Here is a 144,179-nt window from a genome sequence, read left to right as displayed (position 1 = left end):
TGTAGTGCCTAACTGTGTCATTGAGGCTCTGCTAACCAGAACCCCAGTTCTTATGCTCTCTCTGCTTTAAAATTGTCACTGCAGGCTAGTGACTAATTTTACCAATTCTAATTGGCGCACTGGAACACCATTATAATTCCCTAGTATATGGTACCTAGGTACCCAGGGTTTTGGGGTTCCAGGAGATCACTATAGGCTGCAGCATTTCTTTTGCCACCCATAGGGAGCTCAGACAATTCTTACACAGGCCTGCCACTGCAGCCTGAGTGAAATAACGTCCACGTTATTTCACAGCCATTTTACACTGCACTTAAGTAACTTATAAGTCACCTATATCTTTAGCTTTCACTTGGTGAAGGCTAGGTGCAAAGTTACTAAGTGTGAGGGCACCCTTGCAATAGCCAAGATGCCCCCACATAGTTCAGGGCAATTTCCCAGGACTTTGTGAGTGCGGGGACACCATTACACGCGCGCACTACATATAGGTCAATACCTATATGTAGCTTCACAATGGTAACTCCGAATATGGCCATGTAACCTGTCTAAGATCATGAAATTGTCCCAGTAGGAAAGTACCATCTTGTCTGGCATGTTACCCCCATTTTTACTTGTATGTATGTTTGTTTTTGCCTGTGTCACTGGGATCCTGCTAGCCAGGACCCCAGTACTCATAAAGTGTGCCCTGTATGTGTTCCCTGTGTGGTGCCTAACTGTATCACTGAGGCTCTGCTAACCAGAACCTCAGTGTTTATGCTCTCTCTGCTTTCTAAAATTGTCACTGCAGGCTAGTGACTAATTTTACCAATTCTCATTGGCAAACTGGTACACCCATATAATCCCCTTGTATATGGTACTTAGGTACCCAGGGTATTGGGGTTCCAGGAGATCCCTATGGGCTGCAGCATTTCTTTTGCCACCCAAAGGGAGCTCAGACAATTCTTACACAGGCCTGCCAATTGCAGCCTGAGTGAAACAACATCCACGTTGTTTCACAGCCATTTTACACTGCACATAAGTAACTTAAAAGTCACCTATATCTCCAACCCTCACTTAGTGAAGGTTAGGTGCAAAGTAACTTAGTGTGAGGGCACCCTAGCACTAGCCAAGGTGCCCCCACATTGTTCAGGGCAAATTCCCTGGGCTTTGTGAGTGCGAGGACACCATTACACGCGTGAACTACATATAGGTCAATACCTATGTGTAGCGCCACAATGGTAACTCGGAACATGGCCATGTAACATGTCTAGGATCATGGAATTGTCACCCCAATACAATTCTGGTATTGGGGGACAATTCCATGCATCCCCGGGGCTCCAGCATAGAGCCCGGGTACTGCCAAACTAACTCTCTGGGGTTTTATCTGCAGCTACCGGTGCTGCCAACCCTCAGACAGGTTTCTGCCCCCCTGGGGCCTGAGCAGCCCAGTCCCAGGAAGGCAGAACAAAGGATTTCCTCAGAGAGGGTGTCACACCCTCTCCCTTTGGAAATAGGTGGGAAGGGCCTGAGAGGAGTAGCCTCTCCTGGCCTCTGGAAATGCTTTGAAGGGCACAGATGGTGCCCTCCTTGCATAAGCCAGTCTACACCTGTTCAGGGATCCCCCCAGCCCTGCTCCAGCACGAAACTGGACAAAGGAAAGGGGAGTGACCACTCCCCTGACCAGCACCTCCCAAGGGGAGGTGCCCAGAGCTCCTCCAGTGTGTCCCAGACCTCTGCCATCTTGAATGCAGAGGTGTGAGGGCACAGTGGAGACCTCTGAGTGGTCAGTGCCAGCAGGTGACATCAAAGACCCCTCCTGATAGGTGCTTACCTCTCTCAGTAGCCAATCCTCCTGTGAGGGCTATTTAGGGTCTCTCCTGTGGGCTTCTCTTCAGATAACGAATGCAAGAGCTCACCAGAGTTCCTGTGCATTTCCCGCTTCGACTTCTGCCATGGATCGACCACTGACTGCTCCAGGGCGCCTGCAAAACTGCAACAAAGTAGCCAGAAGACTACCAGCGACATTGTAGTGCCTACTCCTGTTGGCTTTCTCAACTGTTTCCTGGTGGTGCATGCTCTGGGGGTCATCTGCCTTCACCCTGCACTGGAAGCCAAGAGGAAATCTCCTGTGGGTCAACGGAATCTTCCCCCTGCTAACGCAGGCACCAAAAGACTGCATCACTGGTCCTCTGGGTCCCCTCTCATCCTAACGAGCGTGGTCCCTGGAACACAAAAACTCTATCCAAGTGACTCCCACAGTCCAGTGATCCTTCAGTCTAAGTTTGGTGGAGGTAAGTCCTTGCCTCCCCACGCTAGACTGCAAACCTGTGTACTGCATGATTTGCAGCTGCTCCGGCTTCTGTGCACTTCTTCAAGGATTCCTTTGTGCACAGCCTAGCCTGGGTCCCCAGCACTCTGCCCTGCAGTGCTCAACCCTCTGAGTTGGCCTCCGACGTCGTGGGGCCCTCCTTTGTGACTCTGAGCCAGCTCCGGTTCACAAATCTTCTAAGTGCCTGCTCTGGTACTTCTGCGGGTGCTGCCTGCTTCTGCAGGGGCTCTCTGAGTTGCTGAGCGCCCACTCTGTCTCCTCCTCCAAGGGGCGACATCCTGGTCCTTCCTGGTCCTCAGCAGCACCCAAAAACCTCTACCGTGACCCTTGCACCTAGCAAGGCTTGTTTGCGGTATTTCTGGGTGGAAACACTTCAGCAACATCCAGTACGCCGTGGGACATCTTCCATCCAAAGGAGAAGTTCCTAGCTCTTTTCATTGCTGCAGAATCCTAAGCTTCTTCCATCCGGAGGCAGCTTCCTTGCACCTTCATCCGGGGTTTCCTGGGCTCCTGCCCCCCCTGAACACTATTGCGACTCTGGGACTTGGTCCCCTTGCCTTGCAGGTCCTCAGGTCCAGGAATCCATCTTCAGTGCTTTGATGGTGTTTGTGGTTCTTGCAGAATCCCCCTATCACGACTATTGTGTCCTTTTAGGGTAGTAGGGGAACTTTACTTCTACTTTTCAGGGTCTTGGGGTGGGGTATCTTGGACTGTTTTCTTACAGTCCCAGTGATCCTCTACAAGCTCCTATAGGTCTGGGGTCCATTCGTGATTCGCATTCCACTTAAGAGTATATGGTTTGTGTTGCCCCTAGGCCTATTTCTACCTATTGCATTCTATTGTGATTCTACATTGTTTGCACTACTTTTCTAACTGTTACCTGTTTTGGGTTTGTGTACATATAACTTGTGTATATTACTTACCTTCTAACTGAAGGTACTCACTGAGATACTTGTGGCATATTGTCATACAAATAAACTACCTTTATTTTTTAGTAACTCTGTGTATCGTGTTTTCTTATGATATTGTGCTATATGATATAAGTGGTATAGTAGGAGCTTTGCATGTCTCCTATTTCAGCCTAAGCTGCTTTGCCATAGCTACCTTCTATCAGCCTAAGCTGCTAGAAACACCTCTATTCCACTAATAAGGGTGTAAGTACCACAAGGTACCCACTATAAGCCAGGCCAGCCTCCTACACACTAGAACACCCTTATAATTCCCTAGTATATGGTACTGAGGTACCCAGGGTATTGGGGTTCCAGGAGATCCCTATGGGCTGCAGCATTTCTTTTGCCACCCATAGGGAGCTCAGACAATTCTTACACAGGCCTGCCACTGCAGCCTGAGTGAAATAACGTCCACGTTATTTCACAGCCATTTTACACTGCACTTAAGTAGCTGGATCCAAGTGACCCCAACAGTCCAGTGGTCCTTCTGTCCAAATTTGGTGGAGGTAAGTCCTTGCCTCCCCACGCCAGACAGTAATCCTGTGTACTGCAGCTGCTAGGGCTTCTGTCCACTCTTGCAGGAATTCCTTCGTGCACAGCACAGCCCAGGTCCCCAGCACTCCGTCCTGCATTGTTCAAGTCGCTGAGTTGACCTCCAGCTTCGTGGGACCCTCCTTTGTAGTGCTGAGATGATCGCTGTTCTCAGATTTCTTGAACGCCTGTTGAGGTGCTTCTGCGGGTGCTGCCTGCTTCTGCGTGGGCTCTCTGCATTGCTGAGAGCCCCCTCTGTCTCCTCATCCAAGTGGTGACCTCCTGGTGCTTGCTGGGCCCGGGAAGCATCCTTTGTTTTAACCGCGACTCTTGCAGCTAGCAAGGCTTGTTTGCGGTCTTTCTGCGTGGAAACAACTCTGCATCCTCCAGCACGCCACGGGATGTCTTCTGACCAAAGGAGAAGTTCCTGGCACCTTCCGATGTTGCAGAATCTTTGGCTTCTTCCATCCGGAGGCAGCCCTTTTGCACCTTCATCCGGAGTTTAGTGGGCTCCTGCACCCCCTGGACACTTGCGTGACTCTTGGCCTTGGTCTCCTTCCTTTGCAGGTGCTCAGGTCCAGGAATCCGTCTTCAATGCTTTGCAGTCAGTTGTTGTCGTTGCAGAATCCCCTATCTCGACTTTACTGTCTTTGCAGGGTAGTAGGGTAACTTTACTCCAACTTTTCAGGGTCTTGGGATGGGGTATCTTGGATACCCTTAGTGTTTTCTTACACTCCCAGCAACCCTCTACACACTACAGTAGGTCTGGGGTCCCTTTGTGGTTCGCATTCCACTTTAAGAGTATATGGTTTGTGTTGCCCCTAGGCCTATTGCATCCTATTGTGTTCGATAGTGTTTGCACTATTTTTCTAACTGTTTACTTACCTGATTTTGGTTTGTGTGTATATTTTGTGTATTTTACTCCTAAGTGAGTATATCCTCTGAGATACTTTTGGTATATTGTCACTAAAATAAAGTACGTTTTTTTTAGTAACTCTGAGTATTGTGATTCTTATGATATAATGCTATATGATATAAGTGGTATAGTAGGATCTTTGCATGTCTCCTAGTTCAGCCTAAGCTGCTTTGCCATAGCAACCTTCTATCAGCCTAAGCTGCTAGAAACACCTCTATTCTACTAATAAGGGATAACTGGACCTGGTACAGGGTGTAAGTACCTCTTGGTACCAGTATAAGCCAGGCCAGCCTCCTACATGTGAGGTGCGGCAGGGCCCAGTATATGAGTGAGGTCTAGAGGCCTGTGCTGAAATCTCTCTCCACTCCAAGCCACGTGTAGCCTGGCCCGGAGGGTTCACAGAGGCATCGATCAGTCCCTCTGATCCTGAAGCACCAGTGGGGTCACGAACACTGCTGGTACATTGATATATTAACCCCTGGGGGCAGGTGCTCCCACCTCCAGAGTTCACAGGGGCTCTCGGCCCATATTTCCTCTGGGTTGATTGTGGCTGGCACAGGCCCCTGTGTGTGTTCTGTGACCCGCCTGGTCCCTCCGAGGTGTTGCCCCAGCTGCCGGGAGAGGTGTAACCCGCCTTCCTGGTACTTCAGTGAGGCAGCAGCATCCCTGGTCTCGTAGCTCTGGCGCTCATCACCTAGTGGTAGCAGGAAACAGCGCGTCACATTGGTACGGTGGCCGCCATTTCACCGCCGCGGCCCAGGGCCGGACCCCAGGTATCTTCGGATATCCTGCTTCATTGTCATCCGAAGTCGCACTATTCGTTGTGTGCTGTCGTCTAACTTGTATTCTGCTCACTGTGGCGCCCTGATGGGGTCGGGGGGAGGAGAATAATGCCGGATTCTGCCTCTGGAATGCGAGAGCCTCGTGTTACTGCCTCCATCTCTCGTGCGGCTCTCTAGCGCCCTCTGCAGTCTGACAACTGTTATGGGATCATTCTATGAAGACTAGAAGTGTTCATTAAATGCTGTGCTATGTGCAAGTAGGTGTCTGTGCGTGTGTGATATCCCCTGCCTAAGGGAAGTCTGTATTCTTGTGAAAAGAAACTGTTCTCAGAGACGTCAGCGAGAAGCTGTGATATTTGCACCTAATTCAAACTGAGGCAGAGTGATTCACTTGCTGGATTTTGCATGATCTCGTGGCATTGAGACTTGCCATAGACAGGGTCTCTGCAGAAGAATGTTAGCTGCAGCCTGAAGTTTTGCCTTTGCAGGAGTCTGAGGAATGGCAGCTCCACAGACAGTTTTACTTGTACGTTGTAAGTTAGTGGGGGCTCCCGGTGGGCACTGCTTAGAACTAGTTCAGTTCCTGGATGAATATTCAATCAGCAATGAATATATCTAATGCATGATATCAGATTAGCCATCTCCACACGTCCCCGCCTCTCCATAGGCAGGAAGGTGAGAGCTTCCATTTACTAAAGGCAGTTACTGAAGTATCAGAAATGGGTGCAAAGTCCAGAAATTAGTTTTCATCCTTTCACAGGTTTCCTTTCTCTTCTATCAAACTTCCCTCGCTTCTGTCCCTTCCCATCACTCCTGGCCCCTCTCCTGGCCCTCAGATACTCTGTCTCTGGAACTGGTGGTGCCTGGGGGTGGACCTGGCAAGCATCATGCCACCCCAGGGTACAGTGACCATTCCTGGCACTTTTGTCCTAATTTAGCCCATACATCTCTGCACCTCTGTTTTGTCCTGTTGACTGTGTGGAAGAATAATGGTCTTCCTATCTCAGGGAACTTCAGGAGTCCTCTGGGATCAGCATGAAATATTTAATCAATAACAGCAATAATCACTGGGGAACAATCTGGTAAGTATTGCCCAAGAGTTCTCCAAACACAGAAGCATTAACATCTGTGTACATTCTCGATGGATACCTGTGATTTAGATGGGAACTGCATGTGGCAGGATTTCTCTTTTATAAGACAAGCATTGCTGCAGGAGGCGCTGCACATGCGCAGATCACGCATCGCATTGATTATGATTGGTTTCCAGGCAGTAACATATTTATTCCGTTTCCTAAATATCGATTTATATCCTGTCGATGAGCCACATCTGTGGCCCAAGTCCAACTCGAGCGATCAGATCTGAGGGCCCAGACAGAGGTCAGTTTGCTGACCTATCTCTCCTTGTCTTCTAGGTCTGCTGACAAGCCCCCTCTCCTCCCTTGTGTCCCAGAACCGAGGATCCGATGTCTGAATGTCTTTCAGAATCTCAGTCCCGGTGCTGGTTTCACTCACACCCTCTCCCTTGCTCGGCTCGGTTCCTGTCTGTACACAGGCGGCTCTCCAGGCTCTTACTATAAACCGTATCATTCATCCCTCCACATACTGCTATGATGTCCAGTGTGTCACTAGAAAGCGTATCATTCATCACCGCACGTAGCGCCATGATGTCCAGTCTCTCACTACAAGGTTTATCATTCATCTTTGCACATAGTGGTATGATCTCCAATCTCTCACTATAAACCGTATCATTCATCTCTGCACGTACCGTTATGATGTCCAGTCTCTCACTACAAGGTTTATCATTCATCACCGCACGTAGCGCTATGATGTCCAATCTCTCACTACAAACTATATAATTCATCCCTGCACATAGCGCTATGATGTCCAATTTCTCACTACAAGCTGTATCATTCATCTCTGTAGATAGCGCTATGATGTCCAGTCTCTTACTACAAGCTGTATCATTCATTCCTGCACATAGCGCTATGATGTCCAGTCTGTCATTACAAACTGTATCATTCATCTCTGCAGATAGCGCTATGATGTCCAGTCTGTCACTACAAACTGTATCATTCATCTCTGCACATAGTGCTATGATGTCCAGTCTCTCACTACAAACTATATCATTCATCCCTCCACATAGTGCTATGATGTCCAGTCTCTCACTACGAGCTGCATCATTCGTCCCACCACGTAGCGCTATGATGTCCAGTCTCTCACTACAAACTATATCATTCATCCCTGTACGTAGAGATATGATGTCCAGTCTTTCACTACAAACTATATCATTGATCTCTGCACGTAGCGCTATGATGTCCAGTCTTTCACTACAAGCTGTATCATTCATCACCGCACGTAGCGCTATGATGCCCAGTCTCTCACTACAAACTGAATCATTCATCACTGCACATAACGCTATGATGTTCAGTCTCTCACTGGGAACTGTCATTCATTCCGGCACATAGCGCTATGATGTCCAGTCTGTCACTAGAAAGCATATCATTCGTCCCCGCACGTAGTGCTATGATGTCTAGTCTGTCACTACAAACTGTATCATTCATCTCTGCAGATAGCGCTATGATGTCCAGCAGTTTTAACATAACATAACCTGGGGGTCCGCAAAGCCTCCTTAGGGGGTCCGCGGGTGCTTAGAAAATTAAATATTAACAAACTATTCAAGTGTACATAAATAAAAAGGCTAAATGTAGAATTGTAGATTTTGAAACATACTGCAAATGTCAAGAGATTTGAAATTGGAGCTAAAAATTAAATGAGTCTCCTCAGATGGACTTGTGGGAGCAGTGCTGGGGCCTCAGACAGAACATGCTGTGGATGGTGTGCGGCTTCAACTGTCCTATTAAAAAAATGTTTTTTATTTTTTTTATTTATAATTTCAAATTATATAAAATGTGTTTTCACTTGTGTATGTGTTTGATGAATGCTTGTTTCTGTATTTGTTGTGTATTGCTTTGTGGTTCAAATCATGGACAGTGTTTAGACCGGGGTCCCGCGGCTTTCAGTAATGACCCAGTAGGAGTGGGTCCCCCAGTAATGACTCACTGGGGGGTGGGTCCCCCAGTAATGACTCAGTGGGGGGTGGGTCCCCGGCTTCCAGTAATGACTCAGTGAGGGGTTCCCGGGTTCCATTAATGATAAAGTGGAGGTCCACAGAGTCCAAAGGTAGAGAACCACTGCCTTAGTGGATTGAACCCATTAATGACACACACTGCCTTTTGCCCTGTTAATCTCATAATTTATCATTCATTAGACTCAAATATTTATGCCCTGAAAGTGATGCAGCTCAATAAATTCTACCCCCTTGGCTCTTAAATAATGATGATTCCACTAATGATCCCCTTCTGTTTTATACCTCTGAATCCTTGTACCCATGGTTACGTTTACCCTTTCGATATAGCGCTTCAATACCAACACCGGCTTTGAGGAGCTAAGGTGGCCTCAGCATCACCCTCTGGTGCCAGTGGAATAGGAACTTCTATGAAAGCCTTTGATGCGGCTCCCAGGATAGCTGCTGTGATCGAGTTTATTCTCCTTTCTCGAAGAATTGAAAGATAAAACTGGATCTCCAAGACTTGGGAATTACATAGTCAAGAACTAGATTTTGTAGCTGCCGTTAAGTCACCAGTTGAATGAATGGAGTGCAGTATTTCCAGACCCATTCGTAGCTGGCAAGGAAGCTGTGACCTGAGGTTTCATTGGCCGTAGGAGGGTAGCGGTGTGATATGGCCAACACACTGGCACCCGCGTACTTCTGAGACATCCTCTGGTTCAGCAGAGCTCCCTGAGTCCCCTGCTGCTGCTACCAAGCTTTTGAAGGAAGGAATGTCCATCCTTAGAACAGGACATTTTATTGGTTCCTAGTCAAGGAGCAACATTTGATATTTTTACAAATGCTTCCAATTTTAACACAGTCCTTGCTATAAGCTTAACTTTATCTATAAACAACTGGGGTGAGTGTCCTTGAGTTTGACTGATTTAAGATTCAGAGTGAGGTGGCCACGATAATTCAGCAGTGCTTCTGTCCTGCCAAGCTCACAGGTAACCCTGCTCTCTTGAGGGTAGAGGCATGTCAGGTCATAGTGCCTGAGTGCTGTCCTGTTTGGTGGGGGGGCACCCCCAATAGTTCTCCTTGGCTGGCACTGCAATGCCTGTCAGTCTCAGATAGGTGAAACCACCCTCACACGCAGGATGAAAACTCCCTGCTTGTTGGGGCTTGCAGGGAGGCATCCTCTGGGTCAGCCAAGAAGGTGTCAGTGGGGTTTGGAAGCCATCAAAGCCTGAAAGGATGAGTTTGATATTTTCATACAGAAAGAGTAAATGTTCGATCTGTCAGCCTTTGGTGTGGTTTTTCCCGAAGCGTTTTGCCTTCTCCCCTCCTGTGTGCTGACATTTGTTTTTGTTGGCCTTAGGACTCTGTGCACGTCCCACTTCTGCCAAGTGCTGAAGTGCTTGTGCTCTCTCCCCTAAAAATGACGAAAGTTAGCTTACATCCAGTTGGCACATTTCATAGATTTATAAGTCCCTAGAAGAGTGCTACTTCCTGTTCCCGAGGCCTGTAAATTAAACGCAACTAGTGGGGCTGCAGAACCTATTGTGCCACCCCCTTAAGTAGCCCTCCCAACATGTCTCAATCCTGCCATTCATGCCTGTGTACAGATTTAAACTGCTAATTTGATCTGGCAACATAAACCTTTTGCCACGCCTAAACCTTCCTTTCTAATACATTAAAGTCACCTCAAAGGTCAGCCCTAAACAGCTCTTTGGGTGGGGTGCAGTGTATTGTTAAAGTTTGGTATCTACTTTTAACTTTTAGATGTCCTGCTAGTGAAAAACCTTTAAATGTGTTTTTCACTACTCCAAGGCTTACCTCTCCCATAGGATAAGATTGGGTTATCCTATTCTATTTAATAAGTGTTAACTTTTGATTCGGAACATGTATAAAAGTCTCTAATGAATTGTAATTTAAATCCACTTTAGTGACAAAGTCTGATTTTAAGTCACAATTCTGAAAAGCCCGCTTTTAGAAGGTTGGCATTTTCCTGTCCTGTTTGGTGCATGCAGCCTATGTCCCGGTCACAAGATTGGCTGTAGTTGGCAGTTGGCCTTTGTGTCTTCCTCCCAAACAGTGAGACGAAGAGGGACAAGATGTTGGCAGAATGGAAGGGGCGGAGCCTCTCCCTGTCTCACTTACATTTCAAAGGTCCTGCCTCCAACACACTCACAAATAACAACACCAATCTTTTATCCCCCTAGGGCTCGCGGAGCCTGGGCAGAGGAAGGGGGAATTTCCAAAATCAGATTCAAAGGCTGGCACCAGGTATAAATACTGTACCCTGAGACCAGCCCTTCAGTTCACTCCTGGCCCTGTGGAGGCCACTGAGGAGGACTGCCTTGCTACTTGATGCCTACTGTGAGAAGATGGCTATCTGTGGGGTGTGCCAATGTAGGGGTTCACTATGCAGATGGTCCAGGGCGACCCTTACTGGCTGACAAAGGTTACAATAATAACTCTAAAGGCTCTTTAATGTGGTAGTCTGGGCAAGCAGTTAGGCTTATCATCAGATAGTGTTAAACATTTATTGCTCATAGAGCCAGTAAGCGAGACACACACTCAATATAGAAATCCAAAACCAATTTATAAAAATAACAGTTATTTTTAAATGAATTTAGACACTAAAATCAGCAGAAACAGGTAAGTCCTTTTTCGAGATATGAATATACGTTTCAAAAGTTGACAGTGCATTGGTACTGGTATCCTATGGTGGGAACCATGTATTGCAAATTTTTTAATTTTCCCCAAAGTTGATAAAGGGATCACTATACCCCCAGGACGTCCTATCATCTCTGGGATAGGTTCTGTACGCGAACCGCTAACAAAATGTTGTGATCATTTCTTCAGACCCCTGGTACAAAAAACCTAACGTACTGGAAAGATACCAAAGAAGTATTTAATTATTGAATGAGATGAAGTTTGACCCGGTACTGAAGTACTCATTGGACTGGACGTGGAAGCTTTATATACACGTATCCTTCAAGAAGAGACATTAATGGTGGTGGACACCATCCTTCAGGAGTCAGCTTGGGACTCCATTACTCCAGAGGCATTTGTGATGGATTCTATGCACATGGCACTTATGCATAACAATTTTAATTATGAAGGCGAATTGTTTCTCCAGGTCCACAGGACTCCCTTGGGCAGTACTTTTGCCCCAAGCCTAACCTGTCTGCATGTCTATTTCCTGGAAAGATCACAAATATGCTTGGAGGAAAACCCCTACCATCATAATATCAGGATATGGAAGAGATATATAGATGATGTGCTACTGATATGGCATGGGACCAGAGATGCCGCGGTGGATTACTGTGCAGGGTTGAACAACATTGACCCCTTCCTAAAGTTTACGAGTACCATGAGTAACAAAGAATTGAATTTATTGGATCTGAGGATTTTTGAATGTAAAGGAACCTTATACACAGAAGTTTTCTACAAGGCGACAGACAGGAATCATTTATTGCGGTACAGCAGTTTCATCCAAAGAGCCTACAGGATAATCTCCTGGTAGGTCAATTCCTGAGCCTCAGAGGGAACTGCAGTCAGAAATAGGAATCTAAGAAACACACAGAGCTCCTCACAAAAAAGCTCAGGGGCAGAGGGTACCCACAGAGGGTTATACCTGAGGCAGACAAAAGGGCATGCAATAGCAATAGAGACTTCGTATTAGAGACACGTATCAAGGGACCAAAAGGTAGTGTAATATGTGTTACCACATACACCCCACTTTCCAATAAAATAAAGAAAGTAGAGAGAAAACACTGGAAATTTCTAAGTTCAGGGAGTTTAGAAATACCTATGTTTTCCTTTAAACATGTGAGTAGAATACATGATCAGATAATTCATACAAGACCAAGAAGGGCACAAGCAGCCCCGAGACAAAGAACACTTTGGTATCTTCCCCCGGTGACTGGACATCACCCGTTGTGGAGACTACAACATTTACCATCTACAAAAAAGAAAAAGACCCCGGCCTTGGGTCTCAGCACACCTTGGGAACTTCGAAAATTCTCTAACTGTAACACCAAGATTGCAGTATATATAATAATATGTATATGTGGATTAAAATATGCAGGAATGACCACACGACCGGTGAAGATGTGCATCAGTGAACACAGGAGAACGGTCAGGTGGGAGAAGTCATCAAATGATGTGCCATTTTCTGGAGACAGGTCATGAAGTGGATGGCTTGGTACGTCATAGAGCATGTAGTAGCATCCGACAGGTACTCAGCACGAGTTCTGTTCCAAGGGGAACAAAGATGGCTATTTCGACTCCACACAGATGTTCGGGGTCTCAATGACGATATACCATGGGCTCAGCTGGGCGATGATTAAGAGGATAATAGCCAATCAATCTAGACCATGATCTGATGGTAGCACAGGCATAAACAACTAATGAATAAAACACAGTAACCACCAACCATCTATAAAATAAAATAAAATGAGATGGAACTAGACAGAGAAAATCACCATTTAGGTATAAGAGTTACCAACAGAGTAATCGCGGATGGTCTATAAAAAAAGAGAAGATAAGATATAATGAGACAGAGAAAATACTAGGGGGCATATTTATACTCCGTTTGCGCCGGAATTGCGTCATTTTTTTTAATGCAATTTCGACGCAAAACTAACTCCATATTTATACTTTGGCGTTAGACGCGTCTAGCGCCAAAGTCCATGGAGTTTGCGTCATTTTTTAGCGTGGACACCTACTTTGCGTTAATAAGATGCAAGGTAGGCGTTCACGTCTAAAAAATCGACTCCGAGGCATGTGCGTCGGATTTATACTCCCGGGCAAAATTCACGCCCGGGAGTGGGTGGGTCAAAAAAAATGACGTACGCCCGCTTTTGCGCCGTTTTTTTAGCGCCTGCAAAAGGCAGGCGTTAAGGGACCTGTGGGCTCTGAAGGAGCCCAGAGGTGCCCTCCCATGCCCCCAGGGACACCCCCTGTCACCCTTGCCCACCCCAGGAGGACACCCAAGGCTGGAGGGACCCATCCCAGGGACATTAAGGTAAGTTCAGGTAAGTGTTTTTTTTCATTTTGTTTTGTGGCATAGGGGGGCCTGATTTGCCCCCCCCTACATGCCACTATGCCCAATGACCATGCCCAGGGGACATAAGTCCCCTGGGCATGGCCATTGGGCAAGGGGGCATGACTCCTGTCTTTGCTAAGACAGGAGTCATTTCTATGGGGGTTGGGAGTCGAAAAAAATGGCGCAAATCGGGTTGAGGCGAAAAAATTGCCTCAACCTGACTTGCCCCATTTCTTGACGCCCAAGCCCCATATCCCCCTACGCCGGCGCTGCCTGGTGTACGTCGTTTTTTTACACGCACACCAGGCAGCGTCGGCGGCTAACGCCGGCTAACGTCATTGATTAAATACGGCGCCCGCATGGCGCTTCAGAATGGCGTTAGCCAGCGCTAATTTTTTTGACGCAAAACTGCGTTAGCGCAGTTTTGCGTCAAAAAGTATAAATATGGCCCTAGGTACACTTATACCGACCTAAGACAAGAGGGTGGCAGTAGGGGTATAAGTAATTAGAACTGTCTAGAAATGAGTTACATAGTTGGGAAAAACATGTAAGACTACATATGGCAGAAAACATTTCAACCCTAAAATCCTGATTGGCCATGGTGCCTGTGAATAGATGTAGAACTAGGGGAGCACATTTTGCCCTGAGTCTACAGTCCGGGCCCCCGTGATGAGGCCATCACGAAGGCCCGGAGGGACATACATAGCTTGAAGATGCTTGAAAACACCAAAGCATGAGCCGCTAGGACAGCAGCGCAGTCCACTGGAGGAGCCAGAGTCAGGAACATCGAGGAACCCTCCCATTGTTGAAGTAAGTGGGGCCGGGGGAGTCCGATAACTAGGCTGACTCCCAGCCTGCACCAGAAATACTGAGAAGGGGTGCGCTCTTGACATTACAGGGAGCAGGCATGGGGGAGGCGATATTAAGGCTGACTCCCAGACTACCACCAGAAATACCGAGAAGGGGTGCGCTCTTTACATTACAGGGAGCAGGCATGGGTGTCCGATGTTAAGGCTGACTCCCAGCCTGCACCAGAAATACCGAGAAGGCCAGGGGTATGCAGGGGGCCGATGTTAAGGCTTACTCCCAGCCTGCGCCACAAATAGTGAGAAGGGGTGCGCTCTTTACATTACAGGGAGCAGGCATGGGGGGGTGATGTTAAGGCTGACTCCCAGCCTGCACCAGAAATACCGAGAAGGCCAGGGGTATGCAGGGGGCCGATGTTAAGGCTGACTCCCAGCCTGCGCTAGAAATACCAAGAAGGGGTGCGCTCTTTACATTACAGGGAGCATGCATGGGGGGCCGATGTTACGGCTGACTCCCAGCCTGCGCCAGAAATACTGGGAAGGGGTGCGTTCTTTACATTACAGGGAGCAGGCATGGGGGGGCCGATGTTAAGGCTGACTCCCAGCCTGCAGCCAGAAATACTGAGAAGGGGTGCGCTCTTTACATTACAGGGAGCAGGCATGGGGGGGCCGATGTTAAGGCTGACTCCCAGCCTGCGCCACAAATAGTGAGAAGGGGTGCGCTCTTTACATTACAGGGAGCAGGCATGGGGGGGGTGATGTTAAGGCTGACTCCCAGCCTGCGCCAGAAATACTGGGAAGGGGTGCGCTCTTTACATTACAGGGAGCAGGCATGGGGGGGCCGATGTTAAGGCTGACTCCCAGCCTGCGCCACAAATAGTGAGAAGGGGTGCGCTCTTTACATTACAGGGAGCAGGCATGGGGGGGGTGATGTTAAGGCTGACTCTCAGCCTGCACCAGAAATACCGAGTGTAGGAGGCTGGCCTGGCTTGTAGTGGGTACCAAAGGTACTTACACCTTGTGCCAGGTCCAGTTATCCCTTATTAGTGTAGAAGAGGTGTTTCTAGCAGCTTAGGCTGATAGAAGGTAGCTATGGCAAAGCAGCTTAGGCTGAACTAGGAGACATGTAAAGCTCCTACTAGACCACTGGTGTCATATGCACAATATCATAAGAAAACACAATACACAGAGTTACTAAAAATAAACGTACTTTATTTTTATGACAATATGCCACAAGTATCTCAGTGAGTACCCTCAGTAAGAAGGTAATTTATATATACAAGTTAAATGTAGACAAACCCAAAACAGGTAAGTAAGAGTCAGAAAAGTAATGCAAACAGTGTAGAATTACAATAGGTTGCAATAGGAGAACATAGGTATAGGGGCAACACAAACCATATACTCCAAAAGCCGAATGCGAATCACGAATGGACCCCAAACCTATGTGAGCTTGTAGAGGGTCGAGGGGACTGTAAGAAAACAGTCAGGGTGTCCAAGATACCCCACCCCAAGGCCCTGAAAAGTAGGAGTAAAGCACACCTACTACCCCAAAAGAGCACAATAGTCGTGATAGGGGAATTCTTCAAGAACAACAAACACCAGCAGTGCACTGACAACAGATTTCTGGACCTGAGGACCTGCAAGGCAAGGGGACCAAGTCCAATAGTCGCAACAGTGTCCGAGGGGGGGGCACGAACCCAGAAAACCCCGGATGAAGGTGCAAGGAAGCTGCCTCCGGATGGAAGAAGCTTGGAGTTCTGCAAGAAAGAAGAGGACTAGGAACTTCTCCTTTGGATGGAAGATGTCCCACGTCACGATGAAGCTTGCAGGGGTATTCCCACGCAGAAATACCGCAAACAAGCCTTGCTAGCTGCAAGGGTCGCTGTAGAGGTTTTTGGGTGTTGCTGAGGACGGGAAGGACCATGATGTCGCCCCATGGAGGAGGAGACTGAGATGGTTCTCAGCAACTCAGAGAGCCCTCACAGAAGCAGGCAGCACCCGCAGAAGTACCTGAACAGGCACTTGGAAGATTTGTGAACCGGAGTCCACGCGAAGTCACAAAAGGTAGTCCTACAACGCCGGAGGACAACTCAGAAGGTTGTGTACTGCAGGTTAGAGTGTCGGGACCCAGGCTAGGCTTTGCACGAAGGAAATCCTGGAAGAGTGCACAGAAGCTGGAGCAGCTTCAAATCACGCAGAACACAGTCTAGCGTGGGGAGACAGGGACTTACCTCCACCAAACTTGGACTGAAGAGTCACTGGACTGTGGGAGTCACTTGGATAGAGTTCCTGTGTTCCAGGGACCACGCTCGTCAGGATGAGAGGGGACCCAGAGGACCGGTGATGCAGTCTTTTGGTGCCTGGGTTAGCAGGGGGAAGATTCAGTCCACCCAGGGGAGATGTCTTCTGTGCTTCTGGTGCAGGGTGAAGGCAGGCGACCCCCAGAGCATGCACCACCAGGAAACAGTCGAGAAAGCCGGCAGGATTAGGCGCTACAATGTTGCTGGTAGTCGTCTTGCTACTTTGTTTGCGGTTTTGCAGGCTTCCTGGAGCAGTCAGCGGTCGATCCTTGGTAGAAGTCGAAGAGGGAGATGCAGAGGAACTCTGGTGAGCTCTTGCATTCGGTATCTGAAGAATTCCCCAAAGCAGAGACCCTAAATAGCCAGAAAAGGAGGTTTGGCTACCTAGGAAGGAGGATAGGCTAGTAACACAGGTAAGAGCCTATCAGAAGGAGTCTCTGACATCACCAGATGGCACTGGCCACTCAGAGCAGTCCAGTGTGCCAGCAACACCTCTGTTTCCAAGATGGCAGAGGTCTGGAGCACACTGGAGGAGCTCTAGGCACCTCCCCTGGGAGGTGCAGGTCAGGGGAGTGGTCACTTCCCTTTCCTTTGTCCAGTTTCGCGCCAGAGCAGGGCTGGGGGATCCCTGAACCGGTATAGACTGGCTTATGCAGAGATGGGCACCCTTTGTGCCCATCAAAGCATTTCCAGAGGCTGGGGGAGGCTATTCCTCCCCAGCCCATCACACCTATTTCCAAAAGGAGAGGGTGTAACACCCTCTCCCAGAGGAAATCCTTTGTTCTGCCTTCCTGGGCCAGGGCTGCCTGGACCCCAGGGGGGCAGAAACCTGTCTGAGGGGTTGGCAGCAGCAGCAGCTGCAGTGCAAACCCTGAAAAGGCAGTTTGGCAGTACCCGGGTTCTGTGCTAGAGACCTGGGGGATCATGTAATTGTCCCCCCAATTGGGTGACAATTCCATGATCTTAGACATGTTACATGGCCATGTTCGGAGTTACCATTGTGACGCTGTACATAGGTAGTGACCTATGTACAGTGCACGCGTGTAATGGTGTCCCCGCACTCACAAAGTCCAGGAATTTGCCCTGAACGATGTGGGGGCACCTTGGCTAGTGCCAGGGTGCCCACACACTAAGTAACTTTGCACCCAACCTTCACCAGGTGAAGGTTAGACATAAAGGGGACTTATAAGTTACTTAAGTGCAGTGGTAAATGGCTGTGAAATAACGTGGACGTTATTTCACTAGGCTGCCCTGGCAGGCCTGTGTAAGAATTGTCAGAGCTCCCTATGGTTGGCAAAAGAAATGCTGCAGCCCATAGGGATCTCCTGGAACCCTAATACCCTGGGTGCCTCAGTACCATATACTAGGGAATTATATGGGTGTACCAGTATGCCAATGTGAATTGGTAAATTTAGTCACTAGCCTGTTAGTGACAAATTTGGAAAGCAGAGAGAGCATAACCACTGAGGTTCTGGTTAGCAGAGCCTCAGTGAGACAGGCATCACACAGGGAACACATATATATATATAGGCCACAAACTTATGAGCACTGGGGTCCTGGCTAGCAGGGTCCCAGTGACACATAACAAACATACTGTCAACATAGGGTTTTCACTATGAGCACTGGGCCCTGGCTAGCAGGATCCCAGTCAGACAGGGAAAACACCCTGACATACACTCACAAACAGGCCAAAAGTGGGGGTAACAAGGCTAGAAAGAGGCTACTTTCTCACACCTGCTCAAACTTGTTTCAATAAACTACTGTGAGGAACATTGAGATGAAAAGTGTTAGAAATTGGGTCTCTAGTTGGCAGAGGTATACACCCTTGTCCAAGTAGGGACCAAAATCCTAGTCAGTGTAAGCCACAACACAACCCGAATTATCCTGTGCTTGCCCTCTGGTAGCTTGGCACAGAGAGAGGCAGGCTTAACTTAGAAGGCAATGTATAAAGTATTTGTGCAATGTCATACAGCAACACAGTGAAAACACCAAAAAAATACACCACACAGGTTTAGAAAAATAGATACAATTTATCTGAATAAAATAAAGTCGAAACGACAATAATCCAATAAGCTCAAGTTGTAATATCACTCTTTAAAGATTTAAAAGAGTTTCAACATTTATCAAACAGTGGTTGTATCCTTGTAACACAGAGTACCTGGGATGCGTCAAAAATAATGTTGCACGGGGACCGCAGAGGAGGAGATGCATGGAAAAATAAGGTGTTGCGTTGGATTTTCCAGCGCGGCACAGACGATGGCCCTCATGTCCCTGGTGGTCTTCGACCGCCAGGGTTAATGTGGCGGTAGTACCGCCAACAGGCTGGCGGTACATACCCCCACTTCATGAGAATTTACCATTCATACTGCCATGGCGGTATGAGCCGCCAGGCCGGATAAGCGAATTCCCAGCCCGGCGGCCGACAGAGTACTGCCTCTGGCATTCTGAGCCTGCCTACCACCATGTTTTCCGTGGTATTAGCAACGCCACGAAAATCATGGCGGTAGGCCCTACCGGTGACAGGGAATTCCTTCACTGTCACCGGTAGGCGGCGCCCCCACTCCCCCAACACTCACCTGACACTCCCCACACCCCCTCCATCCAAACTCAGCCCCCACCCACCCCCATACACACACTAACCCCGACATTCAGATACACCCCCCATACATGCACACAGACACGCACCACGCATACACCCATTAACTTACACTCATTCATACACGCATTCGTACACACACTGGCATACATGCGTTCATACACGCATTCATACACACACTGGCATACACGCATTCATACACGCATTCTTCCAGACATACACACACGCACAACACGCATCCCCCCTTCCCCCACTGTTGGACGATCACCTTAGCTGCTTCGTGGGAGGTCATCCGGCAGGGAACAGGAAGGGGCGCTGCTACCACCAGCACCGTCCCGCCAGCTGAACACCGCCAGGCCGTATCACAGGTCATGATATGGCTGGCGGTGTTCAACTGGCGTGGCGGTGGTAGCAGCGCCAGCTTACCACCGTCCGCCAGTCTGATCACTGCTGGATTTCCGCCCTTCTTGTGGTGGAAGTCCGGTAGTGCTCATAGTCTAGCAGACGGATGGCAGCTGCAGTTGCGGTATTTTGGCGGCGGTGGGCGGCTTTTACCGCCAGTGTCTAAATGACCACCGATGTGTTGTTAGTTTCTATGCTGCAAGGTGATGCTTCGATTTCCAGGAGGACAGCCTGCGATTCGGGGGTATTTTGACAACCAGGGACGGTGGACTGAAAATCCTTGATGTGCTGGGAGAAGAAGCATGTGCTGCATTGATCCGGTCGGCAATGCGGTGAAATTTCAGCTGCGATGCAGGCGTTGCGATTGATTTCTGGTTGCAAGGCTGGCGCTATGTTGTTCTGGTTGGTGGTGCAGCAATTTTCCTGACGCGATCCAGGTGCTGTGTGGATTTCTGCAGGCGTTGCATCGATTTTCCAATGTACAAGGATTTCTTGAAGAGGTGAAGTCTTTGTTGGCCCTGAGACTTCAGAAACAGGAGGCAAGCTCAATCCAAGCCCTTGGAGAGCACTTTAGGAGGAAGTCAGAGTCAGGAGTACCAGGCAGCAGGGCAACAAGCAAGAAAACAGTGCTTCAGAAAAGCAGTCCAGATGAGTCCTTTGGGCAGCCAGGCAGTCTCTCTGACAGAGCCCAGCTGTAGGTCCAGAAGTGTTGGATTTGGTGGGGTCAGAGACCCAGTTTATATACCCAAAAATGCCTTTGAAGGGGGGGAAACATCAAAGAGTGGTTTTGAAGTGGACAGGTTCCCCTTTCAGCCCAATTCTGTATGCCAGGATCCCTGTGGGGGGTTATCAGTCCCTTGTGTGAGGGCAGGCCACTGGCCTTTGAAATGTAAGAGGGAGCCCCTCCACCCTTCTTGCCCAGGGAGACCCATTCAGTACGTGGATGAATGCAGATGGGATTGATTGTTCTATGTTTACGGCTGTCTGGGTAGAATGCACAAGGGGAGCTGTCAACCATGACAGGCCAGATATGGATTAGAGACAGCATGTAAGACACAGATGGCACTAAGTGCAGAGAAATGCCCACTTTCTAAAAGTGGCATTTCTAAAATAGTAATATTAAATCCAATTTCACCAGTAAGAAGGATTTTCTATTACCATTCGGGCAATACCAAATATGACAGGGCTAAACCTTCCAGATCAGAATCTACCACTCAAAAGCATATGACGGCACTTCTAATGCTCGTTTATGAGAGGAGCAGGCCTCAGAGTAGTGGAAAACAAATTTATGAGTTTTTCACTACCAGGACATGTAAACACATAAGTTCATGTCCTACCTTTTACCTAAATAGCACCCTGCCCTATGGGTTATCTAGTGCCTACCTAAGGAGTGACTTATATGTAGGAAAAGGGGGGGTTAAGGCTTGGCAAGTAGTTTTAAATGCCAAGTCAAAGTGGCACGGAAACTGTACACACAGGCCTTGCAATGACAGGCCTGAGACATGGTTAAGGGGCTACTTATGTGGGTCGCACAATAAGTGCTGCAGGCCCACTAGTAGCATTTAATCTACAGGCCCTTGGCACATCTAGTGCAGTTTACTAGGGACTTATAGGGAAATTAAATATGCCAATTGGGTAGGAACCAATGTTACCACGTTACCACGTTTCAGGGGAGAGAGCATACTTTAGCACTGGTCAGTAGTGGTAACGTGTGCAGAGTCCTTAAATCAGCAAAAACAGGACCAGAAAAATGGAGGAAGATAGGCAAAAAGTGGATGGATGACCACCCTAAAGCTGACAGGTTTAAAAAAAAAGTATTGGGAAGTTTGGATATCTGCTGCCTGTGCTGAACTTGGCCAAAGAACACTGAGGCTGAAGCTTGATGGGCACTGTGGGCCTCTCACTCTGTATGTGCCCCCACCCCCAGAAAGATACTAACTGTGCTACATCACCAGCTGGGCAAACAGCTGCTAAAGACATGGAGGCCCTCTCACCCCAGGACACACTTTTCAAGCAGTGTCTTGCACCTACTAGTGTAATCCCTCCTCTGTGGCTCTCAGTGGCTTGTTATACTGTTGACCCCCAAGTGCTGTGACTGCATTGTTCTCATGAGGTTCCACCAGCTGACAACTCCGGTCCCCTAATGGTCCAGGATCATCCAATGTAACTCCTCCGCCCTCCTCTTCTTCTCTCTATCTCTCCTCTTCTCTCTCTTTTTAATTTTCCACCACACGGTTGAGCAAGACTGACTGTTACATTTGCATTGTAATCAGATGACTGCATACAACACATTTAATGTCGCGAAACTACAGCATAACCATCTCATGCTTGTTAACCGTTTGTTTTGAGCTAAAATCTTTAATAAAAACTTTAGAATTTTAAAAAGCCTCCTCTTAGAGTAGGCTGGGTGCTTTGGCTGCATCAAGACACTATAATCATGCGGAAGGTCCCCAACTGCACCTTTGCAAGGATGGAGCAACGACGGGTGATTTAATGACATTTATTCTGAACGTGTTTGGAATTGTGATGCCAGATGTAGCTTCTCAGAGTGCAGTATGTGTATAATAAAGGGCTGTGGGACATTATTCCCGTGTTGTGGCCGCGCATTCATGAAGTTGGGGGCTTCGCCACATCTAGGGCTGATAAAGACGGGGGCCCCTGAGAGTGAAGGATGCCTGTGACCCCCAATAATGACAGAAGCTATAATGTCTCTGTTCTGATATATCCCCGGGGGACCCCAGCGCTGTTCTGCACCAGCTCAGCTTCCATAGGGTCACCCTGGTACCCCAAGATCCTCCCAGTGGGGCCCCGGGGCCAGAGTTAATCAGGGGCCCCTGCTCAGGCACCCAAAGACAGGGGGCCCTGGGAGCCCCTGTACAAGGCTTGCAGTGGGCCCTGAGAGCTCCTGTACAAGGCTTGCAGTGGGCCCTGAGAGCTTCTGTACAAGGCTTGCACTGGGCCCTGAGAGCTCCTGTGCAAGGCTTGCAGTGGGCCCTGAGAGCTCCTGTACAAGGCTTGCAGTGGGCCCTGAGAGCTCCTGTGCAAGGCTTACAGTGGACCCTGAGAGCTCCTGTACAGGGCTTACAGTGGGCCCTGAGAGCTCCTGTACGGGGCTTCCAGTGGGCCCTGAGAGCTCCTGTACAAGGCTTGCACTGGGCCATGAGAGCTCCTGTACAGGGCTTGCAGTGGGCCCTGAGAGCTCCTGTACAGGGCTTGCAGTGGGCCCCGAGAGCTCCTGTGCAGGGCTTGCACTGGGCCCCGAGAGCTCAGGTACAGGGCTTGCACTGGGCCCCGAGAGCCCCTGTACAGGGCTTGCAGTGGGCCCCGAGAGCTCCTGTACAGGGCTTGCACTGGGCCCCGAGAGCTCCTGTACAGGGCTTGCAGTGGGCCCCGAGAGCTCCTGTAGAGGGCTTGCAGTGGGCCCGAGAGCTCCTGTACAGGGCTTGCAGTGGGTGCTCCTGTACAGGGCTTGCAGTGGGCCCTGAGAGCTCAAGTACAAGGTTTGCACTGGGCCCTGAGAGCTCCTGTACAAGGCTTGCAGTGGGCCCTGAGAGCTCCTGTACAGAGCCTGCACTGGGCCCTGAGAGCTCCTGTACAAGGCTCGCACTGGGCCCTGAGAGCTCATGTACAGAGCTTGCAGTGGGCCCTGAGAGCTCCTGTACAGGGCTTGCAGTGGGCCCTGGGAGCTCCGGTACAGGGCTTGCAGTGGGCCCTGAGAGCTCCTGTACAGGGCTTGCACTGGGCCCTGAGAGCTCCTGTACAAGGCTTGCAGTGGGCCCTGAGAGCTCCTGTACAGGGCTTGCAGTGGACCATGAGAGCTGCTGTACAGGGCTTGAGTGGGCCCTGAGAGCTCCTGTACAGGGCTTGCACTGGGCCCTGAGAGCTCCTGTACAAGGCTTGCACTGGGCCCTGAGAGCTCCTGTACAGGGCTGGCACTGGGCCCTGAGTGCTCCTGTACAGGGCTTGCACTGGGCCCTGAGAGCTCCTGTACAAGGCTTGCAGTGGGCCGTGAGAGCTCCTGTACAGGGCTTGCAGTGGGCCCTGAGAGCTCCTGTACAGGGCTTGCACTGGGCCCTGAGAGCTCCTGTACAGGGCTTGCAGTGGGCCCTGAGAGTTCCTGTACAAGGCTTGCAGTGGGCTCTAAGAGCTCCTGTACAGGGCTTGCAGTGGGCCGTGAGAGCTCCTGTACAGGGCTTGCAGTGGGCCCTGAGAGCTCCTGTACAGGGCTTGCAGTGGGCCCTGAGAGCTCCTGTACAAGGCTTGCACTGGGCCCTGAGAGCTCCTGTACAGGGCTTGCAGTGGGCCCTGAGAGCTCATGTACAGGGCTGGCACTGGGCCCTGAGTGCTCCTGTACAGGGCTTGCACTGGGCCCCGAGAGCTCCGTGTAGGAGGCTGGACTGGCTTGTAGTGAGTACCAAGGGGTACTTGCACCTTGCACCAGGCCCAGTTATCCCTTATTAGTGTATAGGGTGTCTAGCAGCATAGGCTGATAGATAATGGTAGCTTAGCAGAGCAGCTTAGGCTGAACTAGGAGACGTGTGAAGCTACCACAGTACCACCTAGTGTCATATGCACAATATCATAAGAAAACACAATACACAGTTATACTAAAAATAAAGGTACTTTATTTTTATGACAATATGCCAAAGTATCTCAGAGTGTACCCTCAGTGAGAGGATAGGAAATATACAAAAGATATATATACACAATAGCAAAAATATGCAGTAATAGTCTTAGAAAACAGTGCAAACAATGTATAGTTACAATAGGATGCAATGGGGACACATAGGGATAGGGGCAACACAAACCATATACTCCAAAAGTGGAATGCGAACCACAAATGGACCCCAAACCTATGTGACCTTGTAGAGGGTCGCTGGGACTATTAGAAAATAGTAAGGGTTAGAAAAATAGCCCACCCCAAGACCCTGAAAAGTGAGTGCAAACTGCACTAAAGTTCCCCAAAGGACATAGGAGTCGTGATAGGAGAATTCTGCAGGAAAGACACAAACCAGCAATGCAACAACGATGGATTTCCAGTCGAGGGTACCTGTGGAACAAGGGGACCAAGTCCAAAAGTCACAAGCAAGTCGGAGATGGGCAGATGCCCAGGAAATGCCAGCTGTGGGTGCAAAGAAGCTGCTACTGGACAGTAGAAGCTGAAGGTTCTGCAGGAACGACAAGGGCTAGAGACTTCCCTTTTGGAGGATGGATCCCCCACGCCGTGGAGAGTCGTGCAGAAGTGTTTTCCTGAAGAAAGACCGCCAACAAGCCTTGCTAGCTGCAAATCATGCAGTAAGGGTTTTTGGATGCTGCTGTGGCCCAGGAGGGACCAGGATGTCGCCAATTGCGTCTGGGGACAGACGGGGCGTCGAGCAAGACATGGAGCCCTCTCAGCAGCAGGCAGCACCCGCAGAAGTGCCAGAAACAGGCACTACGAGGATGTGTGAAACGGTGCTCACCCGAAGTCGCACAAAGGAGTCCCACGTCGCCGGAGGACAACTTAGGAGGTGGTGCAATGCAGGTTAGAGTGCCGTGGACCCAGGCTGGACTATGCACAAAGGATTTCCGCCGGAAGTGCACGGAGGCCGGAGTAGCTGCAAAAGTCGCGGTTCCCAGCGATGCAGTCTGGCGTGGGGAGGCAAGGACTTACCTCCACCAAACTTGGACTGAAGAGTCACTGGACTGTGGGAGTCACTTGGACAGAGTTGCTGGATTCAAGGGACCTCGCTCGTCGTGCTGAGAGGAGACCCAGGGGACCGGTGATGCAGTTCTTTGGTGCCTGCGGTTGCAGGGGGACGATTCCGTCGACCCACGGGAGATTTCTTCGGAGCTTCTAGTGCAGAGAGGAGGCAGACTACCCCCACAGCATGCACCACCAGGAAAACAGTCGAGAAGGCGGCAGGATCAGCGTTACAGAGTTGCAGTAGTCGTCTTTGCTACTTTGTTGCAGTTTTGCAGGCTTCCAGCGCGGTCAGCAGTCGATTCCTTGGCAGAAGGTGAAGAGAGAGATGCAGAGGAACTCGGATGAGCTCTTGCATTCGTTATCTAAGGAATCCCAAGAGACAGAGACCCTAAATAGCCAGAAAAGAGGGTTTGGCTACCTAGGAGAGAGGATAGGCTAGCAACACCTGAAGGAGCCTATCAGAAGGAGTCTCTGACGTCACCTGGTGGCACTGGCCACTCAGAGCAGTCCAGTGTGCCAGCAGCACCTCTGTTTCCAAGATGGCAGAGGTCTGGAGCACACTGGAGGAGCTCTGGACACCTCCCAGGGGAGGTGCAGGTCAGGGGAGTGGTCACTCCCCTTTCCTTTGTCCAGTTTCGCGCCAGAGCAGGGCTAAGGGGTCCCTGAACCGGTGTAGACTGGCTTATGCAGAAATGGGCACCATGTGTGCCCATGAATGCATTTCCAGAGGCTGGGGGAGGCTACTCCTCCCCTGCCTTCACACCATTTTCCAAAGGGAGAGGGTGTAACACCCTCTCTCAGAGGAAGTCCTTTGTTCTGCCATCCTGGGCCAGGCCTGGCTGGACCCCAGGAGGGCAGAAGCCTGTCTGAGGGGTTGGCAGCAGCAGCAGCTGCAGTGAAACCCCGGGAATTGCAGTTTGGCAGTACCAGGGTCTGTGCTACAGACCACTGGGATCATGGGATTGTGCCAACTATGCCAGGATGGTATAGAGGGGGCAATTCCATGATCATAGATATGTTACATGGCCATATTCGGAGTTACCATTGTGAAGCTACATATAGGTAGTGACCTATATGTAGTGCACGCGTGTAATGGTGTCCCCGCACTCACAAAGTCCGGGGAATTGGCCCTGAACAATGTGGGGGCATCTTGGCTAGTGCCAGGGTGCCCACACACTAAGTAACTTAGCACCCAACCTTTACTAGGTAAAGGTTAGACATATAGGTGACTTATAAGTTACTTAAGTGCAGTGTAAAATGGCTGTGAAATAACATGGACGTTATTTCACTCAGGCTGCAGTGGCAGGCCTGTGTAAGAATTGTCAGAGCTCCCTATGGGTGGCAAAAGAAATGCTGCAGCCCATAGGGATCTCCTGGAACCCCAATACCCTGGGTACCTCAGTACCATATACTAGGGAATTATAAGGGTGTTCCAGTAAGCCAATGTAAATTGGTAAAATTGGTCACTAGCCTGTTAGTGACAATTTGAAAGAAATGAGAGAGCATAACCACTGAGGTTCTGGTTAGCAGAGCCTCAGTGAGACAGTTAGTCACAACACAGGTAACACATTCAGGCACACTTATGAGCAGGGTCCCAGTGACACATACAACTAAAACAACATATATACAGTGAAAAATGGGGGTAACATGCCAGGCAAGATGGTACTTTCCTACACTCAGGTACAGGGCTTCCAGTGGGCCCTGAGAGCTCCTGTACAGGGCTTGCAGTGGACCCTGAGAGCTCCTGTACAGGGCTTGCAGTGTGCCCTGGGAGGTCCTGTACAGGGCTTGAGGTGGGCCCTGAGAGCTCCTGTACAGGGCTTGCCGTGGGCCCTGAGAGCTCCTGTACAAGTTTTGCACTGGGCCCTGAGAGCTCCTGTACAAGGCTTGCAGTGGGCCCTGAGAGCTCCTGTACAGGGCTTGCACTGGGCCCTGAGAGCTCCTGTACAAGGTTTGCACTGGGCCCTGAGAGCTCCTGTACAAGGCTTGCAGTGGGCCCTGAGAGCTTCTGTACAGGGCCTGCACTGGGCCCTGAGAGCTCCTGTACAAGGCTCGCACTGGGCCCTGTGAGCTCATGTACAGAACTTGCAGTGGGCCCTGAGAGCTCCTGTACAGGGCTTGCAGTGGTCCCTGGGAGCTCCGGTACAGGGCTTGCAGTGGGCCCTGAGAGCTCCTGTACAGGGCTTGCACTGGGCCCTGAGAGCTCCTGTACAAGGCTTGCAGTGGACCCTGAGAGCTCCTGTACATGGCTTGCAGTCGACCATGAGAGCTGCTGTACAGGGCTTGCAGTGGGCCCTGAGTGCTCCTGTACAGGGCTTGCACTGGGCCCTGAGAGCTCCTGTACAGGGCTTGCACTGGGCCCTGAGAGCTCCTGTACAGGGCCGGCACTGGGCCCTGAGTGCTCCTGTACAGGGCTTGCACTGGGCCCTGAGAGCTCCTGTACAGGGCTTGCAGTGGGCCCTGAGAGCTCCTGTACAGGGCTTGCACTTGGCCCTGAGAGCTCCTGTACAGGGCTTGCAGTGGGCCCTGAGAGCTCCTGTACAAGGCTTGCACTGGGCCCTGAGAGCTCCTGTACAGGGCTTGCAGTGGGCCCTGAGAGCTCATGTACAGGGCTGGCACTGGGCCCTGAGTGCTCCTGTACAGGGCTTGCACTAGGCCCCGAGAGCTCCTGTACAGGGCTTGCAGTAGGCCCTGATAGCTCCTGTACAGCGCTTGCACTGGGCCCGAGAGCTCCTGTACAGGGCTTGCACTGGGCCCCGAGAGCTCCTGTACAAGGCTTGCAATGGGCCCCGAGAGCTCCTGTACAGGGCTTGCAGTGGGCCCCGAGAGCTCCTGTACAGGCCTTGCAGTGGGCCCCGAGAGCTCCTGGACAAGGCTTGCAGTGGGCCCCGAGAGCTCCTGTACAGGGCTTGCAGTGGGCCCCGAGAGCTCCTGTACAGGCCTTGCAGTGGGCCCCGAGAGCTCCTGGACAAGGCTTGCAGTGGGCCCCGAGAGCTCCTGTACAGGCCTTGCAGTGGGCCCGAGAGCTCCTGGACAAGGCTTGCAGTGGGCCCCGAGAGCTCCTGTACAGGGCTTGCAGTGGGCCCCGAGAGCTCCTGTACAGGCCTTGCAGTGGGCCCCGAGAGCTCCTGGACAAGGCTTGCAGTGGGCCCCGAGAGCTCCTGTACAGAGCTTGCAGTGGGCCCCGAGAGCTCTTGTACAAGGCTTGCAGTGGGCTCTGAGAGCTCCTGTACAGGGCTTGCAGTGGGCCCTGAGAGCTCCTGTACAGGGCTTGCACTGGGACCCGAGAGCTCCTGTAAAGGGCTTGCAGTGGGCCCGAGAGCTCCTGTACAGGGCTTGCACTGGGACCTGGGAGCTCCTGTACAAGGCTTGCACTGGGCCCTGAGAGCTCCTGTACAAGGCTTGCAGTGGGCCGTGAGAGCTCCTGTACAGGGCTTGCACTGGGCCCCGAGAGCTCCTGTACAGGGCTTGCACTGGGCCCCGAGAGCCCCTGTACAGGGCTTGCACTGGGCCCTGAGAGCTCCTGTACAGGGCTTGCAGTGGGCCCGAGAGCTCCTGTACAGGGCTTGCAGTGGGCCCTGAGAGCTCCTGTACAGGGCTTGCAGTGGGCCCCGAGAGCTCCTGTACAAGGCTCGCACTGGGCCCTGAGAGCTCCTGTACAAGGCTCGCACTGGGCCCTGAGAGCTCCTGTACAGGGCTTGCCGTGGGTCCTGAGAGCTCCTGTACAAGGCTTGCAGTGGGCCCTGAGAGCTCCTGTACAGGGCTTGCAGTGGGCCCTGAGAGCTCCTGTACAGGGCTTGCAGTGGGCCCTGAGAGCTCCTGTACAGGGCTTGCCGTGGGCCCTGAGAGCTCCTGTACAAGGCTTGCAGTGGGCCCTGAGAGCTCCTGTACAGGGCTTGCAGTGGGCCCTGAGAGCTCCTGTACAGGTCTTGCAGTGGGCCCTGAGAGCTCCTATAGAGGGCTAGCACTGGGCCCTGAGAGCTCCTGTAGAGGGCTAGCACTGGGCCCTGAGAGCTCCTGTACAGGGCTTGCAGTGGGCCCTGAGAGCTTCTGTACAGGTCTTGCAGTGGGCCCTGAGAGCTCCTGTAGAGGGCTGGCACTGTGTAGGAGGCTGGACTGGCTTGTAGTGAGTACCAAGGGGTACTTGCACCTTGCACCAGGCCCAGTTATCCCTTATTAGTGTATAGGGTGTCTAGCAGCTTAGGCTGATAGATAATGGTAGCTTAGCAGAGCAGCTTAGGCTGAACTAGGAGACGTGTGAAGCTACTACAGTACCACTTAGTGTCATATGCACAATATCATAAGAAAACACAATACACAGTTATACTAAAAATAAAGGTACTTTATTTTTATGACAATATGCCAAAGTATCTTAGAGTGTACCCTCAGTGAGAGGATAGGAAATATACACAAGATATATATACACAATAGCAAAAATATGCAGTATAGTCTTAGAAAACAGTGCAAACAATGTATAGTTACAATAGGATGCAATGGGGAAACATAGGGATAGGGGCAACACAAACCATATACTCCAAAAGTGGAATGCGAACCACGAATGGACCCCAAACCTATGTGACCTTGTAGAGGGTCGCTGGGACTATTAGAAAATAGTGAGAGTTAGCAAAATAACCCTCCCCAAGACCCTGAAAAGTGAGTGCAAAGTGCACTAAAGTTCCCCTAAGGACAAAATAGTTGTGTTAGAGGAATAATGGAGGAAAGACACAAACCAGCAATGCAACAACTGTGGATTTCCAATCTAGGGTACCTGTGGAACAAGGGGACCAAGTCCAAAAGTCACAAGCAAGTCGGAGATGGGCAGATGCCCAGGAAATGCCAGCTGCGGGTGCAAAGAAGCTTCGACTAGACAGAAGAAGCTGAGGTTTCTGCAGGAACGAAAAGGGCTAGAGACTTCCCCTTTGGTGGACGGATCCCTCTCGCCTTGGAGAGTCGTGCAGAAGTATTTTCCTGCCGAAAGGACGCCAACAAGCCTTGCTAGCCGCAAATCGTGCGTTTGGCGTTTTTGGACGCTGCCGGGGCCCAGGAGGGACCAGGAGGTCGCAAATTGGACCTGAAGAGAGAGGGGGCGTCGAGCAAGACAAAGAGCCCTCACTGAAGCAGGTAGCTCCCGGAGAAGTGCCAGAAACAGGCACTACGAGGATGCGTGAAACGGTGCTCGCCGAAGTTGCACAAAGGAGTCACACGTCGCCGGAGACCAACTTAGAAAGTCGTGCAATGCAGGTTAGAGTGCCGTGGACCCAGGCTTGGCTGTGCAAGAAGGATTTCCGCCGGAAGTGCACAGGGGCCGGAGTAGCTGCAAAGTCGCGGTTCCCAGCAATGCAGCCCAGCGAGGTGAGGCAAGGACTTACCTCCACCAAACTTGGGCTGAAGAGTCACTGGACTGTGGGGGTCACTTGGACAGAGTCGCTGGATTCGAGGGACCTCGCTCGTCGTGCTGAGAGGAGACCCAAGGGACCGGTAATGCAGCTTTTTGGTGCCTGCTGTTGCAGGGGGAAGATTCCGTCGACCCACAGGAGATTTCTTCGGAGCTTCTGGTGCAGAGAGGAGGCAGGCTACCCCCACAGCATGCACAAGCAGGAAAACAGTCGAGAAGGCGGCAGGATCAGCATTACAGAGTTGCAGTAGTCGTCTTTGCTACTATGTTGCAGGTTTGCAGGCTTCCAGCGCGGTCAGCGGTCGATTCCTTATCAGAAGGTGAAGAGAGAGATGCAGAGGAACTCGGCTGAGCTCATGCATTCGTTATCTGAAGTTTCCCCAGAGACAGAGACCCTAAATAGCCAGAAAAGAGGGTTTGGCTACCTAGGAGAGAGGATAGGCTACTAACACCTGAAGGAGCCTATCAGCAGGAGTCTCTGACGTCACCTGGTGGCACTGGCCACTCAGAGCAGTCCAGTGTGCCAGCAGCACCTCTGTTTCCAAGATGGCAGAGGTCTGGAGCACACTGGAGGAGCTCTGGACACCTCCCAGGGGAGGTGCAGGTCAGGGGAGTGGTCACTCCCCTTTCCTTTGTCCAGTTTCGCGCCAGAGCAGGGGCTAAGGGGTCCCTGAACCGGTGTAGACTGGCTTATGCAGAATTGGGCACATCTGTGCACAACAAAGCATTTCCAGAGGCTGGGGGAGGCTACTCCTCCCCTGCCTTCACACCATTTTCCAAAGGGAGAGGGTGTCACACCCTCTCTCAGAGGAAGTTCTTTGTTCTGCCATCCTGGGACAAGCCTGGCTGGACCCCAGGAGGGCAGCTGCCTGTCTGAGGGGTTGGCAGCAGCAGCAGCTGCAGTGAAACCCCAGGAAGGGCAGTTTGGCAGTACCAGGGTCTGTGCTACAGACCACTGGGATCATGGGATTGTGCCAACCATGCCAGGATGGCATAGAGGGGGCAATTCCATGATCATAGACATGTTACATGGCCATATTCGGAGTTACCATTGTGAAGCTACATATAGGTAGTGACCTATATGTAGTGCACGCGTGTAATGGTGTCCCCGCACTCACAAAGTCCGGGGAATTGGCCCTGAACAATGTGGGGGCACCTTGGCTAGTGCCAGGGTGCCCTCACACTAAGTAACTCTGCACCTAACTTTTACCAGGTAAAGGTTAGACATAGAGGTGACTTATAAGTTACTTAAGTGCAGTGTAAAATGGCTGTGAAATAACGTGGACGTTATTTCACTCAGGCTGCAGTGGCAGGCCTGTGTAAGAATTGTCAGAGCTCCCTATGGGTGGCAAAAGAAATGCTGCAGCCCATAGGGATCTCCTGGAACCCCAATACCCTGGGTACCTCAGTACCATATACTAGGGAATTATAAGGGTGTTCCAGTAGCCAATGTAAATTGGTAAAATTGGTCACTAGCCTGTCAGTGACAATTTGAAAGAAATGAGAGAGCATAACCACTGAGGTTCTGATTAGCAGAGCCTCAGTGAGACAGTTAGTCACTACACAGGTAACACATTCAGGCACACTTATGAGCACTGGGGCCCTGGGTTCCCAGGGTCCCAGTGACACATACAACTAAAACAACATATATACAGTGAAAAATGGGGGTAACATGCCAGGCAAGATGGTACTTTCCTACACACTGGGCCCTGAGAGCTCCTATAGAGGGCTAGCACTGGGCCCTGAGAGCTCCTGTAGAGGGCTAGCAGTGGGCCCTGAGAGCTCCTGTACAGGGCTTGCAGTGGGCCCTGAGAGTTCCTGTACAAGGCTTGCACTGGACCCTGAGAGCTGCTGTACAGGGCTTGCAGTGGGCCCTGAGAGCTCCTGTACAGGGCTTGCAGTGGGCCCTGAGAGCTCCTGTACAGGGCTTGCACTGGGCCCTGAGAGCTCCTGTACAGGTCTTGCAGTGGGCCCTGAGAGCTCCTGTACAGGGCTTGCAGTGGGCCCTGAGAGCTCCTGTACAGGTCTTGGGGTTCCTTACACTGCTATAGGAATAGGAGCTGTGTGATGACTCCGTATTCACTGTGTTTATTTTAATTAAACATTTTTTGAGAAGAGACTCTTCCGGGTCTCCTCATTGCAGAACCTGAGACAGGACAGGACCGGCTGCTGGTGCTGACTCTGCCGCCGATGACCCGGAAGTGCTTCTACACACAGGCCTCGGGGTAGTTTCACAGTTTCCGGTACTTGTCCCTGCCGCTAATGACCCGGAAGGAAAAATTAGTCGATGGACTATGTGTGTGTCTCTTTCTCTCAGTAAACTAGAACGTGTCTACTTCCGTTCCTCACTCTGTCGCTGCCTCTTGTGACCCGGAAGTGAAACCGCAGTCTCCAGCGGGTGATGACAGAGCTTTGCGTTAAGAGGGAGGTGAGTCGGAGGAGGGCAGAGGGAGGGGGCAGGACCCGGTGCACTTTAAGGGGGGGTGAGTCTGAGGAGGGGAGAGGGAGGGGGCAGGACCCGGTGCACTTTAAGGGGAGGAGGTGAGGCTGAGGAGGGCAGAGGGAGGGGGCAGGACCCGGTGCACTTTAAGGGGGGGAGGGTGAGTCTGAGGAGGGCAGAGGGAGGGGGCAGGACCCGGTGCACTTTAAGGGCAGGAGGTGAGTCTGAGGAGGGCAGAGGGAGGGGGCAGGACCCGGTGCACTTTAAGGGGAGGAGGGGAGTATGAGGAGGGGAGAGGGAGGGGGCAGGACCCGGTGCACTTTAAGGGGAGGAGGGGAGTATGAGGAGGGGAGAGGGAGGGGGCAGGACCCGGTGCACTTTAAGGGAGGTGAGACTGAGGAGGGCAGAGGGAGGGGGCAGGACCCGGTGCACTTTAAGGGAGGTGAGTCTGAGGAGGGCAGAGGGAGGGGGCAGGACCCGGTGCACTTTAAGGGGGGGAGGTGAGTCTGAGGAGGGCAGAGGGAGGGGGCTGGACCCGGTGCACTTTAAGGGGAGGTGAGTCTGAGGAGGGGAGAGGGAGGGGGCAGGACCCGGTGCACTTTAAGGGGAGGTGAGTCTGAGGAGGGCAGAGGGAGGGGGCTGGACCCGGTGCACTTTAAGGGGAGGTGAGTCTGAGGAGGGGAGAGGGAGGGGGCTGGACCCGGTGCACTTTAAGGGGAGGTGAGTCTGAGGAGGGCAGAGGGAGGGGGCTGGACCCGGTGCACTTTAAGGGGAGGTGAGTCTGAGGAGGGCAGAGGGAGGGGGCTGGACCCGGTGCACTTTAAGGGGAGGTGAGTCTGAGGAGGGCAGAGGGAGGGGGCTGGACCCGGTGCACTTTAAGGGGGGGTGAGTCTGAGGAGGGGAGAGGGAGGGGGCAGGACCCGGTGCACTTTAAGGGAGGTGAGTCTGAGGAGGGCAGAGGTTGGGGGCTGGACCCGGTGCACTTTAAGGGGAGGTGAGTCTGAGGAGGGGAGAGGGAGGGGGCAGGACCCGGTGCACTTTAAGGGGGGGTGAGTCTGAGGAGGGGAGAGGGAGGGGGCAGGACCCGGTGCACTTTAAGGGGGGGTGAGTCTGAGGAGGGGAGAGGGAGGGGGCAGGACCCGGTGCACTTTAAGGGGGGGTGAGTCTGAGGAGGGGAGAGGGAGGGGGCAGGACCCGGTGCACTTTAAGGGGGGGTGAGTCTGAGGAGGGGAGAGGGAGGGGGCAGGACCCGGTGCACTTTAAGGGAGGTGAGACTGAGGAGGGCAGAGGGAGGGGGCAGGACCCGGTGCACTTTAAGGGGAGGTGAGTCTGAGGAGGGGAGAGGGAGGGGGCAGGACCCGGTGCACTTTAAGGAGTCATTAAAGTCACAGAGCCCAGAGTCTTCCTTGTGTTTATATTTGTATATATTTATTTATTTCTGCAATTTTATATAGCGCGTTCCTTACCCGAGAGTGTCGGAGCGCTTATTTACATCACACTTATTAACTGCATAACATATATTTAGAGACATTACAGAGGAGATACAAGGTTATACAGAAGAACATTACATATTTACAGATTGAAACCCAGGGCAAATTTAAATAGGACACTTAAAAACGGAGTGTTCGTCTTGTGAAATATCTGCCCCCTGTGCAGGATCCTGGGCTCCACAACCCGCACCGGCCCATCCTCTGCATCTGCCTTGTTTTGGGGCTGGAAGGAAATGGACAGTTTGCACCACTTAGGTCTTGATTCCATGAATTACTGCCCTTTTCCCCAGGGCCCAGGGGTGGCAGACAGATCATATTGTGAGTGGAGGACTCCAGTCGTCTTCTGCCACTCACACGGTTGTGGAATGTTTAATAATTGTCAGACTACAGGGCCCACTGGTATATATGACCCCTTCAGCCAGCCTCGGCTCATTAAAGAGCAGCACATTGCATCATGATGTGTTTGCACCCATACTACCGGTCTTTAAATCTAAACTACATGTCCCAGAATGCTATGCATGCTTGATACAATGCAGGACTTCAGGTGTACCGTGCAATGGGGTCACTTGGTAACCTTGTTATATACATCAAAGAGTCAATGTGACCTCAGTGTGTGGTCTTTAACTGCTTTAAATCTGGAAGGTCCAGAAAGGGTCCGTTTGGAGTTCTTACTTGTTTTCACAAATACCTGCTCACAACTTGTACTTCGATATTTGCAGTCAGGTGGAGATTGCCTCTTTAATGGATTAAGGGATGCGCTAGAAAGAAACAAAAACATATATTTAAAAAAAGTAGTTTCATCTTTCAGGATACATTTCTTTATTAATCACCTTTGTCCACCTGTCTGTACGTTGAACTCTTTGATATCCTAACTTTGGACTAGATGTGTAAACATTTGGAAAACTGACTTCTTTATTGTGATTCTCTCTGAATCGTTATTCCTAATTTATGAAGCTCATTGAGTTTCATTTAGAGACTCCTTGTTGGTCACAAATCGATCTACCTCATCAATATTAATGACGTAGGTTGCGGTTTCTGACCCATTAGGAATCAAAGACATCACAGTGATTGTTGCATGCTTAGGTCAACAAACCACCATGCCAGTGACTGCTTTTAAATAAAGCAATCTTTTTTTCCTTAAATGCAGCCCATTTTGGCAGATACGTTCAAGGCAAGTCCCCCTCACCTACTTACTCCCCTCTATTGCCGCTGACTCAATTACCAGGGGCCCAAGCTCTCTCACTACACCATGATACGCGCGTCTTACGTACATTAAACGTGGGGGATTATTACTCAAGTTCTACAATGCGCACCTTCAAAGAACTTGTAGCTGCAGGGATCATGCACTCAGGAGCCTTCTTGATATACAGTGCTACCAAAAGTCTACTTACTAATCTATGGCGCCCCGGCAATAATGAACCATGTGAATCCCATCTGCTCACCTCAATCCTTACTATAGGAGAAGCAGAAAGCATTATAACTAAATTATACAAAGGGCTACTAACAGAGGCCTGCCCGGACCTGACACGTACAAAAGCACGATGGGACGCCGTCCTCTCGACACTATTATCACAAAAAGCCTGGGACGCAGCCCTCACACTGATTAAGACAGTATCCCGCAACACCAGACTACGGTACACCCAATTTAATTATATCCACCACTCATATTTATCTCCGGCCCGCATTCAAAGGATATATCCGAACACAAACCCAGTGTGCCCTAGATGTGCCACTCCAGCGGCTGACTTTTACCACATGGTCTGGAGCTGCCACTTCATTAATACGGCTTGCCAACAAATCACTAACATCACAGCAGATATCGCAGACCATACTCTGACTCCCACACCTGAATCCTGCTTACTCGGCATACGCCACCGAGCTAAGGATAGCAAACACCTCCACAGATTTATAGACTTAGCATTCGCAGTCTTTAAACGCCTGATTGCCATGCACTGGAAGGCCCGCGCGCTCCCCCACATACCGCCTGGCTTCGCGACCTGCTTAGTCGCTCGCAAGCTGAGACGCGGACACTACGCCAATTACAACAGAAGGGCCTGATACAAGGCGGTGCCGAAATCTGGGACAATTATGTGGTGAGCATAGAAGCCAGAGAGGATACACACCCTCCCTGAGATACTCAGCACCCTGGAATTACCTCCCTGTTCAATATTTATATTTGGCCTTCCGTCTGCTGTCTCTTAATTATTCAGACCTGACACCTTCGTGTCCTTTCTCAGTACAGCAAAGTAGTGCCTAAAGGTGCCTATCCCCTTGTTAGCGACCCCACAGAACCGGTATCTTGTCTCGCTCACTATGCTTGGACGCTGGACGTCCCTTTGTTCCCCCAAGCCCCGTCAACGGCTCCACAGCTTATTTACACACATAGGTGATGTGCCTCCCTTTCCCCACCCCTCCGACTGGTGTAGGCCAGACCTACTTTTGAAATTAACACGCGCATGTTGGTATTCAGGCGTGACCCTAACCACCAGTTACACAGTTTTAAGTTGTATTCTGGCACAACACAATGCAATAGCACCGTACTAGAGTATAAAAGTATGTAGACGGACTGTAAAATCCTTAATAGTTTATTGTATTGATGTTTATGCACAATGTTTAATAAACAGATAAAAAAAAAAATGCAGCCCATTTTCTCTAAAGAAAAACGGAATGCGTTCAAAAAGTAAAAAAGAAATCCTTGAAGTTTCATTTTTTTAAGGGTAGACACTGGCTGCTCCTAAAAATGTAATTATTTACACTCTCAAAGGAGAAGTAATCCCTTTGCGACCCCCCCTCCCTCCCTATACGAATGAGTTTCCACCAGTTTCTCAACTGGTGGTAAGGTATAACTGTTTTGCAGTCAAAGTTTGGTCGCACAACCGTAAAATATACCATACCGATTCAGTATTTGTAAGAGATGCACTAAACACACCTCTTCCAAATAACAAATTGCAAATGCAAAATGTGATTCAGCAATAAGTTACCAACTTGCATTTTGTCCATTAGAAAAAGCATTTTTCCGGTCGCAAATGGCCCGATTCAGCAAACCTTTCTGTTTGTGACCGAAAAAATGCTTTATACATCTGGTGCTTTGTTCCCTATAAGAATGTGACTGTTCTATTAATAACTAGCATAGGAAGCTATGGTTTACAGTTTATTGATATGTTAAGGATTTATAGGGCCCTGGGCAACACACATTTAGGGCTCTGAAATCAAAGCACTGCTTTTAAGGATTGTCACCATCTCATTTGTGAAAACCTAAATGACTTCTCTTTATTTCTTATCCTTGCCTTGTCCATCCTCACCTCTGCATATGTGTAAACCTCTCCAGCTAGACAGTTACCTGTGACCCTGCTGAGTAAGAATGGGACAGGCCAGGATACAGGAGATGGACAGAGACTTCAATAGAACAGTATTGCGAGAGGTATGAAGTAGAGATGGAAGGGAGAGACAGAAATGATGTAGAAAGATATGTGAGGTGGAGAGAAATAAAGTATATAGAAAAATGTGAAGTAGCCAGAGGGAAAGATAAAGAGTGCTAGATAGAGGAAGATGTGAAAAGAAAGTTAGGGAAACAGGTATAGTTGAGAATGCGGCAGGGAGATATGAAGATAGGAAGAAAGCAATGTAGAGAGAGGCAGAAGAGGATAGTATTCCAGGGGTTGAGGTGGAGAGAGAGATAACATGTGATTTAGAGAGAGGTAAAAGCATCAAGAAGTGGAAGTAGAAAACATAGATGCAAGATAGAGAGAGCAAATGAGAAGAGGTAGAGAAAAACATTTCATGTACCAAGATTATAGACAGGTGAAGTGTAGAAAGAAAAATGTGGTGCAGAGGAAACGAGGAAGATGAGAGACATACATAAACTATAGAAAGAGAGGTGATGTTATTATAGAGATACAGAGTTGTGAGATAGAGGAAGAGACGGTTGTGTAGAGCGATCCATACAGAAAAAGTTTGAGAGAGATAGTTGAGGTGGAGTGGGTGAGGTGAAATGGAGAAGGAGGTCCAGAGATAATTATGTGTTTTCTTGAAAGAGCAAGAGAGAGAGAATAGTTGATGATCGAGGCAGAGTAATAGAGGTAGTCTGAAAGTAGATATTTAGAGAGGTGAAGGAAAGGGAACAGAGGTTGGACATGAGAAAGAGAGGCTGAGGGTTTAGGCATTGAACTAATAATGAGGTAAATTTAAAATATATGTAGTAAGAAAGAGGATGGTGAGGCAGAGAGAGTTGAGGCAGAAAGAAAAATGAGATAGACAGGTGAGAATGGTGAGGCACAGAAAGGTATGAACGGAGTGGAATGAGGTAAGGTAGTCTGTGTGCCCGGCAGAACAGAATGTCTGTATAATTGTGTATCTGTGTGCAGCCTTGTGTGGCACTGAAGATTCTTGATGTGGTTGAGAGATACCTTGATTGTAATGTTATTTAAATGAGGAGTGAGGATGTACAAGTGAGAGTTGGAGTTTGTGTTTGTGTCACACCTGGGAGTACACAATTGTATGGAGTTTTGAAAGAGTAATGTGTTTTTGTGTGCGTATGTGGTTTGAACATTTTGTGTGTGTTGCAAGCATTTTGCCAAAGACAAGCCTGTCTGCACCTAGCCGTGCCCGGTCATGTCTGCTGGGACCAAGAGCCAGCCAGTATGACCAAAACATTACATATTCAGCATTATATCTATTGCCTTTCCGGTACACTGAATGTAGTATCTCCCCTATGCTTGCCTTGACTTTAGAAGCAAATGGCATGTATGTTAGCCACACCCTATTGAGTAATCAGGACCTCAACAGCCTTCCCCCAGGACCAACAAACAATACGTTTTTAACAATTCTATGTCAGTACCGGAGGCTCAAATTATGTTTCTCTTTCTTTACTACTCAGAAAAACAGCAGCCAGTCACAAAACAGAAAAACATCAACTACATTTCTCATTATGGTTATCACAATATGTCCACCAATCACATCTTTCCGGTCCCTATTAGAGACCCAAACACCATCTTGAACTCTCTCTTTCTTTGCTGCTCGAGCATAAGATAAGTGCCTCTCACTTCTCTTACATTTTTCCATTTAAATATTGTTACCTTTGTGCATTATTGTTCGCGTCGCGCTCAGGATCTCTTCCTGTCCGCGCAACGCTCAATCCGTGCTATTAGTTTTGATTGCGGCGTGTCCGCATTCCTCTGTTTATCGTCTTCCCGTTCGGCTGCCTTCTGTTGCGAGTAGCGGTGGCAGCCGGCCTTCCGAGGAGCGTCGCGACAGGTCAGTACCCTCAACGTGCGGAGCACTGGGTGTTTTTTCTGCAAAGGTTTTTTCCCCCCTAACTACGGTGTATTGGTGCTGGCCCGGAGCCTTCCCCTTGTCAGGCCCGGGCGGAGAGCCGGAGACGAGTGCATAGCCCAGTTGGGCTACCCTAGTAGGATTGGGCTACGTGCTGTCCTACGTTCGTTTCTCCTCCTCCAGCACTGACAGGATGCCGGGAATTACGCGCATTTTTCGCATTCCTGGCTTCTTGTCATCGCGGTACACGCCATACTCAGGCTGCAACAACAGAGTTGGCCCTGCAGTTGAGCGGAGTGCACTCGTGTATATATTGATTTTTCCATAACACCTTGTGGCTCTTCGGACGTCCTCCTTCTTGGGGGCCAATCTATATTTCTTGCACTAGGGGTGGCTCCCCCTGAAGTTTGAGTGATTACTGGTCTTTGACGGATCTATATTATGACTGATTGGGTGCTCTTCGAGGAGGAGGAGTATGGGCAGTACTACGAGGACGGTCAGTTCCTGGGCGACGGTCTGTCTGAGGCAATCACCGCTTCGGTTCAGCCGTCGGTCAGCAGGCGCCTCGAAGCTTCTGCCCTCGGCAGATCAGTCACGCGTTGGTGGTGGCTCTAAAAACTTTCACGCAGCAGTTAGAGCACTTCGCTAAAAACCAAAGTCTTATTCCTTTATCGGAGAGTAGTTTGGTGGAAGGGAGTTCTTCTCTCCCTGGTACTTCTAAGGACGCTCCCTCCTCTTGGCCTCATGATGGAGCCATGGCTGCACTGCACCAACCCTCTGCTACCAATATTGTTCACCCCGTCCACGTCCAGTGTTTTCACTAGAGGGGATCATGCTTCATCCGACTCTGACCCCAGTGATTCTGAATCCTTTCACTCCAGCACCTCCTTGCGCAAGCGTAAAAGATCAAGGAAGTCACTTTCCTCAAAAGCGCAGGAGATTTCCATTGTCCCTCCCAACCCATTTCAGTTCAACCCAGAGGATATAGCGCACACATATTCTGCAGATTGGGCCCCTGCGCAGACGGCAGCAGAATATTTGCATGATAAGCTGCGCAAGAGCTTTGACAAAGAGGTCCGCAATAGGTTGCGAGCCGAATGGCCTAGGCCTGAAATACCAGATAAGGTGGCGGAAACGCCCGAGATTGATGCCATCATGTTAACACTCCTGAAGAAATTTGCCAAAGATCCGAAGAAAGGGATCGACCGGGCCTGGCGCTCCTGCCAGGATAAACTTCTGGATCTAACAGGCCCTTGGGTGAAAATCCTCAAGATGGCTTTGAGAGCCAAAGAAACTTATGCCTCTATTGATCCCCACGTCCTGGCCGAGTGGACTCGGAGAGTGATACACCAACTGCGCCATATAGACAGAAAGGCGCAAATCCCTCCTCATGAGGATAGACTCCAATTTGATGGAGCTTGCCACTGTGGATGCGGGCCCCCTGGCCGAGGATTGGCTTTTCGGCAACAAATTTGTAAAAGACATTGCAAAATATGTAACAACATTTATTACCTTAGACAAGGCGCAAGTGTTTTGCTTTCACTAATAACCAAGCTGACAACAATCTCTGGAATGCACTTCTCAGTCCAAAGAAGAGATTTATTATTATTTCACCACGAGGTTCCTTAAAGGAGATTAGTAGGTTGAAAGCACACGTTTAAAAATAGTCACAGTAATAAAAGGAAAATATACCCAAAATGATTCTCAACTGCAATGTGCACAGCAAATATATGTGGTTATATTATATCATAATTGCAAAGCAAAGAATAAAGTAAAAATTCATCACCCTAGGGCCTGCCAGGCTCTTCATCTTTCTCATGCCATCAAGAAGATGACCCCGTTCAACTGCGAGAAGGAGATATCCACCCTCACGGGACAAGTGTGTGTGTCAAGCATTCGACATCTAATCCTGACCGTGGTCATGGAAATTCCACTATTACTGAGCAGGGCCAGCTTTTTATATCTTAAAGAACCGAAAGGGATTTCTGGCGAAAACCCCTCCTATGAAAGAGAAATATTCAAACATCCTGGCTACTGTTGGTCAGAGTTGGAATAAAAACATTGAGAACTGGCCAACATCCCAAGGCACTGCTCCCAAGGCCGAACCGTTCCCTGCACTGAAAAATCATAAGTCTGGTACATTCTTATCATGCTGACTGACTAACTGCCCGGTGAGAAAGAATACGATAAACAAGCACAGTTTACATGTGGAAAAACACAACTTAACTGCAGTGTCTAACGCTACGATAGTCAATAGGCAGCTAAACTGAATACAAAATGTAATCTGCAACTGGTGAACACTGAACAACTAATCCAGATGCAAAGTGGTGCAACACAAAGTAAGTGGTCAAAAACACCTATTTTACTACAGCAAGCTAATTTAAAGAAAGTGTTTCATTCGGGCCTTTTTGGCCGGGCTGGACGAGGCAGGGGCCGCTCGTCAGGGGGCGCATACTTTCATGGCCCCCAGCGAAGGCCAAGATTACACCGAGGTGGTACCTTCTTCCCCTCCTGCTCCCGTTTCCAATGGAGCAGAGGACAGCGAGGAGGCGCACGAGCTAGCGCCCCTACAGGTTATTCAGCAGGTAAGACTTCTGGATTCTTCACTAATTCAGTTGGGGGGGTCGAGTACAGTTCTATCTTCACAATTGGCTCCAAGTGACTCAGGATGCTTGGGTGTTGCAGACTGTGCAGGGTTTTCGCTTAGAATTTTATCAAATTCCAGGCCAACAGTCTCTGCCTCCCCCCCTCTGTTTTTCTCTACTAGCGACCAACTTTATCGATCTAGAAATAAAGGCTTTGGTAAAGAAACGAGCGTTGGCCTTTTGCCAACCCCACCGACCAGGTTTTGCAGCAACATTTTTCTTGTTCAAAAGCAGGGAGGAGGACACCGCTTTATGTTAAACTTCACAGAGTTCAATTATTTCATTGTTTATCAGCATTTCAAGATGGAAGGCCTCCATCTTCTTCCAGATTGACTCCAGACTGGGGACTGGCTGATGCGTCTGGACCTGAAGGACGCTTACCTAACGATCCCCATTTGGCATTCTCACTGGTGGTTCCTCCAATTCAGATGAAAGGACAAATGGCTAGAATATTTGGTCCTGCCTGTCGGGCTTTCCTCAGCACTCAGGTGCTTCACCAAACTGCTCAGGCCGGTGGTAGCTCGCTTTCGGGAGACAGGGATTCGGCTGATAATATACCTAGATGATATTTTGATCATGGCTCAATCCCAAGAGTTGGTGAAGCAACACGGTTTCATGACAATTTCTCTCTTACAGGATCTCGGGTTCGTTATAAACGTGTCCAAGTCAGTCCTTGTGCTCACCAGATCGGGGGAGTTCCTGGGGTTTGTAATAAACGCGGGGAGACTTCGCAGCTGATCCTTCCCCATTCCAAGCTTCGGGACATCAAGAAGGAATTGAGGGTGGCCCTAACGCAAGCGTCTCTGTCCCTGAGAAAGATAGCTCGTCTGATGGGCCTTTTGGCTTCCTCAGTTCAGGCAATATTCCCGGGACCTTTACACTACCGAGCCCTGCAGAGGCTCAAGATTCAACACTTGCAAAGAGGTTTAGCGTATTCGGAACAAGTTCCCCTGACAGAGGAGGTCAGGATAGAGCTCAGGTGGTGGTTGATGCAAGTGGAAGCTTGGAATGGCAGGGCTATTTTCAGTTCCCGACCAGAGGCGATCATAGAATTAGATGCCAGTCGGTGGGGCTGGGGAGCCCGATGCGGGGATATCTCCACGGGAGGCTGCTGGTCCCAACAGGAACTCCAGCTTCATATCAATTGTCTGTAGCTACTAGCAGGATCCTTTGCGATCAGGACCTTGTCCCCAAAGAAAGTCTCGTGCTCCATTCTCTTGAGGATGGACAACATCTCAGCAGTCCGCTATATCAACAAGTTGAGGGGTACGAGATCCCCCCCTGCTAGCGGAGATAGCCAAGGATTTTTGGCACTATTGCCTGTCTAAGAGGCTGATTGTGGTAGAGGAGTATATCCCGGAGCAGTCCAATGTAATAGCCGATTGGAACCGCAGGTACCTCAAACATTACAGCGACTGGAAGCTCCTTCCCCATCTTTTCCTCCTGACCCAAGAAATATGGGGTTGTTTCAAAATCGATCTTTTTGCCTCCCGTCTGAACCGACAGCTGGATGATTTCTTCAGTTGGAGGATGGACCCTCCCGCGAGGGCCATGGATGCCTTCTCCCAGGACTGGTCAGAGGGCCTCAACTATGCCTTTCCCCCTTTTGCGATGATTCCGAGGGTAGCAACTCACATCAGGAAGCAATCGGCAGAGGTGATTTTGATCACTCCGGTCTGGAAGGTGCAACCGTGGTTTCCACTACTCCTGGAGTTAGCCTGCGAATCTCCCCTGCTCCTTCCATGGTCTCAGGACATTCTGCTGGGTCCCCAAGGGGAACTGCAGCCTCTTGTGGTGGAGAGGCAATTGCATCTGATGGCCTGGAGGCTTTCAGGCAACAGTGGTGCTTGCCAGGCTTTTCGGACACAGCTACAGGTTTTATCAGTAGAGCATGGGCACCGTCTACCAGGAAGAGATACTCCTCAGCATGGAGAGCTTGGTGAAGTTGGTGCTTGGGAAGGCATGTGGATCCCGTGGAGGCAGGAATAGTGGAAATAGAAATTGTTTGTCGCAAAAGGCGGCGGAGGGCCTGTCCTACAGGACAATAAATAATTTGTGTTCCGCTATTTCAGCGGGTCACGCTAAAGTCTGTAATAATCCAGTGGGAATGCATCCGGTCATTTCTAAGCTTCTTAAGGGCATTAGAGTTTCTAATCCTCCGAAGCCAACGTTTCTGTGGGATGTTAGCCTCGTGCTTAAGTTGTTTGAGAGATGGCCTGATAACAATTCTTTAGCTAGGAAGCAATTATCGGCAAAATCTGCAATGTTGTTGTGCCTTGCAGCATGTCGACAATCTTCGGATGTGAAAGTGTTTACACTGGAAGGTGTCTCTTTCAATATTACTAGAAGGACAAAAACGATGCCTGCAAGTATAGAGTACTTTGCATTTCCTTTCAATTCAAAACTGTGTGTAGTGAATTGTTTGAAACAGAGTGACAAATGAACTAGAGTTCTCAGGTCAGATGTGGAAGGTCAATTACTGATTTAATTGCAAAAACCTTTCAAACCGGTTTCTGCTGCGACCATTGCCAGATGGTTAAGAGGAGTGATGGTCGAGGCAGGGATTGACATTACACAGTTTGGTGGTCACTCAATCAGAGGAGCGGTGGCTTCCAGGTCCGTCACATTGGGAGTGATTGGTCTTCAGATTCTACTTTCAAGCAGTTTTATTACAAACCGGTGGGTGATATTTGCGACAAGAGTTTTTCAATCAGCTTTGGACTAGCATCATCTGAGCCTCCGGTCCTGACATAGAATGAATAAGTTGCTAGCATTCGCGCCAAGATCTTTCAATTCTATTAAGGACACGGAGGCAAGGATTAGCCCACCCGGTTGCTGATCTGATAATGTATGGTTGCGTCAGGATATAAAGACCTATATATATGTATTATCTATGTTCCCCCTCCCCCCAGATAATGTCAAGGTGATATTGTAGGAGTTATCCTAATGTTCTGTCTGATTTTCATAGGAGCAGAACAAAAAGCGGAATGAGAAACGGTTTGGCCTATCAAGAGGTTGAGGTGTCCGAGTTCGATATCGGAATGGATCAAGGTGTTCAAGGACATTCGTCACGTTGAAATCCTGCAAGTTTATTGGAAATAGTTTTGATCCAAGTTTTGTTCCTCCGTGCAAAGAAAGAGGAGTTCAAGATGGTGTTTGGATCTCTAATAGGGCTTGAAGAGATGTGATTGGTGGACATATTGTGATAAGCATAATGGGAAATGTAGTTGATGTTTTTCTGTTTTGTGATTAGCTGCTATTTTTCTGAGCAGTAAAGAAAGAGAAGCATAATCCTCGCCTCCGTGTCCTTAATAGAATTGAAAATTCATGGCGCGAATGCTAGCGAATGTTTCATCCTCAGATTGGGGAATCTTTAAAAGCGGCTTAAACTGTCACACCCTCCCTAGTCAAACATAAAGTGGAAGTACTCAGTCTATTAGAATCTTCAAAGCCAGATAGCCCATTTGTAACTCAAACCTGGTTGACAGAGGAACCTTCTCCAGAAGCAATACCTGTATATTATTTGTTGGACCTGGCACTTTTTGGAGGGTCATCCCCAAACCTTTTGCCTCCTTTCTCCTATTTTTTCTGACCTCTTCTTGTTGGCGGTAGGACTCTGAGCACTTTATCACTGCTGATCAGTGCTAAAGTGCAGGTGCTCTCCCTTCTAACGTTGGTATGATTGGCTTACACCTAATTGGCACATTTAATTTACCTGTAAGTCCCTTGTACATTGGTATCTCTATGTCCAGGGCCTGTAAATTAAATGCTACTAGTGGGCTTGCACCACACACAGGAGAAGCCTTTCAGTCCTGCCAGCGCAGGGCCTTAATGCGCAGTTTACTGTCACAGGGACCTGGCATCTAAATTTACTTGCCTGGTGCAGAACTCCCCTTTTACTACATGTAAGTCACCCCTAAGGTACGCCCTAGCTAGCCCTATGGGCAGGGTGCTATGTAAGTAGAAGGCAGGATATGTGCCTGGTTTTGTGGCCTGTCTTGGTAGTGACAAACAGCCTGTTGGGTTTCTCACTCCTGTGAGTGCTGCCTTCTCATAGGATTGCATTGGAAATGCCCTGCCTTATGTCTAGGGGATATTGTCTAATTTATGAGGGGTAGCGTAGGCATGTTTGGTATGGTTGTAATGATAGTGAGAAATGCTGCTTGCTGGTGTAGGTGGATTTTTTATTACCATTATAGAAATGCCACTTCTAGAAAGTGCTTATTTGCTTAGCGCCTTGAGAGCGCTTTTCTAATATTGCTGCTGGGAGAAATCACCACCACGACCTGGGCAGGCTGTGTCATTAAAGTGCGTCCGAAACACGCTGTGCTGGGGCCCCTGGGGCGCAGCAAAATGAAGACAGGAGTGAGCGCACTCCTCATGGTGCCCCTGGGGCGAAGAGCACTGAGCACAGTGCCCCTGGGGCACCAGTAAGCCCCAACTTGTGGCCGGATTCACCATTGCGGCCGGGGAGGGCTAGAGAGAGGCTCCCGCACCACGTTGGGTGTTGGCACATCGCGGGTGGAAAGCCTCATTCAGATATCACGGGCAGGGTGGAAGCCTCATCGGAAGACCCCCGCACCACCGGCCCCCATTCCCTGTGTATTATTGAGGCTTGCGGGTGGGAGAACCTCGACGGAGGTCCCTTGTCCCCGCTGGGCCCCCTCCATGCCTTGTGGCTCGTGGGTGGGGTGGTGACCTCGCCGGAGGGCCCCTGTTTCCGCTGGGCCCCCTCCATGCCTTGTGGCTCGTGGGCGGGGTGGTGACCTCGACGGAGGTCCCTCGTCCCCGCTGGGCCCCCCTCCATGTCTTGTGGCTCGTGAGCGGGGTGGTGACCTCGCCGGAGGTCCCTCGTCCCCGCTGGGCCCCCCTCCATGTCTTGTGGCTCGTGGGCGGGGTGGTGACCTCGACGGAGGTCCCTCGTCCCCGCTGGGCCCCCCTCCATGTCTTGTGGCTCGTGTTTCCACTAGGCCCCCACTGGGTGCTGAGGACCATATGCAGGCTGGGTTAGTGACCTTCAGCGGAGGTCCCCGGCCTTTCCAGCCTTTACTCCTACCTCTCCATGGGTGCTGAAATCGGAGCAGAAGAGCTCCACGATTAGGACAAGGACATCCCCGTTTTGCCCACGTTGTTTAAGGTTTGTGGCACCTCTAGAAATATGCTGATGAGGATATGGACATATGACAATGTTCCACGCTATGCATAAGTTCAGTGATGATGTCTAGGCATGTAGGATATGTGTTTTACTATGACCCATGCATTGGTGATGATATTTTTTTATGACTTGGCATGTGTTCCTTGATCCCCTGATGTTCCTTTTATGGGCATTTATGATGGTATGTTTACTAGGCCAAGTGCATTTTTTAGTAACGTGCTTACTGTGACCTTATGTCTTTCTGGTAATATGTACTTTTACCCTGATATGTGCATTTTGGGAATGTTTGCTTGACTACTGCTTCTGTTGCAGGTTAACCAGTAACCTATATGTTCTACGTGACTCCTGCTGGCTTTCGCAGAGTAATAGTACTGTGTAATGTCTGACACCTGCTTGGGTAGCAGGGTATCACAGACATGTTGTGTTTGGTCTAATAATGTTGTGTATAATACAGTTTATTTTTATATAACTCGGTGTTGTGTTTCCTTTGTGGTGGGGATAGTGCATCAGGGGTGCTGTGTGTGTTGTTCAAATGCTTTACACATTGCCTCTGGGATAGTCTTGACTGCTCGTGCCAAGCTACCAAGGGGGTGAGCAGGGGTTATCTTGGGTGTGTTACTCCCTTGCCCTGACTAGAGTGGGTGGGTTCTACCTGCCTAAAGTGCATACCCTAGCCAATCAGAAATCATTAGTTATTCACTAATGTATCCATACACCTCTTTTGCAAATTACCCAAATATAAGGTGTAGATCTACTTCCCTTTTTCCATTTTTGAATTGATGACCTGAACTCGGACTCTCAAGATAGTGAATCTGCTGGGTTAATGGCATTGTTAAATTTACACCAACACATTACCAACTCACATAAAAAGAAATTAGGGCCATATGTATGAACACATTTTTCCATAGACACAGAATGGGTAAAAGCCTTTGATACATCTGGCCCTTACTTAGGTCTTATTTGGATGTATAATTTGACTCAACCCAATATAGTCATCCATCCTTGCATATTATCCGATCATTATTTGATGAAAGTTTGTATTCCGGTAAATCTTTCTAATTTGACCTACAAGCAGGATATTAAAATCATATGCAAATGGTGGCACATTAATACGGAGCCAATGTTATCAACACTCTCACACCCCCTCCCCTTTTTCCATTAATTGAAGACATTCTCTCCAAAGAAGAAGAACTCCCTTTCTGGCTCAGACATGTTAGTGACCTACACCCCACAAATCCAAAAGCGTGTTGTTAACCGTCCCAAGCCAGTACCTTGGAGCAAAATCAAATTTAAAACTGAGCTTGCAGAATATAAAGGCAAAACCTCTACATGCAGAGTCCTCTTACTAGGCTAATACAATCTTAGAAGCAAATAATAAAGAAAACGTTTTTTTGATATCCTGAATTATTTGTGTCCCCAGAATTAATCGGGACTACCCTGTTTTCTACCTAGGCATTAAGTGACAATCTAAATACTTTTTTTAATTAACAAAAAAGTTGATTAGAGATAGTATAAACAATTACAGCAGCAGTGATTCGGAAGTTGAGTCGAAAAAGGAACTCTTCTACCACCCTATGCTCGTTTCAAGAAATGAGCAAGCTCCATGAAGTTATGATCAAGGTCAAATCTGACTCTTGCCCTCCAGCAGTCACACAATCTCTGACCTCAGCATCCCCTGCAGAGCGTTTTAAACATATAACTAGCTAAAGCTATAGTTCCAACTAAATTTCAAAATGCTATAGTGCTTCCGTTACTGAACGTGCAGGGAGGTGACCCAGATGTACTCAAGAATTATCGTCTAACATCACCACTCCCTTAATCTGCAAAAATCTTACAATCTAACGTCGCTCATAAGAACTGCGAACCCCTTCAGTCCACAAACTTTCGACACCTCCTCCTAGCAGGCTTTTGTCCCATGCACGTAAGCAGTTATCCTAGTTGTAGTTGATAATTTAAGATTGGATGGTATTCTAGGCCAGATATCTGCTCTGGTGCTTTTAGATTTGTCAGCCACCTTTGAGAAGGTCAAACATCCCATATTGGTCGACCACTTACAAGAAGCCTTCTTTCTGAGCTCTCCCCGGCATGGATTAAATCCTTGCTAACCGTTCACTATCGGGCAGTTCATTTGGTAAATGTAGTGATCAAGACTACAAGCGTAGGTAAAGTAAATATCTTTTAATCTGTAAATAGACCGCTGCGATGTCGCAGCTACCGCCTCAACCGTCCTCTGGACTCCGAGTGTCTCAAGCTCTCTCTAACACGAGCTCGAGACGTAGAACAGGAGTCACGAGGATGCGGCAATACTACATTATCTTCTTCCCTTACAAACGAGGAAATAACAATTTAACCATTACTCAATAAGACAACAGTCTACAGAAAAACAATAACAACAAAAGAAATAAAAATAAATTTAAAGATACAAATTATGAAGAAAGATGAAATCAAAATCATAACTCAAATACATGTCACAGAATTAACGGTATCTCAAAGGTTTCACTCTTTGTCTGCCACTCCTGCGTACATAATGTTCAAAAACAACTTTATCAACATCCGTAGGATTCATTTCATCAGTAACTGGTTCACTGTGAGAAGGTTTGTTGAGACATTCCATAGAAAGATCAGACTTACACATTTTGTTAGGAATTTCCTTAACTTTAACTACCCTGTCAACATTCCACCAATTCCGCAAATTAACCCTAACAGCATTACCACATACTTTGTCAATTATCAAGGGTTCTGAAAATCTCTTTTCTCCTTTCTTCCTGTGAACAGGAAGTTTGATTCTAATCTTGTCCCCTACTTCAAATTCATGGGAGTAGACCCTCTTTGATAAGTCAAAGTATTCCTTCTGCTTAGTTTGTGCCCTCCGGACATTATTTCTGACAGTATCATCAATTACACTCCAATCACTTTGTTTCACCCACTTAGACATCCAACCGGGACAGATCCTTGAAGATGGTTTCCTTCCACGCAACAGTTCAAATGGAGAAACACCTGTAGAAGAATGGGGGGTTGTGTGATAAAACCAAAGCATAGTACGTACAGAAATTTGAACATTTGACTTGTTAGCAATAGCCCATTGTACACAATTCCCCAACACTCGATTCATGCGCTCTACAAGGCCATTGGTTTGAGGATGATATAGTGAACTCCTTATGTGTTTAACATCACCTTCTAGTAAAAATTCTTTAAATTCCTGACTAACAAATTGCACACCATTGTCAGAAACAATGGCCGAAGGGAACCCCTCCCGTAGAAATACATCTCTCAAGAATTCAATCACATTTTTTGATGAAGGTTCACCTATAAACTTGATTTCAGGCCACTTAGAATAGTAGTCAATTAAGACTACAGCAAATCTACATGGACATGGCAAAGCATAGAAAGGACCAATAAGATCAATTCCCAGCTTTTCCCACGGCCTAGCGGGTAGTTCAATAGGTTGTAACGGTGGAGTCCTCACCTTGAGCCCCTTTTCACAACTGTTGCAAATCACACATTCATCCACACAGACATCAACACATTGGTCCATTCCAGGCCACCAAAACGTTTCACGTAATCTGCGCTTGGTAAGTGTCCTACCCAAGTGTCCCTCATGCGCAGCAGCAACTATTCTTTTCCTCAGGCTCTCCGGGGGAACAAATCTCTCACCCCTCATCAGAACGCCATCCTCAACTGACATTTCACCTGACACCTTGACAAAAGTTTGAAATTGAATAGGTACATTTCTTTCTCTGGGCCACCCTTCTTTTATAAATTTCACAATTTGAGCCAACACCAAGTCTTTAGCCAATTCCCTTTTCCACTCACATTCACTTATTGCGCACATATCTTCCAGATCAACAGCTGCTATAAAACAATTATCAACATCATCTTCATCTTCATCCTCACCAACACCCGCACCCTCAACCAGAGGAAATCTGGATAGAAAATCCGCTCTAACATTCTTGTTACCTGGAACAAAACGGACTTCAAAATCATATTGCAATAATTTTGTGACCAATCTACAAATGCGAGGTGTTGATTCTCTGATTTTGTCTCCAGTCAGAATAGGAATAAGAGGACTATGATCTGTGCACAACACAAACTTGTTTCCCCAGACATACGGATGAAATTTCCTTACAGCCCACCAACATGCCAACAATTCTTTCTCAACAGAAAAGTTTAATTCAGACCCTCTCAAAACTCTTGAGGCATATCCCAAAGTTTTTTCCGTACCTTCTTTCACCTGAGTCAACACAGCACCCACACCGAAACTGCTTGCATCAACAGTTATGATACACTGCACGTCTGGATCAAAAGGTTTCAGGATTTTAGGCCCAACTAGTTGCGACCTAATCCACTCAAACGCTTCCTGACAATCCTTGCTCCAAACAAAAACAACATTTTTCTTTAACAAATTCGTTAAGGGTTTAGTTTTAGTAGCGTAATCACTCATGAACCGTGAATAAAATTCACACAAACCAATAAAAGACTTCAATCCTGTTTTGTCTGATGGTGGAGAAGCATTCATAATCGCTTTGACCAACCCTGGTTTGGGTTCAATCCCTTGTTCAGAAACAACATGTCCTAAATATTCGATTCTATTACGCAAAAATTGGCATTTTTCACTTTTTAGGACCACTCCTTTCTCCTGCATGATTCTTAACACTTTCCTTACAATGTGATCATGTTCCTCTTTGGACGCTGCATGGATCAACACATCATCTTGAAATACAGCTACCCCTTTTATGTCCTTTAACATCTAAGACATTACTCGCTGAAAAACAGCTGCTGCTGAGGCTAACCCAAAAGGCATCCTGCAATACTGAAATGTGCCTAAAGGTGAAACAAAAGCAGTAAGATGCCTTGAGGCCGGGTCTAGAACAATCTGATGATATGCTGTAGCTAGATCCAACTTGGAAAACCATTTTGATTCACCAATAGTAGCCAGCATTTCCGTAATATTAGGTAAAGGATGCGAGTCTACCCAAATATGTTTATTCAAACTGCGCAAATCCACACATACCCTCAAATCGCCATTTTTCTTCCTTGCAATAACCAAGGGAGACAACCACAAAGAGGAATCTATAGGTTCAATGATACCTTTCATTCACAAGTCCTTCAACTCCTTTTCCAATTTGTCCCTCACACTGAATGGTACACTCCTAAATGTGTGTTTCACTGGAATGGCTCCCTCTTTTACTTTTATCACATGAGCAAATCCTTCAATGGTGCCCAACGTTTCAGAAAACACCAAAGGAAAATCCTTTATCAGACTGGCTGCATAATCGTCTGATTCTACAACAGATACCTGTTCCTTAGTGCCTGGCCTCAAAACCATTTGGAATAAACCTTGATGGAACCAACCTAAAATGTTTAGTCCCTTTATCGCCACATAAACCTTGCCAAAAATTCTTCTTCCCTTGAACTCAAGTACATCTTCGAAATAACCAGCCAATTCAATCTTTCTCCCTTCATAAGAGACCGGTGCTCTGTCAGGTGGACAGAGAGTTCTCTCTCCCCAAACCTCCTTGCACAGCTCTTGAGTAATCATTGTAATCCGAGCTCCAGAATCCACCAAAAGTTTGATCACTTTGTCACCAACACCAATTTCAACATAAGGATCCACACACCTAGTAGGATCTCCAGTTACTATGTGATCCTCTGTGACAATCATCACCATGTCTCTGAATTCTTCTTGGATTCTATCTACATCATTGTCATCTACTTCTGTAACATACGCCACCCCTGAACTATTTGAAAACCTCCCTAAACCCTGTTGATAACCAACACTCATTGTGCCACTCTGACACACTTTGGCAAAGTGTCCAACTTTGTTGCACTTCCTGCATGTGGCATTCTTAGCAGGACATCCTCTGCCACTCTTAATATGGTTCTGATTACCACACCGAAAACAGATGTTGCTTTGCTTAAAAAATGGTTTGGAAAAAGTCTTAGTTGATTTTAACATTTTTCCATCCTGAGAATTCACTAATCCTATATTTTCTGTCGTTCTGGATTCCAGTTCCTTCACAGTCACTTTAGACGTCTCAATACTCTTTGCCAATCGTAATGTCTCATCCAGTGACGGATTGCTCAAAGAAAGAAGTTTTTGTTGGATAGTCTTGTCCGTGCATTTAGCAATAAATTGGTCTCTGACTAGCTGGTCACTAAACGCCTGAAATTGGCAATCAGCTGCAAGTTTTCTCAGTGCTGATATAAAGGTATCCACGCCTTCACCAGGATTTTGTTCTCTTTTGAAAAACTTGTGCCTAATAACGACTAAACTGGGTTGTATGTCAAACATCAGTTCCAATTTTTTTACTGTTTCGGCATACTCATCAATCTCTTCTCCTTCTTCCAATACCAAGGCAGGAAGATATTTAAAAACAGATCTCCCTTCAAATCCCAGTGAATGGAGTAAAATAAATTTTTTTCTTTCAGGACGGAAGCGTGCTGCACCAATTGCTCCTAAGTACATCTCAAATGCATCATACCAATTTTTCCATGGAATTGGAGGGTTACCCGGTGTTTCCAAAAAAAATGGAGGTGGATTCACAGACTGCATTCTTAAAACAGTACAAGTGCAGAAGGTAAGTAATATCACAGGGTGTGTGACGCAGAAGACAATGAAAGCTGAAGAAACTCAGTCAGAATTTTTACTTAACCTCCTTTACTTTTACGCCAATATCAATATAAGATCCACAGCAGATCACAGTTAAAAAAACCGCTGAAGTTTCCTTGTAATATAAGCAGCAAACAAAAAAACGAACTGTCAAAATTAATTTCCTTCATAAAATCAAAGTGCAGTACCTCTTAAATCCATGAGATGGCAGAGTTGGACCAAAAATTCAAACTAACTGCTTCAGTTCTTCGTGAAAACAGAAAATAAATAACCAATCATGAACCTAGATTGACGTTATTATTAGCTGTACTTCCTGCTTTGTTTTGACGAGGAAAATGGGTCCGATGCAGCGGTCTCCTCGTCGCCAGAAATACTTGTAGTGATCAAGACTACAAGCGTAGGTAAAGTAAATATCTTTTAATCTGTAAATAGACCGCTGCGATGTCGCAGCTACCGCCTCAACCGTCCTCTTGACTCCGAGTGTCTCGAGCTCTCTCTAACACGAGCTCGAGACGTAGAACAGGAGTCACGAGGACGCGGCAATACTACAGTAAACTGTACTGCAAGTGCAACAACAGTGTAGTGTGGGGTACCCCAGGGATTATCATTATTCTGTGTCCTAAAATGTTGGTCAAAGAACTGTCTTCAAGGGGTTGCAGGCGTTCTAACTACACCGACTCACAATTGTTAATTTGTTTGGATGGAATGTCAGCCTCACAACTCCAGTTTCAAAATGTGATGTAATTTAATGACTTGTTGAGGTCGAATCAGCAAAAACTGAATATGGAAAAAAACTGCGATTGTAATTCTAAAGAATGAGACCGATCTTTGGAACTGACATTACTCACCAACAAAAAATAAGATTGTTACCAGAGCCTAAACCCTCGGCTAAAAGCCTGGGAGTGATAACAGATAATAATCTTAGCAAGAACTAGCAGGCGGGAGCAGTGGGATCTAAATACATATTTATACTGAAACTACTTAAGAAAATAACCCCACTTCTCCCACTTTAGCCAAGAAAAGCAGTAGTGGTGGCAGTAGTTCTATCTCGATCGCATGATACCAAACCACTATATTTAAGATTATCCAATAACACTGTTCATGGGCTACAAGTGATTCACAGCGAGGCTCCTTGTTTATGTTTAATATATCATCTTTAGAGGTCTGCTCCGGTCACACCTACATTGAAATCCCTTTACTGGCTTCACATCAAGCAACTAATTCCACTTTAAGACCCTTTTCCTCACGTTTAAAGGGATGACCGATCTAGCCCCTCATTTAAGTGTAAACAAGGTGCAAATGCATACAACCATAGTGTCAGGCACGACTGCTCCTTGTTCTGTGGGACGCACTGTGGTGCTGCAGTAAGACACGCTTACAGTACGCATCTCACAGCTGAATTTGGGTATGGCAGGTGGCTGCATCCACACTTACTTGGGAATGGTGTCTCTGTTAAGGGAGTCCTCGAGGATGCTGTCTGGCTAGGGGAGTTCGGGGTGATCTCTAGCGAACAGTTGCCATGCTTCCTGGCTGGCATATTCTACTCAGCCACAGGCCAGGAGGGCCTTTTGTAGCCTCCCAATCTATCATGGCTGCCATCCAGTGTTTTCCTATGGAACTCTCCCAACATAAGATGAAGGGGTTTTATTTTCTCTTTGCACCTCATTGCTTCCTGGTCTTTTTTACCTATTTAAAGGCCTTGGATGGATTGTCTGGTGCGTTGCAATGCTACCCGATTCCTGTTTGCTGATTTGTTTTTTTGCCTTCTTCATTCTCGGCCTGCTGTTGTTGTATGGGTGAATTCAAGAGACTTTTTATTTCTACCTTGTCACGTTTTCCGCCTGGTGTTTCCTTGGAGGCTGCATTCCAGCTTTGTGTTCCTTCACTGGCTAGCAGCATGGCTTCCAAAGGCAAACGTCCCAGCTACAGTCATCGTACCATCTAGTCCACTTAGTGCTTACTCATACAAGATTCTTCCCTGATCTCATTCTTTGAACATGCCTCCAATACATACAATGAACATACAAGCATTTTGCAGATCCTGTGGAGGTGTTGTATGTTAGGATGTACTTCAGTCACATAACCGAAAATTGCAAAACAGAGCTGTACAGTGCAAGTGAGAATGATAGTGCAGTCTTGTCTGCTAGGGTAACATAATTCTGTGATAGCTGCAAACCAAGGAGAAGACATAGGGCCTGATTTTGGAGTTTGGCGGATGGAAAACTCCGTCTGCCAAACTCTCCACCTACGTGGCAACCTCCGAGTCAGAGTTAATAAGGGTTTCCAGGTAGAGTTCCTGCTGGCATAGCGGAAAGCAGGCTACAGCATTTTCTCCGGCTCATAATCGAGCCAGTGGTACCGCCATGAAACTACTGACGGAGAAGGGGGTCATAATCCCCAGGGCAGCTCTGCACTGACGGATTAGGGCCGCCACCACCTCCAGGCGATCCCGGCAGAGCTGGCAGTTCACTAACGGCCCAACTGTCAGGGTTGTAATGTTGCACTCGGACCATCACATTGGTGGCGGTGCAACCGCCATCCCCGAGTCTGGTGGTCTAGAGACCACCAGACTCATAATGACCCCCATAGTGTTGGAAGCACATTTCAAAACAGTTCATAATATATCAGCCGTGTTACGGGTATTGTGCAGTTTTAATGATTCATTTTTTTCTGGTTTTTATAAATTAGGAATGTTCTCTGATCACTCCTGGCTTAGTGAGACAAGAAGGAGTATTTTGATCTAACTGTCCTGTGTTAACATGTAATTTTTCTTTTCCTCCCATCTGCAGACACTTGGGTATTGAACATCAAAATATCAGAATGGAGAGAAGACAGGCTCCAGGAAAGAGAGTGAGAGCGCAGTGTCCATCTGAAGTTGTGAAGGCCACACTCCCATCTTCTCCCTTCCATGACGTCTCAGCTTCAAGATCCCGAAATAATGCTCAGATGGACCTTAAGCTGGAGTCCCTTTCGGAGAACCTGTCCCACATTATCCTCTTATCCATGCTGGAGCAGTTGGAAGCCAAACTGGATGACTTGCAGAATACCCTAGAGGACGTACCGTCTAGAGTCGCTGGGCTTATGGAGCAAATCTGGATAGCAAAGAGTCAACATCCCCTTCCAAATGGTGGGGTGTCTTTGGAGATGGTTTGTCCAATGAGCATTAGAGACTGTGCTGTTAGCCAGTCTCCTGCGACACCTCAGCTGGACAGGCCAGGTGAAGCAAGCTTGTGTCTTCAGCCAGCGTTTGCTATTAGGCATGCACCAAAACAGGACTGTACGTTCTCCTCTCCAACCGATGTTCAGGTGCACCCAGATGAACCACGCCTTTGCCTGCAGCCAGTGTTGTCAGATCGACATGACCCACAGCAGGACCAGTGCATGCAGCCTGGGTTGACAGATATACACGAGTCGCAGCAGGACCAGTGCATGCAACATGGGTTTCCAGATGTACACAAATCACAGCAGGACCAGTGCATGCAACCTGGGTTTCCAAATGTACACGTGTCACAGCAGGACCACTGCATGCAACCTGGGTTTCCAGATATAAATGAACGACACCAGGATTCTACTGTATCCAGATACCCTCAGACAGATCCTTCAGTCAGATCACTGGAGGGAAAGCTGTGTCTTCAGCCGGAATTTGCTGATGAGCAGACACCACAGCAAGACCACAGCATACAACCAGCGATCCCAGAGGAGAAGGAACCAGATGAGCACTTGAAACAAGAGCCATCCCCTTTGTCTGCTAATAGTTGGGACCAGAAACAAAACTTCTGCCTGCGCCCACTATTTCCTGCTGGAGATGAACCACCGCAAAACCACTGCAAAGAACCCGTGTTACCAAATGTAAAGGAATCGGATGAACAAGTGCAGGAAGAGTTGATGTGTTTTGATTGCCAAGATCCCCAGGGGAACCAGTGCCTACAACCTGTGTCACCTGATGGAAAGGCACCAAGTGAAGACTTACAGTCTGGGTTATTGTCTCTTGATGGCTTCGGGTCACAACAAACCCAGTGCCTACAGTTAGCATTTCAAGATTCCCAGAGTCAACAACACCTGTGCTTGAAACAGGAATTTCCTTACGCACAGGATCCAAATGTGGACTTCGAGCTACACTCTCTGCATCCTAACATGCAGTGTCCAGATCAGAAGTACAAGGTGGAACCACTGCACACTGCGACACAGGATCAAGAGTTAGGACCAATGCGTCTTGAAGCACAGGACTCGGATCAGAACAAGTTAGAACCACGCTGTACTGATACACAAAGTTCAGATCGAAACTACATACTCGAAGCACTGCGTGTTGAATCACAGGATCAGCATCAGAACTGCAAGCTAGAACTGCTCTGTCCTGATGAGCGGGCTCCTTCTGTGCCCCCATCATGCCTAGAACTGGATACAAGTACTGGAGATCAGGATGCCCTTACAGACTCAATGGAGAGACGAAATACAAAATCACATTTATTGCTGTTCAAAGGCTCCTCAGGTATGTGTTTCACTATAGATGGACACTCAGGGGCATATTTATACTCTGCTTGCGCCGGATTCGTGTCATTTTTTTTAACGCAAATTCTGCAGAAATCTAAGACCATATTTATACTTTGACGTTAGACCCCGCTAACGTCAACATTTCTCAGTGTGCGTCATTTTCTGGATGCGCGAAACCGCCTTGCATTAATGACATGCAAGGTAGATGTTCCCGTCCAAAAATGACTTACACATCCGTGCGCCATATTTATCCAACTGGGCAAAAATGGCGCACGGCTGGTAGGTGGAGCTGGAAAATGTTGTAAATCCCGATTTGTGTAAAAAATTAACGCCTGGGTCAGGGCAGGCGTTAAGGGACCTGTGGGCTCATTTTCATGGTGGGAGACCATGGAAGCAGTCCACAAGTGCCCTTCCCTGCACCCAGGGACACCCCCTGCCACCCTAGCCCACCCCTGGAGGACTCCCATGGATGTGGGACCCATCCATGGTGAGTGCAGGTAAGTATATATATATATATATATATATATATATATATATGTATATTTTTTTAGAGTGGCATGAGGGGCCTAACTTGGGCCCCCCTACATGCCACTGTGCCCAATGGCCATACCCAGGGGATAGATGTCCCCTGGGCATGGCCATTGGGCAGGGGGGCATGGCTCTTTTCTTTGCTAGGACAGGAGTAATTTCCATGGGGGTTGTGCGTCAAAAAATGGCGCAAGTCAGGTTGGAGCCAATATTTTTTACTCTAACCTGACTTGCACTATTCTTTGACGAACAACCCCCAGTCTTCCCTTCGCCTCCGCTGCCCGGTTTGAGTCCTTTATTTTGACGCAAACCAGGCCGCAGTGCCGGCTGACGTCATTCCATAAATAAGGCGCTTGGCTGGTGCATTGGAATGGTGTTAGCCGACTGTAAACTTTTTGACGCAAATCTGCCCTGGCGCAGATTTGCGTCAGAAAGTATAAATATTGGCCTCAGAGTGCATACTAACACATGTAACCTCCTCAAAATGCATATTTGCAGATTTCAGTAAGTCTCCGAGGGGAGGATTATGGTTTGGAAGAACCCCTTGTGCGATACTGACCCCCAGAGTACAAGTACACTGGGTTCAGATGTGTCCCTGCGTTCCTCCCCCTTGTTTCTAAACAGCACTGCAGCCTTCCTGTGCAGAAACAGGCCTGGTAATGGGACTCTGCATGAGACAAGTAGAACAGTAGCTCTCATCCCTCCTTGTTTATCCCCATTCCAGGCATTAGAACTGGGAATATCGCGATTTATGGGAGGAATCACTGGCAGAAATCAAACTTCATTGTCAGATGCAAGTGAGGTGGTGTTCATTGAGACTTGCACAAGATAGAGACTGAACTGTGTTTCCTGTTGCAAAGTTAAAATGAGGAAGACGCAGCCCTGTCCAGTTGCTGATGAAAAAAAGAAAGTACGTACTCAGCCTCAACAGAAGGGCGGAACAGTGATGTTTTTGCCACTTCAGGGTTCTCCAAGAGTGAACACCTCCTTGTTTTGAAAGTCAGATACGCTAAGGCCCAGATTTATGGGCTTTTGGTGCAAGACAGCGCAGCAGGTCCCCTTGCAGCGCTGCCCTGCGTCAGAGGGAAAGGGCGAGAACGCACCGTATCCTTTCGCCTTGGGCTAGCACCAATGCCGGCCCCCTCGTTCCACGGTGCAAGGGTGTCTGTGTTGTTGGCAGGATTGTTTTTGTGAGGGAAGGGGCACCTCCCTGATCAAACACAAACCTGGGAGGCCTTTTCTTCTTTCTGTGTTTGCTGCAGAACACATCAGAGCTAGAAAGAGTAAAAGAAGAGGAGAAATGAGGATATTTGTCCTGGTTGTGCCTCCCCTGGTGAGGCGTAATGTTTTGGTGCATCCCCATGTTTGTGGCCTCGCAGTTCAGGCCATAGTCATGTCTAGAATCCCTATGGGAAATTGCATGCCATCATTTGACAACTCTTCACAACTTTTTTTGTTTACTTATTACGCCAGTCAGTTCAGCTGCTGTCTGGAAGGTTTCTGGATGATTGGTCAAGCGGGGGTGGAGATAGGAAGACTGCCAGTACCCTCCTCAGCAGTAAAGAGTTTATGTTTTCAGATTGACGCTAAGCTGACAATAGAAAGACAAGCTATTAAACTGGCAGCAATTTGTTTTGGACTTTTACATACCTTGAGAACATTTCTCTGCTGGCTTCCAGTCACCCTGCGTAGAGTTGTAATCCAGGCTTTCATCAACTCGCGCCTGGACTATGGTAACTCTCTTTGTTTAGGCAGTCCTAAATATTTTATCAAAGTCTCCAGATAATTCAAAATGCAGTGGAACGTACGCTTTGTAAAAGTACCTCAGCGGCTCCTGCTCTAGCAGCATTGCATTGGCTCCCAGTCCAGAAAATAATTTATTTTAAAACCTTATGTCTAGTTCATAAGGCGCTACAGAGTAAAGGACTGCTGCTGAATCGACGGATGCTTGTGCCATATGTTCTGAAACACTACGGTCTCCGGGTCAGTTCCTTCCACAGTTCCTGGGTTTAATAAAGTGAGAAGAGGAGGCAGCTCTGTCACGTATTTGGCCCCAAAGCTATGGAATGAGCTGAGGCATTAGGCAGGAACAACAAGAGTTGACCTTCAGGAAGTTACTTAAAACATATCTATATGAATTGCTGACAAATAGTTTTATTGGGTCTCCCCAGCGGTGGTTCGCCTCTCAGGTAGCTGTGCGCTATATGAACACCAGCAAATAGAAATAAAAAAGGGGGGCTCTAAATGTCCTTTCCCCATGCAAATTCCCATAGATATTTTAAAAACGACTACAGCCCAAACAGCTGAATGGATTTATACCAAATTGGGCAGAAAGGTAGACCTTGGTCCAGAAATAGCCCTTTTTGTAATGTGGTGTAAATCTGTTCAGTTATTAAGAAAAACAGAGTTATGTATATCTTTGGACTTGGAGGGTCTCCGGATTCCAGCGTTCTCAAAATGAGATCTGATTGGCTGCCACCAATTCAAGCAGGAAGTGGTGGCAGCTATCTGGGGACTTGGAATCAGCCGAGTCCCAAGAAAAAAGGGACAAGGGGATAGGGTTGGAATACCCAGACCCCTAGGCCTGGCAGTAGGGTCCCACAGGGACAATTCCGGGAGCCAAAATGTATTTTCTTTGAAAAAAAAACTTGTGCAAATTTGCAGAGGTTTTGTGAATATACTGGAATATATATATTTTTTTTAAAAAGCAAGCCCAGTTACCCATGATTTCTTTATTTTGCCCCCGGGTGGCCTTGGTCCCGGGGAAATATATTTGTAACATTAAAGGAAGGGGGGGCGCACATCGCCACTCTCCCAAGGCCAATTACGGCCCTGGGCACCATCACCCCTGGTGCCTGGGTGACTGTGAAAACTGGGAGAGGGCAGTGCAAATCCCATCCTTGGGCCGTTTCTGGCCCCAACTCCCAGGGGACTGGCCGTACACTCAGAAAAGGAGGAGCTCCAATCCCCCAGGGCCGTCTAAGCTATGGCCTGGGGTGTCCCTGTAGGATACAGCGGTTTCCTTGCCCACAGTGGTGCAAGCAGGGAAACCTCAGTTTGCTCTTGCTTGGCAGAAGCAATTTCAAAGCTCCTTCCAAGCGTGGGTAAACACTAAGGGGGTCATTACGTCTGGTAGGGCTGTGGTGGCAGTCAGACCATCACCAATGTGGCGGTCTGACTGCCACATTATGACCGTGGAGGTAGCGCTACGGTCAGACCGCCAGCACCACCAGATAATGAGTGTTCGCTGGTCTGGCAGTGCTGGTGGTCCTAATCCACCAGGGCAGCTCTGCAAGGAGCACTACCCTGGGTATTAGGAACTCCTTCTCCGCCAGTGATTACATGGTGGTAGCACCGCCATGTGAAGACTGGCGGGGACGGGGTGCAGGGGGCCCCTGCACTGCACTTGGCATGGGCAGTGCAGGGGGCCCCCCTGGCAAGCCCCGTTGTGATGTTCACTGTCTGGTTCACAGACACTGAACATTGCGATGGGTGCTGGTGCACTCTGCATACTACAGCATTGCCGCTGGTTCTCTTATGAGCCAGAGACAATGCTGTAGGCCATTTCCAGCTGGACTAGCAGCAAACTCTTAATGGGGCCCACCGGAAGCCGGCTGCACTGGCGCCAACCTGCCCATCGGGACTTCATCGGAAGGGCTTTTCCGTCCGCCCAAGTCATAATGATCCCCTAAGTCTGCTCCCAGGGGGCAGGAGCATGAAAAATGCTCCTGCCCACTGGGAGTAGACTTTTCATCTATTTACCTGCCTGCTGTAAAGCAGGCAGGGAAAGATGAAAACATTTCTCCCACCTGCAGGGAGCAGCATTATTTGCTGCTCCCTGTGGGCGGGATCAATTCTGACTCCCGCTGGAGATGGAGAAGTTGTTGGGGCCACGGGGGCATTCGGGCTCCCCCCACAGACCCCAACAAAAATTAACTTGGTGTCGTTGGCGGGGCACTCATCATTTAGTGGCAGGGCTTTGGGGGATCGGGTGGCCGGGACGATAATGGCCCAGGGAGGGAGAAAGCGTGCCCCCTCTCTTGTTATTATAACCAGGCCCCAGGAGGTGGCGTCCCTGGGGCCAGAAATTAGCCCTGGGTGAAGGGCAGTGGGAGCCCCGTCCCCAAGTATTTAGTGCCTAGGCCCTGGGGGTGGGGTTACAGTTAGGTTTGGACTTTGCATGCACAAAATCGTAGAAGTTCAGCTGTTAGAGTTATTTCAAGTAGTTATAACTCGTGCCCTAAGGCAACAATAACTCTCGCCCCGCCATGCACAGTTTTCTCATCAAACGTTGTACTGCAAATGTTAGAGTGATATTATCAACGATGTCATAGAAGATGTCATAAGTGATGTAATGTCTGGGGTAATTGGCAGTGCATGGCAAGGGTGCGAGTTATAGTTACCTTAGGGCACGAGTTATAGTTACTTGAAATAATTAACTAAAACAGCCGTATTAAATCTGAGCCTAACTATAATGTTCTCTAACCTTTTGTTTTTTTAGTGAATTTCTTCCTTTTAAAAAAAAAAATCTATTTCTTAACTAAAACATCCCTGTAACCTTTGTTTTTTTGTGAACTTCTAGGGTTTTTGCAGTGTTAAGTAAAATCCCTATTGCAGTGCACTTTGGCGGGAGAGTTGGATGCAAATGCTGGCCTGGCATTGTGCTGCCTCCACCCAAGCTTGCTGCTCCTGCCCCCACTCCTTGCCATCCATTGTCCAGGTTCATGCCCCTGCTTCCTCATTACAGCCCTGTGTGGCTGTTGTTCTGCCACTGCCCTCCCCGCCTGCCCTGAACTGTTAGCTTGCTGCCCCATCCACCCCTCCCTACCCTCTGTTGTCAAAGTCCATGCATCAGCCCCCTCCCTCCTGCCCTGCATGGTCTGATGTGCTGCTACTGCCTTCCATTTAGCTTGAGGTCGCTGCCCGCTCCTCCTGCACTCCGTTGCCCAGTTCTATGCCCCATCATTGCCCTCCTGCTTAGCCTCTGTGCTTAGCGTGCTGCACCTACCCTCCTTCCCTCTGCCTTCTGATGTCTGTGTGCTTTCCCACTGCTTCCTCCTTTTTGCTCACCATGTTTTATGGACCTGCCATATCACCTCCTGTCTAATCTGAGTGTTCCGGTGAGCTGCTACTGCCCTCCCACTTGCCTAGCATGGTCAGATGACTGCTGCCTGCCCCTGCCACCTCCACCATGCCTTCTGAGTTCCATGCCCCTTTCCTCTCCCTCCTGTGATTTACGGTCCGTTTTGCTGCCACGCCCTTCTGGCCTCCATGTTTTGTTGTGCTGCAACTGCTCCTTCTGTCTGCCCTGCATAGGCTGTTGTTAAGCCCCTTCCCCTGCCCTTTTTTGTCTGTGTCAAGCCCCTCCCCCTCCCATCTATCCTCCATGGTCCTTTGTGCATGCCCCTGACCCCTCCCACTTGCCCACCACGGCTGTTGTGCTGCCACAGCCCCTCCCACCTGCCCTATGTGGTCAGCTTGCTGCCTCTGACCCCTTCCATGTGAGGAAAGGCCTCTTTTGTCATAGATAGTCCCCCACTTTTTGCCTGGTATTTGATGTGGTCTCAAAGTTGTTAGTGCCCAAAGTCCCTGCTAACCAGGTTCCCTGGGCCAGATCTCTTTCCCAAAACTGTTGTGATGCATTGGCACAATTGGCAATACCTTCAGCTGCCACTATAAGTCCCTAGTAAATGGTACGTAGGTGCCCAGGGCATGTGGTACTAACAGTAGGCCCCCGAGGGCAGCACCACAGATTGTTCCACCCTCAAGTGCCATGCATCCAGATGCACCCAGCACTGTCATTGCAGGCTGAGTGTCCTAGTGCAATCCTAAAATGCTAACTCTACATAGCACACAGCCTGTGTGCCCTGTCCACTGCACACTGCTTGCAATATAGGTAAGTCACCCCTCTGGCAGGCCTTCCAGCCCTAAGGCAGGGTAGGATGAGCAATATGCACCTTCCTAGTACTTGCTAAACCTGGGACATAGTAAGTGAACAGAGCAGCCATTTTAAATCCATGTGATGGACACTGGTCAGTATGAGTTTCACAGCGGCATGACAGATACTCTGAACCCTGGGTTATTTGGTATCAAGCAACTCAGGATGATCAGTCCAAACTGGTACCAGTATTGAATTTATTGCAAAATGTACCCAGGGGTCACCTTAGAGGTACCCCTTGCAAAAGCCAACTACCCTGTCATGTTTGCTGGCTGGTCACAACCAGCCTGTCACCACCAGACACGATTCTGAGATGGGGTGAGGAATCCTGCTGTTTAATTCCCAGAACAAAGCCCTTCTGGGTGGAGGTGTAAACATCCCCCTCCTCAGGAATGTGCATTGCCCTGCTAGCAAGCTTCAAATAGCTTACTGCCTTTTAAACTCGACCCCCAAGCCTGTTGCTAGCAGCACATGGTCGCCCCATTGCAAACTCCCATTTTTGGTGGGAGCAACGGCGGTAAAACACACAAAGGACAGGAGGAGTGGTCAGCCTCACCTTGCACCACCCCTAAGGTGTTGCATGCGAGGTGACCCTCCATTTCATTTTCCTTTATCTTGCATGAAAAGAAAATAGCAAATCAGGTGTAGGGAAGTGACCTCTGCCCAGAGGAAGTGGTCACTTAGTGGGTGTAGCCACCGCAAGGTAGATGACCCATTGGTCACTAATAGGTACTACCCTAAACACCCACTAAATAATGTATTTAGTGGGCTCCCTTAGACTAGAGATTCAGAGTACACAAGAAGAGCAGCAGCAAAGAAGACTGAAGGCTCAAGTCCTGCTGCACCAAGAAAATTTGCCAAATCCTGGCTGCTGCACCTAGGACTCGACAGTCGCCGCAGACGGGTTACTCGGACATCGAATGGATTCTACAAGCTCCCAGAGGTCCTCCACCCTGCTGAAAATTGCTGAAGATCTCCCTGCAGAGTGAAGGCATCACTCTCCTGCAACAAAGACCAAAGAGCCATTGAAGTCTACTTCACTAACCGAATGATGACCAAGGAACCGGATGCAACAGCCAGATCAAACTCCCCCCGAAAGAAAGTGAGGAAAAACCCTGCAAGTGTGCCAAGTTTGGTGGCACTGCGCCTTACAGCGGCCAAACCGCTGCCCCAGGTAGTGATCATCCAACGTTGGACAGCAAGGAGAACAGTCCACTCTGGACTGAAAAAGGATGAGGGAGAAACCACTTTTGAGGGACTTCAGGAACCACAGGACCTTCCACCATTGCACCCCTGCTGACCTGCAGGCAACCTTAAACGCGACCTACCTCCTACTTCCAAGGATACCTTTGTGTACAGTTCCTGGCTCACTGATTCGATCTGAATCCAGCCATCCTGTGCCCTGCACCGAAGATCCAGCTGTGTTCTAAGCGTCCTCCACCCCTTGCAACCTCGGCACTCCAAGGGGACCCACTGGATTTAACTTTACGTCCACTTGTGCAGTGCTTTTCGAAGTAGTCCCCCACAGTGGCCTTGCATCAGCTCCAATGACTTTCTGCAGCTGCTCCCGCCGAAACTGGGAGCCGCCCAAACTTTTACAGTTGGTCCACAAAGCCCACTGACGGGCTCAACTTAACTACAAAAGGAGACATCGGTAAACGCATTGCCTGAATTTATGTATTTTTAAAATATTTCTCAATTGATTCCCAAGGTGTGTAACTACGCACAAAACGACTATGGGGGTCAATATGACTCCGGTGGTCGGCGATAGTGTGGCGGTAGTACCGCCAACAGGCTGGCGGTACTTATTGCAACATTATGACATTGGAGGGTTGGCTTCAGCCAACCCGCCGATGTACCACTCCGACCACCACAGGGATAACAGCCGCCGGGCTGGAGATATCCATCTCCAGCCAGGCAGCCTCCATTGTGCCGCTTGCGGGATTATGAACCCTGCCTACTGCCATGGTTTTTGTGGCGTTCGTAACGTGTTTTGCACACATCTGCCGCTGGGCTATACTTGAGCTACATTTGGGTGATATTTGTGCAACACTGTAAACACTACACATCCCATGAGTCAAAGTGAACATCTCCATGGTAACCATAAACCAATGGTAGCACAGTCCGAACGTCCATATAAAAGTGAAGAAAGAAATGCATAAAATGCATAATCCTCTCCTCCGGTCCTGACATAGAATCGTCCCGGCCCGCTTCATGGATGGTTCATACACAACAAGACGCTTGAAGATATGTCAAACGGTGCCAAAGATGCAGGCAAGTCAAACACTTTTTCTAGGGAAACTAGGTCCTAACTATAACTACGTATTCACCACTGCCAGTAGGTAATATGTAGATGTGTGTGTGTATATTTATTTTATATATATATATATATATATATATATATATATATATATATATATTATTATCAGCTGCATGCCTTACAATAGTCTAAAACAATGTACCTAAAACAGTAAGAGACTTAATTGACATATAAAACAACTAGTCATTAATAAAAAAGACAGACAGCAGTAAGACATCTCAAAACAGTTCACTGATCTTAAAACCACCCTATACGTATGTATGTCAATACCGTACCACCATTTATAACTATAGAAGAGCGACCCCCCCCCGTCTAGGCCACAACGTGCAAGTGCAGCTTTCATACAGTTAGCCCCACTAGATTTAAATAAGGGCTAGAGCCACCGACGCCGAGCCGCGTGGGCAACATTGTCTACCTCCCCAGACGTACAGTCGCAGTACTCCAGTCCAGCCGCTAGCTTGCACGTACAGACCAAATAGCCTCTTAGTGGCAGCACACCCAACCTATATTTTATATACAAAGTGCGCTTCAGTTCAGGATACAACAGATCCAGATAGTCTGGAAGGGCAGGGTCATAGGCATCGTTGAAGTAATAGCTTACAGTAGATTTGGGCCTAAATTCCTGGCATGCCCTTATCTTGTTGAATTCTTGTTACTGGTCTTTTACCTGACCCACCGTGTCTCGTCCAACTCTACTGGGATCTGCCCACACAGCCTCTAGATGGAGGTTTTCTAAATTCTTTTTCAAGTGAGCTCCCCATGATCGTCCCCCACATCCACCACTCTCAGTGACTTCTTCGAGGGTTTCCAGATACACAGCTGCCTTGGAATTGCGCACTAACCTTACCCAGTATAACACTGGCCTTCAGGCTGCTAGTTCTGATATTGGTGCCAGGCTATGCTCTGCAAAGAGGGCCTTCAAGGGCGTTCCTGGTCCCTATCCTAGTAAAGATCTCAAGAAGTTATTTTCAGCTGCTTGCAGCACACTAGTGTTTGCGTATCCTCAAAGCTCTGCCCAATAGATTTCTGCAGCCACTGCCTTTTGAGCATATATTTTCAGGATGGTACGAGTGCTTCTGGCTCCAGCCGGGAAACATCACTTACAAACGCAGTGAATGCAACAAAATGCATTTACCACTATGCGTTTACCACGCATGGCTTCACCACGCATGCCTTTACCTCGAATATACCTTTACCACGCATGCCTTTACAATTAATTTCATTGTAAAGGCATGAATTGTAATGGTAGAGATGTATGCATGGTAACGGTATTAAAGGTAAGTACAGGTAAGTATTAAGTGGGTAGAGTGATATATATGACTGTGGAACTTGTAATATGGCGGACGGGATATCCATCACATTTGGGACGAATAATCCCCTCCGCCAAGGTAGTAATCAGGCTATATATATACATATATAAGTTCCATTATATATGTTACATTATATCCTATGGAACTTGTAATACGCGGGCGGGATATCCATCACATTTGGGACCGAGTAATCCCCTCCGCCAAGGTCGTAATCAGGCTAGATATATATATATATATATATATATATATATATATATATAAGTTCCATTATATATGTGACATTCTATCCTATGGAATTTATAATACGGCAGACGGGATATCCGTCACATTTGGGACGGAGTAATTCCATACGCCAAGGTCGTAATCAGCCCCATAGTGTTTAGGGTGGGTAACAGTTATTGGTGGTAATTGCATTTTTAAGTTTTAGGGTGGGTATGGTGTAGGAGGTTGGCCTGGCTTGTAGTGGGTACCTTGTGGTACTTACACCCTGTGCCAGGTCCAGTTATCCCTTATTAGTGTAGAAGAGGTGTTTCTAGCAGCTTAGGCTGATAGAAGGTAGCTATAGCAGAGCAGCTTAGACTGAACTAGGAGACATGCAAAGCTCCTACTATACCACTGGTGTCATATGCACAATATCATAAGAAAACACAATACTCAGAGTTACTAAAAATAAGGGTACTTTATTTTAGTGACAATATGCCAAAAGTATCTCAGTGAGTTCCCTCATTTAGAAGGTAAGTAATATACACAAGTTATATGTACACAAACCCAAAACAGGTAAGTAACAGTAAGAAAAGTAGTGCAAACAATGTAGAATCACAATAGGATGCAATAGGTAGACATAGGTCTAGGGGCAACACAAACCATGTACTCCAAAAGTGGAATGCGAATCACGAATGGACCCCACACCTATGTGAGCTTGTAGAGGGTCGCTGGGACTGTGAGAAAACACTAAGGGTGTCCAAGATACCCCACCCCAAGACCCTGAAAAGTAGGAGTAAAGTTACCCTACTACCCCAGAAAGAGACAATAGTCGTGATAGGGGATTCTGCAAGAACCACAAGCACCAGCAAAACACTGAAGACGGATTCTTGGACCTGAGGACCTGTAAAGGAAGGGGACCAAGTCCAAGAGCCAGGAAAGTGTCCGGGGGGCAGATGCCAACTAAACCCCGGATGAAGGTGCAAAAGGGCTGCCTCCGGGTGGAAGAAGCCGAAGAATCTGCAAAAACGAAACTGGTTAGGAACTTCTTCTTTGGATGGAAAATGTCCCACGGCATGCTGGATGTTGCAGAAGTGTTTCCATGCAGAAATACCGCAAACAAGCCTTGCTAGCTGCAAGAGTCACGGTTGAGGATTTTGGGTGCTGCTGGGGACCAGGAAGGACCAGGATGTCGCCCCTTGGAGGAGGAGACAGGGGGGCGCTAAGCAACTTAGAGAGCCCCTGCAGAAGCAGGCAACACCCGCAGAAGTCCCGGAACAGGCACTTAGAACATCTCTGAAATCAGAGTCACAAAAGGAGGGTCCCAAGACGTCGGAGTCCAACTCAGTGGGTTGAGCACTGCAAGACAGAGTGCTGGGGACCCAGGCTAGGCTGTGCACAAAGGAATCCTTGGAGAAGTGCACAGAAGCTGGAGCAGCTGCAAATCACGCAGTACACAGGTTTGCTGTCTGGCGTGGGGAGGCAAGGACTTACCTCCACCAAATTTGGATAGAAGGGCCACTGGACTGTGGGAGACACTTGGACCCAGCTCCTGTGTTCCAGGGACCACGCTCGTCAGGATGAGAGGGGACCCAGAGGACCGGTGATACAGAGGTTTGGTGCCTGCGTTGGCAGGGGGAAGATTCCGTTGACCGACGGGGAGATTTCTTCATGGCTTCCAGTGCAGGGTGAAGGCAGACAGCCCTCGGAGCATGCACCACCAGGAAACAGTTGAGAAAGCTGGCAGGATGAGGCACTACAATGTTGCTGGTAGTCATCTTGCTACCTTTTTGTGGTTTTGCAGGCATCCTGGAGCAGTCAGCGGTCGATCCTTGGCAGAAGTCAAAGAGGGAAGTGCAGAGGAACACTGGTGAGCTCTTATATTCGTTATCTGAGGAATAGCCTAGAGGAGAGACCCTAAATAGCCAGAAAAGGAGGTCAAGCTACCTAGAAAGGAGGCTTGGCTACTGAAAGAGGTAAGCACCTATCAGGAGGGGTCTCGGACATCACCTGCTGGCACTGGCCACTCAGAGCAGTCCATTGTGCCCTAACACCTCTGAATCCAAGATGGCAGAGGTCTGGGACACATTGGAGGAGCTCTGGGCACCTCCCCTGGGAGGTACTGGTCAGGGGAGTGGTCACTCCCGTTTCCTTTGTCCAGTTTTGCGCCAGAGCAGGGCTGAGGGATCCCTGAACCGGTGTAGACTGGCTTATGCAGAGATGGGCACCAACTGTGCCCATCAAAGCATTTCCAGAGGCTGGGGAGGCTACTCCTACCCAGCCCTTCACCCCTATTTTCAAAGGGAGAGGGTGTAACACCCTCTCTCAGATGAAATCCTTTGTTCTGCCTTCCTGGTCCTGGGCTACCTAGACCCCAGGGTGGGCAGAAACATGTCTGAGGGCTTGGCAGCAGCAGCTGCAGCTGCAGTGGAAACTCCGGGAAGGCACTTTGGCAATACCCGGGTTCTGTGCTAGAGACCCTGGGGATCATGGAATTGTCCTCCAATACCAGAATGGTATTGGGGGTCAATTGCATGATCTTAGACATGTTACATGGCTATGTTTGGAGTTACCATTGTGACGCCACACATAGGTAGTGACCTATGTGTAGTGCACGCGTGTAATGGTGTCCCTGCACTTACAAAGTTCGGGAAATTTGCCCTAAACAATGTGGGGGCATCTTGGCTAGTGCCAGGGTGCCCACACACTAAGTAACTTGGCACCTAACCTTCAACAAGTGAGGGTTAGACATATAGGTGACTTATAAGTTACTTATGTGCAGTAAACAATGGCTGTGAAATAACGTGGACGTTATTTCACTCAGGCTGCAGTGGCAGTCCTGTGTAAGAATTGTCTGAGCTCCCTATGGGTGGCAAAAGAAATTCTGCAGCCCATAGGGATCTCCTGGAACCCCAATACCCTGGGTACCTAGGTACCATATACAAGGGAATTATATAGGTGTTCCAGTGTGCCAATGAGAATTGGTAAAATTAGTCACAAGCCTGTAGTGACAATTTTAGAAGGCAGAGAGCACATAAACACTGAGGTTCTGGTTAGCAGAGCCTCAGTGATACAGTTAGGCACCACACAGGGAACCCATACAGGGCATACCTTATGAGCACTGGGGTCATGCCTAGCAGGATCCTAGTGACACAAGGGCAAAAACAAACATACATATAGTAAAAATGGTGGTAACATGCCAGGCAAGATGGTACTTTCCTACACATGGGTTTTGGGGGTCTTAAGGGTATTTTTAGGTTTTAGGGTGGGTATGGGTTTTGGGGTGGTAAGGGCATTTTTAGGTTTCAGGGTGGGCACGGGTTTTGGGGTGGTAAGGGTATTTTTAGGTTTTAAGGTGGGTTTGGGTTTTGGGGTGGTAAGGGCATTTTTAGGTGTTAGGGTGGGTATGGGTTTTGGGGTGGTACGGGCATTTAAGTTTTAGGGTGGTAATGGCTTTTTAGGTGGTCAGGGCATTTTTAGGTTTTAGGGCGGGTATGGGTTTTTGGCTGGTAAGGGCATTTTTAGGTTTTAGGATGGGTATAAGTTTTGGGGTGGTAAGGGCATTTTTAGGTGTGGGCATGGGTTTTGGGGTGGTAAGGTTATTTTTAGGGTGGGTATGGGTTTTGTGGTGGTAAGGTTATATTTAGGTTTTAGGGTGGGTATGGGTTTTGGGGTCGTAAGGGCATTTTTATGTTTTAGGGTGGGTATGGGATTTGGGGTGGTAAGGGGTGTTTAAGTTTTAGGGTGGCTATGGGTTTGGGTTTTGTTGGGGCAGTAAGGTACATTTTAGGGTAGGTAGGATTTGTGGGTGGAAAGGTGTGTCTGTGTGTGTGTATATATATATATATATATATATATATATATATACACACACACACACATACATATATATAGAGAGATGTATATGTGTGTGTATATATATATATATATATATATATATATATATATATATGTGTGTATATATATATATATATATATATATATATATCAACAAAACCGGCTTTCCTTCAAATATATATATACAGACACACACATATACATTTATATGCATTGTAGAAACATTTTGCATTTCGTGGTAAGTGCATGCGTGGTAATGACCATGCATTGTACTTACCGCATTGTAAAGGCATGTGTTATAAGTAAATGTGTTGTTCCATCATACATCCGCTCCAGCCTCACACTTAAACTTTAATATTGCCCCCACTGCTTGCTTTAAGACTGTAGCTGCATTCTGCACATGACTGTCCCAGTTTAGACTATTCGATAACCACACACCCAGGTAATCAAAGTTCTTAATGACTTCAGTTGGTACGTTATTGGTCACTAATTTCCACCTGAGGTTTGGAGCTGGCCGCACAGGCATACTCATGGTCTTAATATAGTTAATAATCAATGATTTTTCCTCAAAGTATTTTACAAAGCGACCAAGTAGCCTATGGGCTGCGTTTTCTGTGCGTGCCATGAGCACTGCATCATCTGCGAAAAGTAATATTGGGATCCTATTGCCAGCTACAACAGGAACATCTGACTGTTAAGGAGGTAATGGACCAGATCATTCAGGAAGAGGCTCGAAAGCAGAGGTGCCAAAACACAGCCTTGCCGCACGCCTTTTTGTACCCGGAAGGGGCCTGTGCACTCCCCACCTATCCCGTACCTCACTCTGGCTGTGTTTTCTGAGTACAATGCCGCTATGGCTTTCACTAAGGAAGCATCCACCCCTAAATCTAGCAATGACCTCCAGAGTTTTCCCCTATCTACTGACTTGAAGGCAGCTGTTAGGTCTATGAAGACCAAGCATAATGAAGACCACCTGATTGCTGTGAATTGATGTGCGATCATATGGAGGCGGATAACCTGATCAATTGTACCCACCCGGGACCGGAAGCCAGCTTGCGCTTCTGTCATGATGTGCTGGGATTCCACCCAACCCTGCAGCCAGTTAAGTAAGACATCCCCTCGGACCTTCCCAGCTTCATCGAGATGGGAGATCGGGCGATAGATAGCAGGACAGCTTTGATCGCCCTTCTAGTAATTTGGAACATTAATGGAAGAGCACCAGGACTGGGGTACTACATTCCCCTCAAGGGCTGCATTAAACACCTTAGTGAGGAGTCCAGCCTAGTAGTAGGGTGCCTTGCAATAGAGGTCCACAGGCACCAGATTAGGGCCAGGAGCCTTGTGCTTTTTCATAGCTCCCGGTGCTCTGATTACTTCCAGGATTAATATTTTTATTCGGTTGAGGCAGGTGGGCAGGACATCTTGCTTCAAATTACGATCCGAGGGACCGGCCGGGTCAGTACTGTGTAGGGTACTATAATGATAGGCACAGACAGCTGGGCCCATACAAGTTTCTACAGCATTCACCGTCCCCTTTCTCACTCTCGCTACCAATTCCCAGGATTTCTTGGAGTTGTTCTCACCTGCAGCCTCCTTTAGTTCTGCCCATAGTGCATTTTGGTGCATTTTACTAATTTCTTAGTAGCCAACAGGCACTTACAGCCTCTTCTACACTCTCTGAATTCCTCTTCACTGGTGCGGCTATCATGGTGCTGTGTTAAGGCACAGGAAATGACTCTTTGCCCTCACACACTCCTCATCGAACCAGCCTTTCTCCCCCCTTCTATTAATGTCAGCTGGCTTGGTTCCTGCAGGCTTTGTCCACAGGGCCCTCAACTCCTCTACCATGGTATCATATGTGGTTAGGATCAAGGGGCTATCGCTGGTCAGAGCATCTCTAATAGATTGCCCGTAATTAACCACTGTATGTTCAAGTTGCGGGAGTTCTCGCAGGTACTTCTCATCATCCCACCTTATTCTATTTCTACAATTTTAATAGGGGGATCTCATCCTCATAGTACCCCGGGCCCTTCCTGTTTCATTATCTATCCTCAAGGCACTCATTCTCATGCTGGGGATAAGTGGGTTATGGTCCTTTTCCACCCTATTGATCACACCCATATCAAGGATGGTCTTCCACGCTTCAACATTAACAATTGCATAATCAATGACCAAAGAACATCTTCCATTGTCGAAAGTTGCCTTAGCAGCACCATCCTACTTGGTACGCCCATTGGCAAAGCGAATATGATTATTTAGCAACAGATCAGGAAACGCCTCAGCTTTTTTTGTAGACTTAAAACAGCATAGGGCTGACTAAGGGATTCCTAAGCTGCGATCTTCCATCGTGATCCCACTACTGTTGATGGCATTGCAGGTTGGTGTATTGAAATCTTGTAGGAGGCTGGCGTGGCTTGTAGTGGGTATCAGAGGTACTTACACCTTGTGCCAGGTCCAGTTATCCCTTATTAGTGTAGAAAAGGTGTTTCTAGCAGCTTAGGCTGATAAAAGGTAGCTATGGCAAAGCAGCTTAGGCTGAACTAGGAGACATGTAAAGCTCCTACTATACCACTGGTGTCATATGCACAATATCATAAAAAAACACAATACACAGAAGTACTAAAAATAAAGGTACTTTATTTTTATGACAATATGCCAAAAGTATCTCAGTGAGTACCCTCAGTATGAGGATAAGTTATATACACAAGATATATGTACACAAACCAAAATAGGTAAGTAATAGCAAGAAAAGTAATGCAAGCAGTGTAGAATTACAGTAGATTGCAATAGGAGCACATAGGTATAGGGGCGACACAAACCATATACTCCAAAAGTGGAATGCGAACCACGAATGGACCCCAAACCTATGTGAGCTTGTAGAGGGTTGCTGGGACTATAAGAAAACAGTGAGGGTTAGAAAAACAGCCCACCCCAAGACCCTGAAAGGTAGGTGTAAAGTGCACCTACTACCCCCAGAGAGCACAGAAGTCGTGATGGGGGATTCTGCAGGAAGAACAAACAGCAGCAATGCAACAACAGTGGATTTCCGGACCTGAGTACCTGTAAGACAAGGAGACTGTAGGAGGCTGGACTGGCTTGTAGTGAGTACCAAGGGGTACTTGCACCTTGCACCAGGCCCAGTTATCCCTTATTAGTGTATAGGGTGTCTAGCAGCTTAGGCTGATAGATAATGGTAGCTTAGCAGAGCAGCTTAGGCTGAACTAGGAGACGTGTGAAGCTACTACAGTACCACTTAGTGTCATATGCACAATATCATAAGAAAACACAATACACAGTTATACTAAAAATAAAGGTACTTTATTTTTATGACAATATGCCAAAGTATCTTAGAGTGTACCCTCAGTGAGAGGATAGGAAATATACACAAGATATATATACACAATAGCAAAAATATGCAGTATAGTCTTAGAAAACAGTGCAAACAATGTATAGTTACAATAGGATGCAATGGGGAAACATAGGGATAGGGGCAACACAAACCATATACTCCAAAAGTGGAATGCGAACCACGAATGGACCCCAAACCTATGTGACCTTGTAGAGGGTCGCTGGGACTATTAGAAAATAGTGAGAGTTAGAAAAATAACCCTCCCCAAGACCCTGAAAAGTGAGTGCAAAGTGCACTAAAGTTCCCCTAAGGACAAGGAAGTCGTGTTAGAGGAATAATGCAGGAAAGACACAAACCAACAATGCAACAACTGTGGATTTCCAATCTAGGGTACCTGTGGAACAAGGGGACCAAGTCCAAAAGTCACAAGCAAGTCGGAGATGGGCATATGCCCAGGAAATGCCAGCTGTGGATGCAAAGAAGCTTCTACTGGACAGAAGAAGCTGAGGTTTCTGCAGGAACGAAAAGGGCTAGAGACTTCCCCTTTGGTGGACGGATCCCTCTCGCCGTGGAGAGTCGTGCAGAAGTGTTTTCCCGCCGAAAGAACGCCAACAAGCCTTGCTAGCTGCAAATCGTGCGGTTAGCGTTTTTGGACGCTGCTGTGGCCCTGGAGGGACCAGGAGGTCGCAAATTGGACCAGGAGAGAGAGGGGACGTCGAGCAAGACAAGGAGCCCTCTCAGCAGCAGGTAGCACCCGGAGAAGTGCCAGAAACAGGCACTACGAGGATGCGTGAAACGGTGCTCACCCGAAGTCGCACAAAGGAGTCCCACGTCGCCGGAGACCAACTTAGAAAGTCGTGCAATGCAGGTTAGAGTGCCGTGGACCCAGGCTTGGCTGTGCACAAAGGATTTCCGCCGGAAGTGCACAGGGGCCGGAGTAGCTGCAAAAGTCGCGGTTCCCAGCAATGCAGCCCAGCGAGGTGAGGCAAGGACTTACCTCCACCAAACTTGGACTGAAGAGTCACTGGACTGTGGGGGTCACTTGGACAGAGTCGCTGGATTCGAGGGACCTCGCTCGTCGTGCTGAGAGGAGACCCAAGGGACCGGTAATGCAGCTTTTTGGTGCCTGCGGTTGCAGGGGGAAGATTCCTTCGACCCACAGGAGATTTCTTGGGAGCTTCTGGTGCAGAGAGGAGGCAGACTACCCCCACAGCATGCACAAGCAGGAAAACAGTCGAGAAGGCGGCAGGATCAGCGTTACAGAGTTGCAGTAGTCGTCTTTGCTACTATGTTGCAGGTTTGCAGGCTTCCAGCGCGGTCAGCAGTCGATTCCTTGGCAGAAGGTGAAGAGAGAGATGCAGAGGAACTCGGATGAGCTCTTGCATTCGTTATCTAAAATTTCCCCAGAGACCCTAAATAGCCAGAAAAGAGGGTTTGGCTACCTAGGAGAGAGGATAGGCTACTAACACCTGAAGGAGCCTATCAGCAGGAGTCTCTGACGTCACATGGTGGCACTGCCCACTCAGAGCAGTCCAGTGTGCCAGCAGCACCTCTGTTTCCAAGATGGCAGAGGTCTGGAGCACACTGGAGGAGCTCTGGACACCTCCCAGGGGAGGTGCAGGTCAGGGGAGTGGTCACTCCCCTTTCCTTTGTCCAGTTTCGCGCCAGAGCAGGGCTAAGGGGTCCCCTGAACCGGTGTAGACTGGCTTATGCAGAATTGGGCACATCTGTGCCCAAGAAAGCATTTCCAGAGGCTGGGGGAGGCTACTCCTCCCCTGCCTTCACACCATTTTCCAAAGGGAGAGGGTGTCACACCCTCTCTCAGAGGAAGTTCTTTGTTCTGCCATCCTGGGCCAGGCCTGGCTGGACCCCAGGAGGGCAGATGCCTGTCTGAGGGGTTGGCAGCAGCAGCAGCTGCAGTGAAACCCCAGGAAGGGCAGTTTGGCAGTACCAGGGTCTGTGCTACAGACCACTGGGATCATGGGATTGTGCCAACTATGCCAGGATGGCATAGAGGGGGCAATTCCATGATCATAGACATGTTACATGGCCATATTCGGAGTTACCATTGTGAAGCTACATATAGGTAGTGACCTATATGTAGTGCACGCGTGTAATGGTGTTCCCGCACTCACAAAGTTCAGGGAATTGGCTCTGAACAATGTGGGGGCACCTTGGCTAGTGCCAGGGTGCCCTCACACTAAGTAACTTTGCACCTAACCTTTACCAGGTAAAGGTTAGACATATAGGTGACTTATAAGTTACTTAAGTGCAGTGTAAAATGGCTGTGAAATAAGGTGGACGTTATTTCACTCAGGCTGCATTGGCAGGCCTGTGTAAGAATTGTCAGAGCTCCCTATGGGTGGCAAAAGAAATGCTGCAGCCCATAGGGATCTCCTGGAACCCCAATACCCTGGGTACCTCAGTACCATATACTAGGGAATTATAAGGGTGTTCCAGTAAGCCAATGAAAATTGGTAAAAATGGTCACTAGCCTGTTAGTGACAATTTGGAAAGAAATGAGAGAGCATAACCACTGAGGTTCTGATTAGCAGAGCCTCAGTGAGACAGTTAGTCACTACACAGGTAACACATTCAGGCACACTTATGAGCACTGGGGCCCTGGGTTACCAGGGTCCCAGTGACACATACAACTAAAACAACATATATACAGTGAAAAATGGGGGTAACATGCCAGGCAAGATGGTACTTTCCTACAGGGACTGTAGGAAGTTGGCTCTGTATGTGCTATTTCAAAGTAAGGAATAGCATGCACAGAGTCCAAGGGTTCCCCTTAGAGGTAAAATAGTGGTAAAAATAGATAATACTAATGCTCTATTTTGTGGTAGTGTGGTCGAGCAGTAGGCTTATCCAAGGAGTAGTGTTAAGCATTTGTTGTACATACACATAGACAATAAATGAGGTACACACACTCAGAGACAAATCCAGCCAATAGGTTTTGTTATAGAAAAATATATTTTCTTAGTTTATTTTAAGAACCACAGGTTCAAATTTAACATGTAATATCTTGTTTGAAAGGTATTGCAGGTAAGTACATTAGGAACTTTGAATCATTTCAATTGCATGTATACTTTTCAAGTTATTGACAAATAGCTACTTTAAAAGTGGACACAGTGCAATTTTCACAGTTCCTGGGGGAGGTACGTTTTTGTTAGTTTTACCAGGTAAGTAAGACACTTACAGGGTTCAGTTCTTGGTCCAAGGTAGCCCACCGTTGGGGGTTCAGAGCAACCCCAAAGTCACCACACCAGCAGCTCAGGGCCGGTCAGGTGCAGAGTTCAAAGTGGTGCCCAAAACGCATAGGCTAGAATGGAGAGAAGGGGGTGCCCCGGTTCCGGTCTGCTTGCAGGTAAGTACCCGCGTCTTCGGAGGGCAGACCAGGGGGGTTTTGTAGGGCACCGGGGGGGACACAAGCCCACACAGAAATTTCACCCTCAGCGGCGCGGGGGCGGCCGGGTGCAGTGTAGAAACAAGCGTCGGGTTCGCAATGTTAGTCTATGAGAGATCAACGGATCTCTTCAGCGCTGCAGGCAGGCAAGGGGGGGCTTCCTCGGGGAAACCTCCACTTGGGCAAGGGAGAGGGACTCCTGGGGGTCACTCCTCCCGTGAAAGTCCGGTCCTTCAGGTCCTGGGGGCTGCGGGTGCAGGGTCTTTTCCAGGCGTCGGGACTTAGGTTTCAGAGAGTCGCGGTCAGGGGAAGCCTCGGGATTCCCTCTGCAGGCGGCGCAGTGGGGGCTCAGGGGGGACAGGTTTTGGTACTCACAGTCGGAGAGTAGTCCGGGGGTCCTCCCTGAGGTGTTGGTTCTCCACCAGCCGAGTCGGGGTCGCCGGGTGCAGTGTTGCAAGTCTCACGCTTCTTGCGGGGAGATTGCAGGGTCTTTAAAGCTGCTCCTCGAAACAAAGTTGCAGTCTTTTTGGAGCAGGTCCGCTGTCCTCGGGAGTTTCTTGTCTTTTTCGAAGCAGGGCAGTCCTCAGAGGATTCAGAGGTCGCTGGTCCCTTGGAAGGCGTCGCTGGAGCAGAGTTCTTTGGAAGGCAGGAGACAGGCCGGTGAGTTTCTGGAGCCAAGGCAGTTGTCGTCTTCTGGTCTTCCTCTGCAGGGGTTTTCAGCTAGGCAGTCCTTCTTCTTGTAGTTTGCAGGAATCTACCTTTCTAGGGTTCAGGGTAGCCCTTAAATACTAAATCTAAGGGCGTGTTTAGGTCTGGGGGGTTAGTAGCCAATGGCTACTAGCCCTGAGGGTGGGTACACCCTCTTCGTGCCTCCTCCCAAGGGGAGGGGGTCACAATCCTAACCCTATTGGGGGAATCCTCCATCTGCAAGATGGAGGATTTCTAAAAGTTAGAGTCACCTCCGCTCAGGACACCTTAGGGGCTGTCCTGACTGGCCAGTGACTCCTCCTTGTTGCTTTCTTTGTTCCCTCCAGCCTTGCCGCCAAAAGTGGGGGCCGTGGCCGGAGGGGGCGGGCAACTCCACTAAGCTGGAGTGCCCTGCTGGGCTGTGACAAAGGGGTGAGCCTTTGAGGCTCACCGCCAGGTGTCACAGCTCCTGCCTGGGGGAGGTGTTAGCATCTCCACCCAGTGCAGGCTTTGTTACTGGCCTCAGAGTGACAAAGGCACTCTCCCCATGGGGCCAGCAACATGTCTCTGGTGTGGCAGGCTGCTGGAACTAGTCAGCCTACACAGACAGTCGGTTAAGTTTCAGGGGGCACCTCTAAGGTGCCCTCTGGGGTGTATTTTGCAATAAAATGTACACTGGCATCAGTGTGCATTTATTGTGCTGAGAAGTTTGATACCAAACTTCCCAGTTTTCAGTGTAGCCATTATGGTGCTGTGGAGTTCGTGTTTGACAGACTCCCAGACCATATACTCTTATGGCTACCCTGCACTTACAATGTCTAAGGTTTGGTTTAGACACTGTAGGGGTACCATGCTCATGCACTGCTACCCTCACCTATGGTATAGTGCACCCTGCCTTAGGGCTGTAAGGCCTGCTAGAGGGGTGTCTTACCTATACGGCATAGGCAGTGAGAGGCTGGCATGGCACCCTGAGGGGAGTGCCATGTCGACTTACTCGTTTTGTCCTCACTAGCACACACAAGCTGGCAAGCAGTGTGTCTGTGCTGGGTGAGAGGTCTCCAGGGTGGCATAAGACATGCTGCAGCCCTTAGAGACCTTCCTTGGCATCAGGGCCCTTGGTACTAGAAGTACCAGTTACAAGGGACTTATCTGGATGCCAGGGTCTGCCAATTGTGGATACAAAAGTACAGGTTAGGGAAAGAACACTGGTGCTGGGGCCTGGTTATCAGGCCTCAGCACACTTTCAATTGTAAACATAGCATCAGCAAAGGCAAAAAGTCAGGGGGCAACCATGCCAAGGAGGCATTTCCTTACACAACCCCCCCCCCCAAACGAAAGAGGATGAGACTAACCTTTCCCAAGAGAGTCTTCATTTTCTAAGTGGAAGAACCTGGAAAGGCCATCTGTATTGGCATGGGCAGTCCCAGGTCTGTGTTCCACTATAAAGTCCATTCCCTGTAGGGAGATGGACCACCTCAACAGTTTAGGATTTTCACCTTTCATTTGCATCAGCCATTTGAGAGGTCTGTGGTCAGTTTGAACTAGGAAGTGAGTCCCAAAGAGGTATGGTCTCAGCTTCTTCAGGGACCAAACCACAGCAAAGGCCTCCCTCTCAATGGCACTCCAACGCTGCTCCCTGGGGAGTAACCTCCTGCTAATGAAAGCAACAGGCTGGTCAAGGCCATCATCATTTGTTTGGGACAAAACTGCCCCTATCCCATGTTCAGAGGCATCTGTCTGCACAATGAACTGCTTAGAATAATCTGGAGCTTTTAGAACTGGTGCTGAGCACATTGCTTGTTTCAGGGTGTCAAAGGCCTGTTGGCATTCCACAGTCCAGTTCACTTTCTTGGGCATTTTCTTGGAGGTGAGTTCAGTGAGGGCTGTCACAATGGATCCATATCCCTTCACAAACCTCCTGTAATACCCAGTCAAGCCAAGGAATGCCCTGACTTGAGTCTGGGTTTTTGGAGCCACCCAGTCCAGAATAGTCTGGATCTTGGGTTGGAGTGGCTGAACTTGGCCTCCACCTACAAGGTGGCCCAAGTAAACCACAGTTCCCTGCCCTATCTGGCATTTGGATGCCTTGATAGAGAGGCCTGCAGATTGCAGGGCCTTCAAAACCTTCTTCAGGTGGACCAGGTGATCCTGCCAGGTGGAGCTAAAGACAGCAATATCATCAAGATAAGCTGTGCTAAAGGACTCCAAGCCAGCAAGGACTTGATTCACCAACCTTTGGAAGGTGGCAGGGGCATTCTTTAAACCAAAGGGCATAACAGTAAACTGATAATGCCCATCAGGTGTGGAGAATGCTGTTTTCTCTTTTGCTCCAGGTGCCATTTTTATTTGCCAGTACCCTGCTGTCAAGTCAAAGGTACTTAAGAATTTGGCAGCACCTAATTTATCTATGAGCTCATCAGCTCTAGGAATTGGATGAGCATCTGTCTTGGTGACAGAATTGAGCCCTCTGTAATCCACACAAAACCTCATCTCTTTCTTTCCATCTTTGGTGTGAGGTTTGGGGACTAAGACCACTGGGCTAGCCCAGGGGCTGTCAGAGCGCTCAATTACTCCCAATTCTAGCATCTTGTGGACTTCCACCTTGATGCTTTCCTTAACATGGTCAGACTGTCTAAAGATTTTGTTTTTGACAGGCATGCTGTCTCCTGTGTCCACATCATGGGTACACAGGTGTGTCTGACCAGGGGTTAAGGAGAAGAGTTCAGGAAACTGTTGTAGGACTCTCCTACAATCAGCTTGCTGTTGGCCAGAGAGGGTGTCTGAGTAGATCACTCCATCTACTGAGCCATCTTTTGGGTCTGATGACAGAAGATCAGGGAGAGGTTCACTCTCTGCCTCCTGATCCTCATCTGTTACCATCAACAGATTCACATCAGCCCTGTCATGGAAGAGCTTAAGGCGGTTCACATGGATCACCCTCTTGGGGCTCCTGCTTGTGCCCAGGTCCACCAGGTAGGTGACCTGACTCTTCCTTTCTAGCACTGGGTAAGGGCCACTCCATTTGTCCTGGAGTGCCCTGGGAGCCACAGGCTCCAGAACCCAGACTTTCTGCCCTGGTTGGAACTCAACCAGTGCAGCCTTTTGGTCATACCAAAACTTCTGGAGCTGTTGGCTGTCCTCAAGGTTTTTGGTTGCCTTTTCCATGTACTCTGCCATTCTAGACGAAGGCCAAGTACATAGTCCACTATGTCTTGTTTAGGCTCATGAAGAGGTCTCTCCCAGCCTTCTTTTACAAGAGCAAGTGGTCCCCTTACAGGGTGGCCAAACAGAAGTTCAAAGGGTGAGAATCCTACTCCCTTCTGTGGCACCTCTCTGTAAGCGAAAAGCAGACATGGCAAGAGGACATCCCATCTCCTTTTGAGTTTTTCTGGGAGCCCCATGATCATGCCTTTTAATGTCTTGTTGAATCTCTCAACTAAGCCATTAGTTTGTGGATGGTATGGTGTAGTGAATTTGTAAGTCACTCCACACTCATGCCACATGTGTTTTAGGTATGCTGACATGAAGTTGGTACCTCTGTCAGACACCACCTCCTTAGGGAAACCCACTCTGGTAAAGATACCAATGAGGGCCTTGGCTACTGCAGGGGCAGTAGTCGACCTAAGGGGAATAGCTTCAGGATACCTAGTAGCATGATCCACTACTACTAGGATGTACATATTTCCTGAGGCTGTGGGAGGTTCTAGTGGACCAACTATGTCCACACCCACTCTTTCAAAGGGGATCCCCACCACTGGAAGTGGAATGAGGGGGGCCTTTGGGTGCCCACCTGTCTTACCACTGGATTGACAGGTGGGGCAGGAGAGGCAAAACTCCTTAACCTTCTGGGACATATTGGGCCAGTAGAAGTGGTTGACTAACCTTTCCCACGTCTTGGTTTGTCCCAAATGCCCAGCAAGGGGAATATCATGGGCCAAGGTCAGAATAAACTCTCTGAACGACTGAGGCACTACCACTCTCCTAGTGGCACCAGGTTTGGGGTCTCTGGCCTCAGTGTACAGGAGTCCATCTTCCCAATAGACCCTATGTGTTCCATTTTTCTTGCCCTTGGACTCTTCAGCAGCTTGCTGCCTAAGGCCTTCAAGAGAGGGACAGGTTTCTTGTCCCTTACACAGCTCCTCCCTTGAGGGTCCCCCTGGGCCTAAGAGCTCAACCTGATAAGGTTCAAGCTCCAAAGGCTCAGTTCCCTCAGAGGGCAGAACTTCTTCCTGAGAAGAGAGGTTCTCTTTTTCTGACTGTGTTGCAGTTGGTTTCCCAACTGACTTTCCTTTTCTCTTGGTAGGCTGGGCCATTTTTCCAGACTCCAGCTCTACTTTTTCACCCTGTGCCTTGCATTGTGCTCTTGTTTTTACACACACCAGTTCAGGGATACCCAGCATGGCTGCATGGGTTTTTAGCTCTACCTCAGTCCATGCTGAGGACTCCAGGTCATTTCCAAGCAGACAGTCTACTGGGATGTTTGAGGAGACCACCACCTGTTTCAGGCCATTGACCCCTCCCCATTCTAAAGTTACCATTGCCATGGGATGTGCTTTAGTTTGATTGTCAGCATTGGTGACTGTATAAGTTTTTCCAGTCAGGTATTGGCCAGGGGAAACCAGTTTCTCTGTCACCATGGTGACACTGGCACCTGTATCCCTCAGGCCCTCTACACTTGTCCCATTAATAAAGAGCTGCTGCCTGTATTTTTGCATGTTAGGAGGCCAGGCAGCTAGTGTGGCTAAATCCACCCCACCCTCAGAGACTAGAGTAGCTTCAGTGTGGACCCTGATTTGCTCTGGGCACACTGTTGATCCCACTTGGAGACTAGCCATTCCAGTGTTACCTGGATTGGAGTTTGGAGTGGAACTTTTCTTGGGACAGGCCTTGTCTCCAGTTTGGTGTCCAGACTGACTACAGTTTCGACACCAGGCCTTTTTGGGATCAAAGTTTTTACCCTTGTACCCAGGATTGTTTTGTGAAGAGGCTCTGGGCCCACCCTCCTGTGCAGGTTTTTGGGGGCCTTTAGAAGACTCTTGACTATTTTTATTTTTGGCTGTCTCGCCACCTTTCCCCTGGGGAGGTTTTGTGACCCCTTTCTTTTGGTCACCCCCTGTGGAAGTTTTGGACACCCTAGTCTTGACCCAATGGTCCGCCTTCTTTCCCAATTCTTGGGGAGAAATTGGTCCTAGGTCTACCAGATGCTGATGCAGTTTATCATTGAAACAATTACTTAACAGGTGTTCTTTCACAAATAAATTGTACAGCCCATCATAATTACTTACACCACTGCCTTGAATCCAACCATCTAGTGTTTTTACTGAGTAGTCTACAAAGTCAACCCAGGTCTGGCTCGAGGATTTTTGAGCCCCCCTGAATCTAATCCTATACTCCTCAGTGGAGAATCCAAAGCCCTCAATCAGGGTACCCTTCATGAGGTCATAAGATTCTGCATCTTGTCCAGAGAGTGTGAGGAGTCTATCCCTACACTTTCCTGTGAACATTTCCCAAAGGAGAGCACCCCAGTGAGATCTGTTCACTTTTCTGGTTACACAAGCCCTCTCAAAAGCTGTGAACCATTTGGTGATGTCATCACCATCTTCATATTTAGTTACAATCCCTTTAGGGATTTTCAACATGTCAGGAGAATCTCTGACCCTATTTATGTTGCTGCCACCATTGATGGGTCCTAGGCCCATCTCTTGTCTTTCCCTCTCTATGGCTAGGATCTGTCTTTCCAAAGCCAATCTTTTGGCCATCCTGGCTAACTGGATGTCCTCTTCACTGGAGTTATCCTCAGTGATTTCAGAGGTGTTGGTCTCTCCTGTGAGGGGACCAGCATCTCTGACTATTATTTTTGGAGTTAGGGTTTGAGAGACCCTGTTCTCCCTAGATAGGACTGGTAGGGGGGAATTTTCCTCCAAGTCACTATCCTCTTCCTCTGAGTTGCCACCCTCAGAGGGGTTGGCCTTTTCAAACTCTGCCAAAAGCTCCTGGAGCTGTATTTTGGTAGGTTTGGGGCCCATTGTTATTTTCTTTATTTTACAGAGTGACCTTAGCTCCCTCATCTTAAGATGGAGGTAAGGTGTGGTGTCGAGTTCCACCACAGTCACATCTGTGCTAGACATTTTGCTTCTAAAAGTTGGAATACTTTTTAAGAATCTACAACTAGTTCTAGGTTCTAATTCAAACTTTTACAAACTTTTAAACTCTAAAAGAAATGCTAAACAGGATCTAACACAAGGCCCTAGCAGGTCTTTTAAGAATTTAGAAAACTTTTCAAATTGCAAAAATCTATTTCTAATGACAATTTTGGAATTTGTCGTGTGATCAGGTATTGGCTGAGTAGTCCAGCAAATGCAAAGTCTTGTACCCCACCGCTGATCCACCAATGTAGGAAGTTGGCTCTGTATGTGCTATTTCAAAGTAAGGAATAGCATGCACAGAGTCCAAGGGTTCCCCTTAGAGGTAAAATAGTGGTAAAAATAGATAATACTAATGCTCTATTTTGTGGTAGTGTGGTCGAGCAGTAGGCTTATCCAAGGAGTAGTGTTAAGCATTTGTTGTACATACACATAGACAATAAATGAGGTACACACACTCAGAGACAAATCCAGCCAATAGGTTTTGTTATAGAAAAATATCTTTTCTTAGTTTATTTTAAGAACCACAGGTTCAAATTTAACATGTAATATCTTGTTTGAAAGGTATTGCAGGTAAGTACATTAGGAACTTTGAATCATTTCAATTGCATGTATACTTTTCAAGTTATTGACAAATAGCTACTTTAAAAGTGGACACAGTGCAATTTTCACAGTTCCTGGGGGAGGTAAGTTTTTGTTAGTTTTACCAGGTAAGTAAGACACTTACAGGGTTCAGTTCTTGGTCCAAGGTAGCCCACCGTTGGGGGTTCAGAGCAACCCCAAAGTCACCACACCAGCAGCTCAGGGCCGGTCAGGTGCAGAGTTCAAAGTGGTGCCCAAAACGCATAGGCTAGAATGGAGAGAAGGGGGTGCCCCGGTTCCGGTCTGCTTGCAGGTAAGTACCCGCGTCTTCGGAGGGCAGACCAGGGGGGTTTTGTAGGGCACCGGGGGGGACACAAGCCCACACAGAAATTTCACCCTCAGCGGCGCGGGGGCGGCCGGGTGCAGTGTAGAAACAAGCGTCGGGTTCGCAATTTAAGTCTATGAGAGATCAACGGATCTCTTCAGCGCTGCAGGCAGGCAAGGGGGGGGCTTCCTCGGGGAAACCTCCACTTGGGCAAGGGAGAGGGACTCCTGGGGGTCACTCCTCCCGTGAAAGTCCGGTCCTTCAGGTCCTGGGGGCTGCGGGTGCAGGGTCTTTTCCAGGCGTCGGGACTTAGGTTTCAGAGAGTCGCGGTCAGGGGAAGCCTCGGGATTCCCTCTGCAGGCGGCGCAGTGGGGGCTCAGGGGGGACAGGTTTTGGTACTCACAGTCGGAGAGTAGTCCGGGGGTCCTCCCTGAGGTGTTGGTTCTCCACCAGCCGAGTCGGGGTCGCCGGGTGCAGTGTTGCAAGTCTCACGCTTCTTGCGGGGAGATTGCAGGGTCTTTAAAGCTGCTCCTCGAAACAAAGTTGCAGTCTTTTTGGAGCAGGTCCGCTGTCCTCGGGAGTTTCTTGTCTTTTTCGAAGCAGGGCAGTCCTCAGAGGATTCAGAGGTCGCTGGTCCCTTGGAAGGCGTCGCTGGAGCAGAGTTCTTTGGAAGGCAGGAGACAGGCCGGTGAGTTTCTGGAGCCAAGGCAGTTGTCGTCTTCTGGTCTTCCTCTGCAGGGGTTTTCAGCTAGGCAGTCCTTCTTCTTGTAGTTTGCAGGAATCTACCTTTCTAGGGTTCAGGGTAGCCCTTAAATACTAAATCTAAGGGCGTGTTTAGGTCTGGGGGGTTAGTAGCCAATGGCTACTAGCCCTGAGGGTGGGTACACCCTCTTCGTGCCTCCTCCCAAGGGGAGGGGGTCACAATCCTAACCCTATTGGGGGAATCCTCCATCTGCAAGATGGAGGATTTCTAAAAGTTAGAGTCACCTCAGCTCAGGACACCTTAGGGGCTGTCCTGACTGGCCAGTGACTCCTCCTTGTTGCTTTCTTTGTTCCCTCCAGCCTTGCCGCCAAAAGTGGGGGCCGTGGCCGGAGGGGGCGGGCAACTCCACTAAGCTGGAGTGCCCTGCTGGGCTGTGACAAAGGGGTGAGCCTTTGAGGCTCACCGCCAGGTGTCACAGCTCCTGCCTGGGGGAGGTGTTAGCATCTCCACCCAGTGCAGGCTTTGTTACTGGCCTCAGAGTGACAAAGGCACTCTCCCCATGGGGCCAGCAACATGTCTCTGGTGTGGCAGGCTGCTGGAACTAGTCAGCCTACACAGACAGTCGGTTAAGTTTCAGGGGGCACCTCTAAGGTGCCCTCTGGGGTGTATTTTGCTATAAAATGTACACTGGCATCAGTGTGCATTTATTGTGCTGAGAAGTTTGATACCAAACTTCCCAGTTTTCAGTGTAGCCATTATGGTGCTGTGGAGTTCGTGTTTGACAGACTCCCAGACCATATACTCTTATGGCTACCCTGCACTTACAATGTCTAAGGTTTGGTTTAGACACTGTAGGGGTACCATGCTCATGCACTGGTACCCTCACCTATGGTATAGTGCACCCTGCCTTAGGGCTGTAAGGCCTGCTAGAGGGGTGTCTTACCTATACGGCATAGGCAGTGAGAGGCTGGCATGGCACCCTGAGGGGAGTGCCATGTCGACTTACTCGTTTTGTCCTCACTAGCACACACAAGCTGGCAAGCAGTGTGTCTGTGCTGGGTGAGAGGTCTCCAGGGTGGCATAAGACATGCTGCAGCCCTTAGAGACCTTCCTTGGCATCAGGGCCCTTGGTACTAGAAGTACCAGTTACAAGGGACTTATCTGGATGCCAGGGTCTGCCAATTGTGGATACAAAAGTACAGGTTAGGGAAAGAACACTGGTGCTGGGGCCTGGTTAGCAGGCCTCAGCACACTTTCAATTGTAAACATAGCATCAGCAAAGGCAAAAAGTCAGGGGGCAACCATGCCAAGGAGGCATTTCCTTACAGGGACCAAGTCCAATAATAGTCGAGAGTGGGCAGGAGCCTAGGACAGGCCAGCTGAGGGTGCAAGGAAGCTGCCACCGGTTGGAAGAAGCTTGGAGTTCTGCAAGAAAGAAGAGAGCTAGGGACTTCTTATTTGGAAGACGGATGTCCCACGTCACGATGAAGCTTGCAGAGGTGTTCCCACGCAGAAATACCGCAAACAAGCCTTGCTAGCTGCAAGGGTCGCGGTAGAGGTTTTTGGGTGCTGCTGTGGCCCAGGAGGGACCAGGATGTCGCCACTTGGAGGAGGAGACAGAGGGGGCGCCCAGCAACTCAGGGAGCCCTCACAGAAGCAGGCAGCACCCGCAGAAGTACCTGAACAGGCACTTGGAAGAAGAGTGAACCGGAGTCCACGCGAAGTCACAAAAGGGAGTCCCACGACGCCGGAGGACAACTCAGAAGGTTGTGCACTGCAGGAAGGAGTCTCGGGGACCCAGGCTTGGCTGTGCACAAAGGAAATCCTGGAAGAGTGCACAGGAGCCGGAGCAGCTGCAAATCACAAGGTACCCAGCAATGCAGTCTAGCGTGGGGAGGCAAGGACTTACCTCCACCAAACTTGGACTGAAGAGTCACTGGACTGTGGGAGTCACTTGGACAGAGTTGCTGAGTTCCAGGGACCACGCTCGTCGGGATGAGAGGGGACCCAGAGGACCAGTGATGCAGTCTTTTGGTGCCTGCGTTAGCAGGGGGAAGATTCCGTCGACCCACTGGAGATTTCTTCTTGGCTTCCAGTGCAGGGTGAAGGCAGGTGACCCCCAGAGCATGCACTATCTGGAAACAGTCGAGAAAGCCGGCAGGATGAGGCGCTACAATGTTGCTGGTAGTCGTCTTGCTACTTTGTTGGGGTTTTGCAGGGGTCCTGGAGCAGTCAGCGGTCGATCCTTGGTAGAAGTCGAAGAGGGAAGTGCAGAGGAACTCTGGTGAGCTCTTGCATTCGTTATCTAAAGAATTCCCCAGAGGAGAGACCCTAAATAGCCAGAAAAGGAGGTTTGGCTTCCAAGAAAGGAGGATTGGCTACCAAGAGAGGTAAGAGCCTATCTGAGGGGGTCTCTGATGTCACCTGCTGGCACTGGGCACTCGGAGCAGTCCAGTGTGCCCCCAACTCCTCTGTTTCCAAGATGGCAGAGGTCTGGGACACACTGGAGGAGCTCTGTGTACCTCCCCTGGGAGGTACTGTTCAGGGGAGTAGTCACTCCCCTTTCCTTTGTCTAGTTTCGCGCCAGAGCAAGGCTGGGGGGATCCCTGAACCGGTGTAGACTGGCTTATGCAGAGATGGGCACCATCTGTGCCCATCAGAGCATTTCCAGAGGCTGGGGAGGCTACTCCTCCTCAGTCCTGACACCGATTTCCAAAGGGAGAGGGTGTTACACCCTCTCTCTCAGAGGAAATCATTTGTTCTGCCTTCCTGTGCCAGGGCTGCCTGGACCCCAGGAGGGCATGAAACCTGTCTGAGGGGTTAGCAGCAGCAGCAGCTGCAGTGGAGACCCCGGAAAGCCAGTATGGCAGTACCCGGGTACTATGCTACAGACCCGGGGGATCCTGGAATTGTCCCCCCAATGCCAGAATTGCATTGGGGGGACAATTCCATGATCTTAGACATGTTACATGGCCATGTTTGGAGTTACAATTGTGACGCTATACATAGGTAGTGACCTATGTAAGTGCACGTGTGTAATGGTGTTGCACTCACAAAGTCCGGGGAATTTGCCCTGAACGATGTGGGGGCACCTTGGCTAGTGCCAGGGTGCCCACACACTAAGTAACTTTGCACCCAACCTTCACCAGGTGAAGGTTAGACATATAGGTGACTTATAAGTTACTTAAGTGCAGTGGTAAATGGCTGTGAAATAACGTGGACGTTATTTCACGCAGGCTGCAATGGCAAGCCTGTGTAAGAATAGTCAGAGCTCCCTATGGGTGGCAAAAGAAATGCTGCAGCCCATAGGGATCTCCTGGAACCCCAATACCCTGGGTACCTCAGTACCATATACTAGGGAATTATATGGGTTTACCAGTATGCCAATGTGAATTGGTAAATTTAGTCACTAGCCTGTTAGTGACAAATTTGGAAAGCAGAGAGAGCATAACCACTGAGGTTCTGGTTAGCAGAGCCTCAGTGAGACAGTTAGGCATCATACAGGGCACATACTTATGAGCACTGGGGCCCTGGCTGGCAGGATCCCAGTTACACATAGACTAAAACAACATATATACAGTAAAATAGGGGGGTAACATGCCAGGCAAGATGGTACTTTCCTACAAATCTCCACAAATCAGCATCAGATTTGTGCCTCCTTTATTTCCCCTCACTAATGTATCATCTTATCACGGCCTGCCTAACATTTCCAATATATGTGGACCAATCTTTCCAGAGTTCTGGACCTCCGGCACCCACCCTGACGGGATATATACGTTCAAGATGTCTATCTCGCCCCGTGTCACCCCAGGCCTGAATTTCACATGTTGGATATTAGCAGAAAGCAACAAGAAACCCATATAGAAAGACCACCAGATGGCCGCCCCTTCCTGGAACATGCGGCCAATGTATCACCCCCAGAAAACCATTTGCACAAATATCACCAAGAGCCCAGGTTTCTTGGAAGCAGCAGAACTAACAAATTCTAGCCAATCCTTATCTTCCATTTCGCTGGAGAGACCTGCTATATTCTATGACAATACTTGTACACAACCCCCCTTCAAGTTATTATGTGAGGTGGGCGTACAAACAATATGCAGAGGGGGTGACAAAATAGCGGGGGATTTCTTCTCTACTCAGTCAGATCTCACTCTAGGGGGAGCTCCTGAGTCACCAGCCAGTACGGATGCCTCCCATGACCATTCCTCGCAATTGTTCCCAGTTTTCTTTTTGCCATGATTGGGGATCCTAATTTGCCTGCTTTTGTTATGAGTGGTGATGGTCAGGATGTCACGCATTCTATTGCCGTCAGCTAAGGACCCCCTCATTTTACCCCATACAGCAGATCCATATCCATGCGGGCTGCCACTGCTTGACATGTCCTTGGTACTGCTATAGTACTCATCCAAGCTAATTTCCTCATGATTGATATCAGGGCACAGCATCACATCAACCCTCATTTTGTGAAAGCAATCTGTATCGTTAAGAATAAGTCTGGCTATATGCGGCAGAGCAAATTCAACTATAGCGGAGGGGCAGGAGACAGCAGGGCCACCTAGAAGGGTGGCAGGATAGGGGATGGGTATATATATAAACTTCTGCACACAAAGTTGCCGTCGTGCTTCTAAAACGTGGGTAGTGCCGTTGTGACAATTGGCCACTGCATCGTAACCAATGCCCACTTTCTCCTTGGTTTAAAAAACAGAGAGGACAGCACTCGGAAAGCTCCTTCTGCAGGGTGAATTTGTTAAGAGAACCAAAAGAACACGTTTCGGCACTGCATGCATTTCTCAGCCTGGGAGGTGTCATCTTTGCTTCTGCCTTTAGACCCACATGTGATATCTTTCGACCAATCACATCATGCCGTCGTGTGGGCTCTCATTATTGTAGGAAAGTACCATCTTGCCTGGCATGTTACCCCCATTTTCACTGTATGTATGTATGTTTTAGCCCCTGTGTCACTGGGATCCTGCCAGGCAGGACCCCAGTGCTCATAGTATGTGCCCTGTATGTGTTCCCTGTGTGGTGCCTAACTGTATCACTTAGGCTCTGCTAACCAGAACCTCAGTGTTTATGCTCTCTCTGCTTTCTAAATTTGTCACTGCAGGCTAGTGACTAAATTTACCAATTCTCATTGGCACACTGGTACAACCATATAATTCCCTTGTATATGGTACTTAGGTACCCAGGGTATTGGGGTTCCAGGAGATCCCTATGGGCTGCAGCATTTCTTTTGCCACCCATAGGGAGCTCAGACAATTCTTACACAGGCCTGCCACTGCAGCCTGAGTGAAATAACATCCACGTTATTTCACAGCCATTTTTCATGGCACATAAGTAACTTATAAGTCACCTATATGTTTAACCTTCACCTGGTGAAGGTTTTGTGCCAAGTTACGTAGTGTGTGGGCACCCTGGCACTAGCCAAGATGCCCCCACATCGTTCAGGGCAAATTCCCCAGACTTTGTGAGTGCGGGCACCATTACACGCGTGCACTATACATAGGTCACTACCTATGTATAGCGTCACAATGGTAACTCCGAACATGGCCATGTAACATGTCTAAGATCATGGAATTGTCAATTCCATGATCCCCCGGGTCTCTAGCACAGAACCCGGGTACTGCCAAACTGCCTTTCCGGGGTTTCCACTGCAGCTGCTGCTGCTGCCAACCTCTCAGACAGGATTCTGCCCTCCAGGGGTCCAGGCAGCCCTGGCCCAGGAAGGCAGAACAAAGGATTTCCTCTGAGAGAGGGTGTTACACCCTCTCCCTTTGGAAATAGGTGTAAAGGGCTGTGGAGGAGTAGCCTCCCCCAGCCGCTGGAAGTGCTTTGATGGGCACAGATGGTGCCCATCTCTGCATAAGCCAGTCTACACTGGTTCAGGGATCCCCCCAGCCTTGCTCTGGCGCGAAACTGGACAAAGGAAAGGGGAGTGACCACTCCCCTGACTAGTACCTCCCAGGGGAGGTGCCCAGAGCTCCTCCAGTGTGTCCCAGACCTCTGCCATCTTGGAAACAAAGGAGTTGGGGGCACACCTGACTGCTCTGAGTGGCCAGTGCCAGCAGGTGACGTCAGGGACCCCCTCTGATAGGCTCTTACCTCTCTTGGTAGCCAATCCTCCTTTCTTGGTAGCCAAACCTCCTTTTCTGGCTATTTAGTGTCTCTCCTCTGGGGAATTCTTTAGATAACGAATGCAAGAGCTCACCAGAGTTCCTTTGCACTACCCTCTTTGACTTCTACCAAGTATCGACCGCTGACTGCTCCAGGACGCCTGCAAAACCGCAACAAAGTAGCAAGATGACTACCAGCAACATTGTAGCGCCTCATCCTGCCGGCTTTCTCAACTGTTTCCTGGTGGTGCATGCTCTGGGGGTCACCTGCCTTCACCCTGCACTGGAAGCCAAGAAGAAATCACCCGTGGGTCGACGGAATCTTCCTCCTGCTAACGCAGGTACCAAAAGACTGCATCACCGGTCCTCTGGGTCCCCTCTCATCCTGACGAGCGTGGTCCCTGGAACACAGGAACTCTATCCAAGTGATTCCCACAGTCCAGTGATCCTTCAGTCCAAGTTTGGTGGAGGTAAGTCCTTGCCTCCCCACGCTAGACTGCAAACCTGTGTACTGCGTGATTTGCAGCTGCTCCGACTCCTGTGTACTCTTCCAGGATTTCCTTCGTACACAGCCTAGCCTGTGTCCCCAGCACTCCGTCCTGCAGTGCTCAACCCTCTGAGTTGGACTCCGGCGTTGTGGGACCCTCCTTTGTGACTCTGATCCAGCTGTGGTTCACAAATCTTCTAAGTTCCTGCTCGGTTACTTCTGCGGGTGCTGCCTGCTTCTGTGGGGGCTCTCTGAGTTGCTGAGTGCCCCCTCTGTCTCCTCCTCCAAGGGGCGACATCCTGGTCCTTCCTGGTCCCCAGCAGCACCCAAAAACCTCTACCGCGACCCTTGCAGCTAGCAAGGCTTGTTTGCGGTATTTCTGCGTGGGAACACTTCTGCAACCTTCATTGCGATGTGGGACATCTTCCATCCAAAGTAGAAGTTCCTAGTCCTCTTCGTTGTTGCAGAATTCCAAGCTTCTTCCATCTGGAGGCAGCTTCCTTGCACCTTCATCGGGGGGTTTCTGGGCTCCTGCCCCACCCCCCCCGGACATTATCGCGACTCTTGGACTTGGTCCCCTTGCCTTGCAGGTCCTCAGGTCCAGGAATCCGTCTTCAGTGCTTTGCTGGTGTTTGTGGTTCTTGCAGAATCCCCCTATCACGACTATTGTGTTCTTTTGGGGTAGTAGGTGTACTTTACTCCTACTTTTCAGGGTCTTGGGGTGGGGTATCTTGGATACCCTGACTGTTTTCTTACAGTCCCAGCGACCCTCTACAAGATCCCATAGGTCTGGGGTCCATTCGTGATTTGCATTCCACTTTTGGAGTATATGGTTTGTGTTGCCCCTAAACCTATGTTTGCCTATTGCAACCTATTGTAATTCTACACTGTTTGCATTACCTTTCAGGCTCTTACTTACCTGTTTTGGGTTTGTGTACATATAACTTGTGTATATTACTTACCTTCTTACTGAGGGTACTCACTGAGATACTTGTGGCATATTGTCATAGAAAAAAAGTACCTTTATTTTTAGTAACTCTGTGTATCGTGTTTTCTTATGATATTGTGCATATGTTATAAGTGGTATAGTAGGAGCTTTGCATGTCTCCTAGTTCAGCCTAAGCTGCTTTGCCATAGCTACCTTCTAGCAGCATAAGCTGCTAGAAACACCTCTATTCTACTCATAAGGGATAACTGGACCTGGCACAGGGTGTAAGTACCTAAGGGTACCCACTATAAGCCAGGCCAGCCTCCTACAATTATCCAAATTAGGCTGCTGGATTCAGGCGTCAGTTTCACTTGAATTTTGGGGAACTGAGTTCAATCCGACACTATGTGACAAGAGCAGTTATCATTTGTGGCAACTGGGTGCATTACAAGAATGCCTTCTGAGGGAAATCTTTGTGTATCAGACCTCATCCTTTTCTCTCAGTTACGTTAGCCTCACACATGCAAAGACAGAGGCAGAAAATGGTTCAATAAGATTTATTGAAGCAGCTGCATCTAATTAGAATGATGAAACACGCTAGAAGCAAAATGGTGACAAGAAAAGTGAAACATAGGAAAAGTCCCACCATACCATCACTATGTGTAATAAATGTGGTTCCTACCTAAGCTATGTAAGAGCACAGCGTGATAAGCCCTAATCTTTCCTTCCGGATTCCCTCATGGGAAGACCTCATCCTTCATACCTGAGCAAGGAAGCATGTTGTCTAGAGAGACACCATCCCCATGTAGGCCAGGGAACCAGTGGTCTCAGCAAATAGCTGTAGCAAAGTAAATCAGCATGCAGTCATAGGGCCTGATTCCTACTTTGGCGGGCGGCGGTCGCCGCCTGCCAAGTGGGAACCGCCAGAAGACCGTACCGCGGTCAAAAGACCGCGGCGGTCATTCTGACTTTCCCGCTGGGCTGGCGGGCGACCGCCAAAAGGCCGCCCGCCCAGCGGGAAAGCACCAGCAACAAGGAAGCCGGCTCCGAATGGAGCCGGCGGAGTTGCTGGTGTGCGACGGGTGCAGTTGCACCCGTCGCGATTTTCAGTGTCTGCCAAGCATGTTTGATAGCGAAGAACCGGGGGGGTTGATTGCTAGGAAGAGATGTATGTCCTTGTTTAACCCCTTTGCTGCCAGGCCTTTTCCCCCTCCTGTGGCAGGCCTTTTTTTTGCCTATTTGGAATAATTCTCGCTTAGGCCCTCATACCTTTTTGTCCACATAAGCTACCCACGCCAGATTTGCGTCCTTTTTTTCCAACATCCTAGGGATTATAGAGGTACCCAGACTTTGTGGGTTCCCCTGAAGGAGACCAAGAAATTAGCCAAAATACAGTGAAAATTCCATTAAAAAAAAATAAACAAATTGAAAAAGGGCTGCAGAAGAAGGCTTGTGTTTTTTTTCCCTGAAATTGGCATTGTAGGAAGTTGGCTCTGTATGTGCTATTTCAAAGTAAGGAATAGCATGCACAGAGTCCAAGGGTTCCCCTTAGAGGTAAAATAGTGGTAAAAATAGATAATACTAATGCTCTATTTTGTGGTAGTGTGGTCGAGCAGTAGGCTTATCCAAGGAGTAGTGTTAAGCATTTGTTGTACATACACATAGACAATAAATGAGGTACACACACTCAGAGACAAATCCAGCCAATAGGTTTTGTTATAGAAAAATATCTTTTCTTAGTTTATTTTAAGAACCACAGGTTCAAATTTAACATGTAATATCTTGTTTGAAAGGTATTGCAGGTAAGTACATTAGGAACTTTGAATCATTTCAATTGCATGTATACTTTTCAAGTTATTGACAAATAGCTACTTTAAAAGTGGACACAGTGCAATTTTCACAGTTCCTGGGGGAGGTAAGTTTTTGTTAGTTTTACCAGGTAAGTAAGACACTTACAGGGTTCAGTTCTTGGTCCAAGGTAGCCCACCGTTGGGGGTTCAGAGCAACCCCAAAGTCACCACACCAGCAGCTCAGGGCCGGTCATGTGCAGAGTTCAAAGTGGTGCCCAAAACGCATAGGCTAGAATGGAGAGAAGGGGGTGCCCCGGTTCCGGTCTGCTTGCAGGTAAGTACCCGCGTCTTCGGAGGGCAGACCAGGGGGGTTTTGTAGGGCACCGGGGGGGACACAAGCCCACACAGAAATTTCACCCTCAGCGGCGCGGGGGCGGCCGGGTGCAGTGTAGAAACAAGCGTCGGGTTCGCAATGTTAGTCTATGAGAGATCAACGGATCTCTTCAGCGCTGCAGGCAGGCAAGGGGGGGCTTCCTCGGGGAAACCTCCACTTGGGCAAGGGAGAGGGACTCCTGGGGGTCACTCCTCCCGTGAAAGTCCGGTCCTTCAGGTCCTGGGGGCTGCGGGTGCAGGGTCTTTTCCAGGCGTCGGGACTTAGGTTTCAGAGAGTCGCGGTCAGGGGAAGCCTCGGGATTCCCTCTGCAGGCGGCGCAGTGGGGGCTCAGGGGGGACAGGTTTTGGTACTCACAGTCGGAGAGTAGTCCGGGGGTCCTCCCTGAGGTGTTGGTTCTCCACCAGCCGAGTCGGGGTCGCCGGGTGCAGTGTTGCAAGTCTCACGCTTCTTGCGGGGAGATTGCAGGGTCTTTAAAGCTGCTCCTCGAAACAAAGTTGCAGTCTTTTTGGAGCAGGTCCGCTGTCCTCGGGAGTTTCTTGTCTTTTTCGAAGCAGGGCAGTCCTCAGAGGATTCAGAGGTCGCTGGTCCCTTGGAAGGCGTCGCTGGAGCAGAGTTCTTTGGAAGGCAGGAGACAGGCCGGTGAGTTTCTGGAGCCAAGGCAGTTGTCGTCTTCTGGTCTTCCTCTGCAGGGGTTTTCAGCTAGGCAGTCCTTCTTCTTGTAGTTTGCAGGAATCTACCTTTCTAGGGTTCAGGGTAGCCCTTAAATACTAAATCTAAGGGCGTGTTTAGGTCTGGGGGGTTAGTAGCCAATGGCTACTAGCCCTGAGGGTGGGTACACCCTCTTCGTGCCTCCTCCCAAGGGGAGGGGGTCACAATCCTAACCCTATTGGGGGAATCCTCCATCTGCAAGATGGAGGATTTCTAAAAGTTAGAGTCACCTCCGCTCAGGACACCTTAGGGGCTGTCCTGACTGGCCAGTGACTCCTCCTTGTTGCTTTCTTTGTTCCCTCCAGCCTTGCCGCCAAAAGTGGGGGCCGTGGCCGGAGGGGGCGGGCAACTCCACTAAGCTGGAGTGCCCTGCTGGGCTGTGACAAAGGGGTGAGCCTTTGAGGCTCACCGCCAGGTGTCACAGCTCCTGCCTGGGGGAGGTGTTAGCATCTCCACCCAGTGCAGGCTTTGTTACTGGCCTCAGAGTGACAAAGGCACTCTCCCCATGGGGCCAGCAACATGTCTCTGGTGTGGCAGGCTGCTGGAACTAGTCAGCCTACACAGACAGTCGGTTAAGTTTCAGGGGGCACCTCTAAGGTGCCCTCTGGGGTGTATTTTGCAATAAAATGTACACTGGCATCAGTGTGCATTTATTGTGCTGAGAAGTTTGATACCAAACTTCCCAGTTTTCAGTGTAGCCATTATGGTGCTGTGGAGTTCGTGTTTGACAGACTCCCAGACCATATACTCTTATGGCTACCCTGCACTTACAATGTCTAAGGTTTGGTTTAGACACTGTAGGGGTACCATGCTCATGCACTGCTACCCTCACCTATGGTATAGTGCACCCTGCCTTAGGGCTGTAAGGCCTGCTAGAGGGGTGTCTTACCTATACGGCATAGGCAGTGAGAGGCTGGCATGGCACCCTGAGGGGAGTGCCATGTCGACTTACTCGTTTTGTCCTCGCTAGCACACACAAGCTGGCAAGCAGTGTGTCTGTGCTGGGTGAGAGGTCTCCAGGGTGGCATAAGACATGCTGCAGCCCTTAGAGACCTTCCTTGGCATCAGGGCCCTTGGTACTAGAAGTACCAGTTACAAGGGACTTATCTGGATGCCAGGGTCTGCCAATTGTGGATACAAAAGTACAGGTTAGGGAAAGAACACTGGTGCTGGGGCCTGGTTATCAGGCCTCAGCACACTTTCAATTGTAAACATAGCATCAGCAAAGGCAAAAAGTCAGGGGGCAACCATGCCAAGGAGGCATTTCCTTACACAACCCCCCCCCCCAAACGAAAGAGGATGAGACTAACCTTTCCCAAGAGAGTCTTCATTTTCTAAGTGGAAGAACCTGGAAAGGCCATCTGTATTGGCATGGGCAGTCCCAGGTCTGTGTTCCACTATAAAGTCCATTCCCTGTAGGGAGATGGACCACCTCAACAGTTTAGGATTTTCACCTTTCATTTGCATCAGCCATTTGAGAGGTCTGTGGTCAGTTTGAACTAGGAAGTGAGTCCCAAAGAGGTATGGTCTCAGCTTCTTCAGGGACCAAACCACAGCAAAGGCCTCCCTCTCAATGGCACTCCAACGCTGCTCCCTGGGGAGTAACCTCCTGCTAATGAAAGCAACAGGCTGGTCAAGGCCATCATCATTTGTTTGGGACAAAACTGCCCCTATCCCATGTTCAGAGGCATCTGTCTGCACAATGAACTGCTTAGAATAATCTGGAGCTTTTAGAACTGGTGCTGAGCACATTGCTTGTTTCAGGGTGTCAAAGGCCTGTTGGCATTCCACAGTCCAGTTCACTTTCTTGGGCATTTTCTTGGAGGTGAGTTCAGTGAGGGCTGTCACAATGGATCCATATCCCTTCACAAACCTCCTGTAATACCCAGTCAAGCCAAGGAATGCCCTGACTTGAGTCTGGGTTTTTGGAGCCACCCAGTCCAGAATAGTCTGGATCTTGGGTTGGAGTGGCTGAACTTGGCCTCCACCTACAAGGTGGCCCAAGTAAACCACAGTTCCCTGCCCTATCTGGCATTTGGATGCCTTGATAGAGAGGCCTGCAGATTGCAGGGCCTTCAAAACCTTCTTCAGGTGGACCAGGTGATCCTGCCAGGTGGAGCTAAAGACAGCAATATCATCAAGATAAGCTGTGCTAAAGGACTCCAAGCCAGCAAGGACTTGATTCACCAACCTTTGGAAGGTGGCAGGGGCATTCTTTAAACCAAAGGGCATAACAGTAAACTGATAATGCCCATCAGGTGTGGAGAATGCTGTTTTCTCTTTTGCTCCAGGTGCCATTTTTATTTGCCAGTACCCTGCTGTCAAGTCAAAGGTACTTAAGAATTTGGCAGCACCTAATTTATCTATGAGCTCATCAGCTCTAGGAATTGGATGAGCATCTGTCTTGGTGACAGAATTGAGCCCTCTGTAATCCACACAAAACCTCATCTCTTTCTTTCCATCTTTGGTGTGAGGTTTGGGGACTAAGACCACTGGGCTAGCCCAGGGGCTGTCAGAGCGCTCAATTACTCCCAATTCTAGCATCTTGTGGACTTCCACCTTGATGCTTTCCTTAACATGGTCAGACTGTCTAAAGATTTTGTTTTTGACAGGCATGCTGTCTCCTGTGTCCACATCATGGGTACACAGGTGTGTCTGACCAGGGGTTAAGGAGAAGAGTTCAGGAAACTGTTGTAGGACTCTCCTACAATCAGCTTGCTGTTGGCCAGAGAGGGTGTCTGAGTAGATCACTCCATCTACTGAGCCATCTTTTGGGTCTGATGACAGAAGATCAGGGAGAGGTTCACTCTCTGCCTCCTGATCCTCATCTGTTACCATCAACAGATTCACATCAGCCCTGTCATGGAAGAGCTTAAGGCGGTTCACATGGATCACCCTCTTGGGGCTCCTGCTTGTGCCCAGGTCCACCAGGTAGGTGACCTGACTCTTCCTTTCTAGCACTGGGTAAGGGCCACTCCATTTGTCCTGGAGTGCCCTGGGAGCCACAGGCTCCAGAACCCAGACTTTCTGCCCTGGTTGGAACTCAACCAGTGCAGCCTTTTGGTCATACCAAAACTTCTGGAGCTGTTGGCTGGCCTCAAGGTTTTTGGTTGCCTTTTCCATGTACTCTGCCATTCTAGAGCGAAGGCCAAGTACATAGTCCACTATGTCTTGTTTAGGCTCATGAAGAGGTCTCTCCCAGCCTTCTTTTACAAGAGCAAGTGGTCCCCTTACAGGGTGGCCAAACAGAAGTTCAAAGGGTGAGAATCCTACTCCCTTCTGTGGCACCTCTCTGTAAGCGAAAAGCAGACATGGCAAGAGGACATCCCATCTCCTTTTGAGTTTTTCTGGGAGCCCCATGATCATGCCTTTTAATGTCTTGTTGAATCTCTCAACTAAGCCATTAGTTTGTGGATGGTATGGTGTAGTGAATTTGTAAGTCACTCCACACTCATGCCACATGTGTTTTAGGTATGCTGACATGAAGTTGGTACCTCTGTCAGACACCACCTCCTTAGGGAAACCCACTCTGGTAAAGATACCAATGAGGGCCTTGGCTACTGCAGGGGCAGTAGTCGACCTAAGGGGAATAGCTTCAGGATACCTAGTAGCATGATCCACTACTACTAGGATGTACATATTTCCTGAGGCTGTGGGAGGTTCTAGTGGACCAACTATGTCCACACCCACTCTTTCAAAGGGGATCCCCACCACTGGAAGTGGAATGAGGGGGGCCTTTGGGTGCCCACCTGTCTTACCACTGGATTGACAGGTGGGGCAGGAGAGGCAAAACTCCTTAACCTTCTGGGACATATTGGGCCAGTAGAAGTGGTTGACTAACCTCTCCCACGTCTTGGTTTGTCCCAAATGCCCAGCAAGGGGAATATCATGGGCCAAGGTCAGAATAAACTCTCTGAACGACTGAGGCACTACCACTCTCCTAGTGGCACCAGGTTTGGGGTCTCTGGCCTCAGTGTACAGGAGTCCATCTTCCCAATAGACCCTATGTGTTCCATTTTTCTTGCCCTTGGACTCTTCAGCAGCTTGCTGCCTAAGGCCTTCAAGAGAGGGACAGGTTTCTTGTCCCTTACACAGCTCCTCCCTTGAGGGTCCCCCTGGGCCTAAGAGCTCAACCTGATAAGGTTCAAGCTCCAAAGGCTCAGTTCCCTCAGAGGGCAGAACTTCGTCCTGAGAAGAGAGGTTCTCTTTTTCTGACTGTGTTGCAGTTGGTTTCCCAACTGACTTTCCTTTTCTCTTGGTAGGCTTGGCCATTTTTCCAGACTCCAGCTCTACTTTTTCACCCTGTGCCTTGCATTGTGCTCTTGTTTTTACACACACCAGTTCAGGGATACCCAGCATGGCTGCATGGGTTTTTAGCTCTACCTCAGTCCATGCTGAGGACTCCAGGTCATTTCCAAGCAGACAGTCTACTGGGATGTTTGAGGAGACCACCACCTGTTTCAGGCCATTGACCCCTCCCCATTCTAAAGTTACCATTGCCATGGGATGTGCTTTAGTTTGATTGTCAGCATTGGTGACTGTATAAGTTTTTCCAGTCAGGTATTGGCCAGGGGAAACCAGTTTCTCTGTCACCATGGTGACACTGGCACCTGTATCCCTCAGGCCCTCTACACTTGTCCCATTAATAAAGAGCTGCTGCCTGTATTTTTGCATGTTAGGAGGCCAGGCAGCTAGTGTGGCTAAATCCACCCCACCCTCAGAGACTAGAGTAGCTTCAGTGTGGACCCTGATTTGCTCTGGGCACACTGTTGATCCCACTTGGAGACTAGCCATTCCAGTGTTACCTGGATTGGAGTTTGGAGTGGAACTTTTCTTGGGACAGGCCTTGTCTCCAGTTTGGTGTCCAGACTGACTACAGTTTCGACACCAGGCCTTTTTGGGATCAAAGTTTTTACCCTTGTACCCAGGATTGTTTTGTGAAGAGGCTCTGGGCCCACCCTCCTGTGCAGGTTTTTGGGGGCCTTTAGAAGACTCTTGACTATTTTTATTTTTGGCTGTCTCGCCACCTTTCCCCTGGGGAGGTTTTGTGACCCCTTTCTTTTGGTCACCCCCTGTGGAAGTTTTGGACACCCTAGTCTTGACCCAATGGTCCGCCTTCTTTCCCAATTCTTGGGGAGAAATTGGTCCTAGGTCTACCAGATGCTGATGCAGTTTATCATTGAAACAATTACTTAACAGGTGTTCTTTCACAAATAAATTGTACAGCCCATCATAATTACTTACACCACTGCCTTGAATCCAACCATCTAGTGTTTTTACTGAGTAGTCTACAAAGTCAACCCAGGTCTGGCTCGAGGATTTTTGAGCCCCCCTGAATCTAATCCTATACTCCTCAGTGGAGAATCCAAAGCCCTCAATCAGGGTACCCTTCATGAGGTCATAAGATTCTGCATCTTGTCCAGAGAGTGTGAGGAGTCTATCCCTACACTTTCCTGTGAACATTTCCCAAAGGAGAGCACCCCAGTGAGATCTGTTCACTTTTCTGGTTACACAAGCCCTCTCAAAAGCTGTGAACCATTTGGTGATGTCATCACCATCTTCATATTTAGTTACAATCCCTTTAGGGATTTTCAACATGTCAGGAGAATCTCTGACCCTATTTATGTTGCTGCCACCATTGATGGGTCCTAGGCCCATCTCTTGTCTTTCCCTCTCTATGGCTAGGATCTGTCTTTCCAAAGCCAATCTTTTGGCCATCCTGGCTAACTGGATGTCCTCTTCACTGGAGTTATCCTCAGTGATTTCAGAGGTGTTGGTCTCTCCTGTGAGGGGACCAGCATCTCTGACTATTATTTTTGGAGTTAGGGTTTGAGAGACCCTGTTCTCCCTAGATAGGACTGGTAGGGGGGAATTTTCCTCCAAGTCACTATCCTCTTCCTCTGAGTTGCCACCCTCAGAGGGGTTGGCCTTTTCAAACTCTGCCAAAAGCTCCTGGAGCTGTATTTTGGTAGGTTTGGGGCCCATTGTTATTTTCTTTATTTTACAGAGTGACCTTAGCTCCCTCATCTTAAGATGGAGGTAAGGTGTGGTGTCGAGTTCCACCACAGTCACATCTGTGCTAGACATTTTGCTTCTAAAAGTTGGAATACTTTTTAAGAATCTACAACTAGTTCTAGGTTCTAATTCAAACTTTTACAAACTTTTAAACTCTAAAAGAAATGCTAAACAGGATCTAACACAAGGCCCTAGCAGGTCTTTTAAGAATTTAGAAAACTTTTCAAATTGCAAAAATCTATTTCTAATGACAATTTTGGAATTTGTCGTGTGATCAGGTATTGGCTGAGTAGTCCAGCAAATGCAAAGTCTTGTACCCCACCGCTGATCCACCAATGTAGGAAGTTGGCTCTGTATGTGCTATTTCAAAGTAAGGAATAGCATGCACAGAGTCCAAGGGTTCCCCTTAGAGGTAAAATAGTGGTAAAAATAGATAATACTAATGCTCTATTTTGTGGTAGTGTGGTCGAGCAGTAGGCTTATCCAAGGAGTAGTGTTAAGCATTTGTTGTACATACACATAGACAATAAATGAGGTACACACACTCAGAGACAAATCCAGCCAATAGGTTTTGTTATAGAAAAATATCTTTTCTTAGTTTATTTTAAGAACCACAGGTTCAAATTTAACATGTAATATCTTGTTTGAAAGGTATTGCAGGTAAGTACATTAGGAACTTTGAATCATTTCAATTGCATGTATACTTTTCAAGTTATTGACAAATAGCTACTTTAAAAGTGGACACAGTGCAATTTTCACAGTTCCTGGGGGAGGTAAGTTTTTGTTAGTTTTACCAGGTAAGTAAGACACTTACAGGGTTCAGTTCTTGGTCCAAGGTAGCCCACCGTTGGGGGTTCAGAGCAACCCCAAAGTCACCACACCAGCAGCTCAGGGCCGGTCAGGTGCAGAGTTCAAAGTGGTGCCCAAAACGCATAGGCTAGAATGGAGAGAAGGGGGTGCCCCGGTTCCGGTCTGCTTGCAGGTAAGTACCCGCGTCTTCGGAGGGCAGACCAGGGGGGTTTTGTAGGGCACCGGGGGGGACACAAGCCCACACAGAAATTTCACCCTCAGCGGCGCGGGGGCGGCCGGGTGCAGTGTAGAAACAAGCGTCGGGTTCGCAATGTTAGTCTATGAGAGATCAACGGATCTCTTCAGCGCTGCAGGCAGGCAAGGGGGGGCTTCCTCGGGGAAACCTCCACTTGGGCAAGGGAGAGGGACTCCTGGGGGTCACTCCTCCCGTGAAAGTCCGGTCCTTCAGGTCCTGGGGGCTGCGGGTGCAGGGTCTTTTCCAGGCGTCGGGACTTAGGTTTCAGAGAGTCGCGGTCAGGGGAAGCCTCGGGATTCCCTCTGCAGGCGGCGCAGTGGGGGCTCAGGGGGGACAGGTTTTGGTACTCACAGTCGGAGAGTAGTCCGGGGGTCCTCCCTGAGGTGTTGGTTCTCCACCAGCCGAGTCGGGGTCGCCGGGTGCAGTGTTGCAAGTCTCACGCTTCTTGCGGGGAGATTGCAGGGTCTTTAAAGCTGCTCCTCGAAACAAAGTTGCAGTCTTTTTGGAGCAGGTCCGCTGTCCTCGGGAGTTTCTTGTCTTTTTCGAAGCAGGGCAGTCCTCAGAGGATTCAGAGGTCGCTGGTCCCTTGGAAGGCGTCGCTGGAGCAGAGTTCTTTGGAAGGCAGGAGACAGGCCGGTGAGTTTCTGGAGCCAAGGCAGTTGTCGTCTTCTGGTCTTCCTCTGCAGGGGTTTTCAGCTAGGCAGTCCTTCTTCTTGTAGTTTGCAGGAATCTACCTTTCTAGGGTTCAGGGTAGCCCTTAAATACTAAATCTAAGGGCGTGTTTAGGTCTGGGGGGTTAGTAGCCAATGGCTACTAGCCCTGAGGGTGGGTACACCCTCTTCGTGCCTCCTCCCAAGGGGAGGGGGTCACAATCCTAACCCTATTGGGGAAATCCTCCATCTGCAAGATGGAGGATTTCTAAAAGTTAGAGTCACCTCCGCTCAGGACACCTTAGGGGCTGTCCTGACTGGCCAGTGACTCCTCCTTGTTGCTTTCTTTGTTCCCTCCAGCCTTGCCGCCAAAAGTGGGGGCCGTGGCCGGAGGGGGCGGGCAACTCCACTAAGCTGGAGTGCCCTGCTGGGCTGTGACAAAGGGGTGAGCCTTTGAGGCTCACCGCCAGGTGTCACAGCTCCTGCCTGGGGGAGGTGTTAGCATCTCCACCCAGTGCAGGCTTTGTTACTGGCCTCAGAGTGACAAAGGCACTCTCCCCATGGGGCCAGCAACATGTCTCTGGTGTGGCAGGCTGCTGGAACTAGTCAGCCTACACAGACAGTCGGTTAAGTTTCAGGGGGCACCTCTAAGGTGCCCTCTGGGGTGTATTTTGCTATAAAATGTACACTGGCATCAGTGTGCATTTATTGTGCTGAGAAGTTTGATACCAAACTTCCCAGTTTTCAGTGTAGCCATTATGGTGCTGTGGAGTTCGTGTTTGACAGACTCCCAGACCATATACTCTTATGGCTACCCTGCACTTACAATGTCTAAGGTTTGGTTTAGACACTGTAGGGGTACCATGCTCATGCACTGGTACCCTCACCTATGGTATAGTGCACCCTGCCTTAGGGCTGTAAGGCCTGCTAGAGGGGTGTCTTACCTATACGGCATAGGCAGTGAGAGGCTGGCATGGCACCCTGAGGGGAGTGCCATGTCGACTTACTCGTTTTGTCCTCACTAGCACACACAAGCTGGCAAGCAGTGTGTCTGTGCTGGGTGAGAGGTCTCCAGGGTGGCATAAGACATGCTGCAGCCCTTAGAGACCTTCCTTGGCATCAGGGCCCTTGGTACTAGAAGTACCAGTTACAAGGGACTTATCTGGATGCCAGGGTCTGCCAATTGTGGATACAAAAGTACAGGTTAGGGAAAGAACACTGGTGCTGGGGCCTGGTTAGCAGGCCTCAGCACACTTTCAATTGTAAACATAGCATCAGCAAAGGCAAAAAGTCAGGGGGCAACCATGCCAAGGAGGCATTTCCTTACAGGGACCAAGTCCAATAATAGTCGAGAGTGGGCAGGAGCCTAGGACAGGCCAGCTGAGGGTGCAAGGAAGCTGCCACCGGTTGGAAGAAGCTTGGAGTTCTGCAAGAAAGAAGAGAGCTAGGGACTTCTTATTTGGAAGACGGATGTCCCACGTCACGATGAAGCTTGCAGAGGTGTTCCCACGCAGAAATACCGCAAACAAGCCTTGCTAGCTGCAAGGGTCGCGGTAGAGGTTTTTGGGTGCTGCTGTGGCCCAGGAGGGACCAGGATGTCGCCACTTGGAGGAGGAGACAGAGGGGGCGCCCAGCAACTCAGGGAGCCCTCACAGAAGCAGGCAGCACCCGCAGAAGTACCTGAACAGGCACTTGGAAGAAGAGTGAACCGGAGTCCACGCGAAGTCACAAAAGGGAGTCCCACGACGCCGGAGGACAACTCAGAAGGTTGTGCACTGCAGGAAGGAGTCTCGGGGACCCAGGCTTGGCTGTGCACAAAGGAAATCCTGGAAGAGTGCACAGGAGCCGGAGCAGCTGCAAATCACAAGGTACCCAGCAATGCAGTCTAGCGTGGGGAGGCAAGGACTTACCTCCACCAAACTTGGACTGAAGAGTCACTGGACTGTGGGAGTCACTTGGACAGAGTTGCTGAGTTCCAGGGACCACGCTCGTCGGGATGAGAGGGGACCCAGAGGACCAGTGATGCAGTCTTTTGGTGCCTGCGTTAGCAGGGGGAAGATTCCGTCGACCCACTGGAGATTTCTTCTTGGCTTCCAGTGCAGGGTGAAGGCAGGTGACCCCCAGAGCATGCACTATCTGGAAACAGTCGAGAAAGCCGGCAGGATGAGGCGCTACAATGTTGCTGGTAGTCGTCTTGCTACTTTGTTGGGGTTTTGCAGGGGTCCTGGAGCAGTCAGCGGTCGATCCTTGGTAGAAGTCGAAGAGGGAAGTGCAGAGGAACTCTGGTGAGCTCTTGCATTCGTTATCTAAAGAATTCCCCAGAGGAGAGACCCTAAATAGCCAGAAAAGGAGGTTTGGCTTCCAAGAAAGGAGGATTGGCTACCAAGAGAGGTAAGAGCCTATCTGAGGGGGTCTCTGATGTCACCTGCTGGCACTGGGCACTCGGAGCAGTCCAGTGTGCCCCCAACTCCTCTGTTTCCAAGATGGCAGAGGTCTGGGACACACTGGAGGAGCTCTGTGTACCTCCCCTGGGAGGTACTGTTCAGGGGAGTAGTCACTCCCCTTTCCTTTGTCTAGTTTCGCGCCAGAGCAAGGCTGGGGGGATCCCTGAACCGGTGTAGACTGGCTTATGCAGAGATGGGCACCATCTGTGCCCATCAGAGCATTTCCAGAGGCTGGGGAGGCTACTCCTCCTCAGTCCTGACACCGATTTCCAAAGGGAGAGGGTGTTACACCCTCTCTCTCAGAGGAAATCATTTGTTCTGCCTTCCTGTGCCAGGGCTGCCTGGACCCCAGGAGGGCAGAAACCTGTCTGAGGGGTTAGCAGCAGCAGCAGCTGCAGTGGAGACCCCGGAAAGCCAGTATGGCAGTACCCGGGTACTATGCTACAGACCCGGGGGATCCTGGAATTGTCCCCCCAATGCCAGAATTGCATTGGGGGGACAATTCCATGATCTTAGACATGTTACATGGCCATGTTTGGAGTTACAATTGTGACGCTATACATAGGTAGTGACCTATGTAAGTGCACGTGTGTAATGGTGTTGCACTCACAAAGTCCGGGGAATTTGCCCTGAACGATGTGGGGGCACCTTGGCTAGTGCCAGGGTGCCCACACACTAAGTAACTTTGCACCCAACCTTCACCAGGTGAAAGTTAGACATATAGGTGACTTATAAGTTACTTAAGTGCAGTGGTAAATGGCTGTGAAATAACGTGGACGTTATTTCACGCAGGCTGCAATGGCAAGCCTGTGTAAGAATAGTCAGAGCTCCCTATGGGTGGCAAAAGAAATGCTGCAGCCCATAGGGATCTCCTGGAACCCCAATACCCTGGGTACCTCAGTACCATATACTAGGGAATTATATGGGTTTACCAGTATGCCAATGTGAATTGGTAAATTTAGTCACTAGCCTGTTAGTGACAAATTTGGAAAGCAGAGAGAGCATAACCACTGAGGTTCTGGTTAGCAGAGCCTCAGTGAGACAGTTAGGCATCATACAGGGCACATACTTATGAGCACTGGGGCCCTGGCTGGCAGGATCCCAGTTACACATAGACTAAAACAACATATATACAGTAAAATAGGGGGGTAACATGCCAGGCAAGATGGTACTTTCCTACAAATCTCCACAAATCAGCATCAGATTTGTGCCTCCTTTATTTCCCCTCACTAATGTATCATCTTATCACGGCCTGCCTAACATTTCCAATATATGTGGACCAATCTTTCCAGAGTTCTGGACCTCCGGCACCCACCCTGACGGGATATATACGTTCAAGATGTCTATCTCGCCCCGTGTCACCCCAGGCCTGAATTTCACATGTTGGATATTAGCAGAAAGCAACAAGAAACCCATATAGAAAGACCACCAGATGGCCGCCCCTTCCTGGAACATGCGGCCAATGTATCACCCCCAGAAAACCATTTGCACAAATATCACCAAGAGCCCAGGTTTCTTGGAAGCAGCAGAACTAACAAATTCTAGCCAATCCTTATCTTCCATTTCGCTGGAGAGACCTGCTATATTCTATGACAATACTTGTACACAACCCCCCTTCAAGTTATTATGTGAGGTGGGCGTACAAACAATATGCAGAGGGGGTGACAAAATAGCGGGGGATTTCTTCTCTACTCAGTCAGATCTCACTCTAGGGGGAGCTCCTGAGTCACCAGCCAGTACGGATGCCTCCCATGACCATTCCTCGCAATTGTTCCCAGTTTTCTTTTTGCCATGATTGGGGATCCTAATTTGCCTGCTTTTGTTATGAGTGGTGATGGTCAGGATGTCACGCATTCTATTGCCGTCAGCTAAGGACCCCCTCATTTTACCCCATACAGCAGATCCATATCCATGCGGGCTGCCACTGCTTGACATGTCCTTGGTACTGCTATAGTACTCATCCAAGCTAATTTCCTCATGATTGATATCAGGGCACAGCATCACATCAACCCTCATTTTGTGAAAGCAATCTGTATCGTTAAGAATAAGTCTGGCTATATGCGGCAGAGCAAATTCAACTATAGCGGAGGGGCAGGAGACAGCAGGGCCACCTAGAAGGGTGGCAGGATAGGGGATGGGTATATATATAAACTTCTGCACACAAAGTTGCCGTCGTGCTTCTAAAACGTGGGTAGTGCCGTTGTGACAATTGGCCACTGCATCGTAACCAATGCCCACTTTCTCCTTGGTTTAAAAAACAGAGAGGACAGCACTCGGAAAGCTCCTTCTGCAGGGTGAATTTGTTAAGAGAACCAAAAGAACACGTTTCGGCACTGCATGCATTTCTCAGCCTGGGAGGTGTCATCTTTGCTTCTGCCTTTAGACCCACATGTGATATCTTTCGACCAATCACATCATGCCGTCGTGTGGGCTCTCATTATTGTAGGAAAGTACCATCTTGCCTGGCATGTTACCCCCATTTTCACTGTATGTATGTATGTTTTAGCCCCTGTGTCACTGGGATCCTGCCAGGCAGGACCCCAGTGCTCATAGTATGTGCCCTGTATGTGTTCCCTGTGTGGTGCCTAACTGTATCACTTAGGCTCTGCTAACCAGAACCTCAGTGTTTATGCTCTCTCTGCTTTCTAAATTTGTCACTGCAGGCTAGTGACTAAATTTACCAATTCTCATTGGCACACTGGTACAACCATATAATTCCCTTGTATATGGTACTTAGGTACCCAGGGTATTGGGGTTCCAGGAGATCCCTATGGGCTGCAGCATTTCTTTTGCCACCCATAGGGAGCTCAGACAATTCTTACACAGGCCTGCCACTGCAGCCTGAGTGAAATAACATCCACGTTATTTCACAGCCATTTTTCATGGCACATAAGTAACTTATAAGTCACCTATATGTTTAACCTTCACCTGGTGAAGGTTTTGTGCCAAGTTACGTAGTGTGTGGGCACCCTGGCACTAGCCAAGATGCCCCCACATCGTTCAGGGCAAATTCCCCAGACTTTGTGAGTGCGGGCACCATTACACGCGTGCACTATACATAGGTCACTACCTATGTATAGCGTCACAATGGTAACTCCGAACATGGCCATGTAACATGTCTAAGATCATGGAATTGTCAATTCCATGATCCCCCGGGTCTCTAGCACAGAACCCGGGTACTGCCAAACTGCCTTTCCGGGGTTTCCACTGCAGCTGCTGCTGCTGCCAACCTCTCAGACAGGATTCTGCCCTCCAGGGGTCCAGGCAGCCCTGGCCCAGGAAGGCAGAACAAAGGATTTCCTCTGAGAGAGGGTGTTACACCCTCTCCCTTTGGAAATAGGTGTAAAGGGCTGTGGAGGAGTAGCCTCCCCCAGCCGCTGGAAGTGCTTTGATGGGCACAGATGGTGCCCATCTCTGCATAAGCCAGTCTACACTGGTTCAGGGATCCCCCCAGCCTTGCTCTGGCGCGAAACTGGACAAAGGAAAGGGGAGTGACCACTCCCCTGACTAGTACCTCCCAGGGGAGGTGCCCAGAGCTCCTCCAGTGTGTCCCAGACCTCTGCCATCTTGGAAACAAAGGAGTTGGGGGCACACCTGACTGCTCTGAGTGGCCAGTGCCAGCAGGTGACGTCAGGGACCCCCTCTGATAGGCTCTTACCTCTCTTGGTAGCCAATCCTCCTTTCTTGGTAGCCAAACCTCCTTTTCTGGCTATTTAGTGTCTCTCCTCTGGGGAATTCTTTAGATAACGAATGCAAGAGCTCACCAGAGTTCCTTTGCACTACCCTCTTTGACTTCTACCAAGTATCGACCGCTGACTGCTCCAGGACGCCTGCAAAACCGCAACAAAGTAGCAAGATGACTACCAGCAACATTGTAGCGCCTCATCCTGCCGGCTTTCTCAACTGTTTCCTGGTGGTGCATGCTCTGGGGGTCACCTGCCTTCACCCTGCACTGGAAGCCAAGAAGAAATCACCCGTGGGTCGACGGAATCTTCCTCCTGCTAACGCAGGTACCAAAAGACTGCATCACCGGTCCTCTGGGTCCCCTCTCATCCTGACGAGCGTGGTCCCTGGAACACAGGAACTCTATCCAAGTGATTCCCACAGTCCAGTGATCCTTCAGTCCAAGTTTGGTGGAGGTAAGTCCTTGCCTCCCCACGCTAGACTGCAAACCTGTGTACTGCGTGATTTGCAGCTGCTCCGACTCCTGTGTACTCTTCCAGGATTTCCTTCGTACACAGCCTAGCCTGTGTCCCCAGCACTCCGTCCTGCAGTGCTCAACCCTCTGAGTTGGACTCCGGCGTTGTGGGACCCTCCTTTGTGACTCTGATCCAGCTGTGGTTCACAAATCTTCTAAGTTCCTGCTCGGTTACTTCTGCGGGTGCTGCCTGCTTCTGTGGGGGCTCTCTGAGTTGCTGAGTGCCCCCTCTGTCTCCTCCTCCAAGGGGCGACATCCTGGTCCTTCCTGGTCCCCAGCAGCACCCAAAAACCTCTACCGCGACCCTTGCAGCTAGCAAGGCTTGTTTGCGGTATTTCTGCGTGGGAACACTTCTGCAACCTTCATTGCGATGTGGGACATCTTCCATCCAAAGTAGAAGTTCCTAGTCCTCTTCGTTGTTGCAGAATTCCAAGCTTCTTCCATCTGGAGGCAGCTTCCTTGCACCTTCATCGGGGGGTTTCTGGGCTCCTGCCCCACCCCCCCCCGGACATTATCGCGACTCTTGGACTTGGTCCCCTTGCCTTGCAGGTCCTCAGGTCCAGGAATCCGTCTTCAGTGCTTTGCTGGTGTTTGTGGTTCTTGCAGAATCCCCCTATCACGACTATTGTGTTCTTTTGGGGTAGTAGGTGTACTTTACTCCTACTTTTCAGGGTCTTGGGGTGGGGTATCTTGGATACCCTGACTGTTTTCTTACAGTCCCAGCGACCCTCTACAAGATCCCATAGGTCTGGGGTCCATTCGTGATTTGCATTCCACTTTTGGAGTATATGGTTTGTGTTGCCCCTAAACCTATGTTTGCCTATTGCAACCTATTGTAATTCTACACTGTTTGCATTACCTTTCAGGCTCTTACTTACCTGTTTTGGGTTTGTGTACATATAACTTGTGTATATTACTTACCTTCTTACTGAGGGTACTCACTGAGATACTTGTGGCATATTGTCATAGAAAAAAAGTACCTTTATTTTTAGTAACTCTGTGTATCGTGTTTTCTTATGATATTGTGCATATGTTATAAGTGGTATAGTAGGAGCTTTGCATGTCTCCTAGTTCAGCCTAAGCTGCTTTGCCATAGCTACCTTCTAGCAGCATAAGCTGCTAGAAACACCTCTATTCTACTCATAAGGGATAACTGGACCTGGCACAGGGTGTAAGTACCTAAGGGTACCCACTATAAGCCAGGCCAGCCTCCTACAATTATCCAAATTAGGCTGCTGGATTCAGGCGTCAGTTTCACTTGAATTTTGGGGAACTGAGTTCAATCCGACACTATGTGACAAGAGCAGTTATCATTTGTGGCAACTGGGTGCATTACAAGAATGCCTTCTGAGGGAAATCTTTGTGTATCAGACCTCATCCTTTTCTCTCAGTTACGTTAGCCTCACACATGCAAAGACAGAGGCAGAAAATGGTTCAATAAGATTTATTGAAGCAGCTGCATCTAATTAGAATGATGAAACACGCTAGAAGCAAAATGGTGACAAGAAAAGTGAAACATAGGAAAAGTCCCACCATACCATCACTATGTGTAATAAATGTGGTTCCTACCTAAGCTATGTAAGAGCACAGCGTGATAAGCCCTAATCTTTCCTTCCGGATTCCCTCATGGGAAGACCTCATCCTTCATACCTGAGCAAGGAAGCATGTTGTCTAGAGAGACACCATCCCCATGTAGGCCAGGGAACCAGTGGTCTCAGCAAATAGCTGTAGCAAAGTAAATCAGCATGCAGTCATAGGGCCTGATTCCTACTTTGGCGGGCGGCGGTCGCCGCCTGCCAAGTGGGAACCGCCAGAAGACCGTACCGCGGTCAAAAGACCGCGGCGGTCATTCTGACATTCCCGCTGGGCTGGCGGGCGACCGCCAAAAGGCCGCCCGCCCAGCGGGAAAGCACCAGCAACAAGGAAGCCGGCTCCGAATGGAGCCGGCGGAGTTGCTGGTGTGCGACGGGTGCAGTTGCACCCGTCGCGATTTTCAGTGTCTGCCAAGCATGTTTGATAGCGAAGAACCGGGGGGGTTGATTGCTAGGAAGAGATGTATGTCCTTGTTTAACCCCTTCGCTGCCAGGCCTTTTCCCCCTCCTGTGGCAGGCCTTTTTTTTGCCTATTTGGAATAATTCTCGCTTAGGCCCTCATACCTTTTTGTCCACATAAGCTACCCACGCCAGATTTGCGTCCTTTTTTTCCAACATCCTAGGGATTATAGAGGTACCCAGACTTTGTGGGTTCCCCTGAAGGAGACCAAGAAATTAGCCAAAATACAGTGAAAATTCCATTAAAAAAAAATAAACAAATTGAAAAAGGGCTGCAGAAGAAGGCTTGTGTTTTTTTTCCCTGAAATTGGCATTGTAGGAAGTTGGCTCTGTATGTGCTATTTCAAAGTAAGGAATAGCATGCACAGAGTCCAAGGGTTCCCCTTAGAGGTAAAATAGTGGTAAAAATAGATAATACTAATGCTCTATTTTGTGGTAGTGTGGTCGAGCAGTAGGCTTATCCAAGGAGTAGTGTTAAGCATTTGTTGTACATACACATAGACAATAAATGAGGTACACACACTCAGAGACAAATCCAGCCAATAGGTTTTGTTATAGAAAAATATCTTTTCTTAGTTTATTTTAAGAACCACAGGTTCAAATTTAACATGTAATATCTTGTTTGAAAGGTATTGCAGGTAAGTACATTAGGAACTTTGAATCATTTCAATTGCATGTATACTTTTCAAGTTATTGACAAATAGCTACTTTAAAAGTGGACACAGTGCAATTTTCACAGTTCCTGGGGGAGGTACGTTTTTGTTAGTTTTACCAGGTAAGTAAGACACTTACAGGGTTCAGTTCTTGGTCCAAGGTAGCCCACCGTTGGGGGTTCAGAGCAACCCCAAAGTCACCACACCAGCAGCTCAGGGCCGGTCAGGTGCAGAGTTCAAAGTGGTGCCCAAAACGCATAGGCTTCAATGGAGAGAAGGGGGTGCCCCGGTTCCAGTCTGCCAGCAGGTAAGTACCCGCGTCTTCGGAGGGCAGACCAGGGGGGTTTTGTAGGGCACCGGGGGGGACACAAGCCCACACAGAAATTTCACCCTCAGCGGCGCGGGGGCGGCCGGGTGCAGTGTTAGAACAAGCGTCGGGTTCGCAATGGAAGTCAATGAGAGATCAAGGGATCTCTTCAGCGCTGCAGGCAGGCAAGGGGGGGCTTCCTCGGGGAAACCTCCACTTGGGCAAGGGAGAGGGACTCCTGGGGGTCACTTCTGCAGTGAAAGTCCGGTCCTTCAGGTCCTGGGGGCTGCGGGTGCAGGGTCTTTTCCAGGCGTCGGGACTTAGGTTTCGGAGAGTCGCGGTCAGGGGAAGCCTCGGGATTCCCTCTGCAGGCGGCGCTGTGGGGGCTCAGGGGGGGACAGGTTTTGGTACTCACAGTCGTAGAGTAGTCCGGGGGTCCTCCCTGAGGTGTTGGTTCTCCACCAGCCGAGTCGGGGTCGCCGGGTGCAGTGTTGCAAGTCTCACGCTTCTTGCGGGGAGATTGCAGGGTTCTTTAAAGCTGCTCCTTTGGATAAAGTTGCAGTCTTTTTGGAGCAGGTCCACTGTCCTCAGGAGTTTCTTGTCGTCGTCGAAGCAGGGCAGTCCTCAGAGGATTCAGAGGTCGCTGGTCCCTTTGGAAGGCGTCGCTGGAGCAGAGTTCTTTGGAAGGCAGGAGACAGGCCGGTGAGTTTCTGGAGCCAAGGCAGTTGTTGTCTTCTGGTCTTCCTCTGCAGGGGTTTTCAGCTGGGCAGTCCTTCTTCTTGTTGTTGCAGGAATCTAATTTTCTAGGGTTCAGGGTAGCCCTTAAATACTAAATTTAAGGGCGTGTTTAGGTCTGGGGGGTTAGTAGCCAATGGCTACTAGCCCTGAGGGTGGGTACACCCTCTTTGTGCCTCCTCCCAAGGGGAGGGGGTCACAATCCTAACCCTATTGGGGGAATCCTCCATCTGCAAGATGGAGGATTTCTAAAAGTTAGAGTCAGCTCAGCTCAGGACACCTTAGGGGCTGTCCTGACTGGCCAGTGACTCCTCCTTGTTATTCTCATTATTTTCTCCGGCCTTGCCGCCAAAAGTGGGGGCCGGGGCCGGAGGGGGCGGGCAACTCCACTAGCTGGAGTGTCCTGCGGTGCTGTGACAAAGGGGTGAGCCTTTGAGGCTCACCGCCAGGTGTTACAGCTCCTGCCTGGGGGAGGTGTTAGCATCTCCACCCAGTGCAGGCTTTGTTACTGGCCTCAGAGTGACAAAGGCACTCTCCCCATGGGGCCAGCAACATGTCTCTAGTGTGGCAGGCTGCTGGAACTAGTCAGCCTACACAGATAGTCGGTTAAGTTTCAGGGGGCACCTCTAAGGTGCCCTCTGGGGTGTATTTTGCAATAAAATGTACACTGGCATCAGTGTGCATTTATTGTGCTGAGAAGTTTGATACCAAACTTCCCAGTTTTCAGTGTAGCCATTATGGTGCTGTGGAGTTCGTGTAAAACAGACTCCCAGACCATATACTCTTATGGCTACCCTGCACTTACAATGTCTAAGGTTTTGCTTAGACACTGTAGGGGTACAGTGCTCATGCACTGGTACCCTCACCTATGGTATAGTGCACCCTGCCTTAGGGCTGTAAGGCCTGCTAGAGGGGTGTCTTACCTATACTGCATAGGCAGTGAGAGGCTGGCATGGCACCCTGAGGGGAGTGCCATGTCGACTTACTCGTTTTGTCCTCACTAGCACACACAAGCTGGCAAGCAGTGTGTCTGTGCTGAGTGAGAGGTCTCCAGGGTGGCATAAGACATGCTGCAGCCCTTAGAGACCTTCCTTGGCATCAGGGCCCTTGGTACTAGAAGTACCAGTTACAAGGGACTTATCTGGATGCCAGGGTCTGCCAATTGTGGATACAAAAGTACAGGTTAGGGAAAGAACACTGGTGCTGGGGCCTGGTTAGCAGGCCTCAGCACACTTTCAATTGTAAACATAGCATCAGCAAAGGCAAAAAGTCAGGGGGCAACCATGCCAAGGAGGCATTTCCTTACACAACCCCCCCCCCCAAACGAAAGAGGATGAGACTAACCTTTCCCAAGAGAGTCTTCATTTTCTAAGTGGAAGAACCTGGAAAGGCCATCTGCATTGGCATGGGCAGTCCCAGGTCTGTGTTCCACTATAAAGTCCATTCCCTGTAGGGAGATGGACCACCTCAACAGTTTAGGATTTTCACCTTTCATTTGCATCAGCCATTTGAGAGGTCTGTGGTCAGTTTGAACTAGGAAGTGAGTCCCAAAGAGGTATGGTCTCAGCTTCTTCAGGGACCAAACCACAGCAAAGGCCTCCCTCTCAATGGCACTCCAACGCTGCTCCCTGGGGAGTAACCTCCTGCTAATGAAAGCAACAGGCTGGTCAAGGCCATCATCATTTGTTTGGGACAAAACTGCCCCTATCCCATGTTCAGAGGCATCTGTCTGCACAATGAACTGCTTAGAATAATCTGGAGCTTTTAGAACTGGTGCTGAGCACATTGCTTGTTTCAGGGTGTCAAAGGCCTGTTGGCATTCCACAGTCCAGTTCACTTTCTTGGGCATTTTCTTGGAGGTGAGTTCAGTGAGGGCTGTCACAATGGATCCATATCCCTTCACAAACCTCCTGTAATACCCAGTCAAGCCAAGGAATGCCCTGACTTGAGTCTGGGTTTTTGGAGCTACCCAGTCCAGAATAGTCTGGATCTTGGGTTGGAGTGGCTGAACTTGGCCTCCACCTACAAGGTGGCCCAAGTAAACCACAGTTCCCTGCCCTATCTGGCATTTGGATGCCTTGATAGAGAGGCCTGCAGATTGCAGAGCCTTCAAAACCTTCTTCAGGTGGACCAGGTGATCCTGCCAGGTGGAGCTAAAGACAGCAATATCATCAAGATAAGCTGTGCTAAAGGACTCCAAACCAGCAAGGACTTGATTCACCAACCTTTGGAAGGTGGCAGGGGCATTCTTTAAACCAAAGGGCATAACAGTAAACTGATAATGCCCATCAGGTGTGGAGAATGCTGTTTTCTCTTTTGCTCCAGGTGCCATTTTTATTTGCCAGTACCCTGCTGTCAAGTCAAAGGTACTTAAGAATTTGTCAGCACCTAATTTGTCTATGAGCTCATCAGCTCTAGGAATTGGATGAGCATCTGTCTTGGTGACAGAGTTGAGCCCTCTGTAGTCCACACAAAACCTCATCTCTTTCTTTCCATCTTTGGTGTGAGGTTTGGGGACTAAGACCACTGGGCTAGCCCAGGGGCTGTCAGAGCGCTCAATTACTCCCAATTCCAGCATCTTGTGGACTTCCACCTTGATGCTTTCCTTAACATGGTCAGACTGTCTAAAGATTTTGTTTTTGACAGGCATGCTGTCTCCTGTGTCCACATCATGGGTACACAGGTGTGTCTGACCAGGGGTTAAGGAGAAGAGTTCAGGAAACTGTTGTAGGACTCTCCTACAATCAGCTTGCTGTTGGTCAGAGAGGGTGTCTGAGTAGATCACTCCATCTACTGAGCCATCTTTTGGGTCTGATGACAGAAGATCAGGGAGAGGTTCACTCTCCGCCTCCTGATCCTCATCTGTTACCATCAACAGATTTACATCAGCCCTGTCATGGAAGAGCTTAAGGCGGTTCACATGGATCACCCTCTTGGGGCTCCTGCTTGTGCCCAGGTCCACCAGGTAGGTGACCTGACTCTTCCTTTCTAGCACTGGGTAAGGGCCACTCCATTTGTCCTGGAGTGCCCTGGAAGCCACAGGCTCCAGAACCCAGACTTTCTGCCCTGGTTGGAACTCAACCATTGCAGCCTTTTGGTCATACCAAAACTTCTGGAGCTGTTGGCTGGCCTCAAGGTTTTTGGTTGCCTTTTCCATGTACTCTGCCATTCTAGAGCGAAGGCCAAGTACATAGTCCACTATGTCTTGTTTAGGCTCATGAAGAGGTCTCTCCCAGCCTTCTTTAACAAGAGCAAGTGGTCCCCTTACAGGGTGACCAAACAGAAGTTCAAAGGGTGAGAATCCTACTCCCTTCTGTGGCACCTCTCTGTAAGCAAAAAGCAGACATGGCAAGAGGACATCCCATCTCCTTTTGAGTTTTTCTGGGAGCCCCATGATCATGCCTTTTAATGTCTTGTTGAATCTCTCAACTAAGCCATTAGTTTGTGGATGGTATGGTGTAGTGAATTTGTAAGTCACTCCACACTCATTCCACATGTGTTTTAGGTATGCTGACATGAAGTTGGTACCTCTGTCAGACACCACCTCCTTAGGGAAACCCACTCTGGTAAAGATACCAATGAGGGCCTTGGCTACTGCAGGGGCAGTAGTCGACCTAAGGGGAATAGCTTCAGGATACCTAGTAGCATGATCCACTACTACTAGGATGTACATATTTCCTGAGGCTGTGGGAGGTTCCAGTGGACCAACTATGTCCACACCCACTCTTTCAAAGGGGACCCCCATCACTGGAAGTGGAATGAGGGGGGCCTTTGGGTGCCCACCTGTCTTACCACTGGATTGACAGGTGGGGCAGGAGAGGCAAAACTCCTTAACCTTCTGGGACATATTGGGCCAGTAGAAGTGGTTGACTAACCTCTCCCACGTCTTGGTTTGTCCCAAATGCCCAGCAAGGGGAATATCATGGGCTAAGGTCAGAATAAACTCTCTGAACGACTGAGGCACTACCACTCTCCTAGTGGCACCAGGTTTGGGGTCTCTGGCCTCAGTGTACAGGAGTCCATCTTCCCAATAGACCCTATGTGTTCCATTTTTCTTGCCCTTGGACTCTTCAGCAGCTTGCTGCCTAAGGCCTTCAAGAGAGGGACAGGTTTCTTGTCCCTTACACAGCTCCTCCCTTGAGGGTCCCCCTGGGCCTAAGAGCTCAACCTGATAAGGTTCAAGCTCCAAAGGCTCAGTTCCCTCAGAGGGCAGAACTTCTTCCTGAGAAGAGAGGTTCTCTTTTTCTGACTGTGTTGCAGTTGGTTTCCCAACTGACTTTCCTTTTCTCTTGGTAGGCTGGGCCTTTCTTCCAGACTCCAGCTCTACTTTTTCACCCTGTGCCTTGCATTGTGCTCTTGTTTTTACACACACCAGTTCAGGGATACCCAGCATGGCTGCATGGGTTTTTAGTTCTACCTCAGCCCATGCTGAGGACTCCAGGTAATTTCCAAGCAGACAGTCTACTGGGATGTTTGAGGAGACCACCACCTGTTTCAGGCCATTGACCCCTCCCCATTCTAAAGTTACCATTGCCATGGGATGTGCTTTAGTCTGATTGTCAGCGTTGGTGACTGTATAAGTTTTTCCAGTCAGGTATTGGCCAGGGGAAACCAGTTTCTCTGTCACCATGGTGACACTGGCACCTGTATCCCTCAGGCCCTCTACACTTGTCCCATTAATAAAGAGCTGCTGCCTGTATTTTTGCATGTTAGGAGGCCAGGCAGCTAGTGTGGCTAAATCCACCCCACCCTCAGAGACTAGAGTAGCTTCAGTGTGGACCCTGATTTGCTCTGGGCACACTGTTGATCCCACTTGGAGACTAGCCATTCCAGTGTTACCTGGATTGGAGTTTGGAGTGGAACCTTTCTTGGGACAGGCCTTGTCTCCAGTTTGGTGTCCAGACTGACTACAGTTTCGACACCAGGCCTTTTTGGGATCAAAGTTTTTACCCTTGTACCCAGGATTGTTTTGTGAAGAGGCTCTGGGCCCACCCTCCTGTGCAGGTTTTTGGGGGCCTGTAGAAGACTCTTGACTATTTTTATTTTTGGCTGTCTCACCACCCTTCCCCTGGGGAGGTTTTGTGACCCCTTTCTTTTGGTCACCCCCTGTGGAAGTTTTGGACACCCTAGTCTTCACCCAATGGTCCGCCTTCTTTCCCAATTCTTGGGGAGAAATTGGTCCTAGGTCCACCAGATGCCGATGCAGTTTATCATTGAAACAATTACTTAACAGGTGTTCTTTCACAAATAAATTGTACAGCCCATCATAATTACTTACACCACTGCCTTGAATCCAACCATCTAGTGTTTTTACTGAGTAGTCTACAAAGTCAACCCAGGTCTGGCTCGAGGATTTTTGAGCCCCCCTGAATCTAATCCTATACTCCTCAGTGGAGAATCCAAAGCCCTCAATCAGGGTACCCTTCATGAGGTCATAAGATTCTGCATCTTTTCCAGAGAGTGTGAGGAGTCTATCCCTACACTTTCCTGTGAACATTTCCCAAAGGAGAGCACCCCAGTGAGATTTGTTCACTTTTCTGGTTACACAATCCCTCTCAAAAGCTGTGAACCATTTGGTGATGTCATCACCATCTTCATATTTAGTTACAATCCCTTTGGGGATTTTCAACATGTCAGGAGAATCTCTGACCCTATTTATGTTGCTGCCACCATTGATGGGTCCTAGGCCCATCTCTTGTCTTTCCCTCTCTATGGCTAGGATCTGTCTTTCCAAAGCCAATCTTTTGGCCATCCTGGCTAACTGGATGTCCTCTTCACTGGAGTTATCCTCAGTGATTTCAGAGTTGTTGGTCCCTCCTGTGAGGGAACCAGCATCTCTGACTATTATTTGTGGAGTCAGGGCTGGAGAAGCCCTGCTCTCCCTAAGTAGGACTGGAGGGGGGGAATTTCCCTCCAAGTCACTATCTTCATCCTCTGAGTTGCCATCCTCAGAGGGGTTGGCCTTTTCAAACTCTGCCAAAAGCTCCTGGAGCTGTACTTTGGTAGGTTTGGGGCCTATTGCTATTTTCTTTAGTTTACAGAGTGACCTTAGCTCTCTCATCTGTAGATGGAGGTAAGGTGTGGTGTCGAGTTCCACCACAGTCACATCTGTGCTAGACATTTTGCTTCTAAAAGTTGGAATACTTTTTAAGAATCTAAAACTGGTTCTAGAATCTAATTCAAACTTTTACAAACTTTTAAACTCTAAAAGAAATGCTAAACAGGATCTAACACAAGGCCCTAGCAGGTCTTTTAAGAATTTAGAAAACTTTTCAAATTGCAAAAATCAATTTCTAATGACAATTTTGGAATTTGTTGTGTGATCAGGTATTGGCTGAGTAGTCCAGCAAATGCAAAGTCTTGTACCCCACCGCTGATCCACCAATGTAGGAAGTTGGCTCTGTATGTGCTATTTCAAAGTAAGGAATAGCATGCACAGAGTCCAAGGGTTCCCCTTAGAGGTAAAATAGTGGTAAAAATAGATAATACTAATGCTCTATTTTGTGGTAGTGTGGTCGAGCAGTAGGCTTATCCAAGGAGTAGTGTTAAGCATTTGTTGTACATACACATAGACAATAAATGAGGTACACACACTCGGAGACAAATCCAGCCAATAGGTTTTGTTATAGAAAAATATCTTTTCTTAGTTTATTTTAAGAACCACAGGTTCAAATTTAACATGTAATATCTTGTTTGAAAGGTATTGCAGGTAAGTACATTAGGAACTTTGAATCATTTCAATTGCATGTATACTTTTCAAGTTATTCACAAATAGCTATTTTAAAAGTGGACACAGTGCAATTTTCACAGTTCCTGGGGGAGGTAAGTTTTTGTTAGTTTTACCAGGTAAGTACGACACTTACAGGGTTCAGTTCTTGGTCCAAGGTAGCCCACCGTTGGGGGTTCAGAGCAACCCCAAAGTTACCACACCAGCAGCTCAGGGCCGGTCAGGTGCAGAGTTCAAAGTGGTGCCCAAAACGCATAGGCTTCAATGGAGAGAAGGGGGTGCCCCGGTTCCAGTCTGCCAGCAGGTAAGTACCCGCGTCTTCGGAGGGCAGACCAGGGGGGTTTTGTAGGGCACCGGGGGGGACACAAGCCCACACAGAAATTTCACCCTCAGCGGCGCGGGGGCGGCCGGGTGCAGTGTTAGAACAAGCGTCGGGTTCGCAATGGAAGTCAATGAGAGATCAAGGGATCTCTTCAGCGCTGCAGGCAGGCAAGGGGGGGCTTCCTCGGGGAAACCTCCACTTGGGCAAGGGAGAGGGACTCCTGGGGGTCACTTCTGCAGTGAAAGTCCGGTCCTTCAGGTCCTGGGGGCTGCGGGTGCAGGGTCTTTTCCAGGCGTCGGGACTTAGGTTTCGGAGAGTCGCGGTCAGGGGAAGCCTCGGGATTCCCTCTGCAGGCGGCGCTGTGGGGGCTCAGGGGGGGACAGGTTTTGGTACTCACAGTCGTAGAGTAGTCCGGGGGTCCTCCCTGAGGTGTTGGTTCTCCACCAGCCGAGTCGGGGTCGCCGGGTGCAGTGTTGCAAGTCTCACGCTTCTTGCGGGGAGATTGCAGGGTTCTTTAAAGCTGCTCCTTTGGATAAAGTTGCAGTCTTTTTGGAGCAGGTCCGCTGTCCTCGGGAGTTTCTTGTCGTCGTCGAAGCAGGGCAGTCCTCAGAGGATTCAGAGGTCGCTGGTCCCTTTGGAAGGCGTCGCTGGAGCAGAGTTCTTTGGAAGGCAGGAGACAGGCCGGTGAGTTTCTGGAGCCAAGGCAGTTGTTGTCTTCTGGTCTTCCTCTGCAGGGGTTTTCAGCTGGGCAGTCCTTCTTCTTGTTGTTGCAGGAATCTAATTTTCTAGGGTTCAGGGTAGCCCTTAAATACTCAATTTAAGGGCGTGTTTAGGTCTGGGGGGTTAGTAGCCAATGGCTACTAGCCCTGAGGGTGGGTACACCCTCTTTGTGCCTCCTCCCAAGGGGAGGGGGTCACAATCCTAACCCTATTGGGGGAATCCTCCATCTGCAAGATGGAGGATTTCTAAAAGTTAGAGTCAGCTCAGCTCAGGACACCTTAGGGGCTGTCCTGACTGGCCAGTGACTCCTCCTAGTTATTCTCATTATTTTCTCCGGCCTTGCCGCCAAAAGTGGGGGCCGGGGCCGGAGGGGGCGGGCAACTCCACTAGCTGGAGTGTCCTGCGGTGCTGTGACAAAGGGGTGAGCCTTTGAGGCTCACCGCCAGGTGTTACAGCTCCTGCCTGGGGGAGGTGTTAGCATCGCCACCCAGTGCAGGCTTTGTTACTGGCCTCAGAGTGACAAAGGCACTCTCCCCATGGGGCCAGCAACATGTCTCTAGTGTGGCAGGCTGCTGGAACTAGTCAGCCTACACAGATAGTCGGTTAAGTTTCAGGGGGCACCTCTAAGGTGCCCTCTGGGGTGTATTTTGCAATAAAATGTACACTGGCATCAGTGTGCATTTATTGTGCTGAGAAGTTTGATACCAAACTTCCCAGTTTTCAGTGTAGCCATTATGGTGCTGTGGAGTTCGTGTAAAACAGACTCCCAGACCATATACTCTTATGGCTACCCTGCACTTACAATGTCTAAGGTTTTGCTTAGACACTGTAGGGGTACAGTGCTCATGCACTGGTACCCTCACCTATGGTATAGTGCACCCTGCCTTAGGACTGTAAGGCCTGCTAGAGGGGTGTCTTACCTATACTGCATAGGCAGTGAGAGGCTGGCATGGCACCCTGAGGGGAGTGCCATGTCGACTTACTCGTTTTGTCCTCACTAGCACACACAAGCTGGCAAGCAGTGTGTCTGTGCTGAGTGAGAGGTCTCCAGGGTGGCATAAGATATGCTGCAGCCCTTAGAGACCTTCCCTGGCATCAGGGCCCTTGGTACTAGAAGTACCAGTTACAAGGGACTTATCTGGATGCCAAAGTGTGCCAATTGTGGATACAAAAGTACAGGTTAGGGAAAGAACACTGGTGCTGGGGCCTGGTTAGCAGGCCTCAGCACACTTTCAATTGTAAACATAGCATCAGCAAAGGCAAAAAGTCAGGGGGCAACCATGCCAAGGAGGCATTTCCTTACAGGCATCAACAAAGGGTTTGAAGTGCTAAAATCACCAGCTTCCCAGCTTTCAGGAACAGGCAGACTTGAATCAGAAAACCCAATTTTTCAACACAGTTTTGGCACTTTACTGGGACATACCTCATTTTTACGATTTTTTGTTCTTTTAGCCTCCTTCCAGTCAGTGAGAGAAATGGGTGTGAAACCAATGCTGGATCCTAGAAACCTAACCATTTCTGAAAAGTAGACAAAATTCTGAATTTAGCAATGGGTAATTTGTGTAGATTCTCTGAGGGTTTCCTACAGAAAATAACAACTGAAATAAAAAAAATATTGAAATTGAGGTAAAAAAACAACAATGTTTCTCTGCGTTTTACTCTGTAACTTTTTCCTGCAATGTCAGATTTTTGAAAGCAATATACCGCTACGCCTGCTGGACACTTCTGGTTGCGGGGATTTATAAGGCTTGTAGGTTCATCAAGAATCCTAGGTACCCAGAGCCAATAAATGAGCTGCACCTTACAGTGGGTTTTCATTCTATACCGGGTATACAGCAGTTCATTTGCTGAAATATAAAGAGTCATAAATAGGTATCAAGAAAACCAAAATGGGCACAAGATAAGGTGTTGAGGATCAGTGGTTATTTGCACATCTCTGAATTCTGGGGTGCCCATACTAGCATGTGAATTACAGGGCATTTCTCAAATAGACATCTTTTTTACACACTGTCTTATATTTGGAAGGAAAAAATGTAGAGAAAGACAAGGAGCAATAACACTTGTTTTGCTACTCTATGTTACCCCAAGTCTCCCGATAAAAATAGTACCTCACTTGTGTGGGTAGGCCTAGTGCCTGCAACAGGAAATGCCCCAAAACACAAAGTGGACACATCACATTTTCTCAAAGAAAACAGAAGTGTTTTTTGCAAAGTGCCTACCTGTGGATTTTTATGCCTCTAGCTCAGCCGCCACCTAGGGAAACCTACCAAACCTGTGCATTTTTGAAAACTAGAGACCTAGGGGAATCCAAGACGGGGTGACTTGTTGGGCTCGCACCAGGTTCTGTTATCCAGAATCCTTTGCAAACCTCAAAATGTGGCTAAAAAAACACTTTTTCCTCACATTTTGGTGACAGAAAGTTCTGGAATCTGAGAGGAGCCACAAATTTCCTTCCACCGAGCGTTCCCCTAAGTCTCCAGATAAAATGGTACCTCACTTGTGTGGGTAGGCCTAGTGCCCACTACAGGAAATGCCTCAAACATAAAGTGGACACATCACATTTTCTCAAAGAGAACAGAGGTGTTTTTTGCAAAGTGCCTACCTGTGGATTTTGGCCTCTAGCTCAGTCGCCACCTAGGGAAACCTACCAATCCTGTGCATTTTTTAAAACTAGAGACCTAGGGGAATCCAAGACGGGGTGACTTGTTGGGCTCGCACCAGGTTCTGTTATCCAGAATCCTTTGCAAACCTCAAAATGTGGCTAAAAAAACACTTTTTCCTCACATTTTGGTGACAGAAAGTTCTGAAATCTGAGAGGAGCCACAAATTTCTTTCCACCCAGCCTTCCCCCAAGTCTCCCGATAAAAATGGTACCTCACTTGTGTGGGTAAGCCTTGCGCCTGCGACAGGAAATGCCCCAAAACACAAAATGGACACATCACATTTTCTCCAAGAAAACAGAGGTGTTTTTTGCAAAGTGCCTACCTGTGGATTTTGGCCTCTAGCTCAGTCGCCACCTAGGGAAACCTACCAAACCTGTGCATTTGTGAAAACTAGGGACCTAGGGGAATCCAAGATGGGGTGACTTGTCGGGCTCTCACCAGGTTCTGTTACCAGGAATCCTTTGCAAACCTCAAAATGTGGCTAAAAAACACTTTTTACTCACATTTCGGTGATAGAAAGTTCTGGAATCTGAGAGGAGCCACAAATGTCCTTCCACCCAGCGTTTCCCCAAGTCTTCCGATAAAAATGGTACCTCACTTGTGTGGGTAGGCCTTGTGCTCGCAACGGGAAATGCCCCAAAACACTATCTGGACACATCAAAATTATCAAATAGAAAACTACCTGTTTTTGCGGGGCGGCACCTGCGTTTTTGGTCCTGGGCTCAGCAGCCATCTAGGGAAACCTACCAAACCCAGACATTTCTAAAAAAAACTAGACACCCGAGGGAGTCAAGGGAGGTGTGACTTGCGTGGATCCCCCAATATTTTCTTACCAAGAATCCTCAGCAAACCGCAAATTTAGCTAAAGAATAAAAAATTTCCCACATTTCTGTGTGGAATCACTGCACCGGGACAAATTTCCTACCACCCAACGTTACCTTCAGTCTCCCGGTAAAAATTATACCTCACTTATGTAGGTGGGCCAAGTGCCTGTGACAGGGAAGAGCCAAAAAGACGTCGAAATTGAGGGGGAACCAAAGTGGGTCCAAAGGGGAAGTTTGAAAAAAAAATGTTTTAGGTTGACAAGTGCAGTAGAAATTTAACGGTATAGATGAGACAATGCTGGGTGGTAGGTATATTTTGTGGATTACTGCAGATTCTGGAAGGTTCCATCACAAAAATGTGGGAAAAATGTGTGCTTTCCAGCAAAGTTGCAGGTTTGCAGGGCATTGTGGGTAAGGAAATGGTGTGGGGTGCATGTGAAGCACACCACCCTGGAATCAACTAGATGTTTAGTTTTCAGATGTGTCTAGGTCTTGTGGATTTTTCTACATGGCAGCATCCCAAAGTAAAAAAAAGTGCAGCCCTCACCATTCCAAGTGGGACGATTTTGAGAGTTACCAAGCTCGCATGGTCCAAATGTAAAACAAAAGCCAAAAATAATCAAATGTCCTCTTGCTTGCCATGGGATAAGATGTTTTAGTGTGAGGGGAGAGCTGAAAGACTGTTAGCCCCTTCAGTTTGGGTGGGGGCATAACTAGGCCCATACTGGTTGGTAGCCACCACCCCACTAGTTTCTTTTTTTTTTTTTTTATTCCCTGGCATCTAGTAGACTTTCTGTCCCCCCGGGGTGTGGATCGGGGGTAATTGCCCAATCTGCCCACTGGTGGGCAGAACAACTTTGGCCCCATTTATTTGGTGTGGGGGTATGGCCATACCCCCAACCTCATATTTTGTAAAAAAATCTTCCCTGGTCTCTGGTAGGCTTTCTGCCCCCCTTGCGGGCAGATGGGCCTTCCAAAATAGGCCAATCTGCCCCCAAGGGGGCAGTTATGGCCATCAGTAATGTGTCCCCATGGGGAGAGACCCTTGCCCAAGGGGCTGCCCCCTCCAAACAAAGCACACACACCAATCCATGGTGTCTAGAGGTTTCTGCCCCCTTTGGGGGCAGATTGCCCTAACAAAAATAGGCTGATCTGCCCCCAAGGGGGGCAGAAATGGCCTAAATACAATTTCCCCCACAGGGGAGCGACCCTTGTCTAAGGGGTCGCTCCCCATACATAAAAACATAAAGTAAATAAAAAAAAAATATATATATATATATATATATATGTCCCTGGTGTCTAGTGGATTTCTGCCCCCCGGGGGCAGATCCGCCTAATAGGGGGTGCAGAAATGGCCTAGAAATAATTTGCCCCCGAGGAGCAGCCCTTGCCCAAGGGGCTGCTCCCCTTACTTCAAATGGCCCATAAAAAAAATATATATTCCCTGGTGTCTAGTGGTTTACCCCCCTGAGGGCAGATCGCAAGGCAGAAATGGCCTAGTAATAATTCCACCCCCCCTCCCACGGAGCGACCTTTGCCCAAGGGATCGCTCCCCAAACATAAAAAAAACAACAAAAAAAAAACAATAAATAACATTTTCTCTGGTGTCTAGTGGATTTCTGCCACCCCCCTCCCCCGGGGAGGCAGAAATGCCAAGAAATAAATTGCCCCCGAGGAGCGGCCCTTGCCCAAGGGGCCGCTCCCCTTATCAGTAATTGTACAAATAAAAAAAATTCCCTGGTGGCTAGTGGCATGCGATCGGGCAGCAGAAATGCTCAGAGAAGCCTCAAAGGAGAGGAAAGGCCTTTCCTCTCCTTTCAGGCTCCTTTGCCCCTCCATGTGGGCGCCAGAGGGAAGGCCTCTGGTGAGGTCAGCGCGCAAAAGCGCACTGACGTCATCAGACACCGCAGGGGTGGAAGGGAAAGCGATTCCCTTTCCATCCCTGCCGAGGGGAGGGGGGTGCCTGGCCATCGGGGGAGCGGGGCCCATAGCAGGATGAGGTGGTCTCGTTCTTGGCACCGGGGAACCAGCGCCGAGGACGAGATCACCTCGTCCTGGCCACCTAAGGGGTTAAATTGGCACATATGTATCTGGTCAGCTGCTGAGAGAAATATACTAAGACAATTTACTGAGAATCAAATCAAACAAGAGTAGCCTGATAATGTAAGGGTGAACCTTGTAATAAATGTTTTTAGTAGTGTTTTTAAAGTAAGGTAATAGAGATGGCAATTTTTCATATTTAGAAGTTCTAATATATTTTGTGTTCTTTTTGTGTACTTTTTTGCTGATTTGAAGACACGTTTTTTTTTTCCTGTTTGTGTGTGTGTTTGTGTGTGTGTGTGTGTAACACAAGGAAAGCCATGATAAAGTTTGGCTCACCAGGTCTTTGGTTGAAGGGACAAAGGGATAGATTTGTCTGTTTGCCCACTTGAGCTTTATGTTTCATTGCAGAGACCAATATAATATGATAATAGTGAAAGGTGCCTGCATGATGTTGTGCTTACAATGATTAGGCAGTGTATGATTTATTCATGGGAATCATGAGATTCCAGCTGAAATACAGATGTTTAGTATTATGAACAAAGTAATGTTTGCCAACAAGGCAGATCAAATATTTATTTTCCTTTTTTCCGTAGAGACAAACATGGACAGACTGGATGGTTGCCCACTTGGGCTTTAAGTCTAAGTGGCAGGGACATAAAGAATTAGGGAATATTCTGCTGTGAGGGGTACAGACAGGAGAAAAATAAAGAGATGAATTTACACATTAAGTATGAATGATTGCATAAATAATGCTTCGATTATTGATGTGTTATTTTGATTAATTATGAAATGTCTAATACCACAACTAGTGCACTGTGTTCGGGTAAAGTTGTGTTTCAGTTCTGCATTGAGTTTGTGAAGTTGCACGATGTGATTGGTGGAAAGATATAACGTGGGTTTAAAGGGAGAAGCAAAGATGGCACCTCCCAGGTTGAGAAAGGCACGTAGTGCCGAAATACGTTCTTTGTGGTTCGCGTAATAAATTCACTGTGCAGAAGCAGCTTTCCGAGTGCTGTCCTCTCTGTTTATGAACCAAGGAGAAAGTTGACATATAGATAGATAGATAGAAAGACAGATCGATACCGCTATAAAACCTACTGGCGCCAGTAGGTAGTTATAGTTAGGACCTAGTTTCAAAGGATGGAGCATTTTTTGTTTTGTCAATAACTTTGGCACCGCTTCACAAAGCTTCACTAAATTTTCAAAACGTATACTTTGGTCATTTCAGCTACTTTCTGAAAAGTTTTGGGGTGATCCGTCAAACCTGGACTGAGAAAAAGAGGGATCCCAAAATGCATTTTCCCCATTGATTTTCCATAGGGATTTTGAACATGACTACAGTCCAAACCGCTGGACCTAATTACACCAAATTCGGCAGAAGCTACCTGTTGGTCCAGAAACAGTGCTTTTTGTGATTTGGTGTTAATCCCTTCAGTAGTTTTTCAGATATTAGAGTTTAAAAAAATATAGATATCTAGGCACACTTTGTCCGTGGATCTGACTATCTCCATTATGAAATGATTGGGTACCAACACTTCAACAGAGAGAATGATTGCTCTCACTGACGGAGCTGTACATTTAGCAGATCCCTGTCTGTATCACCTATGCCAGCTCCCGCAGTAGGCGAGCCTCGGCTGGGATTGTGGAGGCCTAGAGGTTCCCCCTGCACTTCCAACGAAGGAGAAATGCCCAAACAGGGCAAAGACAAGCAGAATGGAAGAAACAGGGCAATAAAGAAGCAGAAAACTAACATAAAGGCACAAACAGCGGACAAAAAATGAGCATAAGACCAAGAATTGACCAGAAAAAACTGTAACTCGCGCCCGAAAATAACTATAACTTGCGCCCTCACCATGTACTGCTAATTACCTCAAATATTACAGCACTCACTTCTATGACATCATTAAAAATATAAATGAAACATTAGCGGTGAAAATATTGAATAAGAAACTGTGTGTGGCAGGGGCGCGAGTTATAGTTACATTAGGGCGCACGTTACAGTTACTTGAAATAAATCTAACTATAACTGCTCAATTTCTAATGTTTTGTTTGAGTAAGTTCAGAACCTAACTAAAATGTCCCTGTCTACAAGATGTGCAAATATGTGTCACAGCATGCAAATTGCGTGTCACTACAAAATGCGACAACTGTTATTATGTTTAAGAACAAACTGAGTATTTTCAACCATTGCTAATAATCGATGAGCCCCTTAGAATACACTGGAACCACTTCTCAAGCTTGCAGACAAGCAAGGAAATAGTATATTTAGAAGAAGGTCATGAGTCTGAGGTGCTTGTTTTTAGGAAACGGATACCTAAAATGAAAGTAAATAGTCGACACTTACCTGCGTTTAGGAGAGGCGTGTTGGGGAGCCTACCTGCTTGATTGCACTCTTACAGTGACAGAGTACCAGTCAACTGCCTGTATATTCTGCCACTATAAAGGGGCGTGCTATCATTCCAGCTGAATGAGTGTGCTGTGAGACCCCATCACATGATGCAGGTTCCCTCGTGACATATGTGCGCAAAAACGTCACGTATTGTGGTCTCCTCTGAAGAACTGGAAAACATATGTGGTGGTGCTGTTGGGCACCATATTAGATGTAATAGAGGCTTTTTTTAAATCATATAAAATTAGCTTGACGTTGTATTTCAAGTGAAAAAAATATATAGATTATTTATATTAATTTACTCTGGGTATCATTTAAAGTTGGAATCTTAGAATACATAATTATAAAGGCTCGACATGCATTGATGTCACTGAAGAGTGGGCACACTCACAGTATGGTCAGGTATCTTAAACAAGGGTGTCAGATGTATTGTAAGTTACTTGATAATATTTGTAGTAACATAGGGGGCTAATTAAAAGGTCTTTACATAAGGCCAAGAGAATAACATGGTTTACCCCTCCAGATAATAAATATTAAAGGATGGGAGCGCATCTGGATGAGCTTAAGATGCAAAAACAGTCTATATGAACCACTGTCCAGCCCTCAAGGTAAACGTTTGTTAGGACCATCAATTCTTCATGAGTGACATCCGAGGTATATCATCAGTTAGGCTGTTGATGTTCATGTGAAGCTTGAAAACCCAGCGTTGTCCCAGCAGTAGACTGATGTATTGTGGTTCATCCAGTAACTTCTATAAACAATGCACTTCATGTCATTTGGGGTATGCTGTTTAGAATTGTAATGACTGGTAAGTTTTGTTGCTTTTATTTGGTATGTATCTAATTGTGCTATGATGTTTATTAATCCTTATCTTTACTGATCTTGTGGTCATGCTGACATAGAACATTTTACACGGACAGTAAATTAAGTATACACAGTTGTTTGTATTGTAATTTGTATGGCCCCGTATTTCCCACGTACGGGTTAGGCCTAAGTCAAGCTCCTTGGTCGCTTCTGTCAGCCGGTAAATGTTACAGTCGCCACAGCAATAATGTCCCCTTATCTTGGGAAAGCCCCATAATAGTGCACATGACTGAGTCAGGGTAGACTTCAGTCCCGATTTACAATGTTACTGATTTATTTGTTTATGCCGTTGGGTCTTGTTGTGAAGTTACCCTGTAAGTGCATGGACTAGAGCTAGCGTATCCCAGGTCCCTGCTGTGGTTCAACCTCTGCAGTGAGTGCTTCTTGTGAAGCACTTGATTGACTAAGTCACTGCTCTTTCTATGGGCGGCCTAGCCACCATTTGTGCCTAAAAGTGAAGTGTGTCTCTTCATGTTAGAACATATATTTTTTTCCTGAATTGTATCTGTCCACCCTTCCATATTATAACAATGCCGTTTTTTCAAGAAATATTTCCCATGTGTAACTTTCCGTGTTCTTTTCATTCTGCAGCTCAACAATCACACTTAGAAAGTATGGATGGGGAAGAGAGACAAAAAGGTTCCGAAGGCAAGATGAATTTTACACAAAATATCTACTTAAGAAAACACCGCAGAATGCACATGAGGGAGAGACACTTTGCTTGCAATGTGTGTGAAAAAGGATTTATCAATAAAACACTTCTTGTGAGGCACGAAAAAGTACACACCAGCCTCAGGCCATATCTCTGCACCAAGTGTAAGAGGTGTTTTACTCAAAAGGCAACTTTTTTACAGCATCAAAGAACACACACAGGAGAGAAGCCTTATAACTGCACTGTGTGTGAGAAGAGATTCAATCAAAAGTCAAATCTTCTACAGCACCAAAGAATACACACAGGAGAGAGGCCTTATCGCTGCACTGTGTGTGAGAAGAGATTCAATCAAAAGGCACATCTTCTACTGCACCAAATTATACACACTGGAGAGAGACCTTATCACTGCACTGTGTGTGCCAAGAGCTTTACTCGAAAGAAAATTCTTCATCAGCATCAATGCATGCACACAGGAGAAAAGCCTTATACCTGCTCTGTGTGTGACAAGAGCTTTAAATGTAAGCAAAACCTCCATCAGCATCAACGCATACACACAGGAGAAAAGCCTTATAGCTGCACTGTGTGTGAGAGGCGCTTCACTCAAAAGGCATATCTTCTGCAGCACCAAAGAATACATACGGGAGAGAGACCTTATCACTGCACTGGATGTGAGAAGAGCTTTACTCGAAAGGCACATTTTCTACGGCACCAAATTATACACACAGGAGAGAGGCCTTATCACTGCACTGTGTGTTCCAAATGCTTTACGCAGAAGGGCACCCTTGTACGGCATCAAAGCATACACACAGGAGAGAGGCTTTACCACTGTGCCAAGTGTAAGAAGAGCTTTACTCGAAAGGCACATCTTCAACTGCATCAATGTTAACACACCGGAGAGAAGACTTATCGCTGCACTGGGTGTGAGAAGATCTTTACTCGAAAGGCACATCTTCTACGGTACCGAAGAATGCACACTGAGTACCTTAACACTGCACAGTGTATGCCAGGAGCTTTACTCTAAAGGAAATTTTATAAGTCCCCAAGTAGAACAACCAAGATAGATCACTTTTCACTGTAACAATCTTTCGTTCTGTTTACCCCAAAAAATCACTGCAACTCTGTATTGTGTACTTTTGACCTGATGATAATTTATTTCATCCTTTAAACTTGCTAGCCCCATAAACCAAAAGAACTCTAAATTGTATACTGTTGATTCTGTAATGCAGTTTTACTGGTATGTTATAACTTAGTGGGGGGCCTATGGTAAAAATGCTTAATACGTAATTCGAGTTGTTAGATGAATATTTAATGAGTCACATATGTTTTCTGTGTCCATAGCAGATTAGCAGGTTCCACTTGTCCTCCACCTTTCCACAACAGGCAGTTGGGAGCTTCCATTTATTAAAGGCAGTTCCCGAAATATCATAAATGGCTGTTTAGTCCAGAATAATCTTGCACACTCTCAGGAGTTTCTTTTCCTGCAGAACTCCCTCCATGCTGTTCCTTTCCTAAACCCCCTCTCCTGGCCCTGCCGATACTCTACTGCCACAGTCGGAGGTGTCTGGAGGTGGGCCCTGTTGAGCATCTCCAACTCCTGAGGACAAGAACTATTCATGATAAATAAGACTGCGTATTGAGCCCTCTTGAGTGACTGAAACTCTTTAGATGGTGTGTTGAAGGTCTTTCCGTGGTTTAACAAGACCTTGCTGTGGCTTGGTTAGAGGCAGCAGTTTTTCCTACAAGGGTCACTCGAATGCTACCTAGGAACCCATTCCGATCATTAATCCTTCATCTCCAAGGTATAGAGATGCAGCTTCCTCCAAGTCCCCCTGTACAGCCCCCTTTGTACCTCCTGATATATCTGTATTAGTACCTCATGTAGTCCAGCCATCTGCTCTGAAGAGATTTAATGGAGACAGAAAAGTCCAAACCTACTTAACTCAGGTGCAGTTTCAATGTGTGAGATTTCCAGTCCGGGGTAGAATGATTAATTTCCTATTTGGGAGGAGACGCTGCTTTATGGACAGAGCTATTAGAGAGAGAGGATAATTCTCTTGTATAACTGGGATAACTAGATCTGAATTTGAGAAGATTAATGATTGACGATCAACCATATTGTCAACTGATTTTTGCCTGAGTTAATGGTGTAGCAGATGTTCAATATTACAAACACCTTTTGGTGTTGTGGGCTATGTTGTCAGTAAAATAGCTTTTATCTTGGTGCATGTGTCATTCGTGGTTACATTGGTTTTCAGTTGTGTAAGTGTTTAGTCAAGACTTAGGTAGTGAGAATCACGTCAGGACGCTTGTTAGTGATGTAGATGTACTCATGTTGTCATGTAGAAACGCTGATTCAGCATGCATGGTGGAATGTTATGAGCCCTTCAAGCACATTGTATGATGTCCTTAGTTTTGTTGCTGTAACTATGTGATTGTCAATGGGTGTATCATGTGTGCTAGGTAGCCCCCAATTGCAGTACATGGATTTGTTTTCTATGTGACAATGCATCTGATTAGTGGGTGCTCGAACTCCTGAAGAGTCTTTTACTAGAATTTAGATAGATGGTTCCCAGGCCTGTAATGAAAATTGTGTTGGCCACTTTATGGGACTGCTACATGTAGTATATTTAGCAGAGATTGTTGCCATTGTGTAAGGTGTGTACTGAATGATCAGCTAGGCATGTGATTGGAAGTCCATGACTTTTAGTGATAGACTGGGCAGGTGTGATATGATGATGAACAGTGATGAGCTGTATGGGGATAAAAGTTTTGTTTTAGCCAAGCCATAATGTATATGATGCCCTAGAGTATTAGGTGATTTTAAGGGATGGTCAAGTGGTGCTCAGATAGTTGGCTTATGTTGTTGGTGAGACAGATAATAAATGGGAAAGTTGGAAGTATCTTCTTTTGACATGATGTAGGCTCTGAAGGGTTTTTAACTGGGACTTTCCTAGCAGGAGATGTATAGCTACTGTTGTGCATGTTGTAATCTTTTTGTGTGTGTGAAGAATGTGATCACCCTCTCTCTCCCTCTCTCTCCATTCCTCTCTCTCTGTTTGTGTGCATCAGCAGGTGAAGGAGATGGGGCACAGGCGAGTGGGGAAGCTGCCGGCCATGGGACCCAGAGTGCTGAGACTACCGACTGCGAGGGACCCAGCGGCCCGGAGGGCAAGGGGAGTGCCACGCGAAAGACAGAATCCAGCTCATCATCCTCAGGATCCTCCTCCAGGGGACACTCTCTGGCTGTGGTGGACCCATCTGTGACCATACCAGCACCATCATTTCCCGCTACCCCCTTTTCTACCACTGCCCTCCCTATAGCTCCCTACCCAGTTGGCAGTGGCCACTCACCCAACAGGGTGGGCGTCTCCTTTGCCACAGACACCTCTGCCCGCACTGCTGCCTTCAGTGAGGAGGCTATTGACCTCCTGAGGTCAATCTCTGTGGGTAAGTCTACCATTGTGAAGGCCATCCAGGGACTTGCAACTCAAGCCCACCAGTGTAATGCGTTCCTGGAGGGCCTTCATGGTGCACTGGTTGGCCTACAGAGATGCTTTCAGGCTGTAGGAGGCTGGCCTGGCTTATAGTGGGTACCTGATGGTACTTACACTCGACTAACCGGGGACTCTTCTTTTGCACCCTCTTCTGGGTTGGCAGGGGCTCCTGTCCTTCCTGGAACTTCTTTCGACTTCTGGACTTGGTTCCCTTCCTTTGCAGGTCTTCAGGTCCAGGAATCCAGCAGTTGTTCTTTGCAGACTTGGTTGGCTGCTGCAAAATCCCAATCACAAGGTGTGTCCTAAGGAAACGTGCAGTACTTTACTCCTTTTCTGGGGTGGGGTAATTTACTTACCTTTACTGTATTCTTACTCTCGCAGTGATTCGGCACACACTACACTTGTCTAGGAGGGAATTTGTGATTCGCATTACACTTTCTTAGTATATGGTTTGTGTTGCCCCTAGACCTATTTTTTCCCATTGTAATCTATAGCATCTCCTATTGCTTGCAATGTTCTATGACTATTTACTTGTTTGGTGTCTAGTGTATATATTGTGTATAATACTTACCTCCAGAAAGAGTATTGTCTCTAAGATATTTTGGTACTGTGTCACCCAAATAAATACCTTTATTTTTGGTAACACTGAGTATTGTTTTTACTTGTGCATACGTACTATGTAACTATAAGTGGTATTGCATGAGCTTTGCATGTCTCCTAGTTCAGCCTAAACTGCTCTGCAATAGCTACCTCTATTAGCCTAAGCTGCTAGAACACTACTACTTCACTAATAAGGGATAAGTGGACCTGGTATAAGGTGTAAGTACCCAAGGTACCCACTACAAACCAGGCCAGCCTCCTACAACCACACCCTATCATCCACAGATTAATGGAATGGTTGAGAGGTTTAATAAAACTCTCAAAGGCATAATTATGGGGTTCTCTGAAAATCTCAGAGGGAGATGGGATGTCCTCCTACTATGCCTCATTTTTGCCTACATGGAGGTACCCCAGAAGAGAGTGGGCTACAGCCCCTTTGAACTCCTTTTTGGACACCCTATTAGGAGTTCACTTGCACTTGTTAAAGAGAGGTGGGAGCAACCCTTGAAGCCCCCTAAAACAAGATGTTGTGGATTATGTACTTGGCTTAAGATCCAGAATGGCTGAGTATATGAAAAAGGCCACTAAAAATCGTCAGGCCAGCCAAGAGCTTCAAAAGCAATGGCATGACCAGAAGGCTGTCCTGACTTAGTACCACCCAGGACAGAAGGTGTCAGTATTAGAGCCTGTGGCACCAAGGGCACTCCAGAAAAAAATGGAATGGACCACATCTTATTGTAGAAAAGAAGGATAAGGTGACCTGTTTGGTGACCTTGGCACTGCAAGAAGTCCCCTAAGGGTACTTCATGTCAACTGCCTTAAACCCTACTATGATAGGGCAGATTTGACCCTACTCATGGCCACTGATGAGGGGCAGGAAGAATATAGTGATCCTCTCCCTGACCTCTTCTGCAACACTGAAGCTGATGGCTTAGTGGAAGGAGTTGTACTTGCAGACTGCCTCACAGAGCAGAGGGAGGACTGCAAGAACTTACTAGGCCAATTTTCTGAACTCTTTTCACTTACACCTGGTCAAACTACTTGGTGTGAGCATACAATTGATACTGGAGACAATTTGCCTGTCAAAAGTAAGAGTTATAGGCAGCCTGACCATGTCAGAGACTGTATTAAATCTGAGGTCCAGACAATGTTGGACCTAGGAGTAATTGAGCACTCTGACAGCCCATGGGCCAGCCTAGTGGTGCTTGTCCCCAAACCTCATAGTAAAAGTAGAAGAAGGGAAATTAGGTTTTGTGTAGACTACAGAGGGCTCAATACAGTTACAAAAACAGATGCTCACCCTATACTCAGGGCAGATGAGCTAATAGATACACTGGCACCTGCCAAGTATCTAAGCACTTTTGATTTGACTGCAGGGTATTGGCAGATCAAATTATCAGAAGATGCTAAAAGAAAAACTGCATTTACAACCATTGGAGGGCATTATCAATTTACAGTTATGCCCGTTGTTCTGGAAAATGCACCTGCCACTTTCCAAAGGCGGTGAATACAGTCCTTCAAGGTCTGGAAGCATTTAGTGCAGCATATCTATATGATATTGCTGTATTTAGCTCCAACTGGGATGACCACTTGGTCACCCTGTGGAAGGTTTTGGAGGCCCTGCAAAAGGTAGGCCTCACTATCAAGGCTTCAAAATGCCAGATAGGGCAGGGGAAGGTGGTTTATCTGGGACATCTGGTTGGTGGTGAACAGATTGAACCACTAAGGGGAAAATACAGACTATTTCAGACTGGTCTTCCCCTACTACTCAGACCCCGGTCAGAGCCTTTCTTGGCCTCACTGGGTATTACAGGAGGTTCATTAAGAACTATGGCTCCATTGTTGCACCTATTAATGACCTCACCTCTAAGAAAACGCCTACAAAGGTATTATGGACAGCCAGCTTTTAAAGAGTTTTTGAGGACCTTAAGCACGCTATGGGGGTCATCAGGGCCAACGACCGCGGAAGCACCGCCAACAGGCTGGCGGTGCTTCTGGGGCCATTCTGACCGCGGTCAGAAAAGGGAAGCCGGCGGTTTCCCGCTGGTTTCCCGCTGCCCCAGGGAATCCTCCACGGCGGGGATTCCGACCCCCTTCCCGCCATCCTGTTTCTGGCGGTTTTCACCGCCAGAAACAGGATGGCGGGAACGGGTGTCGTGGGGCCCCCTAACAGGGCCCCATTGAGATTTTCAGTGTCTGCTTGGCAGACACTGAAAATCGCGATGGGTGCAACTGCACCCGTCGGACAACAGTAACTCCGCCGGCTCCATTCGGAGCCGGCTTCCTCGTTGCTGGTGCTTTCCCGCTGGGCGGGCAGCCTTTTGGCGGTCGCCCGCCAGCCCAGCAGGAAAGTCAGAATGACCGCCGCGGTCTTCTGGCGGTTCCCGCTTGGCGGGCGGCGACCGCCGCCCGCCAATCTCAGAATCACCCCCTATGTGTACTGCACCTGTCCTAAAGAGCCCAAATTACTCTAAAAAAAACTCATTGTCCAGACAGACGCTTCTGAAATGGGGGTTGGGGCAGTGCTTTCACAACAAAATTCAGAGGACCAGGATCAACCTGTTGTTTTTATCAGTAGGAGGTTGACCCCTAGAGAAAAGCGCTGGGCAGCCATACAAAGGGAGGCCTTTGCTGTAGTCTAGGCCCTGAAGAAGTTGAGACCATACCTATTTGGGACTCACTTCATAGTCCAGACAGACAACAAACCTCTCTTATGGTTAAAACAAATGAAGGGGGAAAACCCACAATTGTTGAGGTGGTCCATTTCCCTACAATGGATGGACTTTACAGTGGAACATAGACCTGGGAGTACCCACTCCAATGCAGATGGACTCTACAGATATTTACACTTAGACAATGAAGACTCATCTGGGCAAGGTTAGCCTTATCGTCCCTCGCTTGCGGGGAGAGGCGGTTGTGTAGGAAAGTACCATCTTTCTTTGCATGTTACCCCCAAATTCTGCCTGATTGTCAGTATGTTTTGACTGTGTCACTGGGATCCTGCTAGTCAGGACCTCAGTGCTTATGGATTGTGGCCTGCTTGTCAGTGTATTTTGCAAAGAGGACATGCAAAGCTCATGCAATACCAAATGTATCATATAGGTACTATATCATAAGAAAGATAATACTCATAGTTACTACTGGCGGTGGTGGACCCATCTGTGACCATCCCAGCACCATCATTGCCCGTCACCCCCTTTTCTACCACCCCCCTCCCTTTAGCTCCTTATCCAGTTGGCAGTGCTCGCTCACCCAACAGGGTGTGCGTCTCCTTTGCCACAGTCACCTCTGCCCCTGCCCGCACTGCTGCCTTCAGTGAGGAGGCTATTGACCTCCTGAGGTCGATATCTGTGGGTAAGTCTACCATTGTGAATGCCATCCAGGGACTTGCAACTCAAGCCCCAGAGAGTATTGCGTTCCTGGAGGGCATTCATGGTGCACTGGCTGGCCTACAGAGATCCTTTCAGGCTCTGGCATCCACAACAATGGCAGCCATCCTGTAGGAGGCTGGCCTGGCTTATAGTGGGTACCAGATGGTACTTACACTTTGTGCCAGGTCCATTTATCCCTTATTAGTAGATTAGTAGTGTTCTAGCCGCTTAGGCTGATAGAGGTGGCTATAGCGGAGCAGCTTAGGCTGAACTAGGAGACATGCAAAGTTCCTACTATACCACTTATATCATATAGCACAATATCACAAGAAAACACAATACTCAGAGTTACTAAAAATAAAGGTACTTTATTTTAGTGACAATGTGCCAAAAATATCTCAGAGGATATACTCCCTTAGGAGGTAAGTAACATACACAAAATATACACAACAAACCAAATCAAGTAAGTCAAACAGTCAGAAAGTAGTGCAAACACTGTAGAACACAATAGGATGCAATAGCCCTAGGGACAACACAAACCATATACTAAGAAAGTGGAATGCGAACCACAAATGGACCCCTAGGCTAGTGTAGTGTGTAGAGGGTCACTGGGAGTGTAAGAAAACACTATGGGTGTCCAAGATACCTGTAGGAAAGTACCATCTTGCCTCGAATGTTACCCCCATTTTTACATGTATGTAAGTTTGTTTTTGCCTGTCTCACTGGGCTCCTACTAGCCAGGACCCCAGTGCTCATAGTTTGTGGCCTGAATGTGTGTACCTGTGTAGTGGCTAACTGTGTCACTGAGGCCCTGCTAACTAGAACCTCAGTGCTTATGCTCTCTCTGCCTTTAAAATTGTCACTATAAGCTAGTGACCATTTTCACCAATTCTAATTGGCCCACTGGAACACCCTTATAATTCCCTAGTATATGGTACCCAGGGTATTGGGGTTCTAGGAGATCCATATGGGCTGCAGCATTTCTTTTGCCACCCATAGGGAGCTCAGACAAAGCTTTACATAGGATTGCCATTGCAGCCTGAATGAAATAACGCACGTTATCTCACAGCCATTTTCACTGCACATACGTAACTTATAAGTCACCTATATGTCTAACCTTCACTTGCTGAAGGTTAGGTGCAAAGTTCCTAAGTGTGAGGGCACCCTTGCACTAGCAAAGGTGCCCCCACATAGTTTATGGCCATTTCCCCGGACTTTGTGCGTGCGAGGACACCATTACATGCGTGCACTACATATAGGTCAATACCTATATGTAACTTCACAATGGTAACTCCGAATATGGCCATGTAACGTCTAAGATCATGGAATTGTCCCCCCCATTCCAAATCTGGTATTGAAGAGTCAATTCCATGCATCCTGGGGGCTCCACTATGGACCCCCAGTACTGCCAAACCAGCTCTCTGGGGTTTTCTCTACAGCTATAGTTGCTGCCACCCCACAGACAGGATTCTGCCCTCCTGGGGTCTGGGCAGCCGAGTCCCAGGAAGGCAGAACAAAGAATTTCCTCTGAGAGAGGGTGTTACACCCTCTCCCTTTGGAAATAGGTGTTAAGGGATGGGGCCCTCCTTGCATAAGCTAGTCTACTCCGGTTTAGGGAACCTCCAGTCCCTGCTCTGGCGCGAAACTGGACAAGGGAAAGGGGAGTGACCACTCCCCTGTCCATCACCACCCCAGGGGTGGTGCCCAGAGCTCCTCCAGTGTGCCTCAGACCTCCGCCATCTTATTTCCAGAGGTGTGGGGTCACTCTAGAGGCCTCTGAGTGGCCAGTGCCAACCCTCCGACGAGGGCTATTTTAGGGTCTCTCCAGTGGGCTTTTCCTCAAATTATGACTTGCAAGAATTCATCAGGGTTCCTCTGCACTTCTCTCTTTGACTTCTGCCAAGGATCGACTGCTGACTTCTCCAGGACGCCTGAAAAACTGCAACAAAGTAGCCAGAAGACTACCAGCCACATTGTAGCGCCTAATCCTGCCGTCTTTCTCGACAGTTTCCTGGTGATGCATGCTCTGGGGGCTGCCTGCCTTCGCTCTGCACTGGAAGCCATGAAGAAATCTCCTGTGGGTCAAAGGAATCTTCCCCCTGCTCCAGCAGGCACCAAACTTCAGCTTCACCGGTACTCTGGGACCCCTCTCGTCCTGACGAGCGTGGCCCCTGGAACACAGGTGGTGAACCCAAGTGACCCAGACTGTCCAGTGGTCCAACTGTCCAAATTTGAGGAGGTAAGTCCTTGCCTCCTCTTTCCAGACAGTAATCCTGTGCACTGTGTGAACTGCAGCTACAAGGGTTTCCGAGCACATTTCCATGAAATCCTGCATGCACAGCCAAGCCTAGGTCCCCAGCACTCCCTCCGGCGAGGCTCAGCTCCCTGAGTTGATCTCCGGTGTCGTGGGACCTCTCTTTGCAGTGTTTAGATGACCGCTGTGTTCATACTTCTTGAACTCATGTTCAAGGACTTCTGCGGGTGCTTCCTTCCTGTGCGTGGGCTCTCTATGTTGGTGAGGACCCCCTCTGTCTCCTCTCCCAAGTGGCGACATCCTGGTCCTTCCTGGGTCGGGCAGCACCCTTTTTTTCCAACTGCGACTCTTGCTGCTAGCAAGACTTGTTTGCGGTATTTTGCCAAGGAAACCACTCTGCATCCTCCAGCACGCCGTGGGACATCTTCTGCACGAAGAAGAACTTCCTTTCACTGTTGCAAAACCTGCAGCTTCTTCCAACCGGAGGCAGCCATTTTGCACCTTCATCCGGGGTTTAGTGGGCTTCTTTC

At 48.6% G+C, this 144,179-nt stretch overlaps 1 protein-coding gene across 2 annotated transcripts; it reads left to right on the top strand.

Moving 5' to 3' along the window:
• Positions 1 to 33,110: 33,110 nt before the first annotated feature.
• On the top strand, positions 33,111 to 137,954 carry LOC138293763 (zinc finger protein 551-like). 2 transcript variants are annotated; one of them, XM_069233104.1, is made up of 4 exons: positions 33,113 to 33,202; positions 54,205 to 54,353; positions 57,175 to 58,874; positions 133,870 to 137,954. In XM_069233104.1, exons 1-4 carry the CDS (start codon positions 33,176 to 33,178, stop codon positions 134,814 to 134,816), a joined length of 2,823 nt encoding a protein of 940 aa, XP_069089205.1. In that variant the 5' UTR covers positions 33,113 to 33,175; the 3' UTR covers positions 134,817 to 137,954. The 2 variants fall into 2 exon arrangements, with proteins under 2 accessions (XP_069089206.1, XP_069089205.1); XM_069233105.1 differs by lacking the exon at positions 54,205 to 54,353 and having other exon boundaries at positions 33,111 to 33,202.
• The last annotated feature ends 6,225 nt before the right edge of the window (positions 137,955 to 144,179 follow it).

The sequence above is a fragment of the Pleurodeles waltl genome, chromosome 4_2, assembly GCF_031143425.1.
Source record: "Pleurodeles waltl isolate 20211129_DDA chromosome 4_2, aPleWal1.hap1.20221129, whole genome shotgun sequence".
Taxonomy (NCBI): Eukaryota; Metazoa; Chordata; class Amphibia; order Caudata; family Salamandridae; genus Pleurodeles; species Pleurodeles waltl.
The sequence above is the reverse complement of the archived record's forward strand: the minus strand, read 5'-3'. Positions and strand labels throughout refer to the sequence as shown.

Excerpts from the sequence above, each read along its gene's own strand:
- LOC138293763 (XM_069233104.1), top strand. The coding sequence starts at position 33,176 with ATGACAGAGCTTTGCGTTAAGAGGGAG. Across the intron at positions 54,354-57,174 it reads AAACAGTACAAGTGCAGAAG|ACACTTGGGTATTGAACATC; the intron begins GTAAGTAATATC and ends TCCCATCTGCAG. Across the intron at positions 58,875-133,869 it reads GCTGTTCAAAGGCTCCTCAG|CTCAACAATCACACTTAGAA; the intron begins GTATGTGTTTCA and ends TTCATTCTGCAG.